This window comes from Centruroides vittatus, unplaced genomic scaffold (genome assembly GCF_030686945.1).
Source record: "Centruroides vittatus isolate TY-2023 unplaced genomic scaffold, ASM3068694v2 contig_347, whole genome shotgun sequence".
Classification (NCBI taxonomy): domain Eukaryota; kingdom Metazoa; phylum Arthropoda; class Arachnida; order Scorpiones; family Buthidae; genus Centruroides; species Centruroides vittatus.
In genome coordinates, this window is record NW_027122171.1 from 229,134 (window position 1) to 358,997 (window position 129,864).

At 33.5% G+C, this 129,864-nt stretch overlaps 5 protein-coding genes and 1 long non-coding RNA gene across 6 annotated transcripts in view; 3 read left to right on the forward strand and 3 right to left on the reverse strand.

The window, feature by feature from the left end:
• The window catches only part of LOC136974329 (uncharacterized), a 6,114-nt gene extending 4,671 nt beyond the window's left edge, over positions 1–1,443 (reverse strand). The window contains exons 1-2 of the mRNA XM_067269184.1: positions 1,171–1,443; positions 1,024–1,092 (exon numbers count right to left, since the gene is read on the reverse strand). Of these exons, the coding sequence (XP_067125285.1) occupies positions 1,024–1,092; positions 1,171–1,360 (259 nt within the window). The 5' untranslated portion in view covers positions 1,361–1,443. The remainder of the gene's footprint in view (positions 1–1,023; positions 1,093–1,170) is intronic.
• Positions 1,444–15,051: 13,608 nt separating this feature from the next.
• Positions 15,052–16,526, forward strand: LOC136974356 (uncharacterized). Its single transcript, XR_010880626.1, has 4 exons — positions 15,052–15,424; positions 15,519–15,581; positions 15,716–15,802; positions 16,394–16,526. It is a non-coding gene; the product is annotated as an uncharacterized lncRNA (long non-coding RNA).
• Positions 16,527–27,079: 10,553 nt separating this feature from the next.
• On the reverse strand, positions 27,080–36,021 carry robl (roadblock). Its single transcript, XM_067269210.1, has 4 exons — positions 35,958–36,021; positions 32,207–32,282; positions 28,781–28,948; positions 27,080–27,536 (listed from the first exon to the last, which is right to left on the reverse strand). Exons 1-4 carry the CDS (start codon positions 35,961–35,963, stop codon positions 27,493–27,495), a joined length of 294 nt encoding a protein of 97 aa, XP_067125311.1. The 5' UTR covers positions 35,964–36,021; the 3' UTR covers positions 27,080–27,492.
• A 310-nt stretch (positions 36,022–36,331) lies between these two features.
• On the forward strand, positions 36,332–73,422 carry LOC136974295 (ras-related protein Rab-4B-like). The gene is made up of 7 exons (XM_067269133.1): positions 36,332–36,469; positions 49,654–49,734; positions 51,256–51,370; positions 54,545–54,607; positions 59,174–59,328; positions 60,924–61,019; positions 68,614–73,422. Exons 1-7 carry the CDS (start codon positions 36,454–36,456, stop codon positions 68,715–68,717), a joined length of 630 nt encoding a protein of 209 aa, XP_067125234.1. The 5' UTR covers positions 36,332–36,453; the 3' UTR covers positions 68,718–73,422.
• Positions 73,423–76,240: 2,818 nt separating this feature from the next.
• On the forward strand, positions 76,241–82,271 carry LOC136974289 (thymidine phosphorylase-like). Its single transcript, XM_067269126.1, has 9 exons — positions 76,241–76,475; positions 79,539–79,741; positions 80,667–80,895; positions 80,965–81,083; positions 81,150–81,312; positions 81,385–81,606; positions 81,672–81,800; positions 81,863–82,011; positions 82,110–82,271. The coding sequence occupies exons 1-8, from the start codon at positions 76,316–76,318 to the stop codon at positions 82,003–82,005; spliced, it is 1,368 nt and encodes a 455-aa protein (XP_067125227.1). The 5' UTR covers positions 76,241–76,315; the 3' UTR covers positions 82,006–82,011; positions 82,110–82,271.
• Positions 82,272–82,778: 507 nt separating this feature from the next.
• LOC136974358 (uncharacterized) lies at positions 82,779–83,731 on the reverse strand. Its single transcript, XM_067269211.1, has 4 exons — positions 83,590–83,731; positions 83,354–83,524; positions 83,102–83,281; positions 82,779–82,918 (listed from the first exon to the last, which is right to left on the reverse strand). Exons 1-4 carry the CDS (start codon positions 83,648–83,650, stop codon positions 82,866–82,868), a joined length of 465 nt encoding a protein of 154 aa, XP_067125312.1. The 5' UTR covers positions 83,651–83,731; the 3' UTR covers positions 82,779–82,865.
• Positions 83,732–129,864: the final 46,133 nt, after the last annotated feature.

Consider the following 129,864-nt stretch of genomic DNA (forward strand, 5'->3'; position numbering starts at 1 on the left):
CAGCATTGTTTTCCTAATAACAACAGAGTCGTACCGGTTATCTATCTAATTTCATTAGGAGAGAGATTTTTGAATTGAAATAACGTGACTTCCGCTCTAGACCGGAAGTTCGTATATAATAGTTAATCGGAGACTCTTACCAATTAAGAAAGTGATATTTCTTCACTTTCTTAAGTACAAAATATTGAATGCGGATATATTAAACAGTAGACTGTTGCTAATCCGGCTGTTCCTGGCACAGATAGTGCCAGGAACAGCCTTTTACTGAGAGTGTAAACCTAAAGGCAAAGAATGACGCAATCCGTCGTCGTTCGATACTGATTCTTTTTGGAAGCTGATGAGGAAATAATACAAGAATGCGCTGACAAGCAATACAAGAAAACAGGGAGTGAATCCACTAAAGTAACGGATTCATGAAAACGATTCTTACAGGATTAATCCTATCATTTTAGATTACGTGGTGTTTCTCCACTATTACAACATTGGTGTTAATGGCAAGTTTCCATATTACCACTTCAGTTTTATCTTCCTCGATAGTCCTATCACAGTTTACTGATTTCTATTGACCCGCTTCATCATACATAGGGCCAACCAATGTTGGGTAGATAACAGCACGGAACATACTGGTACTTGGGTGTCACCAATTAAAATTCCTCAATAACTCGTTTGTATCGATTGAACGCATTTCAATTGTGATTTAAATTTAGCTGCTCTTGCGCCGAACTATTTTTGTTTAAACAGGTTATGTCACGCAATTAGTTTCAGTAAAGCTTTTCGCTTCCGCGTTAGACAAGTTTCAGGAATAGTAATTTATATTTTCCGCTCTAAGCAAGTTATGTTCTGTACACGGTTTGTTTTAGGATAGGATATTAATAAGTGTATTAAAAGTAAATTATATAATACAGTATATAACAACAGTTCTTTCTGTTTGCGGATGCAAATCTAACTCAGCTAATAAATAATGTAATTCATTATTAAATCAATAAAAAGTTAATTAATTTAACGACACTATTAAATAATTACCTTTGGTGAGGTTCGTGCCATCTGTGATGTTAATCTTTGCTAATCCGTGTTTATAAACCTTGTACCATGCTGTTCAATACATTTTGTAATGTGTAAAATGGGTATGTGAGGTTAGACAAAATTCTAAAAATTCGTTAATAAACTTACTTGTGTTATTTGGTTTCTTCTTGAATGACGAATACTTTTCACTGACGTAAATATCTTCATCGTAATCATCGTAATAATACATTTCTGATGGATAGTACGGATACTCACGCTGACCGCGTAAACTTTCAGCGTAATGAATTGCTAAGCATAACACAAAAAGATAGAAATGTGCACGCACAAAGAATGCCATCGGAACCACGTTTTACAACACTGAAACGAACAGACTAGCAGACGGACAGTGAACGAATGCTCACAATCTGAATGGTTGTCAGCTTTTATAATGGCTTGTACTGCCAATTTCAACGTTAAAGAGCTAAACGTAATTAAAATATATATAAGTTTGAATTATTTCTAATTAAAAATGAGTTAGATTTTTTCAGAAGTATTTACAATATCGCATGAAAAACTTTCGTGAGTTTCGTATCAAAAGTATAATTCAGTTGAAATAAAGATTAGATTTCGTGTAAATTATAATAAAATGTCGGAAGATTAATATTAAATTAAATTGAAATTTCCCGAAATGTTATTTTTGACCTCGTATACTAAGAGGCCCATAAGCTAAGTCTAGCGTGATGATGAAAGACGAAATCCCTGTTATCGGTGACACATTTAACGTCTAAAACATTTCCTAGGATATTGAACCACTTGGATTTAATTCCAAGTTCCCCAAAAGAGCAAGTTATCCCCATAATCCACTCGGCAATCAGACATTCTCATTATTCATACAAAAATATACGAATATTATGCAAAATTTATAATCAACTTTTCTGCTTCAAACATAGTCAAGGTTTAAGTAGGCCTACGGTTTTAGATTATAAATCAACTTTTCTTTTGTTGTTCCTGAATTAACTCATATTTTCATGTGAAATTCCAGAAAAATTTTCATTAATTTGTAGTGTTTATTAAATAGATAAAACAAAATATTTAGGCACGAATGGTCAAGAGGTTAAGAAGGCAGGCTGAGTCAATAGCCTCCAAGAATGTTTCTAGTATTGGTCGGCCCAGAAATGTTGGGTCCCATTCATCATCACCCTGCCGCCTCTTTGTTGTTCCGCTTATTTGATTACGGCAAAGGAACACGTGGGCAACAATTTTTAGGAAACTGGCACCTATTTAGGATTTACTAACGTAAAGGAAATCGGAAAACTCCACAAGGCCAACCCATTGGCCAGGCGAGAACCAACAACCATTGTTCTGTAGTTTTATCCATTTTTAGTAGGCCCGGACGAATTAATAAATGGATTTACTTAGTCTCCACATGGAGGAACGAGTTACAAAGCAAACAGAATTAAAGCAATCCTAAAACATACAGCGACCGGATGGCCGAGCAGTCAAAGTCGCAGGTTACACGAAGTGGGAAATTCCGGCTCGATCCGGACGGGTCGAAAAAATCCCCAGGAATTTTTTGGGGGTGGGCCGACCGGATATATCGGCCCACTGTCCTTCACCACTCGGTCGTCCTATTGTGGGCCTGGCCGAACCCATAATTGGCTTGCTACGAGATGCCCTCTTAGTACCCACAGGGCGGAAAGAGTTTAAAAAAAAACAAACGGAATTTAAAATTCATAAAAATATTACTTGATATTTTTATTTAGAATTTAATTTTAATAAAGTTAAAAGAAAATTTAATATCGTACACGAAACTAATTCACGTACTTTGTTTATTTGATATGCAATGAAGCATTGACAATCTTAAAAATTTCTTACAGGGGGGACACAATTCGCAAAAGGTTTCATTTTAATTTTCATAGAATTAACATGTGAGATTTATTAATTTTGCGGATACCGAAACCGATAAAATAAAAATTGTATTACTGAAAAGTACTAACGACGATTAAACGTTGGCTAGGAATATAATATTTAAAAAGTGTCTTTTATTTATTAAATTATTCAAAAATATCGGTTTACAGGGCCGTGGCTGAGGTTGTCGAGGCGTCACTGCCTTATTCGAGAATTCGCGATCCAGTTCGAGTGAGCAGTTTCAGAAATGATTCGAAGACGATGTGTCCTCTCCAATACGTTGGGCCCTATTCCTAATCACCCGGCCGCCCTCGTTTGGGCCTACCTAATTCACAGCGAACCTAGCACAAAGATTCTATTAGTGTACGAAAATACGAGAACTTACACTATAAGTAAAGTATGAATTCGCATACAACTTTTGGGCTAATGTACACCTAATAAATGTATCGTAATTGTTTAATAGGAAAAAATTTCAAAAAAGAAAAAGGGGTCTAGAAATTATTGAAAGCTTAAATTAATGTCCTTATATATTTAGTTCATGACTTGTTAAATAAACTTCAAAGTGATGAGGAGTATGCAATCAGATAAATGACCGAAACTATAAATACGTCGGATACTTACCAGTGGTCAAGCGGATATAACTACCGAATACTGGTAGTTGGTCGCGGGATCGCGCCTGACCAACGGACTAGCCGCGTGTAGTTTTCCGGGTTTTTATCCACGTGCCTAACATTTGAATACGAGCTAGATTCCCATCCGTACTCCCTTTCGCAAAACACCGATGCTCCTTAACCTGCCAAACCAAGAAAGGTCGCATTTTATCCTTCCGTTCTGGGAATCTACGATAGAAAAGCGCGAAAAATGCTAAACGGGCGGTCTGCTCCATGTAAGTCCATCCCAGCCCTGGTCGCTCCCATAATAGACCTAAACAAAGTCACGACAAGTATAATTAATGTATTATAATAATTGAAAATATTAAACAAATAATCTGCGTAAAAATAACAGCTGAATTTCCGAATGATTCGGACATTTGTGCAGTCCAATAACGCTAAAAAATTACATCTGTATAAAATTCTTAGAAGTTTTATACAAGAAATTCTTTGAACACGTATTAAGAAATATACCAGAAATGCGTGTGTAATATGCAAAATATGCGTATTACTCGGAATTATAAAAATCTAAAACTGTGTTTAAATCACAAGCAAAACTAAACACGACTAAAATGAAATTCTAAAACATTCCAAATGCATATTATAGAATAAATAATGCTTAGTTGCTGCGAATCATGCATATTTTCAACGCTGTTCTTTCCAATTGGAATTCAAAATATACTAAAACTTGCATATGAGATAGAAATACTATTCCACGAATCCAAACTGCAAATTTAATTACAATAAATTTGCTCATTCCTGAAATGATATTCTCTTCTAAATCTAAATTATCACCTGCCTTTATTCTAGAAATGCCATTATTAATTCAAACATATTCATTTGGAATAAAGAGATAAATTAAGTTTCGACTCGAATTATGCTTACAAGCAAAATATTTAGAATCGTACCAATTCGGTACTTGGTATTTGGCTAATTCGTACTTATATAAATGAGTAGGTTAAATCGTCTTCTCTAAACGTCTTTGTCCCCTCGTCTTTCTTAAACGAAGACGTAAACACTACACGAGTGTTTCTGGAGGACAAATGTAACTTTCGTCACTTATTCATCGTATTTTACCAAAATTGTCGCTGGTAATCGAGAAAACACGATGTCGACAATCGAGACTAGAGTTGTAAATCTAAACGAAGAGTTGTGTTTGCAATGCTTTCTGTCTTCATTCACATCAATATCGGTTGTATACGGATGGAACTTCTTCAAACGGTGCTCCTGCACCATAAACAGCGATACTTACTTACGCAAAATTTTTATGAAATTTTACGTTTCCTTCATCGAATGTTTATACTGGGGACATTTCTTCTTCACTTTTTCTATGCTAATCCCTTACGTATCTGATAAAATGCCTTGCATTTCCTGGTATTCGATTGCCGAAAACGACACCTTTGTAAAAGTATCGATACCTTTTTCTTCTCTGATGTTTAGCCTAATATTCAGTGTGGTCAAAAGATTCAAACTAAATCCAGCAATCAGCTTTTCTGAGAATTCACTCGCGTAGATAGATTACTTTACAGTACTGTGGTTTGTTAGATAAAGATACGATCATTATGTACTTCGGTGAATAATTAAACTGAACCCCCTCCTTTCCTAAAAGTTAGGATGGGATCGACGGTAAAAGGCGTGAGGGCAATCTTACAATGGGATCGTTCCAAAAGGACTTTCTTTTCGGGGTGCGAACTAGTGGCAAATCATAGTGTTCAAAGGTTTTTATTCACTAGTGACAACAACAAATAATACAAGTTGCATAATATTATTTATGAATATATAATTACAAGTTGCCGATGCAGACATTTATTATACGTGGTAACATTCTAGTTCTTTATACCTATTTTAGCTAAATTAATTGCATTAATAATTGCACAAAAATAAATATTCATTTCGTTCATTACTAATATGATTACAGAAATGGAGGGAAGTTAAAGCGCTATTGTACTTGTGACTGCTTCACCAGTCAATACATATGTAGTTCATATCCTGTATATAGTATATATAAAGAACAATGCAAATAGTTTTTTTCAGGTTTACTTCATAAATCTCTGTAGCAATTCAAGCTTTAATGAATAAATGTATTTACAACCAATGAGTAATAAATGTTTCGTTTTGTTATAGTTTTATTCTTGGCACGGTTAAGATAACTTAAAAATAATGTGGTGACATAAAACAGTTTTATTTATTCAATAAAGATGTGTAGTCGTAATTTCTTGGTATTTCTAACGATTGAAACTTGAATATTATTTAATTATATGCACATTTTTAATAAAATTCTGTTTTACAAACACTTGATACTAATCGTGATTCAGTTGCAGTGAGAAAACACACATTAATTGTACGAGAAGAAAGTAAATACTAAGCATAATTTTTACTCATTTCATCAGCAAAGTTGAATATTATTTGAAAAAAGTAATAACAACAATGAAATCAAGTTATTAGATTGATAGGATTTGACAACACAACACTGTGCCAATGGAGCCTGTTGGGAGAACTTTATATAAGAAACTATTCCTATTTAGTTAAAATTGTGAAATTCGGGTTTTATCTAGTTTTTTCCGAATTAGATATTAGAAGCGAACAACAGAATTCGTGGAAAATTTTATATTTTGTTACATCGTAAATTATACACTCAACATCCGAATTCGTCATTCTTTCGTCCTAACAACGATCTCGTGATTTAGTTCCCACGGCGAATCTATAAAAACCGCGTCTTTTTCCCCCTCGGGGAGTGTCATTCGGTCTGCCAGTCGTACGTGTTCGTGGACGAGCCGCGAATTAATTGTTCATCGGAATCGCGGAAATTTGACCTAGTGCCTATAATTTTGGATATTCCGTCGTCTACGGACTGTGCAAAGAGGTATGAAATGCTATTCGTAAACTCTCTGTCGAGCTCCCCCTACGTGTAATTGAAAGTTAGAATTGTAGCTTAGCGAACTTAGAATTGCAATTAAATTTTTCGTTGATTTTAATAAATATTGTTTTGTTGTTATAAAATGGTGTCATTATTCAACTGTTGGCCCCACCTTATCGTCGACCTCATCTCACCTCCCCTCCACTCGCGTAACGCGTAATAAAACGTAACAGCCATTCTTGACATGTGGGTAGCTGAACGACCTGTTGCCGGAAGGAGTCGGACTCTCTCCGATTGCTCCCCAGGCTCACAAAATTACCTGAATGTAATTCGCCCCACGTTTTTCTTTCCTATATCTAAACAACACTTACAATAAATATGGATAATATAAAATATGAGTCATCTGTTGAAAATATATAATATAAAACATATTTCATCTATACATAAGTAATGTAGATCCACACAGATTTATCCGAAGAGACACATAAAAAAGACATGGTTTTAACGTTATCAGTCAGAAAGGAAATGTTCAGCAAACTTATAATAAGTTTCCATTGTTTCTAAACGTACAAAATGGTATCACCTCTGCAATAAACTCAGAAGTATAGTAAAATCAAACAAATAATGTTACAAATCTATGTCATAAAGTTCACATTTTCGTTGTTTCAAAAGCAACTGTTGGCATTTTCTTATGAAGGCGTTAACTCCATTTCAATTGATTTGCATTTGTTTATATTTCAAATCCTATTCTTGTACGATTAAATCTGATTTTGTGTCAAATTTAAAAAATATCTCTTGCATCATCTGTACAGAATACAAAATGGAAAATGCTTCGTGCTTGTAAAGCACAAGACACGCTTGCTTTTGTAAGATGATACAAAAGCTACGCCTGCATTCACTAATACAAATTTTTTTTAGAAACAAGAAACAAAAATTATTATTAACATTAAATCTAAAACAATAAAAAATTGAAGAACAAATACAAATAGAAATTTGATGTCCCTCCGACACATCCCTCCCGACCACGGGAACACAATTGGCAGGAGCAGAGTCGACCATTCTTTGCAAGTTTTTACCTGCTTCCGAATATTTAAATTGAGTAAAGTCCCTGTGTTGAAGACATCACATTTTTATCTGTATTCATTGTTGAATTTTTTAAAATATATTTCATGCAGGATTTTTAAAAAATACAACCTTTACTCACAAAAGATCGTACGAGTCGATGCATTAATATGATAAACATAGAGATGAATGGTCCGAAATACAGAATTTTACGGTTTCATTAGAATTTTAGCCCTAGTTCTTGGTGAAATTCTCTTTAAAATTCAGTTATCGCATTTCTTTTCACATTAGTTTCTGAAATAATTTATGTTTGAACAACAATTTCAAATTTACACATTAGAGACGAAGATTTTTGAATATTGTAGGAAATGTTTATTTCTAATAGTTTTTTATGCGCATGAATCTCGAATAGGCATTAGTGTAAGATTTATGATGTAATGGAATTAGGTAACGTAACACATGGGAAATCCTACTTGGAATGGGAAAATGGCCCCTATTTAGGTGTGAAGGCCTACATTAAATTAATATATAACAGTTCATTCCTGGTAATCTGACACATGCTTGTGAAAAGAGTGGTCGGTGTACCGAAATTATCACTGTAATATCATCCACTAATTATATACCAATCATCTCTAGTTTTGAATTTTTAATCATGTTAAGTGCTAAAGAAATTCTGCAATGGCTTAATGTTTACGAAGCTTTTAAATTCATTCATTAATCATAACAGTTACACCGTATTAATTTACTAATTATATTCTGACCATGTATATTTTTGCCTACGCCAGCACTGTTCAAATAGAGTGGAACCTCGCATAACGTGTGATTCACATTACGAGCAAAGCAAATTGTGAAAAAATGATTCGCTTAAGGAACGACGTTTCGTATAACGAGTGACCAGAAGAGGGGAAGTCCTGGATTGTGCGCATGCTCCATCAGTCTGCGTTTAGCACTCGTTCTGCAAGCATCTTAGTGTCGCTCGAGATCACATTTTTTCAAACTTGTGTTCACACATATAAACATCAACAAGCATTGCCCGTTATGTAATAAACACGCCAAACGATATGCCAAATTCTTGGGCTAGGTAAAGGCAATAATTAAATATTAGAAATTAAATAATTTGACTAGAGGTAGGCAGTTATGCTGCCATCTCGTGTTAAATTGAATGACCAATTCCAAATTAAATTATAGAAATGTCTAAATTAAAAATTTAAAATTATTAAATTTAATACGAGATGGCAGCATAACTGCCTACCTTTAGTCTTATTAATTTCTAAAATTTAATTATAGTCTTTACATAGACCAAGAATCTGGTATATTGTTTGTCGTGTTCATCAGATATTATCTGTGATTTTTTTGTTATCTGCAAATCGAATTAGCATACCAAGTTAGTCATTCCGTGCTAGAAGAAAAGATGATGATTCACGCTCCTTAACAATATATATTGTATAATTTTCTTTGAATAAATGTTATACATAAAATATGTGAGTATTTTTTCGGCGTGGAACGCATTATCGTATTTTACATTAATTTACATGGGAAAAATTGTTTCGCTGAAAGTGTGTTTCGCATTATGAGTAAGATTCTGGAACGAATTATGCTCGTTAAACGAGGTTCCACTGTATCTTAATAAAGTTCAAATGATTACGAAGCCATCCATTTAAAATTATATTTTTAAAAAATATTAATATGTGACGTGTTGCCAGAGAACGTCGTATATTAACAGAAAATAAACCATTTATGCTAAATAGTGTACAAGTAAAGTCGAGTTTCTGAATATTGTAACATCATGAATAATTCTCTTCACAAAATTCTCCAGCAATCCTACGAATCTTCAGAATATTCATTTACGAACGAAACGATTATTTAATGGCGACAATAACAATATTTCAACTGTATTTCCTATCCGGGGCATTGATCTTGGTTATATTTCCAGAGAAAACATCCAAGAATCTTCTAAAACCTCATATACCTTCAAGTTTCTGTGCTGTTCCACAACTCTGGAATACTTTGAAAAGAAATTTCCGTTATCTTGTGTTTGTGGCCATAACGTATTCTGTCGTTAATTTCTCATTATTTCATTGGAAATTCTTTGTCATTAAGGAAGCCATAAATTTCATTGACAAAAAATAAAATAGAAAGAAAATTCTTTTTCAAAGTTACGGAGTTTTTAAGATCTTACCGTTTCTCCGCTTACTTCTTTTGCCGTCATTCTTTATTTTCAACTTTACGTGCATCTCTTTCAGATTTTTCGAATATAACAACTCGTTATGGCGGGAAATGTTCTGTATTTTTCACGTGTCCATAGCTGTGATTATCGTTATTAACGTCAGAACATATACGACGGGATTATTTGGTGTCTATCTTATGTCAGTGTTTTGTTGTTAAAAACATTTGACACACATCTAAAAGAGAAAATACAGGAAAGACATACAGAAGAATGTACATCCGTCTTTTCAGAAATTTCTGTAATCCGTTGCTGTATCAATAAGATGAATCTTATTCTACAAGAGTTGCATTTCTTTGCAGTATTGATACTAGTATCCGTGTCGAGTGTCATCTTTGTATAAACATTATTATCTAAAGACTACACAGAAGAATTAATAGAATTTGTTTCATTCGTATATTTTGCAATTTTATCTTTTGTCCCGACATACATAGGTTATTTGTTTCCAAACTACATTAAAATTTAATATACAAGGTGATCATCGTTGAAGTTTCCCCATTGAGAGCATTTTGTAGCAGTAACAAATAAGCGGATTGACAGAAAAATTTGTATACTGCAAGAGATGCGGAAAAAAATTGCAAAAGTAAAATTTAATTAAAGCTTCGATAGGAGCGCATTACAGGAAAATTTACAAAACGAAACACAGTAAATAACGGAAGCCAAACTTAAATTGTTGTTTTAATCTGTTATCTGAAACATTTTGAGTCACATGTTTATCGCTTTCAAATTTTACACTCGAGCAATGGGGAGCAACATACATCAGTAAACATCTTCTGCATAAGACTGTTTACTGATGTATGATATTTGTTGCCGTTGCTGTTAAGAATTAGGATTTATCTTAGAAACTTTACCAAAACAAAGGAAGTGATTGTTGATTTTGCTAGATATTCGATCGTCTCTCTTGTTTATCTGGCCCGAGGGAGACGAAAATACTAATTGGGGAAAAAAAACAGATTTTCTCCAGGTTATAATTAACGGTATAATTAACTCCAGGATCTCACAATACTGTTTGATGTTGTGATTCATTTTTGAACTGTTGATGCAATGTAGCGCAAAGATACATTTGAGCTACATGTAAAGCCAATAAATCGAATGTAGATAGAAATTAATTGATACACAGAAATTCATTCGCTATTTTGGGATGGGATATAAGACATTATCTAAGTTAGAAGTATGTGAACGTAACTGCCGAGTTTCGTACCATTTGGTAAAGCGGTCAAGGCGTGCATAGCGAACAAACATCTTCATTTATAGATATACAATAACAAGAGCGAAGATTAAAATTATTAGATTATTTCGTACCTTTTTATTATATTATATTATAGTATTCGGTTTATATTTACAAAGATTGTCTTATGTAAGAGATTATCACACCAAGTGCCCAATCTAACACATTTTAAGAATAATTGTTTAAATTCTTTAAATTGTGTACAGTAGAGAAATAAAGAATTTTTTAAAATGTGTGAGATTGGTCACTCAGATAAGATAACCATTGTAGTTATATAAATCAAATACTATAATATAAGAAGCATTAAAACGAAAACCATATAAAGAGTTTGGTTATTTTAACCTATAATTGTCATGTTTTCCGCGATACTCGGATCGTAGGAAAAGGCGAAATTTCATTGCTTAAGTAGACAGCATTTTTCTAATATTAGCTCTAACAAATTGTTCCATTCATAGCCAAATATCAAATGGTAATCTACCAACGAACTAAATTTCGCAGAAAACAAAATATTTAAACTCGTCACCCTCGAAAACCACTTAAAACATATTTTGCGCTGCCCGGTAACCTCGTATTCCCCGTAAATTCCCTATCTAAATGCCAACATACCGCTAGTGTGATAGAAATAAGAGACTGTTGAAAAAGGGTATTGAATAATTCGACCAAAATTAGTCGTTGACCATCCTCTCTTCCGGGAGTAGATTAATATCGGTCTACTATTAATATTTGAAAAGTGATCCGTGTTGAATAGGTTGTGATGCACGTGATCGAATTTGCTAATGTTAACGTCCAAACGACTTCGTATGACTTCTTTAAATAAAATAATCTTTTAAAAAGTGCGAGAATAATTGCTTTTATGTGATAATAAAGTGTTTATATTTTTGCAACAGATTGTATAAACTACGTGGGATTTATGTTATCGTAAAAATAACATTAATAAAAAGTTACTGTGCTGCAATTTGAAAAAATTTTAGACCTATAAATTCCGATTGTCGTCTGTCTTTATCAGTCTGCCGGTCTATTCTTCTTTGATCTGGAGAAAAGAGTTAGACAGATGAAAGTTGAGACAGTTGTGGAAAGCTTAGGACAGGAGGCCCAGATTAACTGTATACGAACTTCCGATACAATCAGAAGTCAAGTTACTACAATTTTAAATTTTCCCACAAAAGGAGTTAGATAACTGGCACGACTCTATTGCTAACAGGAAAAATATCATATAGAAGGGCTATGTGAAGTGCACTACTAACAAACAAGTGCTATGTGCGGCTGTTTCAGCAATGCTTCATAACACGGCAATTACGTTCAAACACTTCTAACGTAGATCATGTCGTACATTCCACCCCAAAATTATCGATTGGATTTCTATATATCAATTAATTTCTGTATAATTTGATTGCAGGTTTTCAACGTAGAATCTATAAAAAAAATTTAACAAAATAATTAACTGAAAATAATTCTTACAAAAAAAATAATAATTTAAAAAAATTACGTTTAAGCGTATGAACATCAAAATAAATAAATATATTATTAAATATTCTTTGCTTACACAGACACAATGTAGTGACAATTTTCAAACACTAGGCAAATTATTCATCTTTTTATTCAGTTGGGACGCTTACTACAAGACGCGTTTCGGGTTCCTGCCCCTCTTCAGCCAACTGAACAATAAAATCAAACGTGAGAAGAGGATACACATAAATACGCGAATTATAATCCGACAATACACAAGAGAACTATGGCCCACGTAGATATAAATATTCAAAAACGCCTTAAAATTTCCATATGCAACAAATACATATATACAGACAGCACTGCATTTTTAGGTTGACACATTCAAAATTTTTTTCTCTTTTGCTAACAGTAATCAGTATACTATTACTTAATGGAACGTACTTCGTTCCATAGGTTGGGCAAAGAACGAACAGACCGACAGGGCGAATTTCGACGAGATTTTTTTTAACATTCATCTATATAAATCAAATTTACAGAAAGGTATAGTAACTTCTATTATACCTGTAATTTGTATCTTAACACATCACTTAAATTTACATAATAACTATTGCTGCTGCTACAAAGAGATCTCACGCACGACCATCTCAACTCTACAACAAATAGGTCTCCATCTGACCATATCATACCTACGTAATCTCTTTCTCTTCTACAGGTGTTTGATATGGAGATTTTAGCTCAGAAAGGCCCTTTCTCCGATTAGACATGTGTATATGATCGCTACGCGACCGAAGAGCCAGCCGTATATCGAAGGGCCTAAACGCACGCGCGGGAAATAGTGGCTTCCGGGAGGACTTTTATGGGGAACTGGCCTCCTATTCAGTTGTTATTGGCTAGGAGAAAACCCGGAAAACTCCTAGCAGCCAGCTTGTCCGAGTCGCGACGTGAACCCACGACTGAACTTCCCAGTGTTCAGGGTCTAGTGACCACCGATGAACGGCAACGGAGACCACTCGGCCACTGGCGGGCCACCTACGTAATCTGGTTTTTTAATTTGCATATAAACCAATAAAACGAATTTAAAAGAATTTTTTGGTATTAAATAAAAAGTTTTATACAAACCATAACAACGATAAATAAAACCTATTAATATACAATAATATTAGTTAATAATTTTTTCCAATTTTAATAACTATTACGCAAATATACATAATATTTGAACTCAAAAGATTAATATCATAACGGGATTTAATATTCTCTAACACTTTTATAGCATTTTTATCCAATTTTCACTAATTTTAACACTTAAATTTTTATTTATGCAATTCTTACTTTTATTCTTAATAATTTCTATACTCTCTTTGAATTTTCTATGCGATGTCTTCTTTTCTTTATGTAGAATCTCTATATTGGATTTATTAATATTACAATTATTTAATATACGATGGTCATGGAATGCAGAATTTAATCAATGGTACTTTAAATCAGCCATATGTTCTTTAACCCTTATTTTAAGCTTACGTTTCAGGTATAAAATACTATAAAAGATATGTTGATGACGTTTTAATTATATACAATAATGCAGAAGTTAAAACTAAAAAAATAGAAAATATAATAAATAATATATACGTATATGTTACCGGCAAAACCCGATTTTACGCCAAACTAGTTTCGCCTAGGCAAAACTAGTTTGGCATAAATCGGGTTTTGCCGGTAACATATATATATAGAGAGATGGCGTGATTCATTTACCTGCTTTTAAGAAATATTAAGAATAATATCGATTTTGTCAATGCTAATCTACGGCAATAACTGTAATACACTACATGTACAGTGCAATATCTTAATTAATACGTGCTCTTTATTCATTCACATTCTTTGAAAGTTTTTAAATTTACCGTCCAAAATGATAAATATAACTTAATGAATTTTGAAATTACATTACCATAAAACGTTAATTTCCATTATGTCAATCAATATTCGCATATTGTTAATTTAGCTAATTAAAACATAAACAAAGTAAGGAATTCAGTATTAACCTTGAGTGCATAATAGGTACGTAGAATATCGAAGAAACGAAGAGAAATTTTAATTTTATTCTTTGAGGCTACAAGTTAGTATAAATCTATTAATTCTTCGTGGAATATTGTCTTTTGGATACAATTCGTCCTTATCTAAACGTTTTACGCGTCATTGTTGTATTTATACCCATGCGCCAAGATTATTTATGGGTTAAAGCGCTTCTATTTAATACATACTTTATAACGATAATTTCCATTTCATTCTTGTTTTCTGATCAATTATCAAAGATTTTTATAAATTTTCATATTGACGATTTCTGTGGCATTCTCGTTTTATGGGATATCTACGGTACGCATTCACGCTTGATATTATTCGGTGCACTTTTAATCTCTCCATTCTTTCTTTACTTGTATAATACAAATGCATTTCACATAATAAATGCGATCGAACTCCTGGACGAAAACGTAAAATGCGCAAAGAAAATTCACTCAAAATTACTGCATTATCAAGACTCGGTTGTTCTGTACTTCAGCTTCGTCCAAGTATTTGTGTGTTTGTTATTTGGCGTGTTATATGTGCGTCACAGGAACACTTACGAATACTCTAAATTACTGTGGCAAGAAAGTTTTTGTAACTTTCATTTTTTATTTGGCGTATTCACTAACGTCAACGTCATTTGTTATGGCACAGGTTTCCTTTGGATTCTTACTTACATCTGTATTCAATCGTTAGACATATTTATTATAGACATAAAGGAAAAAATACGAAGGAAAGAAGTTAATAGCAAGACATCGTTACAGGAACTGTCTTCGATTGTTTATTTTATTAAAAACATCGATAAAATATGCAAAACTATTCATGTTTTGATTATAACAGTTTTCATTCCCATAATCAGCATGGTAATTATATATATGGTACTTTACGTATCTATTACGCACGAACCTCTGTTGATACGCTTTGCAATATTTTGGCTGTGGGCTGTTATAGTAATATATTTTCTTTACTTGACAAGAATTCCTTCGAACGTAAGTTACTTTCATTTTACAGAAAATTTGTGAATTGTATGTCTCCTTACCATATAAATAGTTTAACGACGATTATATAATTGATACATTTCAGATGGGACGGTTTTTCACTTGCATAATGGACATTTATTTCCTTGACAATGACAATAACAAAATCGTAAATATTCTTTTTTAATTTATAAATTGAATATTTTACTTCGATTTCCATTAAAATATGTCTGATTTTTATTACATTTTAAATCAGAACTCGCGTAACGACAGTACAATGAAATGTGTTTTCTTTGTTCTCAGAGGGAAGTATTAATGTCCGTATCGAGAGCCGAAGTGGGATTCAGAAGCAACAATTTCTTTTTCTTCGACAAGCAAGCGGTTTTAAGTGTAAGTTTAATATCTCATATACCGTACTATATTATAATAAGGTACTACATATTGTTTCTACCTGTTATATAAAGAGACTAGCAGGTAGGCCCGGCGTTGCTCGGGCAAAAGTAACGAGAGCGAAGATTAAGATCATTACGTTATAGTCAACCTTACCCGTTTTCACAGAAGAATTGGGTCCCCCTGTTTCCAGACTAATTAGAGAATTTTTAGGTGGGTCTAAAAATATTTCGATTTCCGGCAAAACCGAAAAAAACTGCATCTGTGTCTTGCACGTCGCTTTCTCTTAACACTTCCATTGTTGATGGAAGTGTTAAGACTTAATCCTGTACCTCTCCCCGTGGGGAGGAATTTCGAAAAATCCCTTCTTAGTGTGCATTCTTGTGACGTACCCTAACTGTGTCCCAAATTTCAACTTTCAACTCCTAACCGTTTGGGCTCTGCACTGATAATCATTATTATTATTATTATCATTATTATTATTTTTATTATTATTATCATCATCATCAACTTGTCTCGATTATATATATAGATATATATATTGTAGTATTTATACAAGCAGTTTTCTGTGAAAAGTGTATTTTGTTTCAGTATACTGTCGAATTCATCACACAATTATTTGGATTTATTATAATAAGAAGTAAATCTATCATAAATTAGTACGTATACCACGAAATATTTCACTGATTTGTGACATAATTAATGAAAAATTCAGTTCGATGCTCCTTGCTAACTGCAGCAATACTGCAGATTTTGAAATTGGACGTGACGTTCATATTATGTTGAATCTACAATGACCTTATGTCATCATTTTTAATGCTCGTATCCCGAGAGAGTTGAGGCTGGAGTAGATTTTCAACGGTTTCGATTTACAGCAACGGTATTCAAACGTTAAGTTGATTGTAAGGAAGTTCTTCGTTGATTATTATGGATTCACCAAAATGGAAATTTGCCTTTTAATGTGAAAGAAGAAACGAAAATGTTTTTATTAGTTACGACAACGCAATTCTTTCGTACATTTAGAGTCCTTTTTAACTTCACACACGACAAACAATGCTCAGTTACGGAAAATAACTATTCGAGTCAGTTGAAAAACATGGGAAAAAATTATATCTTCTCATGACACAAAGAAGTTGGACGAAATTGACATTCCTCCCGTTTGCAACTGCGATGAAATATTGCGCAGAAGAGTTAAGAAAACTGTTTAATATAATTTAAAGTGAATCGTTTATAAGCATTAATTAAATAATATTAAACATAGGAGAATGGCATCTCTGACACATAACTAGAAGTCCCATTTGTAGCAATGTGGAGTACCAAACGAATGCGATCTTTTTCTTCTTAATTGTTCACCAGCGGGGGAAAAAAAATTGTATAATCTTTCTACCATTCGAAAAGAGTGCAACTAGTAGAAGCTTTTGCACCTTTCAGAGCAAAACCTCTGTTTGTCGCACACAGAATAGAGAAATATGTGAGAAGCCGGGGGGAAGCACGGGCTGTTCCCTAAATTCCACTTACACGGCAACAGATCGATGAGACCTACTCACGTTGTCTTTGGATGGTTGGTAATATAGTAAAGGCCAAAGACCAAGACCTTTGTCTTGTCAGGCTGATATCAGTCAGGATGAGATTAGGATAATTTAAATCGCATCCTAACTTGCGATTCTTAACAGAATTTTTGAGTAGGAGGGCTCGATAAACGATCGAGTGGGGAGTGCGGTGGGTAAGATCGTAAGATGACCGATTTTCGATTGACAGGTAGACAGGTTAACGAGCAACAAAAATCTTCTTCTTCTTCTTCTTCTTCCTCAGCTTTTCCCATTCTATGTAGGGTCGCTGTTTCTGATGAGTCGCCTCCACTGCTCCCTGTCTTGGGCTGCCTCCACATTCAGATGCTTCCCTCTCAAGTCCTCCGCCACAAGATCCATCCACCGTCTCCGCGGTCGTCCCCGCCTCCTCCTCCCCCTCACTGACATCTGCATAACCCTTCTTCCCACATACTCTTCTTTTCTTCGTACCACATGACCAAACCACTTCAACCTTGCCTCCTGTATCTTTGCTTCTATGTTCGTAACTTTCACAGTCCCCCTCACACATTCATTTCGAACGTGATCCCTTCTCGTAACCCCACACATCCAGCGGAGCATCCTCATCTCCGCCACCTCCATCCTTTTGACATGGGTTTTCCTCAAGCTCACAGTCTCAATAGCATACAGCATAGCTGGTCTCACCACCACCCAATAAACTTTCCCTTTCAACCTAAGCGGCACCCTCTTATCACATAACACACCTGACATATCCCTCCAATTCCTCCAGCCAGCCTGAATCCTGCCTGTCACCTCCTTATCCACACCTCCATCCTCCGCCACAGTCGACCCCAGGTACTTAAAGGTATTGACTCTGCGAAATACGTCTCCCCTCAACTCCAGATCCCTCTCCCGGGCACCATCCACCTCCCCACTACACATATACACTGTTTTACTCCTACTCACCCTCAAGCCCCTCCCTTCCAACGTGCCCAACCACCTTTCCAATTTAACCCTCAGCTCCTCTTTAGTCTCGGCGCACAGAACGATATCATCTGCATACAACATGGTCCAAGGCGCCTCTTCTCTGACCCCGTCCGTGATCACCTCCATCAGCATGTTAAACAAGAAGGGGCTCAGTGCTGACCCTTGATGTAAACCAACTCCCACCTTGAAGCACCGGGACACTCCAACACAGCTCCTAACCTTTGTGGCCACATCCCTATACAGTTCCTGTATCAATCTAACATACTTTTCAGGAACTAGCTTTTCCCTTAGACACCTCCAGAGTTCTTGTCTAGGCACCGTATCGTAAGCTTTCTCCAGGTCAATGAATGCCATATGCAGCTGGGTTTGCTTCTCCCAATATTTTTCCAACATTTGCCGAAGGGCAAAAATGGCATCGACTGTTGACCGTCCTGGCATGAATCCAAACTGCTCTCCTGCAATGGTCACCTCTGCTCTCAACCTTCCGTCCAAAACCCTTTCCAAAATCTTCATCGTGTGGGACATCAACTTTATTCCTCTATAGTTTTTACAATCTTGAACATCCCCTTTTCCTTTGTAGATAGGTACAAGTATACTTTCTCTCCATTCGTTAGGTATTTCCTCCTGCTCAAAGACTTTTTTGAATAGGTCCCATAGTAGGTCAATGCCCTTCCTCCCCAATGACTTCCACACCTCTACAGGAATTCCATCCGGGCCCTCCGCTTTACCGTTCTTCATCCTCTTTAGGGCCCTTTCCACTTCTTCTCTGGTTACCATCTGTACCATGCCCATGTTTTGGCTTCCTTCCTCTCTGTTCTTTGTTTCATTCTCTGTATTCAAAAGTCCCTCAAAGTATGCCCTCCATCCTTCTCTTATATCGTTCTCCCTTCGAAGGACCGTCCCCGTCGTGTCCTTGATCTGCCTTACATGCGAAATGTCCTTCGTTGCCCTATTCCTGATTTTGGCTAAACGATATATTTTCTTCTGTCCTTCCCTTGTATCCAACTCCTCGTATAAATTCGCATATGCTCCTGCCTTTGCCTGTGCCACTACTCTCTTAGCTTCACGCTTTGCCGTTTTATACGCAAATCTATCTTCCTCAGTACGTGACCTGTCCCACTTCCGTTTTGCCTCCTTCTTTACCTGAACAACTTGTTGCACATTTTCATTCCACCACCAACCTTCCTTTTGCACCCTAATCTTTCCAGATGTTACACCAAGCACCTCCTCCGCACAGTTCCTGATAGCCTGGGCATTATATGCCCACCAGTCCTGCACCCCCTCCCATTCTTGCGAGATTTGTAGCAGCACCCTCTCCACATACTCCGCCCTCGCCCTCTCCTCCCTCAAACGAAACCACTTGATTTTCTTCATCTGTGTATTTCCACTTTTCCTATACATTCTTAACTTCATGTCTATGCACATCAACCGATGTTGCGCCGATACCTGATCTGTTGGTATAACCTTACAGTTTATCACCGTCGCAAGGTACTCTCGTCTAGTAAGGATATAGTCAATCTGCGAACTATGAGGCCCACTGTTGAAAGTTATCATATGACTTTCCTGCTTGGTGAAAAACGAATTCACAATCCCCAGATCAAAAGCCACAGCAAAACCCAATATACTCTCCCCCTCCTTGTTGGGTTCCCCAACCCCATGGCCTCCATGGATCCTTTCATAGCCCATGTTCCGCCCCCCTATGTGCCCATTGAAGTCGCCTCCCACTATTACTCTCTCCCCTCCTTCCAGTGTCCTCATTTCTTCATCCAATTCACTCCAAAAACATTCTTTCTCCTCTGTTGCACATCCTACCTGGGGTGCGTACACACTAAACACCACAAGTAGATCATCTCCAAAACTCAGTTTCATTCGCATCATCCTATCACCTCTCCTGTACACCTCTAGTACCTCGCTCCTCCACTTGCCAGCCACCACTATTCCAACCCCATTTCTTCCATTCCTGTTTGCACTGCTATAAAACAATTTACATCCATCTCCAAGTTCCTTCGCCTTGTCTCCCCTCCACCTCGTTTCTTGCACGCACAGTACATCAATCCTCCTTCTCCGCATCATATCCACCACCTCCATTCCTCTTCCCGTCATACTTCCCACATTCAGTGTTCCCACTCTCAACACCTTTTCCTCATGTAGGGCTTGCTTCTTTAACTTCATCCGCCACTGGTGAGGTAGCCCTTGCCCACTTTTCGCAGCTTTAGGGCGATCTAGCTGCGCGTCGCCTACAGGGTACGCCCTAGTTCTCCTTCTATCACAGTTTCTGAGACTCATCATGTAGTTTTGGCAAGAGCAACAAAAATATAAGTTTAATATAGATCTAAAGCTAGGATACATAGGTTACAAAGGATATGGCTAAAATATAGCGATTATATACAGATTTTAGATCGTACAATTGCGGCGTGAATATTCTGTTCCCCGACTATTCGACTATCCCCTGTGCCGCGTGATGCGGGCCTAATTTCCAGAGAGAGAGAGAGAGTTTACAACTTTCTAACAAAATAATTCTATTCTTTATTGCTCGTCGATATGACGTTCGTTTCATCGTCAGGAGAAGAATTCATAGTGGATGAATGACGAATCTATGGCGAGTCCTCGAGTCATTGTCCTTTATGGGGATGTCCGTTCATAGATGTCCATTGAATCTGGCTCATAGAGAATTCTATCGTCTTGACTAGGATTCTTTGTCGAGGGAATGGCGAGTGTCTTCTCCAGAGACAGGGTCAAGTCCGTTTTATGGAGGTAGAGCAGGTCAGGTCTAGCTCTTCTGCTTCATTTAAAACCTCATTATGACAAAACGCCCAGAACTGTCGATGTCTCGTCTTTTTATGCGTTTAGCCCGGGAAAGTTTTCATGTGATCGGCAGTTCGAATGACGAATCTGAAGGTGCGAGATGAAGGGTTACCGAAATGATGCAACGCTGTCGCTTCCTTTCCTCACCTTTCGCAATCGGATGTTATCATTTGGCAACTGAGTGTTAGAATTCTCATCCATTTGTTGATAGAGAACGTCATTCGATCCGTATCCGGTGCGATGTTTTTCCTAACTATAGTGACGGATATTATATAAAAATTTGCTTAAAACTGGATTTTAATATCCTTAAAATCATGGATCTCACAAATTGTTTCTGCATCGGCTAAACATGTATGCAAATATGTTGATCTGTGATAGAAATTCCAACATTGTAACAAATTCAAAGCCGAACCCAATGCACACGGTTATCGCACTGTTCGGTGCTCGGAAGAAATTTTTATTAATATACAAGAGGTATAATAGATAAAGTTTAATATTACTATAATTACTTTAAAAATCACTTTCTGTAACGTGAAACAACAATTCTACTTGTTAATTGTTTATTAGTTTGTACGTTTTAACACGAATAACAAATAGGAGGAAATATATAGATAATAGTGATATACAAATATAACGAGCAAAGGCAAATAGTATTGGAACATCAGATATCAAAGATACTTTAATAGGTACGAGAATAGATAAGTGTTTTTTATCTATAGTTTCATCAGTAAAATGATGTATGTATAGGCGTTATTATTGTTAAAATATTAAGTGTTAATAAAACAATCAATATCTTGTCTGATTAAAAAACCGTATTTTAGTGTATTAGCTTCGAATACTTTACCCTGAAATAAATCACGTAGAGACGTCTGAGAATATTGTCTACATAAATCATAGAGAAAAATTTTATTTCTTTCCTACGGATGCATTGTTTACATAAGCAGTGTACATAGCGTAGTGCGGTTTAAAATAAGCGGTTTGTAAACGAGAATATAGGCTATATCTAACAAAAGTTTTCCAGATATATTGTAGCTAGTAATCCATTCAATGGTAAATCAACTTTGTTTTTTAAAAAATCTAGCAGCGAGTCGCTTGATACAAAGCCATACTAGCATGAAAGTGAAATTTTGTGTAGCGCCATTTGTTATGAGATTTTCTAAAAAATAATTGTTATATTATTAATTTTTATGAAATGACAAAAACCTTAATATTGAGTATAGAGATGAGTTTATAATAAATAAAAAAAGTTGTGAGTGCTATTAACAACTAAAATATTAATGTATCAGCCCATGCGAGATATCTCACATGACTCTCAGCCTTCTACCACCAAAATTTAATAGTGTCAATACTCTTTATATATAAGTTACCATACCATATTTCGTTTTGTCATTAGCTAATGTTTACGCCATCCTAAGGCATTAAACGAAAGGACACTAACAGAAAACACACACACATGTGAGACTCACCCTTATTTACTTAACTGCATCCTGAACTAATTTTCTACCAATACCGTTTTGTTGAATAACTGTCAACTTTCACACCTGGGAATTAATCATTTGGCCAGTTCTCAGCAACTAAATGACGCTTTCTCATAACCCCCCGACCTATCGTCGCAAGATTGTCAATTGAATAGAGACAGAGACCGAATGCCAAGGCAGTCGTCACCCGATCGCCTTGGATTAAGGGGGTGACGACTTTCCTGTGCCAAATTCATCGCCGTGTTGTGCCTTGGAATATTTTCGGATATTACCTTCGACCAATATCGCCGGCGAAGACGAACCTCCCCGAGAACCGTCATCTGAACTCCGATCCAAACCTTCCGAACGTCCAACGAACACTATCGTCATCTCTATCAATCCCAACTTTGTCAGGTATTTATCGCCTAGCGAAATCGATGTAAGCTCTCTCTCTCTCCGACCGCGAAAGTATCTTAGATATTTCCCTCTCTTTCGAGGACCACCTGTATTCTAACGTTATGTGTCCAATAAACGTTGTTTCGTTACTCTAATCTCTGCGTGAGTCACTTCCGGTAAGCTGTCTCTCACTCCAGACCGAATCCGATTGCCCGCGCGCGTGGCCGCTCGCGTGACCGAATTAATCGCCGTCTCGGCTCCCGTGTTCATCTCGACACGGTGGTGTTTATGCTGACAAGGAGGCATCGAGGAGGTGCCGACCCTCCGGTCACACACATATCCAAATGTTTTCCTGTTTTTTGACAATTTTGGGTTCTGGAGGTCTGTAAACGTGGAGATTTGCAAAAACCCGGGAAGGTCAATTTGACACAATTACAATACTTTCCCTTGTTATAATACAGACCTCCTTTAACGCTACCTCGATTTACGCTGATTCGATATAACGCAGTCTGCTCGAAACCTAAAAAAAGCTGAAAATTTACATTGATTTAAATTATCGTGGCATTTCATTGATTCGTATGTAATACGATTATTCCCAAACACGAGCCAATCAGCAAAAGGTGGAAATTCGTCTTAGCGCTGTACTTCCCTTAAACCTAGGCTTGTTTGGTTCAATTTTGGAAAAAAAAAAATATAACATCGTGGATGCCATAGGCAATATCGATTTCGCTTGGCAAGAATTAACTTATAAATGCATGAACGGAGTCTGGAAGAAGTTATAGCTGAAGGTATCCAAGAATTCTCAACGAGAAGAGCCTATCGCTGTATCATTAGGTCGACCAAATTGTTAATTTAATCAATACAGCAGGACTAAGAGATGTAGACGAGCAGGATATTGAGGAGATACTGTATGTTTCTGGTGAGAGCCTTACCAAACACGATCTTCAAGAACTGGCAGAACAAGGAATTCATGTAGAACTGGAAAATAGTGATTCTGAAAACGAAGAACCCAAAGAATTTCTCTACAGATTTGCTTAGTAAAAGTTTGGTACCGATAACTGAAATCGTTGATCAAACTGTAGCGAACGATCTAGATTTTGAAAGGAGTGCAAAAGCGAGAAGAGTCGATTTAGATGCGATTTTCTCTTACCGACATTTGCTTAAGGAAAGAAAAAGAAAGCGACTTCATCGCAAAAAATCAAGATTTTCAGAAGAGCCTGGAACTTTATCACAAACTGAACTTTATATTTCTGTGTGCATATGTTTATGTGTTGTTTAACATATATTATTATGCAAATTCATATAAAAATAACTTAAATAATCACAACACATCTTAAGTTGCCGAGATGATTTATTAAACACTAACATTTTCGGCCTATTCCATTGGCCATCCTCAGGTTAAACCAGAAGATTGAAACATCAGCGTTCCAAAAATGGAACACATTTAAAATACAAAAATTAATAAGGGTAAATAAGAAAATAATAGAATAATTATACATATACATGTAAATGTAAGTGAAAAACAAATTCGTATACAATTGTAAAAATAAAAACAGTAAAATATCTTAAACAAACATTAATATAAATGATTAAAGTATATTCATAAACTATGAAATTATAAACTAAGGTAAAAATTAAGAGTTCGTAGAATTCCTATTATTGAGCAAGAAGGAATCGTAATAAATAATCGAAAGATTGTAGCCAATAAAGTGAATAATCGATTTTCTCGATTATTCACTTTGTTCATTGTTGAAGTATATACTCTATCATTTAGTGACAGAGTATATACTTCAAGGCACACAAAGGCATACTGCCCTTGTGTTATTCCAGTATTAACGTGTGTTCTGGGTGTTTCTTGATACGAAATTATTCGGAAGACTTTTCCTTGAACGAGTTGACACCACGTGACACTTGTATGCGAATAGCGGTTGTGTGAAATGGTTACTGTTGTAAATTACAATGCTCGTATTTATGTCTAAATTGCAATAAACAATTATGTAGTTTGTAAATATAGTGCATCTTGTTGGTTTTTGTCTTAATAATACAGTATTTAAAAGCATCCAAACTGGCACCCAAACGAGCACCCAATCCATTCTAAAACTGCACCCAAAAATCCAGACCTTAGTCATCATACACAGTAGCCACAAATTATACTATCATTTATTAAGACCCATATTTTATCCTTCAGATGCATGACTAAAAAAAGTGTACAATGAACTTAAAACAGGAGGCACAAAAGTATAATTCTAAAAAATCCAGAAACTTTGCCTGTAATACAAACAACTTGCATTAAAAACCTGATTAAGGGCTTTCAAGTATTGCATCAGCAGAAGTTTTTTCCTTTGCTGATCCTTCTATTCCCAACACCACCAGTCATCTGAAATCAAGATAATTCCCTCCCCTTAATTGTCATCAGGCCAGAAGTTAAAACCATTCTCTTAATGTGGCACACACTACAAAGGCTTGCAGACTGATATTTCCAATGTATTAAACCATTAATAAACAAAGTTAGTTTCTCAAATCTAAATATATTTAATGTATTAAATATTTAAAATGAATTGTAATAAATTGCATAAACAACAAATTTTTCAGAAAGGTCAGTTGCTGAATCAATACAATCATTATTTTGCGTAACGACATGTTAGAACATTTAAATTCTTGTCAAAATCAGCATCAGAATACGAAAGGTGCATGATATATAATTTTAAAAGAATGCTATATTATTATTGTATGCCACCTACAAGTTTTGTGATAACTGGGGAAAAATGATGGATTAATCTTACATCAAAGAAAACCTTTGTTATCTCAGCAATCGTCAGATACAAACATCACTCCTGTCACAAACTACTGACTTGAATGGTTCCTAATCTGAGTGAGAACAGCATCTGTTCAACCAAAACAATAATAATATCATAATATTTAAAAAACAAAAAAATCCTCTAAGCCAGTGGTTCCCAACCGGTGTTCCGTAAACATCTCCCAAGTGTTCCGCAGATTTAATCGCAAATCGGAAAGTGTACAATCGTATTCGAGCCGCCAAATATCAAAAAATTAAAATCATAAAATTTTCATAAACTTAAATATATATGTACGACTCGTACTTATGAAGTGTACTACTGTTTCGAATAAGATAAAGGCAATGATAAAAACTGAATGAAATATGTAAAAAACATCAGGCACAAGTTTCCCATTAAAGTTATTTAGGTATATTTTTTCCTGTCTTAGAATTGGCGTTAATAATATGAGTAGAGATTTTGAATTATAACTGCTCAATTCTAATAAAATAACTGATGACAAGCTTATGTATTTCATATTAACTTAAGTAAGTGTTTCGCTAAAGAAAATTGCTCACAAAAGAGTTTCGCATCCTATAAAAGGTTGGGAACCACTGCTCTAAGCAAACACAAATCTGACAAAATTATGAATATTTGAAGAGAAATTACAAATACAATACTTGATTCTGGTACACACTACTGAACAACCAAGTATCAATAACTATTCATTAATACCTGTTACCTCCTAATGAATAACAAATACTAAGTATGAATATCTACACCATTTCTCAAAAAGTACTAGATTTGCACATCACTAACAGGTAGTAACTAAGTACTATAATAAGTACCAATACCTATCTATGAATAAGTAATGGTAATAACACATTTGCATCACTTCTGAGCTAATATCAAAACAGCAGTTGATCTAATTGGCAACAATTTGAAAAAATTGTAGACCTACAAATTCCCACTGTCATCCGTCTTTCCTTAATCTCCAGAACAGAGTTAGATAATAGACGAGACCAGATATGGAAACTTTAGGGGCAGGAGGCCCCAATTAACTATATACGAACTTCCCATGTTATTTCAATGGGGCAAACTGGAAGCCATGTTATTTCAATTCAAAAATTTTCTCCGAAAAGGTGTTAGATAGATGACCAGCACAACTCTATTGTTAAAGGATGAACAGGAGCAAGCCACTACTAATTTGAGGTGGAGAACATATTTTAAATTAAATAAATTAAAAAAATGATTAAAAATTGCAGCCTAGCATTGTGACTATGTCACAATAAATGCTTGCTCGTTTATTCTACATAGTGATTTACAGCAAAATTAATTTTTAATCGATTTATTATAATTTCTTAAATACAGTTTTTTAATCTAGATATCCAAAACATTTCTTGGATAAAAATTCAGTCAATGGTTATTGAAATATTATATAAATTATATATAATCATTAATAAAAATACAAATTATATTTCATAATACAAAACAAAACGACATAACCATACATGCATGTGTTTTTATCAGAACTGTATTGCAAGTTTCTTGTCAGCATCCATTCCAGCATTTAACTGATTATGATATCAAATTTTTAAGTGAGAAATTATTCTTATGACATTTAAATACATTACTCAAAATTTGTAGACTCGAATGCATTAATAATATATAATTTTGATACTTAGAAAAGATATTTTGTAATTAAATATTTTAATCACATAAACTTTACAGGCTTGCAATGTTAGCTATTCTGATGGATTCTGGATAACAATAAGGAGGTATTCTTTATCTGCAAAATAATGATTTCAATAAATAAGAATCAAAATAGTGTAATTGATTTTTGTTTTTGAAAAGAGTGAAATTTGATATAAACATACATTTTTCTCACTGATAAGATTAGGCTGTGAGGTGACTAGTAATGAAAATACAGGGTCATCCAAAATGCTACCATTTTAAATTACTGTAATTATCTTAATTAATATCCAAGAAGTACTGTATAGTACATGACATACACCAATTGATAGAGTAACCGTGAGAGATTTTCTCCTATTTGCTTTTCAATGTCTTCTTGTCTACTGCCTCTAGGAAACACCATAAATGAAAATGGTGACTCCAAAACTGAAAAGGTAATTTATGTTCCACAGTTAGTAAAGTCAGAATCATTCATCATCGTGCAGTATAGTCTGCAGAAGCCATAGAATTGTAGCTGCCGTGGGAGAAGTGACAATGAATATGCCATAAAAAGTAAAAGAAAAATTTCAGTATTGGTTGGATGTCTCTGTGTGGTGAAAAACATGAAAACTGAGAACATACAATGGGCAAATTTAAATCTTGAATGGTTTTCCAATGTTTTAATGACATTACAAAATTCTTGGATAATAATTAACATACAGTAGAGCGTCGATAAGGGAATATCGGTAAGTGGAATGGCCGGAAAGTGGAACAATTTTCAGTCGGACTGTGCCGTGCTGAATCGAATGTTTTTGATACTAAATTTACTTCTAAAGTATAATTTTCATGTTTTTTATATTCTTTAATATATTTATTTTGTTTGTACAAAATGCAGAAATAATTTTTAACGATACAATAGCCTCGATGATTATTATAAAAATTTTCGTTAGGCTTAAAATCGACAAAAATTCAACACGAAGCGATACGCAACGGAGAAAAATTTGAACATTGGACAGGTTAATGTATTTTTTTGTACAAAGTTGGAAACTGGAACAAATCATTAACTGGAAGGACCCCAGTCCCCAATTGGTTCCACTTATCGACACTCTACTGTAATTACAATGGTTTAAAATGGAAGTATTTTTTATGGAAAATCCTGTATATAAAATCTCATCAAACATAATTTCAATTCCAATTGTTTTCTTGAAAGAAAATATTTTTAGAAATTCTAGTTCCAACATACGGATTGAACAAGAGAAATATCTTATGATTATTGCACTATTGAAATAATGTGTAATTAATTATAAGAATAAAATTTCTGTATATAAATACATGTACAATTTACAAGTAATTAAAATATACCTGGTGCAATCATAATTTCATTCTTTTTTGAACGGATTCGAAGAAACGTAAGATCGTTTGTAGGATCGATGTCTCTTACTGTATTTCTTGCTCTCTCCACAAGTTGTGTCATAAGACCAGCATACTGAGTTGTAGTTGTATTATCCAAAGATGTTTTAATAGGAACACCTAAAAAAGATAAAGTTAGATTTCAACAATATATGCATCAATTGATCAAACTGTTTAAAAAAGAAATAAAAATTTATCATTTATGTAAAAAATGCAATTGAGTGTAATTTTATTCATTTGAAAACATCCTTGTTGCAGTGTAGTCTAGTGAATATAAAATAGTTTAATTTATAGCTTTTTAATAGTATGAAGAATCCTATGATATTTGAATATATGTTCTACTTTTATATTACTGTTATGCAAATACTATAAGTTTGTTGTTTAAATATATACAAACATAACCATTCTTATGCAGTAAACCAAGTATATACAGATATATCTCACCTTACGTCTATAATTTGTTCCATTAGGCGACTTAAGTTGAAAAATGACTTAAGTCGAATTTACTTGTCACTAGGCTAAACCACAAATAACCATTCCCAGTTCTGTATTTTATTTATAAATGCATTTTTAATAACATATGGCTAATAAGAATCTATTTTAAGCTTACAAACAAATAAATTTTAGTTTTTAATATAGAAGAGGGAAAAAAGTAATCTAAATTTACAAATACATGTACATACATACTTGTAAATGTACATGTTTACAGTACATCAAGGACTCTTTATTTGTGAATGTGGTCTCTCTAAGACATAAAATAAGATGATTTTTTAAGGTTAAATAACAAATACAGTTATTAAAATTATTTTGCGATAGTAGAAAATAAACTAATTTATGTTAAATTTACCAATATTGACAATGACGCCAAACAGTAGATATTTGAACTACATGGAAAATGCCAATATTGAGCTCTTAAAAGACTGTTAAATAAGATGCCAACACAGAGTCACAAATGTTTCATATTTTGTTCTCTAGGATTTATAATGATTATATTAACATATAATGTAAATGTACTTGAATTTTAATATGGTTTTATATACTGTACAATAAATAAGAATAAAAGTAACATGATTTTATGTGCTTTTAACACTTTTCTAGTGATATTATGAATTCAATATTTGTGGCAAACAGATGTAAAGTCAAGTAAGATTACTTAAACTTGATTTTTATTTTTCCATATATTTTTTTTGACAAATGACATATAATCAAGAATGACTTAACTCAAAATGACATAACCCAAGGTATACCTGAAGATATAAATACAGTAATTTAGACTAAAAGTAAGTGATTAAGTGATCAACTTGTATTAAATTTAATAATTAGAATTAGATTATTTAAAATATTCCGGAAGAAAAGTTGGATTCGAAGCAGGATGAGAGTTATCACTTGATTAACATTGTTATTCCCACATTAACTTCTCTTTAAGAAAAGTTACAAAGAAAATATAATGCTATAAGAAAAACCACAAAAGTATAACATATTTTGTATGCTCACCTTTATTCACTTCATAAATTTATACATATTAATCACATTAAATACAACTTAAAATTATTGTAAAAACTAATAATCAATTTGTTAAAAGTCTATTATTTTAAATGTATATAAATTAAATATTATAAATATATTTTATGTCAAACTATAACAATAATAATCTTATTCATACTATGTAATGATTCAGAGCAATTTTTTGTCATGAATCATTTTTTCAATTGTAACAAAAAATAACATAATAAATTACTATTATTTATCATATATAGTAAATATAAATTGTTGTTTTATAAATAATATGAAATGTTACACTAGAGATTGGAGCACTTACCAAACAACAATCTCTATTTAAATTTCATCCTCTTCAAAGAGAAATTCCTATTGGTAAATTAGAAACATCTTAATACAGTTAGCTGAAAAAAACTAGTCAAATGTGTTAAGGATGGACCAAATTTATACTAAAAAAATCCAGCAATGAGTTGCGTAGCTTACCGGCAACATTTGGTGGCACCATCTGTTATGATATTTTATTAAAAAAGAGCTTTATATAATCTTAATTATTATAAAATGGCAAAAAACTTAATTTTGAAAGTAGAAATGGGTTTTATAAAAAATTGTAAATGCTAATAATGAGTAAAATTCTCACTGAGTCACACCCTACTTGAGATATGACACCACCCCCTCAACTTTTAATCACCAAAATTTAATAGCATCAATCCCCCTACACAAACCTCCCTGAAAAATTCAGAAAATTTCAACAAATAGCACAGGAGTTATTAAGCTTCAAAGAGGATGAATAAAATCGTACCCCCATACACATATTCATACATACTGAAAAAAATCCCAAATCTTTTTGCATTTCTCAATGTTTCAAGATCCCAAGTCCAAAAATATAAAAATCTTAGAGGGTTCATTTTTTGACCAGTCACAATACTTTCCCTCTGTTATGTATAACAGCTAGGAATGTAAAAATTATAATTTGACATTTTTGTCAGCATTATAAAGTAAAAACTAACTGTTCAAATTATATTTTCTGTTTTCTTATACATTTTTCAAGAAAATGATAAGAATTTATTTAATTTTCTGTAAATTTTCTATAGAATGATACATTATTTAAGTAAGAAAGAAAGATTTTATTGTCTCATCTAATCTATTTAAATCAATTATGGTCCATTTGTCATTACTTATCCCAGTTCTAAGCTGTTGAAACAAAATCATAACTGTTAGCATGCAGATATTTGCTAACAGTTATGTTATGTAGACTTATGTTATCTCCATGATCTTCATGTTATCTCCATGATCTTCATTATCTCTCAACTGACTTTCAGCTTTACCTCAATATCATGTGATTGTGTGCTTGCGTAATTGTGGTTGTTATTCTGTGTGTCTGTGTAAATATAAACCATATTTAAAAGCTACATTATTTTAAGCTACTATTAAAATAAATATTAATTAACCAAATTACAGAATTTGCCCTAAGGACAGGCAGTTTAAACTATTATCTTTAAATTCTGTAATAATGAATGTAATTCTATAACTAGTGTGAAAGCAATCCTTTTTTTAGATATGTTTGGCTTACATTTATATGTAAAAATAATTTTTAAAACATTAAAAATACACCAAATGAATTACTGGATTATATCAGGCTAGAATATGCTACTATTAATAAATATAATATTCTTTGTAATTTTGCCTAGAGGTAGGCAGTTATGCCACCATCTCTTGATACATTGAAATAGTAGCTTTATCCTAACCAATATAATCCAGCAGTTCACTTGGTATTTGTCAAATAATCAGATTACTGGTTGTTTATATTTATATTAAAATACTTTAGAAAATTTTAGTTATTTTCTTTTTTATTTATTTAATAATGAAGCTAATCATATTCACCTTCACTATTGGTAACAATAACACCAACTACTCCTTTATGAGACTGAATTCTTTTTAATGTTTCTTCAACTTCAGACTATAAAATTAAAACAATAATATAATACATATTAACTTATGAAAGTCTGAAAGTAAAACATACTTAATTAGAATAATTTTTATGTATGTGTTACCGGCAAAATCCAATTTTATGCCAAACTAGTTTTGCCTAAGCCAAACTAGTTTAGAATTAGTATTCAAGTATATTAATGGTTAAAATAAAAGGCAATTAATTAGATGAACAATATTTATTCATCTAATTGATATTTTACTGTTGATACTGTTTTTTTATATACTAATATACTTTTATATACTCTTTGTTTGATTTTTATTCAAGAACTACCGTGAATCAATAACTAGTGACGTTAAACACTTGGGCAGTTCCTGCTGACAGCTCCCCTCCGGGAGGAGTCCGTCAGGAGCACGGAACAGTCAGAAGTGCTTGCCATTGGTGGTTACCTAGAGTATGCACTTTACGCCACCCATTAATATACTTGAATAATAATTCTAAATTAGTCTGGCCTGACACGCTTACACCAAACTAGTTTGGCGTTAAAATCGGGTTTTGCCGGTAACGGTATATAAATAAATAATGTACAAATATGTTTGTTAAAATCTAAAAAATTTTAACTTAAATCTTCTAAAAATTATTTTACCATTATAATTTGGCTTCATACTAACAACAGATGCAAATCAAACAATAAAAAAAATTAGATTCAACACTAAATAAATTAAATCAGTCATCTTAAAGACCAACTGTTTGATCTCTAATAAATTTTGTATCAAATTAGAGGTAATTTGCCTGTCAAATCATTTGTAAAAGTATCAAACAAGTAAATTGAATAACTGAAGGGATAAAGTAATCTGAATCCTCCAAATCCTGCTGCCCTGGAAGGCTTGTAAAAATCTGGTCAAATCATCAGAAATTCTCCTAGCTATGCCAACCTGAATATGTCAACACTACTCCAGGATTTGATTATATCAAGAAAAAGGGAGAGTTATACATTCAGAAGCTTTTGTATAGTTTAATATTTGTTGTTCTTCCATAACAGTAGTTTAACTATAGATAATATTAGGTTCACATATTTCACTGCAAGATAGAAAACTAACATTTTTCTTCATCATTTAATTATACTTATTTTAATTTAATGGTAATTATTCATTAAATTATCTTCAAACTGCAAATGTAATGGCACCAAAATATTCTGATTTCTATTTCTAACTAATAATTCACAGAGTGAGTACTTTAGCAATACAGTCATCCACATACAACATTGTACGGCAACAAAAAGAACTTTATTAAGCGAAAAACTAACATTTTTGGTCATCTTTAATAGTCTTCATCCTATTTAATGTTAAAAAACTGAATGCCTCTCTAAAATAAATGTCAAATGCAGTTATATTACAAAAAATTTTACAATTTACAAAATCACTGTGATTGGTTAAAATAACACAAATATATAACATTAGGAGAATTGATCTCAAAACAGGATCATCAAGCTTTGGATAGTGCTTTGGTCCTTGTAATTGACAAATTTCCACTTCAGGTTTCAAGGGCCTTGGTGTCTGAGGTTGTGCTCCTCATATGCTTGGTAATACAGCTGAACTTCTTTAATTCAAACTTGGTTAATTCAAATTCTACAAATTTCCCTTGGGTTTCCTAATAAATATAATGTAAAAATTAACTGTTTAATTCAAAGTTTTTTTTTATAAGTCTTGGATAATTTGAAGCTGCAGTAGCTTAGTTCACACTGAAGAAATAGTGAAAAGTAGAAAGTGATTTCAAAGTTTGAACAGCTAATCATTTACAAGCAAGAGATAAATGTTGTGGGTAAAAATAAAACACTTCCAACATTCTTTTTTTTAACTACTGTTGCATATCTGTTACAAAAAAAAATGAAAGATATGTTAAAAAAACATCCAGCAACAAGTTGCTTAATGTTCGCAGCAACATTTAAAATTGCTTGTGTAAAACCATCTGTTATATGATATTTTATAATTAAAAACTTTTTATATTTTGAATTATTATAAAATGGCAAAAAGCTTAATTTTGAGGGTAGGGATGAGTTTTATAAAAAATTATAAATGCTAATAATTAGTAAAATTGCCATTAAGTCCAATTCTACTGGAGATACACACGACCTCCTTTATCTCCCAACCCCCTCAGACTTTAATCATTAAAATTTAATTGCATCAATCTTCCTAGTAAACAAACCTTCCTGCCAAGTTTCAGAAATTTTCAACAAAAAGCACAAAAGTTATTAAGCTTCAAAGAGGATAAACAAAATTGTGCCAACACACACAAACGTCCATATATACAAAACCCTAAATTTTTTTTTGCATTTTTCAATGTTTCAAAATCTGAGTCCAAAAATGTAAAAGTCTGGGAGGTTATACAAATCTTAACACAAAAACCTTTAAAATGAGGCCTTTTTATTCACTTTTCCAAATGTTTCAAACATCCAAAAGTTCCAAAACAAATTCCATTATGGAAATCAGAATCATTTGATTTTTCTGTTCTTGAGGAAGGCCATTCAAACTGGCCAAAACTAGGCTGCACTTTTTAAAGGTTTTTGTATCAAGGTCTGGGAGGTTATTTTTTGCTGAATTGCCATACTTTCCCTCTGTTATATCTAACAGCCGGAATAAAAGGGTGTTGGGTGAGAGAAATGTGTAAAAGGTGTGAATTGCAAGAATATCACATTAATTTTAATGTCAACTCTATTGTGTGATTGATTTTGTAACCATCTTAAGAACCACCAGAAACACCTGACAACAAATGACACTGATAAGTGGCAAAGAAGTTTTACAGTTCTGAACTTCTGAGCATTTTGCAAAATGGTAAAATTCACCAAAAACAATGTCGTGTATGATGCTCTGTTTTTTCACTTTCACCAGCAATTTGCTCTCAGTGTGAATTAAACTTAACAAGAAAATGTGACAACTATTTTCTCTTTATTATATAATAATCATCAATAAAATTGTTTAAGTCAAATCTTACGAAAAATCCCCAAAAACATTTCAGGGATGGTCCATCTGGATACATCAGGCCCCATCTCTCACTACTCGGCCGCCCCATCGTGTGCATGGCCAAACCCATAATGGGCTTGCTAAGAGACCATCTTAGTGACCAAAGGGCGGAGAGAGTAAAAACAGACACTAACATAGTGATATAAGGAATAAGAAGCTAAGGCTATCAATGGGAGCAACTTCTTAATGGCATATTGGTGTTTTCATATGTGAAATGAAGGATTGTATGGTTGCCCATCTCCCCACCCTTCTGATCTTATAAATACCAAAATTTAATAGCATCAATGAAGCATTGATGCTATTAAATTGGCCAAGTGAAAAGCTTGAAACCCGACAAGATTATTTCTATATATGAAGCATATATAGAAATAATCTTGTCGGGTTTCCAGCTCTTCACTTCCATTGCGTCACAGGACTTTATCCAATACCAAGATGCAACGCAAAATGCATCACGAGACTTTATCCAATGGCAAGATGCAATACAAAATAAATGCCAGAAAGAGCCACATTTCTTCGAATGAATAAGAACAAGTCATTTGTCAATACATCAAAGCAATTTTTAACTACGAAATGGCTTTATATACAAAAAAAATAATTGTTAATTTCATTAATAATACGAAAAATTCATTTCATTTACAAAACATCCAATTATTTAAGTAAACAAATCGATATTAAATAGACCTACCGTCATCTTTATTTTGACTGATATAAATGTCGGATTACTGCGTATTTCCGAGGAAAAAATCGCCAAAAATTATTATTTTTAACTAAATTCATATCTTAATAAAAATTAATGTTTAAATTTTAATAAAAATAAATAACTTAATAATAATATTTTATTAAAAGTATTCTGAACAAAAATTTCATTTTTACAGTTTCTAACTACTACGAAATAAATACATCGGCAGCGATAATTCTCGTATCGAACGTTATCAATATTTATATTATAGTTTTAATAAAATTAATTAATTTTATAATAACTTAATAATAAAACTTTTTTAATTAAGAAAATATAACAAAAACATTTCATTTTCGCAAACTTCGTCCTCTAGGTGGATGTGGTAAAGTAAATACGTCACAAGTGATATCTGTCGCTTCGATCGTCTGTCGATATTTACGTTTTAAATGGAATAAACGGGATTAATATACTTGATGTATTATTATATAATCTCGATTAAACTATGACAGAATCGTACGGTAGGTGTAACTTTTGATTATGCTGTCGTTAATTAATTATTGAGACATTAAGTTACCATTATGAAAGTATACAGATGTATAAGAGCTGTAAAGTCATGCTTATGCATATTTATAAGTAATTCTTCATACATGTACACACATTCTATGCTACTATACTGTGTTAGTCTACTTTTCATGCTGCCGAAGACAATTTATTAATAAATAATCCACATCAATGGACTTTTAACCTGTTTGAGTCGATATGGATTGTTTACAGCATTTAAAAGTCAATGCACTTCTCATTACATGTAAATATCAAGAGAGTTTTATACGTTATTGCGTTAATTAATCCTTACATCACTCCACAAAGGATAATAAATGTTAAATATTTCATTGTTATAACTTGTATAACCAAGGTCAAGTGATTACGCTTCCACTGAGATTTATAAATGAAATGTATTGCATATTTAGTCAAGTCTGTCTGTTACGAAAGGATGTTGGTGTCTATCCATGTATACGTGGGGAGGCCAACAACAAGGAGCGAGAATAATTAAGTTCTGCTTCCCCTGCCTTTCATTAGATGCCGGTGTCATCATAAGAATGGTTTTTGTTTGTCGTGTTTTGAGTGAACGTACAAACTTAGGTGTATCGGTTGTATGCAGTGTACTTGCTTTGACTTTGTATTAGGAAGACGGTCAATTTGCTGGTACAAAAATATTGTGGTATATCCCTCTGTTCATTATGTATCTACACCCATGGATATGCTTGTATCTTTCTGATTCTGCATTCTGCTATCTTTTTTTTTTTTTTTTACATAATTCTGATAAATGTATGATAATCTAATTTAATAATGCACCAAATTGAGTTTCATTCGTATGCATAATATATTATTACAGAAAAAGTATGAGAAATTTTTGTAAATTGACACTATCATAATTAAAGGCCATATACAAGGTATGATATGAAAAAAAAAAACTAAATTGGTAGTTATTAAGTGTTTACAAGCTCACATGTAATATATTTAAAAAGATATTCATAAAATATTTAAATATAAATTTTAAAAGTTGATATTTTATTAACTCGTATATTTTTATCCAAATGTTGAAAATATCCCTCCAAATAATAATAATGGAAGTATTTCGGAATAAAAATTTCTTACGACATTCGTCAAACTTCATACATAGATACACCTGAATAATTTGATTGATATCTGTTTCGTCTGGGGCTAAAATTTACATATAGACTTAAAACATCTGATATTATTTTTGTTTGTTATATTTCATCTTTTGTGTTTAGGTATATAAATAACCTTTGATTTTTCTGCAAAAATAAATTTTTTTTTTTTTTCCTATCAGTTCAGTTTATTTACTTTGCAGTAATGTATAGTATATGAGCATATAATCATTGAATAATTATTTTAAGTAGGCTAAATATAAAAAGTTAATTTGATGTTGATAAATGCTCCATTTACATATGTACAGTGGTGTGTGTGTGTGTATGAAACATGAAATTAATATTTGATCAGTTTTCATTTTATTATTATAAAATTAAATTGATGAATTGCTATGCATAGAAGGGTCAGGAAACTACCTGTGCTAGTTAGATATTATAAGTATGCACCCTTCCATTCTTTGCACAAATTTGAATTGTTTCCATGCTTTAGACTCTTTCATATTGATGGTTGGAAATCATTAAAGCAGTTCATAATAATGGCTTTTAGATCTTTGACTATACAATATATTATAACAACTCGTAACTCAATTTAATTAATTAACTACAAATGATCTGTCGAATTATTGGATTATGTTAATATCTTAATATCATGAAGAAAACTTTACATTTGTTAACTCTGTATTTCGAGGTCACTTCACATCTAGTTTATCAAATATTTTAACTTGGAGCTGTGTACAGTGTGTACTGTGTACAATGATATACTTTTGGTAAATTCTCATTCCTTTAATTACATGCTCAATAGGTCATGGACCCCTTGATTTTGAAGAAATGACTTAAAAATGTTATGCAAATATTTCCCAACAGATAGTTTATTCACATAGCTATCAGGCCAGTCCATAAGTCCATGCCCATTTTTATGACCTTGAGATAAATCTTGTTTTGCTGTTAAAAATGTGTCTAATGTGATAATTTTTACACTGAAGTGTTAAATTGGATCTCATTCATATAATACTGTTCAGAATTGTGAACATTTCAGTACTGTTCAGAATTGTGAACATTTCAGTTGTTTATTTTCCTAATGGATGAATATAAAAGACATGTTTTATACTTTTTATTTTTAAGTGGTGAGAATGCTACAAATGCAGCCAAAAAAATAAATACTGTACATAATCAAATTGTAATTGGTGCAAGGACTGCACAGAAGTGATTTGAAAGATTTAGAAACAATGATTTTAGTGTGGAGGATAAGGCTCGTACTGGAAGACCCGTTGACTTTGATGATGATGCTCTCTCTACACTAGTTGAAGCAGAACCATCTTTAACAGTTGATGAAATTGTGGAACGTTTAAATTCATCCCATGGAACTGTTCATAGACACCTACAACAAATCGGAAAAGTTTCAAAGCTAGGAAAATGGATACCACATGAACTGTCAATAGCTAACCGACAACAACGTGTAAACATTTGCATGTCTCTTTTATCCCATATTGCTTTAGAACCTTTTTTTGGTAGGCTGGTTACTGGAGACGAAAAATGGATCCTCTATAATAATGTGATGAGAAAAAGACAATGGATGGATCGCGACAAGCAGCCAAAACCGACTGCAAAAGGTGGGTTGCATCCAAAAAAAATTCTTTTGTCTGTTTGGTGGGATATGTCAGGTGTAATTCACTTTGAGCTGTTAGAACCTAATCAAACAATTGCAGCTCAAATGTATTGTGAGCAATTAGAGCATTTAAATGAAAAATTGAAAAAATATCGACCGTCGTTAGTGAACAGAAAGCAGGTTCTCTTGCAGCATAAGAATGCCAGACCACACGCTGCAAAAATAACTGTACAGAAACTTGAAAGCTACAACTGGAAAATTTTACCTCATCCACCATATTCGCCAGATATTGCTCCCAGTGATTATCATCTTTTTTGCAGTTTGCAGAATTTTTTAAAAGGGAAAACTTTTGAGGATGAGAACAATGTAAAAAAGGCTATTTCTGAATACTTTGATTTGAAAACCGAACTCATTTTACGAAGACGGAATTAAAAAGCTATCATTAAGATGGCAAGAAATTGTACAAAATAATGGTGAATACATTATAGATTGAAATAAAATTTAATTAAAAGTTTTTGCTGCTTTTTTTGTAGATAAAAATACACATGAATTTATGGACTGACCTGATAGTAAGCAGGCTTACAAGAACAAATTTGTATGCTATACACGTTTACATAAACAATGTCTTTGTTTCTTCTTTTCTTTTGTGTACAGTGAAATACTTTTTGTGATTCCCCTTTTCCTTTAAACTGCACACAAAATTAATTGATGGCCCTATATGAAGGCTTTATTGTTTAATAAACTTTACATTTACTTCCATTGTTAAATTATGTCAATTAGATATGTTACAGTTTTATTTACATTTAATTATTCTGTTAATGTGATGAATGTCTTTCATATTTATTCTACTTACATTAAAATATTTTATTAACTATAATTTTTGGAGGATTTCTCATACAAGTTTTGTACTTCATAATTTTTCCTTCTGCTGCTATTTTAATAAACCTTAGAAATAATTTTACTGAAATTGAATATTAATATGAATTGAAAGGAGTGTTATCTCTTAGATAATGCAAGTAATAAATCTTAAGTTAATATCATTATATCTGTCTTAGATATGACAACGATCAAAAAGTATCAGTAATTTAATATCCTGTAAAAATATTATTAAGAAAATTTCTTAATGAATAACTAATAATGCAATTATCACTTTGATAAATGTCATGAAAATTATTTTTTTTTTTTTTCTTTTTTTTTACAATGTAAAGATATTTTTGTTGTTAATTTAGAAGCAAAATAATGTACTCTGCAAAACTAAAGCTTAGTTGGAATTATGAGATGAGCAAAGTAGATAGAAACTATTAATATTAATATATATTTTTATAATTGTGCCATCATCAAAGGAAAATTTTTTACCTTTCACATATCGATGCAGACAAGCCTACAACAATATATTGACTCCACCATAAGACTTTTATTCATAAGATGTGACATGGACAAAAAATGAAGAATTTTGTATTTCTTCAATTATTTCTGTAGCTTTTTTAATATCTATTTGTTTCCTTTTCTTTTTTTGTGTCCATTGTGGGTTTTATCTGGCCCACAATGAGACAGAGTAAAAGAATAAACATATTGTAGTCAAAACCATCTATGAAAATTTGAAGGTTCAAATCCAATTTTCTCGAAGCTGCAGGCTGAGCCTTCACTATCTTGGCCAAGAGAATAAATTTATTTATATATAATACAATAAATTTGTTAATTTCTTTGTTTAAATAAAATGTAATTTTTTAAGTTTTTAATTAACCTTTTACACATAATGAATATATTAATTTTGACTTTAAAAAAACAATTACAATAGTGTAATTGTTCTGAAAGAATTAAAGAAAAAAGTTAATTATATTGTAGAATTTGTGAGTTGCCTTTCAGAAAACTTAAAAACAATTGTCATGTAGAGTTAATTATTTTAGCAGTTTAATTTTCGATTGTTTTGTGGAAAAGTAATTCTTTGATCAGAAATACAGGGTCATCCAAAAAACAATGCTATTTTAAACTATTATAATTATGCTAATTATTATTTATTTTGGTTAAAAAGGAGTTTATAGACAAACAAATTTGTTATGTCCTTCTAATCTGACATTCACCAGAGGTCAACAACCAGTCAGAAGGCAATTTTAATTCACAGATTTTTTATTTCAGATCAGAGTTTGTACCAATCCTCTTCAGCGTAAATGTATTCTGCGACAGAGTTGATTTCTGTTAGTATTTTACATCAATTGCAGCAGCAGTCCTGATGGCACAGTTGTTACTTGACTTCTGATGAACATTGGATTAGAATGGCATAAGAAATTTGTTTTTCTATAAATATCACACAGATGCATCCTACTGATAACCAGGTGTTTCCTACATTTGCTATGAGGTATCTGAAGACCATGGTAACCATGGCAACCTCAATTCCACAGTGTCTGCAGATTACATACATTGCATGATAAGTGATTCTGACTTTGTGAGCTACAGAATGCAAAATACTTCTGTTGTGGAGTTGCCATTTTGTTCACAACACTTAGAGGTAGTAGACAAGATATTTGTAGATGTGAGATGAAACTTGGACAGTTACTCTATCGATTGGTGTATGTTACATATCTGTCAGATAATAATTAACATAATTATAGTAATTTTAAATGTTAGCATTTATTTTGTCTTTTAATAATGTTGATAGTAGTGTATTTACTGCTTAATAGAAACATATTCTTGAATAGCCACTCAATTTAAACACTAATTTTCTGTTTGCTCCAGTTAAAATAATCTCTTGCATCTATTATGAGTTTCTGTATAAAAGGTTTTAATTGAACCACATCATTGAGTAAAAGTTTATGCAAGATGAACTTTACAGATATTTATCAAAATGAAATTTTTATATATGAAATTTCATTTTCTAAATAGTCTAATGTAGTTTTAATGTACTTATAAATTAGATATCTTAAAATATGAAAACTGATTTGAATTGTAAGATGATTTCAAGTTTATGGTAGAGTTATTTTAATTATTTGAGCATTTGTCCATTCACCCTGAATAAACATACATAAGTGGAATGAACTTGACTTTGTGTTTACTAAAAATAGATAACTGTTGGAGTGAGTAAAAATACAAATATTTATTTAATATACATTTTATTTGCATTTAAAATGTAATTTAATATTTTTCAGCTTGATTAATATTTACAATATTTTTTTTAGCTTTTCTAATTATATTTTCATTATTTGGAGTTTAATTTTATTGCATTTAAATTATTTTTATTACTTTTTGCTGATTAAATGCAATTTTAAAGTAAAATCTCACAATTTAATTGGTAATTATTGATTTAATGTAAGAGAAATAATCATTTTGATATGTTAAAAATGATTAAAATACAAATTTTCCTCAGGATGTAGGAAAAATAGAAATAAAATGAAGAATAATGACTTTAAAGATCTTAACAGGAAATAATCAATTAATGGAATTAACTTCTTTGAAGTTGTTCCAAGAGATATAATAAACGAATTATTGCAATATTTTTTATATTTATTTTAATAAATACAATAACGAATGTAATAATGTACTTAAGAAAACAAAATTATAGACTACATTTTGCACGTACTTTAGTAAATTTTATTTGTTCTAATTCAAAAACTGTAAGTAATTGGCACGAGTAGTGCATGGCATCTTGTGAAGATAATGGGCTAAATGAGCACTAATAATTTTTAGTTAAAGATGTTTTTGATTAAAGATAATTGATTATAAATTTCTGGTAAATAATATAAAACTAAGATAAAATTTGATATTTTAGATTAAGATATTTGTTATTAGATTATAACTAAATTTTAAAAAATCCATAATTTTTTTCTATAAAAATATGCACATTTTCTGTAAATTAAAAAACTTAAATAGTTATTGAAAGTAAATTTTCAATGACATTAAATTTAACAAAGTATAGAGTACTTCAGGTGATAAGCAGATAAGTAAGCAAACAACACAGCTCATTATATATGAAATGAACTGTGACATTGGTTCACTTACTTAACTGCATGTCAGCTAGATGTACCCACAAAATAATACTAGTGGATTTTCATATTTCTGTATAGTGGACCCTGCTTTAGGACTGCCTTTTGACAACCCCTCGCTATTATAATTTGTGTAAATTTTTTACAGTTTCATTAAATGTTGCACTTTCTATTAGCTACCTTTATGTAGTAATACATACATAAGTAATGGTGTATTTATTGGAATATTATCTCAATTTATGGTATCAGACTTATGGGATGTAGGATTGATTGCTTAACAATGATTTTCTAGAAGCCAATTAGGTCATAAACGTAGGGTTGCACTATATGTTATATTTGTGTTTTGTGACCTAATGAGTTACGTAAAAAGTTTATTCAGATAATAAATATATTTCCATATGTTTTAAGACATTCAGAATCTAATATTATAGCTTTTCTATGCATAATATAAAATTATATATGGTTTTAGAAACAAGTTTATAAAAATGTCTGTTATAGGTCTTATTAAATATTAATGTTTTATTTATTTAATTTCGGACTGCTTCCTGTTTGGATGCAAGTGTTTTAAATCAAAATTGTTTTTTGTAACTGATAACAATCGATTATTGTTTTTTGACTGACATGTTGCTATTTAACAGTGAAATTGTCCTACTTAACATAATTTTAAATATGATTATCATCAAATTTAATGTTAAAAAGACAAACTTGTTTCAGTATTGAATATTAATTGCTTCCTTTGAAATGTATAAACAATAATTTAACCTAAATGCTTTGTCTTCTGTTTATCATTTTATTAAGTCCATCATTATTAATTACATTGTTGTAAATATTACAGATTTGCAACAATATAATTAGTGACAAATATATGAATCAAATTGCACATATTAATGTATTTTGATGGCAGGATGACTGAAGCAGTAGCGGTACCAGCCTACTGTTCGGAAGGACCCATGTGAGTCCAGGTTGGGAACCTTGAGAATTTTTGGCAGCAGACTGTCTCAGATTTGTCATGTCCCATTTCTCACTGCCCATCATTCTCTTTGTCAGCTTGGCCAAAACCACAATGGATCTGCGGGAAGAGCCATCTTAGTGCTTGTAGGACAGAATAATTTTTTAATGTGCAAAGTATGATCTGTTTATCTATTTTTCATTGAATGAGTTTAAATCTTGAGCTGCAAGCACCAAACAATGCTTTTATACTGTGTTCATTTCCATCAGATCAGTAGAATATATTATAGCAGGAATTTCTAATGTGGTTGTCAATGACCTCTATGAGATCAATCAGTTTATCAGGGGGGTCAATAAATTACTAGAAGTCATTTTGGAGCCACTGAACAAGTTAATTTTTGTCATATTCAAAATTATATATTAAAAATAATAATTGAAAATACCAATTAGTGTTATTTAAATAACAATTGGTAATCTCATTAAAATTGTATGGAGATATTTTAAAAAATGTACCTTCTCAATTTTCTTCATGCTTCAAGTCATCATCTCATGTAGTTAATAACAGTTCATTACAGGAAATAGGAAAAAAATTTTACAATAAAAAATAAAGTTAACAGATTCTTTATTACTGTCATTTGCCATGTATCATTGTGAACTTATACACTAGACTTACGCTAATTCGGCTTCTCAATTATCTGGCATACCCTCCAGTGTGATTGCCTGTTTGCTTCTGTTTCTTTGAAAATGCTAGTCATTCATATTTTGTTTTCTTGTTTACTAGGATTTTGTTTGTGTACTCAGTATTTTATTTAGGCATGCCTGTTCTTGCACCACACCTGGTTGTTACCTGTTGTTTATAGAATAATTTATTGGTAATGTTATTTGTGTATTGAAAAATAAATCATTTATGATATTTCTTAAACTGAACAAATAAACAGCCATGAAGTGATGTGTGTCCAGCCTGCCAGTTTTTGGTTTGGTGTTTTTTTGGAACAGAACAGCAAGATGGTTGTGTGTAACTTGTATTAAGGTTACTCTTGTGGCAGTTTGCTAAATTGTAATTTATTTATGTAGTATATCTAATGATGCCATATTATTTGCTTACTTCCTCCAAAAAGAATCAGTATCAAAGAGTGATGGGTCGTGTCATTTGTTGTCTTTAGTTCTGTACACTGTCAGTAATCTTGCTCCTCTCTGTGCAAGGAATGATCTGATTAGCAAGAATCAGTTGTATTTATGTTATTGAACACAAATCATGTGTTTATTAACAATCTTATTATTTAATTTTTTGAAGACAAAGTCCTTCCCAAAAAGAGGAACCACCATTTATTAACTTTGTGTTCCAGACATTACACTTTTGACCTTTCCTTTTAGGCTACTGGCCACTTTAAAAATGTTTATATTTTTAATTGGATATATCATATATCTTGGTGGATAAGACGATAGTTGAATCATAAAAAAAGGCCCCCAAAATCTGGGGTCATCTTATAGGACAGATACAAAAAATTAGATTGAAATTTATATAAATTAAAACCATTATAAAAAAACAGACAAACTGTAATTATTTACTAATAGAGAGTAGGTATGTGCACAAAATAGAATAGCCCATACAACGTTTTGGTGAATAGTCAAGGTCATTACCCGAATGCCGAATCAGTGTGAATGCTTGCAACAATCGCAAGGCAGTGCTGCCAGATGCAAGAAAATAAATTTGTTTATTTGAAAAATTACAAATAGGACATAATTCCGTATATGCTATACAGTATTATTATTCAGATGATGATCGCTGATCTAAACTAAATTCATAGGCTGTTGATAGTTTGGGGTTGTCTTATAGGACAGATATAAACTAAAACCATAAAACTTTGACAAAAATTTATACCTCGTTTTATCTAAAGGTCGTCTTATCTGCCGAGATATACGGTGTATTTGTTTTTAAAGGACTGTTTGGCTGCCAGTAGCCTAAAAGGAAAGGTCAATCACCAAAGGTGTAATGTCTGGAATACAAAGTTAATAAATGGTGGTTCCTCTTTTTGGGAAGGACGTTGTCTTCAAGAAATTAATCATAATTATTGCCATCGGATGAAGATTTACAACAATCTTATTATTAGTTTGATGATAGGAAAGCAGTATTTTCAACATTTTACTGTGTTTTAGTATAAACAATAATTGGGAGTCTATTTTTCATGAACTCCTGGTTATTGTTTTTCATGTGGGATGTCTGATTTTTAGGAACAGATTACTGACACCAAACAGTTGATGTCTATTCTTGTGAGATACAATACCCTAATTTTGCAATACCTATTAATTTAAGTAAACTAAATAAATAAATTTATAAATAGGAAGCATAATTCAGCTTGTCTAAGCCACAATAGTAATCCAAATAGCCAAGAGAATTAGGGTATCAGTCTATTGTTTCGGGGAAGCAGAACTAAATCCAAGCAGTAAAAATTCCAGAAATTGGGTATCAGTCAGTCTCCATCTTCACCACTTTATCACCCTGTTGCAGGCTGGGAAGATTTTCTCAGATCAAAGTTTATTTTTAGTTATACATATTTAAACAGGTTCAGGTACATGTTGTATTCATATTTAACTGTTCTGTAGGGACTAAATCATGCAGTGCATTTTATAAATGATTTTAATTATTCAGAATGAAAATTTTAAAATTATTTTCCAATCTTATGTAAAGTCTAAAGATTTTTAAGATTTTAAAGATCTTTAAGATTTCAAGAATATTTTGGTCAATTTTGAAATACCTGTAAAGGTTAAAAAGTGTATAAATTAATAAGATAGTGTTCTCTATAAACAGATATTAATCTGTTTTTCTCAGAAATTTACAAATTAATTTGACATAAATTTCAAAGTTTAATATAAAAATTAATTTATAAATATTATAGCTAGAAATTATCTGTTTATGTACTTTACTGATAAATTTTAAAATCTTCAAAAAATTCTAATCAAAATTACAAATTATTAAAAAAAATTTTGATTTATTGGACTGAATTTAGACATTTTAAACTAAATTGTTTTTGAATGTTGTTAGCTCATATTTAACTGTTTAAATTCACTTCAGTAAAGAGTATTTTCTTAAAATTACACTTCACTCTGACACCGGGGATGAAATACTAAATACTGAACCTATTTGGAAAGCTCGAAAACGTTTGTGGAAAGAAGATTTTTTCACGCAAATTACACCGGTAACAGGTTCAGTATTGAGTATTTTCTTTTAATTCTTTTACTAAATTTATTATTTAAAAAAACCAGTAAGTCATTGTCCCACATTTGCAGTAGATGGCATTAAGGTCCATTTACACAGAACAGTGACGTGCTGGCACAGTGCAGTGAATTTTTACCTGTGGGAAATCATTGATCTAGTTTTAAACCACCCTGTCCAGACTCGTCCGTTTCAGTGCTGTGTAGTGGCAGTGGCATGACTGTTTGCTAAAAAGGTCACCACAATGGACATCACCATCTTTTTTTCTAAAATTTCCATCATCAATATCAAGAACAATATTAGAGACTGTATAATGGAGGAATGGGAGGATAGGGCTACCTCAACCACTGGCAGAACCACTTACAAATTTCTACTGTCGATTAAAAAAAGACAGGCTCTCAACTACTTCACCACTTCCCATGCCATCATGCAGTGACTGACAGGTCACAGTAACTTCCCCTCTTATCTTACAAGATTCAAAAAGATCATGACAGGTGTAGCTGTGAGGGCGTCTCTGAAGGGGACGCCCTCCATTACATCTTCCACTGTACATTGTATGAAAGCTAGTGGGAAGAACTCATCTACCATTGTCTACGGAAGGGATTCTGTTGGCCTTCTGAACCCAATACCCTCTGTGAGAATCTAGAGATGTAGAGTTGTTTGCCAAATTCATAAACTCTTGTAATCTCTTCAAGTATAACTTCGGCCTACGTCAAACCTAACCAGTTCTCCAGGTTTCATCTGAAACAACATGCAAGGATCCTTCTGCTGTATGATTCTCTGTATCAATTGTAGTACATTGTAGGTGTTACCTATGGTGCTCTTTGTGGCATCTCTTGATCTGGTCTAAGGTTGCAACTGTGATCCTCTGTTTAATGCTCTAATCATCGATTTTGTCATCAATGTCTTCTGTTAACAAAACATTGTTCATTTATGTAATGTAGTACCTGCTTTTTGTCAGGATTACCAGTGGCGACTGGCCACTGCCATGTAAATATTGGTCTGTATATCACTATTGTACTCATCTAGCCAGAAAGGCAATCTATAAATGTATTTGTATCAACGACTGTTTTCTTTTGTAAGTGCAATGCAAATTAGGAATGTAATCCCAAACTTTACCTCCACTTTCCATCTCTTTTTCTCTCTCCTATCCCACTTCCTCCCTTTCCTCACTCTACCCCACACTCATCCCTCTATACCCTCTCCTTTCACACCCTTGTCTAAGTCCAACTAGGACAGCTATCTCGACTTTACTTTCAGTATCAGTGGCATGACCATACCATGAAAGTACATTTGACGGGAACAATATTTTCACTGACAGTAAATTTTGTTTTCCAATGGATGATGAACATTTAATTGAAATCGTACATCAACATCTTGTTTTATTTGATTTATCTCATTCGAAATTCATGGACATTGGGTACAAAATGAATATTTCTCTGTTTTAATAAAATATGAAATGCATGTTGGGACATTCGAAAATATTCAAAAAATATAGATTCGTCATCTCAATTTGTTATAAAGAGTATGAAACTCCCATTCTGTTGATATTTTTTGTCCATGCTTGATGTATGCTTTTTTAATTGCATTTCGTTTTCTTCTTAATCCAAAGATATAGCTATCGTAGCCAATTCATCCTCATAAAAGTCCATGACCACTCACCAACAGCACAGTCACATCACTGTTGTAATTAAATATTTCATCATTGAAAGGAATAGGAATGTTTTGTTACTAATGAAAATCAATGTATAGATATAGACATGTAAATAATCTTTCCTCCATATATATATATATTTATATAATAGCAGCAATAAAAAAAATTCTGTTAAGTGAATCATCATTAATTTTTATAAGATTTTAATATTGAGAAATATGAGAAATTTTCTTTAATTTTATTATAAGAAACTTGCTTTTTTTAAATATACAGAATACGTAACAATTTTATTTATTACATAAGAACGTAAGGCTATACTTCCGTCAACTGCGCATGCACAGAATGACGAAGACAGTGCGCGTGTTTAAGTAGAACTTTCGGAATTCGTTTTTTCTTTTTGAAAGATTCTTAACTTGTCGGTTCACCTGAAGAAGAACCAAAGGTTCGAAAACGTTAGTGAAAAAAGATAGAGAAGGATATTAGCACTGTCCGGTTTGGGATAGAAGTATATTTATTACATATTTTTAAAAATATATCTTAACATGTATTCTTAATATTGTTTATAATAAATGATTTATCTAAACATTTATAAAATATTTCAAGTAATAAATTACTGTTTTATTTCTTTTATAGATTTTCTTTTTAAGTTTTTGGTAATAGGAAGTGCAGGAACAGGAAAATCTTGTCTGCTGCATCAGTTTATTGAAAATAAATGTAAGTTTTTTTGTCATAAAAAATTCTTTTCCCAAATATTTCCAAGAAATATAGTATTTTTAAGAACAATTTGGCTCAGTTTCTTGATTTATCTGACATTTGTCTGATGAAATTTTGGTAATAAACAATGTTTCAAAGTGCAAAATCAGATAAAAATGTAACATTTTACTTTGATCAGTTGTAAAAAATGTGTGTATAATAAACAAGAATATTTTTTAAATAGCTAAAAAGTTTTAAATTTATTTAATATATTCATAAAAATAACAGTTCTTTTATGAATATATGGTTAGGTTTATATTGTAAATAAATTTATTACATATTGAGATGGACTGTAAAAGTTTCACCATATATTTTGACCAGAATTTTCTTTAAAGTTAAAAGATACCACAAAAAAAGCATAGTCAGAGAGCATAATGGAATAATAGAATACAAATGCAAGTTGCCCTTTGGCAGCAATGAAATATGTAATATGATAAATTATCTCATGGCTGGCAGAGATCATGTGGGTAAATGTTTCTACATATGGTAGATGTAGGAACCTACATCCCTCCATAGTTTATAGATAGTGTTAATTTGTCAGTAATGTAATTTTGATATTTTGTACAGTTTTCATTGTACACAACTTGTAGTTGGTGAGGTGTCACTTTCTCAGTTTGTAATGCATTTTATATTAAACTAGAAATTCTCCCGTCAAGCATGATGGAATATTTTAATGAGAAAGTGGGCATTGAAGAATTGAGAAGAGCTTCACGTCAAGCTTGTGATGCTTGTGACATTGTGATGCTGTTTCTGCAGCCCTTGACAAAGATATTTTTACTTGATGTTGCTTGAGTCGGATTTCATGACCATCAGGGGTTTCAATGTTCTTATTCTTTTAGGTCTAGAATTTATCTGACCAATTTTACTCTTATGCTTTCCTGTAGACTTTTTTTTTTTTTTTTTTTTGACAAAATAGTGAGTTGAAATTGATAAAATATTTATTCTACAGCTAATATTTCTGCAAAATAAATAGCCTATACTTTCCATCAAAACATAAAACAAATATAACGAAAATTTCATCTGAACTGGAAAAAATTGCAGGAGTTATAAGGAATTCACACACACACACACACACACACACACACACACACACACACGACAGCTTCTATATTAGTAATTGAGTGCATAGATATTTGGATGAATTTCAAAAATTGGTGTATTGAATTCTCTCCAAACCCCTCCAAACATTTAGATTTATTAATTAACTGTGTTTTTCTTTAAATAATTTAGTGTACTATTCTAAATTTTATTTAAACTATGTTAATTTAAATTTAAAATAAATGAAATTTGAAAATTTTATCAAAAATTAATTGTCTTCTGAAGACATTCCAATTGTCATATATGACAGAAATACTTCAGCAATTAAAACTTATTTAATTATACTTTGGTTTAAATTTACCTATATAAATATTGAAATTATTACTACTTTATAAAAAATTAATGAATCTAATTTTAAAATTGTTTTTAAAAAAAATATTTTAGTCAAAGCAGATTCAAGTCATACGATCGGCGTTGAATTTGGATCAAAGGTTGTAAATGTTGGCGGCCGTTCTGTGAAACTTCAAATTTGGGACACTGCAGGACAAGAACGTTTTAGGTAAGTTATACGTGCACATACACGATGTACACATAAATTATCATTAAAGTGATCAACTACGCCACTAAAATCAAAACATCTGTAAAACATTTTTTATTATAATTAAGTTCACTAATTTAATAATTTCATTATTAATTAAAAGAAATTAAAAATTAAATAAAAATGAAGAAATATACAAGAGGTCATTTTCAAATATCAAAAGGTTGTTAAGAAATATTAAAGGTCAAATTAAATAAATCTACACCTTTCAAGGGTCCAGCACATTTAATTCTATAAAAACGTTTTCGATTCCTTTAAGAGATCTTCAGTTATACTTTACAAAGAAACGAACGAGAAATTCGAATTTAAAAAGAACAAAATTCAAAACTCTGTTATACGTCTAATGGTAATACGTAAATCTGTTCTTAATAATGTTATAACAAACATAAAAATATAAGCAAAATACAACTAACAATAATAAAATTAAAAAGTGTATACAAATCACTTAAAAATGAAAATAAAATTAAGACAGTAATAAACCAAATCAGTGTCTATGGAGTTGTAAAAACTACGTTAGTTTTTTTCATAGAATGATTTCCAGGCCGTGGATAAACTGTTGGCATCTGTATGATTAATGCATTGTGTGGTGAGCTGCACTTTGTGTATTTCCATTTTTTCTAGGTATCTCACTGCCTGTGCTGAACTTGTAGGTTTAATAATCACCACTTGGTCCCAATAAACTGTGACATAAACTGCAGTGTAACAATAAACTGTTTCTGCTGTGTGTTGAGAGCCTTTTTATTCAGTAATATCGAGAATCTGTCAAAACGTTATAAGCATGTATTAGAATTAGCTCATTTGATTTGCCATACATTGTTCTTTAACTTTGAAGGGAAGACATACTTACAGGAGCGTGGCATTCCAATGGATAGTCCTACATCAGCTTTAATATGTGAGCTTGTGCTGCATAAATTGGAAAACGATATCCTGCCCGTCTTCCAGGAAGATATATTGGTTTACGCAAGATATGTAGATGACATCTTCATTTTGTGGAAGACTAAGCAGAATACAAGCTGCTTTATAAGCTTAGTCAACAATAACTCTTATGGTCTTATGTTGGAGCTAGAACAAGAAAGTGAAAGTCATATTAATTTCCTTGACTTAACGATAATGTGTAGGGAGGGTCAGATCAAAACGAGCATTTACCGTAAGCCAGTTTATCAACCTTACATCATTCCTAGAAATTTGTCGGATCCAGAATACATAAAAATAGCAGCTTTTAGATCATGGATAAAAAGGGCTTGCACTGCACCAGCAAATATGATACTTATAGGGAGTTAGATTATATACGAGGCATAGCGCTACAACAAGGATACAGAAGGTACACAGTAGATACCCTTATTAAGGCCTTCCAAGAACGTGGCTGAAAGGCAGAAGGATCTGAACATAAAGAGAGAATCATGCTTAATTACGTACCTTTTCTAAACAAAATGACTAGAAAGGTGGTCAGAAAAAGGAATTTCCAGATAATTTATAGATGTAATCCTACAGTATACAGACTATTGAGAAATGATAAGGGAAGATATAAATCTAATAACCTCACAGGAGTATACTCTATACCAGGGATGGGAAACCTGTGACCTTAAGGCCGCATGTGGCCTTTTGGGCCAACAAGTGTGGCCTTCTGCGGCCTGTGATGTAAATGTTTATATATATTTTTTAAGACCTTTATTTTTTTTAATAGTTATTTTACATAAATTTACAATATACACGCACATATATAGACTGTCTTTTTTTTATTACATAATTTTCAAATTACTTAGCGGCCTAAGCCTAGGGATAAAATGACAAAAAAAAAATTCAATGTGGCCTCTATAAGGGACAATGAATTGTAATGTGGCCTTCATGAACAAAAAGGTTCCCCACCCCTGCTATATACCTTTGAAAGATAATAGGTTTAACTCCAACCTGGTATACGTAGGTGCTACCACGAGGAGTTTGAAGAAAAGGATTGAAGAAAATAAATACACAGTAAATAAAAGCATTAATAGTATGGTCCTCTCTGCATTCGCCAAGGAGCAGGATGTCATAGTTTATTGGGACCAGGCAGCGATTATTAAACCTACAAGATCAGCACAGGCAGTGAGATACCTAGAAAAAATGGATTTACGTATTACTGTTAAGACGTATAACATTGTTTTGAATTTTGTTCTTTTTGAATTTGAATTTCTCGTTCGTTTCTTTGTAAAGTATAAGTGAAGAAGATCTCTTAAAGGGATCGAAAACGTTTTTATAGAATTAAACATGCTGGACCCTTGAAAGGTGTAGATGTATTTAATTTGATGTTATTCAGTTCCAGTAAGCATTTCTTTATGTATCAAAAGGACGTTTTCAAACTGTTCTATGGGTCCTAAGAATAAAAAAAATTCAATATAGAGATAGGTCCAAACTGCTTCCCTTCGAAATTATAACAATTTTAAATTTAGTTGTAATTAAAAATATTACAACTAAATTACATACAAATTAATAACAAGCTATGGTTTTGATTTATGTTTTGAAGTAATATTTTAAGTGATCTTTAATACAACAAATGGTTACTGTTACTCAAAAATAGCAGACATTCATTTTATGTATTGCCAAACTAATGGTAATTCATGTGAAGATGTTATATGGAATTTTTTCATTTTTATGACCTGTGGAACATACTGTTAAAGCTTGGTGAGACTTATCAGAAACACCCTCTGTAATTAATATTTTTGTAATTAATATTTTATTTATACTATAATCATTTTAATCACTTCATATAACTGACATGAAATACATTTGAAAGCAATGATTTTAATTTAAAAAAAGTTATTTTATAAAACATAAATAATATTTACTTTAGTTTATGCATTGTCCATTATCTATTTAGATAATTTTTATTATATATTTTTATTTAGTTTATCATATTTTTAAATTTATAAAAATTTTAATTTATTTGAAGCAATAAGTAAAACTTTTTAATTATATTTTAATGAAAAACTTTTGTTTGATAATTCTTGTTCTAATTAGTTTATAATTTAATTTAACAACTGAAGAATAAAGATATTTTAAATGTGAAGATTAATTTTTGCAATTCATATTTTACTAAATTAAGTTTTAATTAAATTTTGTTATTTGCTGGTGTATTGGATATTCTGTTTCTTTAAATAGATCAGTTACAAGAAGTTATTATCGTGGAGCTGCTGGAGCATTATTGGTATATGATATTACAAGGTAATTAAACATTAATGATTTTGTAATAATTGTTTAAATCTTCATGCTATGAGCACTAAGAGTGTTTTTGTTTTTTCAACATACTTTTGGGTTTGACCAGGCTCTCAATGAATACAGCAAGGAAGTGAATGATGGGAACTAATATATTTAGGACAGATTATTATGAAAAATTTGCAACTTCTACTCGAATTAAAATCTGGGTCCCCGTAGCAACAGGCTGGTACCCTGGTACTGTGAATATCTGTCTGACAAAGTGTGTTTGCTCATACATAGAATGGAATATGATCAAATACTATTTACAGAGGCCATTGCATCAGTTTTTCTAGGCAATAATCATCCTGTCTGCACTCACTATGTTAATAGTGCATAATATTATCAAAAGAGCAATAGTGGTAATGCTGTTTGTTATATGTGATAATACTAAGTTCATCCAGAAAGTAAATACTGTTTGGGTATTAAAAAAGATTTGCAATTTGTTTTCATTTGTATTTTATTTCAGAAAAATCTACATACCTTAAACTACTTTTTGACATATTCACAATGCGAATTAAGACATGTGTCATATCTTGGCACTAATTGCAACATATCTGCTTTGTAGAATTCGGCCGCCTGTGACCTGAACCAGTTCTGGACGTTTACCTCAATCTTATCATCACTTGCAAAGTGGTGATGAGATCTACAGCTTACTGTGAGACATTGAAGAAGTTACAGCACGCAATACAGAACAAAAGGCATGGACTACTGACTTCTGGCATTGTGTTCGTTCATGAGAAAGTGCAACCGCATATCGCACACGTAACGACAACGCTGCTTGATTCATTTCGCTGGGAACAATTCTGTCACCCTCCTTAGTCTGGACCTAGCTCCATCTGACTTCCATTTGTTTTCTCATCTCAAGAAATTTCTTTGCAAATGATGATGAGATCAAGGTAAACGTCCAGAACTGGTTCAGGTCACAGGCTGCCAAATTCTACGAAGCAGGTATGTTGCAATTAGTGCCAAGATATGACACATGCCTTAATTCGCATGGTGAATATGTCAAAACATAGTTTAAGGTATGTAGTTTTTTTCTGTAATAAAATACAAATGAAAACAAATTGAAATTCTTTTTTAATACCCAAATGGTACTTACTTTCTGGATGAGCTTAGTATATTATTTTAGATATTGGAAAGGATTTCTTGTTATATATACTTTTTAAAACCAAGCTAGTAACACAAATCTTATTGAATTTGGATAATAAAATTGAATTTCATTACTAAATTTCAATATGTAAACAATAACAATCTGATTAAACGTATTAAAATAAAAAAAGAATTAGAAGAAGAAAATATTTTGGAATTTATGGAATAAAATGATTTGAATAAAAGCTACTGTTTAACAATTACAGCTAAAAACATACATGAAATTTGTTTTGTTAATTTGGTTTTCCTGTAATTATTCAAATATACTATTCAAGGACACATATGGTATATTACACTCCAGTCCAAATATGCAGGCTCTTCCAAAATTAATATTACCATTTTAAATTAATGTAATTATGTTAATTATTATCTGGCAGATATGTGACATACACCAATCAATAGAATAACTGCAAGTTTCATCTCCCACCTGTGTTCAAATGTGTTTTTATCTACTGTCTCTAAGAAGTGCCACAAACAAACATGGCAGCTTTGCAACAGAGAAGGCATTTTGTATTCTGCAGTTTACAAACTTGGATTCACTCATCATTGTGCAAGATGTGTAATATGCAGGAGTTGCAGAATACAGCTGTGGAGCTGTTAGAGATGTAGAATTGTGGTTGCTGTAGGAGGAGTGACAACAGATATGTCATAGCAAGCTTAGGAAAAATCTGAGTATGGACAGATGCATACCATGCAACACGAGATGCATGCATTTAGAAATTGCAGTGGGCAACTGTGAAACTCAGATGGTTTTCCACTGTTTTAATGTACATTACAACATTCTTGGATGATAATTAATGAAATTACAATAATTTAAAATAGTAGCATTCTTTTTGGAAGATCCTGTATATAATAAAGTGCTAATTTTATTACAATATAAAGCTATTAGATGTAGGCAGCATATCAGTTTAAAAATAGTTGGAAACTAGTTTCAACAGACATAATATTGCAGGAACGGTGAAAAAAATTAATATTTGCTGGAGTATATTGCAGTTGACATAACCGTTTCTGATTCATGAAACTAAGAAATATGGATTTATTGTACTACATACAGAAGGAGAATAACTCAACAAAAAGGCATTAAGAAATATATTATTTCTCTGCAAACGCTTTCAACCCTGTTATGAACATTGTTTTCAGGCACAAATACAAATTAAATGTTTTTCTGAACAAATTTTAAATTACAAAGAGAAACAGCATTAACTGAATAGAATTTTAAAGTTTTTAGAACAAAAATATTTAAAGACTTATTTTAAAAATCACACAACATCTACATAGGAGGTGGAGAAATGCAGTTAAATAGAATTATTTAACAGCTTGTACAAGCTGACCCAAGTTCCAGGTAACTTGAGGGTGGGGAATTGCATGGGGACAAAAGTGTGGTGAAGAGGGACTCCCAAATGAGGACTGAATCCCTTTCACCACAACATCTAAGCAAAACAGTATGGTCCCAAAGTGGGGTGTGGTGATGCTGTAATACCATCCTGGATAACTCTGTGTCACACCTTCCCACCGCCACAGTGTGTCAGTGTTTGGATAATCGACGAGACAGCTTTCTAGTGGTAGCCCCTATGTAGAAAGTGTGTGCCCCAGTTGTTGTATTCTCTAATGAGACAGAATACACTCCTGAGCATTCCAAGATCGAAATTGTGTCCCTATCATTGCACAAGAGTCTCTGAAGACTTGGGTGTGGAGCGAAAGGTAAGAACAAGACGTTTTGACTAAAAGTACGGCACATGTGGACAGACAAGCGACCACAAAACAGTAAAGAAGGATGGACTACCATCCATTCCCTTGGGTTTTGCAAAGTGGAGGGGAAGAATGATCTCTTAACCCTGTTTAGGACATGTTTGTACTTGGAGATGCCAAGCCCACCAACCACACTGCTGATCAGATGGCATCAAGCTCAAACTTTGTAATGATTGGGTGGAGGGTATTAAAATGGCAGCTTTGCAACAGAGAAGGGGAGCTATGGCCACATTGACATACCGCTGGGGTTGGAATGCTGTGGCAGGGATTATAGGGGGACTACTGCCAAATTTGTGAAACACAGAAAACCATTCCTCTCTGGGATCTGGAAATGTCCCAATCTAAAGACGAGATTTTTTCCCAGGTAAAATTGATGGCAGAATATAAATTCGCAAGGGAATGCTCTAAGGCTAGAAATGCATCTTCTGTGTCCTGCCACGCTAAAAGGATGCCATCCACATACCTCAGATATATTAACGGTAAGAAATGGTGAGCAGGAAGTCAAAAACCCTGTGTTCAACATGCCTCATGACCAGCTCTACTATGACAGCAGACAACCAATTGGGACACCCTGCTTTTGGAGGTATATCTTCCCATTAAAACGAAAGTAATTATGCTCAGTAATGAAGAGTAAAGCCTCATGCACCTCCAGCATCTATTGTGCAGTGAAACCCTTCTTGATAAGCAACAAGTTAGCATGCATGACTGCATCAAAGTGAGGCATTGCAGGACATATGCAATGATATCCATTTTATAGAAGCTGCATGCACTTGGAGCAAAGCACCAAGTGCTGTGGACTAAGCTGCCTTAGTTGTTGCGATGGATGAGGGTGTTACACAAGCAGAAGGGGAAGAAGCCCACCAAGCAGCTTGGTGAGTCCTTTTTCTATGTAGTAGGTGGGAAAGGACCTCTTGTTGACTAGTGGCCTTAAGAGTCAGCTCATTTTGTGCATCTTAGCCTCAAAGAATAGCCTGGGGCATGCAATATTTATAGGTGGGGGGTCCAAGTGCCCCGAAAGAACTGCAGTTATACCCGGATGACACACTATTTTCTTTGTATTCTTTAAGACAGCTGGAGTTGGATCCTCTCTTAAGATCACAGCGTGTGACTGGTTCAGGAACTCTGAAGTTCTGCGAAGAAAATCCTCTTCCTTGCACAGCACAAACCTTTTATCCTTGTTTGATATTAAGAGCCTTATGTTGACAGCAGACAAAAATTGACTTACAGATCGATCACTCACTCGATTCTTGGCATTGCTGGAAAGTTGCCTCACAGAGGCAATTGTTGAGATAACTGAGAGCTCCATTTGTGGGAACTTTGTTCCTACTTGGCAGTTTCTGAGCACTGCCAGGTACACTGATAATATGTCTGAGACACCCATGACATGAGGAGTGGGAATATTCTTAGGCCCTTGCTGCAACATCTGGGAAACACTGGAAAATAGGCTGATCAATCTGTAAGTTGATACTTAATATCTGTAAGTCAAAATTAATATTGATAATAAAATCAATATTAATTTCTGTGATATTAAAGAAATAAACATTTACGATTAGTAAAATTTAAAAACAGAAAAGATTAAATATTTTCCTGTGTAAATTAATAAATGTGAACCTATTGAACTGATTTTATTTTTAGCCGAGAAACTTATAATGCATTATCAAATTGGCTGACTGATGCTCGTACTTTAGCGAGCCCAAATATTGTGATCCTCCTTGTTGGGAATAAGAAAGATTTAGAAGATGAAAGAGAAGTTACATTTTTAGAAGCAAGCAGATTTGCCCAAGAAAATGGTAAGTAACTTTTATAAAAAAAAAATTCACTTTATGTATAAATTATTAACATTTTTGAAGAAGAAAAAGAAACAAAATTAAATTTGAATTATGATTTTTTTGTAAATTTTGACCAGTAAAGCCCTGTTATAAACAATTCACACAAGTGTTTAATACTGCTGGAGTTTTGGTGTTGCGTTTATTTGAACTTTAGCCAGATGTAGAGCTATTCATTTGAATATACATGGCTTCACCAACTGAACTTAGTTAAAAAATTCTAAAACAAAAGTTCAAAAAATTAAAACTAAGCAAATATCTATCTTTACTATATTTTTAATATAACCCTTATTCACCGAATTTTCCCCGTAAAAATTTAAATTAATGATTAAGAATAATTAAAAATAATTAAAAAATAATAAAAACGAAAAAAAAACGAAAGAAATGTGTTAATTTTGAAGAAAAAGCTTCAAAGTACAATTTCCTTTTTCTCGCCTATCCGCGAAATCTGACACTGATGAGTCATTGTTTACACAGCTGGATGACCTTGAGAACAGCTGGTGTCGTCTTTCGCGGGACATTCTCATGAAACTCTCGGGAGGAGAAGGGTAAAAAGTAGGGTGAATACTAGATGGTGGTATATTTCTAAATATTTTTTTTTAATTACGATTTTAATTGATATTTCCGACCCCCCCGACTTAATTAAACGTAATTATAAAAAAATCTATTAATTAAAAAAATTAAAAAACTATTGGATGTTGTTTTTGACATCAGAAAATAGCTTTAAATAACTTTACCGAAGTAAAATCGACGCACTAGAAGTTTAGAAGGATGAATGAAGTTCCAGAAAAAAATCCCATAAAAAAACAATTAAGCGTTAATTACGGTCATTAAAGGTTAATTAAAATCGCAATAAAATTTTTTCGCGCGGGTAAAAATATTTCAAAAAATTTGGAGACTTAGAAAACATTCCAAAGATCAAAAAATTTTTTTCCGGGTCCCAAAGTACCGTTTTTTTGTAAAGCTATAAAATTTTGCCCGAGTTATCTCGGGTTTGGACGTCTATGCACGTCAATGGTCGTTAAGGGGTTAATATAACATTAATCAAATTAATGAAATGGTCTATAAATAAACAAGATAATTACTTTATTAATTTTATATATATAATTTTTAAAAGATTTTAGATAATTTATACTTTTATTAGTAGTTAAAACCCTTACACATATTTACTATAATATAAATATTTCTTTAAAAAGAAAAACATTTTTAAAATGTGCATGGAAAATCATTGGAAAATGATTGATTTATTGTTGGCATCCATATTGTTTTTATTTGTTAAAATATATCATTGTAGCACAATTAAAATACTTTAAATATAATTAAATAATATCATCATGCTGATGGATTAAAATGAAAACTATAAATTTTGTAATGTGTGTTTTTACTTTAAATTTGGAGTTTATGCATTAATATTTAACAAAAGGAACAAAGAAGGGAGTTAAATGATATGAAATTAAGTCTGTTGCATTCAATATGTAGTCATAATATTAATTTAAATATAGTAGAATAAAAATAGAATATTTTTACAGAAACTAAAATTTTTGTTATATTTTTATTAGAACTGATGTTCCTTGAAACTAGTGCACTTACTGGGGAAAATGTTGAAGAAGCTTTCTTGAAATGTGCAAAATCTATTTTAGCTAAAATTGAAACAGGTATGAATTTTAAAAAATTATCATTCTATTATTATAACTAGTTTTAAAACATAACTAAAATTAATATAAAATTTATCTAAATATATAAAATTACTTGTCCTGACTTACTTGACTGACTGAGTCACTGATTGATTCATCATCGCCCAGAGCAAACCGCTGAACCTAAAGAGGTGAAATTTGGTACACAGTTAGAGTACGTCATGAAAACACACTAAGAAGGGTTTTTTGAAATTCTCCTGTGGGAGGGAGAGCATTAAGGCTTAACCTGAAGAGCGGCTTCTATTTTACTATTTTAGATGCAATTTTTTGTTTCTTGAGATAATAACTTAATTTCCAATAGTACAATACAGTATTGTGCAAATTAATGTGAACACAAGTGAAAATTTGAAAAAAAAAAATTATTGGTTAAAGATGAATAGAATTGAAAGATGAATACAATTTAAATTGTTTTAATATGAAATATGTCCTCCCTTGGCTTTAATAACTTCTTGAACACATTTTGGCATGGAATCAATAAGTTTTTTACAGTTTTCTGTTATTTGCTGGTCTCAAAACCATATCCGGATTACAGCCTCAATCAGTTCTGTTTTTGTTGTACAATCTATTTTACGAAGTCTAGCTTTTACTATAGCCCAAAGATTTTCAATCGGATTAAGATCCGGTGAATTTCCTGGCCATTCAAGGCATGATATCTTTTTGTCTTTGAAATATTTAATCATGACCTTGGAAACGTGATAAGGAGCTGAGTCTTGTTGAAATACTGCTTGATCGTTGGCATCACCTTTTCTTAGTTCAACTTCCAATCTTTGTTCTAACAAGTCTCTGTATTTTTGCAAGTTCATCATGCCTTCGACTGGCACAAGGAATCCAGTACCTTTACAAGAAAAGCAGCCCCAGAACATCTTTAACAGATGTTTGACTGTTTGATCAATATGAGCTGCCGTAAGTTTTTCATTGTCACTTTTTCTAACGTAACAAGATCGCTGTCCTTGTACCAAAAAATGGCTCTCATCTGAAAACAACATTTTCCTCCAACCTTCAACAGTCCAGCTCACATATTTTTTTTGCCCAATCATATCGTTTTTTCATCATGGCAGCAGTCAATAAATGTTTCTTTTGAGGTCTAACCATTTTTCTTCCACATTCTATAAGTTGTTTTCGTATGATGGAGTCATGAACAATAACTCCAGCATGTGCTAAGTCTTGCTGAAGTTCTTGACTGATTTTCCTAGGGTTTAATTTACTTTCCCTTATTAAAAAAAGCTTCATCCCTTGCTGTTGTCTTTCTTTTCCTTCCACATTTTCCTTTTCTGTTCACCTTAATCATCCCAGTGTCCCTTTTTTGCTTCAAAATCTTGTTTACAGCTCCTAAACTCGCATCACACTCCTTGGCAATATCTCTTTGAGTGAACACACATCAATGACTCAAAGTAACAATTTTAGTGCGTTTTTTGGGAGTAATATCCATCTTCAAAAAAAATGCTAATAAAGCCACAGTTCAGCTTAACTTCACCAAAAACACAATAATTCGAAAAAAAATAACAAAATGCAACGTGTCTGTAGCTTGGTATGTCTTATTACTCACTGACTGTCAGATCAGTAAAACAAAATGGCTGCTACATTGACATAAATGACACATTGCCAACTGCGAAAAAAAAGCAAAATTGTGTTAATTATGATGTGTTCACGTTAATTTGCACAATACTGTATTTACGTATTACGATTTTTTAACCAAATGTTCAAACCGTTTTAAATTCGAATTTGTTACTACATGTTTATTCGCTTATAGAACAATTGCAAACATTCTAGAAAATTGATCAAATTGAAAACGTTCAATTGCATTAGAAGATTCTCGGTAATAAGGGGTATATGTAACGCAAGTAATTTTATATATTTAGATTGTTATAAATTACATAATAACTATGGTTGTTGAAATACTAAATATAAATGGTGTTATGATGCCCCACACCATCGTTTCAATTATAAGCAATGGAGCTTGCCTCTTTAGAGCAATATCCTTTGTTTTGTATGACACTCAAGTGATGGCCAAAGTACGTGCAGAAATAGTGTCTTCTGTGATGAATCACAGATGATTTTTCGATTATGTCACATGATAGTGATGGAAATAATTATAGCAGTTCTGTGACTTGAGTGAAGACTGTTTTTCTCATGTTCCAGAGTAAGCTCTGCGAGTAGTCTGGTCATCTTAGCCCTGAAAGGTTGTACCACAAATGTGGTTTACAAAGAGGTACTGGGGTAACTGAATTTTTCTGTAAGTATTTATAAATTTATTTTAAAATACTTTTAGTAATATCAAAGTTTTGGTATCCAATGGCAATGGGGCACTTATTTTGCATATTCAAACTGCCAATAAGCATCTAAGAAACTAATATATTTGCTTTAGAAACTAATAATTATTATAATTTCAAATGTGTTATGTGAGCCTCCTGGTATCCTTGGTTACCAAAACTTTGGTATTACAGAAAGTAGTTAAAAGTTGACTCCTTGGTCCATACCTCCATAATTTATCATGAATTGTAAAGTTCAGGATGTTGTTCCCCATCTCTTGCCCATGTTGATTAATTCCATGGAAATCAGACTGATCAGTAATAAACATTATTGTTGACTGTATAGTCTACAATATCCTGGTGTCTTGCATTAATCAGTCAAACAATAATTTATTGGTTTATTATTATTTATGGTTATTGCAGATGAAAAATTGCATACTACCTAAAAAATTATGTTTCATTCTTAAAATTACTTTCAAAACAAATTTATAAATAAAATAGTATATGGAAAAAATTAAATCAAATATTTTATTAGAGATAGTTAAAAATTACATGTATATTTAAATTTTAAAATATATTTTGAATAGTAAACATCTCTAAGCCCAATGAGTATATAATAAATTACCAACGTTCGCCTTAAATATTGGGCTATAATCTGGCTAATTAAATGATTGATATAAGGCAATTTGTTACTAGAGGTAGATGTTAGGCACCATCTCATAACTAAATTAATAATTATAATTTAAATAAATTATTAAATAAATTTAGAACCTTCTGGAATAAAAGAACTGACCCGGGGCGGGACTTGAACCTGCAACCACTGCTTGCCCTGCAGTGTGCTTGCCAATTATGCCACCCAGACCCCAAGTGAGTCTTCTTATATTAATTTAGATATAACCTTACTTGGTTAAATATGGCACTGGCTGGGGATGACTCCTATGTCCATGGCCTAAGAACATCTCCACAACAGCACTCAGCCAGCTAACACAATACCTGGCGAGGTATATATATATAAGGCATGATGCAATAAAGAAAGATATCAATGGCCAGTATGAAAACGAATCTTGATCAATAATGAGCATATCTACCATCATTTTAATGAATTTATTAAAATAAACTATAAAAATAGAATATAGAAAAGAATATCGGAAAAAAAATATATATATATTCACATAAGTAAATAACAGTTAGCTAATTTATGCTGGGAAACCTCTATAATCGAAATTATCTCGATAAAAACTAGCTCTTCCTAAGAGATGAATACAGCCTGTGAATGTTTCTGTTGTAGCAGTTAGGGTAGTACAAATTGGTAACAGGTCTTTAGTGTTCACATTCAATGCCGAGTTTAGGACATTCCATTTCACTTCCATCCTCTTTATAAGTTAATTCTCAGTGCTTTCCTTGGGATTGCTGAACTCTATATATAAAATAGGTCCAAAAGTTCAATGAAATACATAATATCTGCAATGGGACTTTCACCTCTCTACCGTACCACATAGGTGATTTTTACACTAATTCAAATTGCCTAGGATACTTTCTGCAAATGTACATAACTAAATCATTTGAACGATATAAATGCCAAATTGTTCACCTCTTCAACATCAATAGTATGAGACGGTGCTAATATATTTCATAGCAGACTTTAGACTATAGTGATATACTCTGCACTGCTCACTTAAGTAAATTAAATCATCAAAACCACCTGCACCACATAGGTGCCTTATCTAACATATTCCTATCAACTATTGGAAAAAGTTTCGGGATAATAATATAGCGGCTACGTCCGCATGAATGTATTTAAACCCTTGCAAAGCAAGATGCGAAGCAAGGTTATTCAATAAAGTTGGAGTACCAACCTCCTGACAAACTGTTAGGAAGGATGGACTGCTCCATTTAAGAAGAAGAAGATATAAGGCATGATCAAAAAGTTTCCGTTTGAAGGCTGTACAATTCAGATTTGGTATGTCAGCCATGCAAAAGCACGATAACCATTTAGGCAAACATCCCACTGCTTTACCAGGTTGAATATACCCCGTTGGTAAAACTTCTGCTTCTGCTGCTTGAAGAAGTCCGAAACTGTCTGCTGCGCTTCTACATCTGACCGGAACCATTGACCTTTTAAGGACTTCTTTAAGGGACTAAAGGCATAAAAATCGCAGAGATCAAGATTGTAAAGTGGGTACTTAAGTGTCTCCCACTTAGTGCACATAACTTCTGCATTATGACATTTGCGGTATGGGGATGTGCATTATCATGAAGCAGAATCACCCCATTTCGCGGTTTTCCTGGATGTTAAGCCTTAATCGCACATCGTACTCTCTCCAGCATTTCCCGGTACCATGCCCCAGCAATGGAGACACTTGGTTCCTTGAAATCTATAAGCAATGGGCCCTGGTGATCGAAGAACAGGGTAAGCATCACTTTTCCAGTAGATGACTGGCTCTTAAACTTCTTGGGACGAGGGAACCTGAGTCAAAAGCAGCGACCATGCAGTGGTGACACCACTGCATGGTCGCTGCTTTCGACTCAGGTTCCCAGTAGTGGCACCAGCTTTCATCATCAGCAACAGTGTGCTCAAGGAACGTGTTGCCTTCAACATTGAAATACATCAGGTGCTTCAGGGAAAGAGCCATCCAGTTTGATTGTTGTTCGGAATTTAATGCCCGGGGTATCCACTGGCTGCAGACCTTATGGTAGCCTAACTCCTGCCGAATTATGCGTTGCACGCTACCGAAGCTTATTTCAAGATCTTTTGAAAGTGCACGTATGGATATGTGATGATCTGCCCTAATCACAGCATCAGCTGCCCACTTGTTGTCTGTATTGGATGTGACTGGCCTCTCAGACTGACCTGCATCTTGGGTCGAATCTCGACCAGTTCTGAACTTTGTGCACCATTCCACTATAGTGGTTTTTGACAGACATACTTTTCCATACACATTCTTCATTCTCCGATAAATGTCTACCGGTGTATTTTCTTTGGCAGCAAAAAAAGAAGCACGTTGGTCCCGTTTGGACGCATGTGGTATTAATGTCGCCATTGTTCACATTTCAGCGTTTTCCACACAATAATCCCACGCCTCGCTGTTGGTGCTTATATAGTTCACATCAGTGATGTGCAAATTTGCAAATATGCTGCAGCCATGTCCTTAAATGGAAACTTTTTGATTGCCCCTTATATATATATATATATATATATATATCAGGTCAGTCCATAAGTTTGTGCGCATTTTTATGACCTTGAAAAAAATCTTGTTTTGCTGTTAAAAATGTCAGTCTAATGTGATAATTTTTACATCGAAGTGTTAAATTGGATCTCATACATATAATACTGTTTAGAATTGTGAACATTTCAGTTGTTTATTTTCGTTAAAATGGAAGTAACCGACAAATATAAAAGACACGTTTTATACTTTTTATTTTTAAGTGGTGAGAATGCTACAAATGCAGCCAAAAAAATAAATACTGTACATAATCAAATCATAATTAGTTCAAGGACTGCGCAGAAGTGGTTTGAAAGATTTAGAAACAATGATTTTAGTGTGGAGGATAAGGCTCGTACCGGAAGATCCGTCGTCGAAGTCGATGGATCTTCCGACAGACTCAAATAACACATCATTAAACTTACACTCACATCATATGGACACAACACAACATATAAAAAGCATAGACACCTTTAAGCAATCGTGGGCTCGAAAGGCACTCCATGGCAGGCATCCTTATGATCTGGCTCAGGATTTTGTTGACAAAACTGCGTCAAACAGCTGGTTAGCTCGGAGATTCCTCTTTGGGGAGACGGAAGGATTCATGATTGCCATACAGGATCAGGTCATAAATACTAAAAACTACAGAAAACACATACTCAAAGATGCAACACTCACAAATGACACATGCAGAAAATGTCACATCATGCCAGAAACTATACAACACATCACCTCTGGTTGCAAGCTCATGGCACAGACAGATTATCTACATAGACATAATCAAGTAGCAAATATAATACACCGAGAGCTTGCAAAGAAACACAAATTAGTAGACATCCACAAACCATACTACAAATATTGACACATCCACAGACAGTATTGGAAAACAACACGCACAAAATGTACTACGACAGAGCCATAATCACAGATAAAACAATTTACCACAACAGACCAGACATCACACTCATTGACAAACACAATAAAATCACATACATTATAGACATATCCATTCCAAACACTCACAATATACAAAATGCATGCACTGAAAAAATTAGCAAGTAGACAGAACTCGCCCAGGAAATAAGGCATCTGTGGAGGATGGATAGGGTGCTTATTGTACCTGTTGTTCTCTCCTCTACAGGTGTCATACCACACACACTGCACAAAAGCCTGGGTACATTACAATTGATTAGAAACACATACATCACACTACAGAAGGCCACTATATTGAGTACATGTCATATTGTGAGAAAATTCCTGAATACAGACACACACACTGATACACTTCTTTAATTTCTGTTTTGGTTACTATGCCTTGACTTTGGTCCGGCATAGTACATAGCCACCGGTGTTAACCGAGTATATCTCACTTAACCCAAAATAATAATAATCAGCGCAGAGTCCAAATGGTTAGGAGTTGAAAGTTGAAATTTGGTACACAGTTAGGGTACGTCACAAGAACGCACACTAAGAAGGGATTTTTCGAAAGTCCTCCCCATGGGGAGAGGGACAGGATTAAGTCTTAACACTTTCATCAACAATGGAAGTGTCAACAGTGGAATTGTTAAAAAAAAGCGACATGCAAGACGCAGATGCAGTTTTTTTGCTTTTGCAGGAAATCGAACATATTTTTAGACCCATCTAAAAATTCTCTAATTAGTCTGGAAACAGGGGGACCCAATTCTTGCATTCTGTGAAAACAGGTAAGGTTGACTATAACGTAATAAACTTAATCTTCGCTAACGTTACTTTTGCCCAAGCAACACCAGGCCTACCTGCTAGTATATATATAAATAATAAACATCTCTATGCCCAATGAGTATATAATGAAATACCAATGATTGCCTTAAAAGAACTGACCTGGTTGCAGGTTCAAGCCCTGCTTCGGGTCAGTTCTTTTATTCCAGAAGGTTCTAAATTTATTTAGTAATTTATTTAAATTATAATTATTAATTTAGTTATGAGATGACACCTAACATATACCTCTAGTAACAAATTGCTTTATATCAATCATTTAATTAGCCAGATTATAGCCCGATATTTAAGGCAATTAACTCAAAAATCATTATATTTTGAGCTAAAATTCTATAACTTATTTTATAGGTGAGTTGGATCCAGAATGCATCGGTTCTGGCATTCAGTATGGAGATTCTACGTTACGTCGACTGCACAGACAACAACAGAGGCACAGCGATTGTGCTTGCTGAATTACAAGACATAAAAGTGTGTTGATCTTTTAATTATTCATTGTTGTAGTTGACAACCTATTATCGAGTTTGCTTTCTTCTTCAATAATCAGTCGACTTATGTAGATAAGGTGAAGGATATATTTTAACTTTAAAAAAAAAAGGTTATTCCATATTATTAATGACTGTGTTGTGTTCTGATATATTTAATCAAATCAGCATTTAAATACAAATACATTTTTGATGATTTTAAATTATAGAAATGAAATATTAAAGCAACATATAACTTCATTAAAAATTAGCATAAATGATGATGTACTGTACATAGACTTTTAACTATTTTATTTTTTATTTAAAATTCTACATTTTTAATGGAATTGAACATTGTTTGAATTAACATAATTTGAAATTGTTTTTTAATTAAAATAATAAAGTTGTTTCTACAGTTCAAATGTTGAGAAACGTTGTGGATGATAATTTTGTTAACAGATTTAAAAATAATGACAATGATGTTGATTATAATATTAACTATTATTAATTAATTTCATGGTTCATCTGCAACTGTATCAAATTTTACACAAATGATGATATATTTTTACTGTAATTTCTTAATAATAATATCTTTTTCTGCAGATCTGGCACAAGGAATGGCATTCAAATGATATAAACTGAGATACATATTTTTTGATATTACAATTTAAATAAATAAATTTGTTATTAAACTATTCCTCATATTTATTAATAAATATGAAGAATAATTTCTTTTTCACTGATATAAATAATACACTTAATAAAATTTCCTGTTAACTTCAAAAGAAATTCAAAATTAAATTTTAAAACTTTGAATAGGATAAATATTGAAAACAAATCCAAATATTTTAAATTGTTGAATTCATCCTGAAATTATTAAAAATTAAAACATATGATGTGATAACTTTTATGAAACTAAATTGAAATATTTAAATTCATTAGTTAAATAATTATTTTATGATCATTTATTACACAAATAAAATTTTGATCATTTATTTTTACTTACTTTCCTATATTATCACTTTATAAAATGTTTCTTCTCAATAGTATTTTTATAATATAAATATATTTAAGTAATAATTTGTGAAAGAAAGTTTAATAACACCTTAAAAACATACACATTTTAGATTTATAGAACAAGCATTTAAATTGATTTTTTTTAATAAAATAAAACAAAATCTGTGCTTAATACACAGCTCCATAAATAAAGTGAAACAAGAAATAATGTTTTAATACAGAATAAACTTTACAAGATACTAGAAACATTAAATAATTGAGCACTTTCAAATCACTAGGAGCCACCATCAGGATTACTGAAGTTGAGCAAGCAGAAACTTTTTTTAATGCTTCTACTCACTTTTCTCTAACAATGATGCCCCATTTAATATTCCTGAAAATGAGTTTCAGTTTTTATTTGAGGTTTTTGTGAAACTTTTTCTTGGCCAGATGGCAAAGGTTATTAAGACGTCAACCTACTGTAATAAGGACCCAAAATTGAATCTGGGTGATTGAAAAACCCTAGGAATTTTTCGGGGATGGTCTGTTCTGGATACATAGTCCCATCTTTTGTGCTGAACTTGATTTGAGTTTAGCCACGCCACTGTGGACCTGACCAAATCACACTGGGCTTGGGAAAAAGGCCCACAAGATGGAGAGTCCAAAAATGAATGGAAAAGAGAAAAAAGTACTTTTTCTCCATTAAAGCATTATTTCAAATTGGATTGGTTTAAGTCATTTGTCTGTCACTCTTTTACCACATCTGAACCTTTTTATAGTATCATTACACAACCAAATATAAATTACTTTCAGAGTATACAAATTATAATTTTTCAATTACTACATATAACATTCAACTCAATATGGGACCCAATGTAAAAATCTTGATTTATTTTTCTGTAATTTGCAGTGATTTTTGAGATATCAATGTATAAATAGAGCAGAAAAATCTCAATAAGTAGATTGTATTACTTATCACATTTTAAATTTGTAGTATTTTAATTGTGATAATCAATATTATAAGTGTGACAATTGGAGAAAATTTTACATCACTTAATATTAAAAGAAAATATATTATCTGAAGTATATATATGCAAGATTTTGCAAAAATCAACACCTATAAACATGCAGCATGTAAACAGTTGTCCAAATAGAACATTAATTTGTAATTATAAGCCAAAATTTTGCACAGCTTCATTGTTCTGTATTTAATAGTTTAAAACTGGTTTTTTGGTGTATATATGCATATTGCACACTATATTTTAGATGCTGCACATGTATTACTTTAAATTAATCAAAGATTTTTTAAAATTGAACTTCAAATATCTGTATCTGCTTTTAAATAAGTTAAGTGATGCAAAGTTTATGATGTTAAGTACAAAGTTTAATTATATATATATATATATATTCTAGATTCAAAATGCCTTAAACTATTAGCAATAATAACTGAAGAAATTATAAAATTTTAATTTTTTTCTTGAATAGTAATACAATATATTCAAATCTGTAAATTATTCTTTGATGTACTTTATAACCTGGTATTAAAATTGAATTTTTCAATTCTTTTTACATTAAATGGCTTGGATATGAACTGCTGATTAATAAGGTTGGAAAGCCAAGGCAGTTGAGGCTTTCACCTGGGATCAAGTGCTGGGTAGTTAAAAAAAAAACTCCAGGAATGTTTTGGGGGTGGTCTGTCCCAGATATGTTGAGCCCCATTCTTCCCCATCATTGGGTGTGACAGATATGATTAAAAGATACTCCTAGTGCCCATAGAGTGAGAAGATTCAGAAAACAAATCAACAGTTAATATAAGACCACTCTCAGATAAGTTTCAGGATTTTATTTAATTGGAAGTAAAGTATTGATGAAACATGTCCAATAACTTAATGTACAGTAATGTACTGTACATTTATATTTAATTAAAGTCTTATACATTTTCTATCTTAACTGAAGACTTTAAATATTGTCTTCTTTCTACAGCAACATATCCTTTCATTTTAATTACAATTTAACTAAATTTGCAATTTATTTTTTGCTATTATTTCATATAATATTTGCATATCAAAGAAGAAAATACAAATTTATATTTTTCCTCTCCTTATAGAAATTATTTTTTAATATATTTTATCTATTTTATTAAATTATTATTATTTTTCAGCATTTGAAATTAATTTATCAGTTTTTAAAATTGTTTTGTGATTTATTTATATATTAAATTTAAATTATAATAACGTTTGGAGGCAAGATTTAAATATAAGCTAAACAAACTGCCGTTTAGGACCTCACATATTAAAATTTATTATTCAACAAAGGAGAAAGGTCTTGTATATTATAGCTTAGAGCTATAGTGAGTCTAAATCCGGCCTCGATAATAGAATAAGTGAGATTTAATATTTTACTTTGCATATTGTTAAAATAACATTTTTTTAATTCATATTTTCAGACTGAGTTTAATATTTACAATTCTCAAATCTATAAATGCCTGCACTTTAAGATAAGTTACTATTTTTTTTTTTTTAATTCTTTTATTCTTACAATTAAATTTTGTTGATTTATTTAAAAATTATTAACATTTGATACACAATAATTTTTGTTGCTTAAATCAGTGTTTCTCAAACTTTTTGGACCGTGACCCCCCTTCTGCACTTAAAAATTTCAAAGGACCCCCGAAGAATGCGTATGTGTCGAAAAACATCTCGGAGGGAGGGGGTTAGGCTTGTATTTAAATATTTATATTCTTTTTATTATTTATATGTGCAATTTATTTAAGTAGAAATTATTTTATATAGTTTTTATATCTATTATTTCTAAACATGAATCCATAGTAAATTTATAAAATATTTGAAAAAAAATTGATCTAGAATCAATTTTTCAGCGACCCCCCTCCTAATATTTTTCACGACCCCCACTTTGAGAATCACTGGCTTAAATATTACATTAATAATAAATTTCATATAGGAACAAAGAAAAATTGCACACACATTGTTTTAATTGTACCAATAATTTTATATATCTGTATATATATATATATATATTACATGAAATTATTTTCCACAATTATATTCTTGCTGTGCTTTGAGATTTCCATAAACTATAACCCGAATATTGTGAGAAATAGATTCAATAACAGGAAAAAATATATATACATGTATAAAATTGTAAAACTTTTGATAAAAAATTAAGAAAAAAAACTCGGTTTGAGCAAAAAGATTTACAATGTAGATTATGGAAAAATTGTATTTATGGCATATTAAAAATTGCACAGTGCTAGAATATGCAAGCGAGAATTTGGAAGTTGCGGATTACAAAATTTTTTTTAATTGTAGAAAAAACTGTACACTTGCTTTATGCCATCTTTACCTAAGTGATACAAACACAATTATCTTTAAGGAAATTAAACACCAATACATGTACATTTGACAGTGATTTACTTTCTTGGTTGGGCAAAAATTTACAAAATTATGCCCCACAAAGTAATGCAGTATCAAAATTACTTGCATTAATACTTTGGGCATTAAAACCCTTTAATAGAATTAAAGACAGTTGTTTTTGTATCTCTTTAATTTTATATGAAGCTATCATCTGATGTAATAAAATGTTAGCGAAATTTCAATTATTTGTAAATATTTATGGTTATATTCAGAATCCAGTTTATAAAACAAATGAGCTTCCATTTTGTTTGTTTTTAATCTGATAAGTTGTTTTTTTTTTTCCTTGATTGTTTACTTGACTATTAAATTCTTTAAAATTAAGGTACAGTTTTATATGTTTCTTTTTACATTATGTAAATCTACTTAAAAAAATTGTTAAATATATATGATTTTCTAATAATTTGATGAGATTATAAACATTCGTAATAGAAAATCTATTGATATAAATATTTTAGAGTATTTATAATTTGGTTGTATTCTTATTTATATGAATTTTTTATTTAAATAATAAAATGTAGTGAATTAAAGAAACACTTTTTCATTTCTTTTGTCAGATTCAAAAATGATCTAATAAACTATTCGTATGTAACTGTTGGATAAGATATTATGACCAATGTAAAAAGCATTGTTGGAAGATTGGAGATGAAATAAAATACTTGTGTTTAAATTTGTGTTTAGTTTTTATGGTTTGCTGTATTATAAACAGTGAAATCTTAATGAATACATCACTATTTATTATGGTAAACTTTTCATCAAAGAGTATGAAATAATAGTTTTGTGCTCTGTTTTATAAAAAATAAATTCCTAAAACTCATTTAAAGGAATTAAAGCTAACATCTGAGTATTCTTACTATAATTATATTCTCATTATATTTTAAATACAGTAGAGCGTCGTTAATTGGAACGTCGGTAATTGAAATGGTCGGAAATTGGAACGATTTTCAGTCGGACTGTGTCGTGCTGAATCGAACGTTTTTGATACTAGATTTACTTCTAAAGTATAATTTTCATGTTTTTATATTCTTCAATATATTTATTTTGTTTGTACAAAATAAAGAAATAATTTTTAACGATACAATAGCCTCGATTATTATTATAAAAATTTTCGTTAGGCTTAAAATCGACAAAAATTCAACACGAAGCGACACGCAACGGAGAAAAATTCAACAGGAAGCGATACGCAACGGAGAAAAATTTGAACATCGGACAGGTTAATATATTTTTTCGTACAAAGTCGGAAATTGGAACAAATGACTAATTGGAACAACCCCAGTCCCCAATTGACGCCAATTTTCGACGCTCTACTGTAGTTTAATAATGCTGCAGATGCCAAAATTTACAACCTAAAATCATTAAGTAGCATACTTTTTTAAATTTTGGCTGTTTCCACCCTGTTGGTCTTTGATCTTAATGTGGCCTGTAGTCACATTGAGGGCCTTTTATCCAGGCTAGAATGTGACTGCAGTGTAATGGTGAGGGAGGGATTCCGCGCATTCTTTTATTCAGCGCGCTTGCAGCGCTTTTAGCGCATGTGTTCAATTATTAAGCTTACTGCCAGCGCGCTTAAGCTGCGCTTTCAGCGCACTGGCAGCACCTCTCGACCACGCTAAAAATACTGCTTACAAGATGGACGCCTCCGTGAAGAAGTATCTTTTTCGATTACCAAACGATAAACAGTTTTTTTGCTACATTAAATGAGCAGATTTTTAACTCCTTTGCTTCAAGTATCTTTTTAATAAATGTGAAATGTATAATAACAAAACGAAATATAAGAATCTATTATTATTGTCTTTGTTTATGAAGTCAAACCTACCGTTAAAAGTTGGTTTATGAAATACTGTTTCTAATTTTTATTTACAGATTCTAGCAATTTACTGCAATATTTGAGAGAGAATAAAATTTTGCCTTCTGAAGTAGACTTATCATCATTAAATCATTTAAAAATACATAAAGTGTTAATAGAATCAGTCAACGCCAATGACACAAATAAATCATCATTTCTACGTTTTCTTATAAAAAACATCGAACTTAATGGCTTTTCTTCTAATAATACTGAACAAACGCGCGTAAATATAGCAGTAAGAGAATCATCGTTTACATCGGCCATTTTGAGATAGCTTTCTCTCCAGCAAAAGTGTTTTCGACCGTCAGCAGCAAAAACGTCACTTCCGGTAGCAACTGCTCAGCGCACTGCTGAATAAAAGAATGCGCGGATTGTTTCACTTAAATAGAAGTAGAACAATCCCTCCCTCCTTCCATACCTTTAACAATAGCAATGCCTAAAATAAACTTAACCAGAATTTATAAATATATTTGTGTATATCGCACTACTGAAACGTTTATGTATATGATTCATTGTAACATCATTACTATTTTTATATAATTTTAAACGCATTGAAACAAATGGGTCTGTGGGCAGTGTCAAATAATCTCCCTGGTCAATTCGACTTCTCTTCATTGGCTAGAATTTCTTTGCAGATCGACATAGCTCCAGTGTGAAATTGTAAGAGAGTGAAAAAATATCCCAAATATAAAAACGTACGGTCACGAATAAGATCCAAACATTTGTTGAAGTGATCCCAATGTTCTTTGGTGACCGTTGTCTGTGGAGTTTGTACCCAGCACGTGTAGTTCCTGGACAACGAGGAATTTTCCGGGTTTTCTTCACGTGCCTAACACTTGAATAAGGCCAATTTCTCATAGAAAGTCCTAGACTTTTTCTGACTTCAAATGGGGATGAGTACCCACATTTCTGGAGCAGACTGCATCAATGGGTGCTTACGTTGGTGTCCCAGATAGGTGGTCTAACGCCTTGAACGATGTAATAAATCTTTAATGGTAGAATTTGAAGTTAAGACTATTTACAAAAATATACATTATCGAGTCTATCCATTTATCCTTTAACACCATCAAGTAGAAGAATTTTTATTAAGGGTAACAGAATAATTCTGCAATAATTTAATTAAATAATAAATTGTTTCATTAAAAAAAAACACCAAAAATATAATGAAAAACTCGTTTTGAAACCGTAACCGAAAGCGAAACAATTATCTACTAATATGTTTTATAAGCAAGAGATAATATTGCAATGATTCATTCTAAAATCTTCAACTGTTAAGCGTTATCAGAGAATAGCAGGAAGGAGGAGTCGACATAATTATGGACACGTTCTGTACAAAACTAAGGTCTATCATCGAAAAAAAACGTGACGGAGGTAAACTAACAACAGAAGAATTGCATCATTTTATAGAAAAAGTAGTCGAAAAGGAACGTAAAGTACAAAATGGCGAAAGGGTGGAAGATCTCTCGGGACAAATCGGTAAGTTTTGTATTTATAACGTAATTTTACGTTAGGAATTTGAAATTTCTTTCTTTATTGACTTGTCTTGCGCAACTTCCTGGTTTCTCAGTATTACATGAAATGACCTTCGACTGATTAAGTGCATGAAAATGAAACTTTGCACTTAACTAAGTTGTATCTTATCGAAATAGTTTTAATAATTTGAATTAATTTAATTCGTTAATTGTTAATTTAACACCTAACACATGACTATCGTGTGCTGATTCGTCGATAAGTGTGTTTAAAGTAACACAAACAAATCTAGAATTAATTTACTAATTTTGCTTATCTTAGATACGTACGATGAAAATAAAATTTTACCATACATGTATATGGATTTGTAGTTTTAAAATTGCTGCAACTTAATCACTCTGCAATAGTTTAATTAAATAATAAATTGCTTCATTTAAAAAAACACCAAAAAAATATAATGAAAAACTCGTTTTAAAACCGTAACCGAAAGCAAAATAATTATCTGCTACTGTAATATGTTTTATAAGCAAGAGATGATAATGCAATGATTCATTCTAGAACCTTCAACTGTTAAGCGCAGGGTTACCACTCCTTGGTTTTAAAACCCAGATCTGGGTTTTTCGACCTTCTCTTGGTTTCTAGGTGGTTTTTTTTATTTCGTAAAATACGGTTTTTTTCTATAAGTATTAGATATTAATGGTGCGGTTTTTTTATATATTGTTTAAGTATCAATTTCCCTTGAAAAAATTTCCCTTTTTTTCAAAAAAAATTAATTGATTTAACTTCACAGTTAGTTTAACCGTAGTTATTTCGTCTGTACCGCATTTCATCAGAGACAAAGACTATTGGGTTTTATTCACATCATTCTTTATTTCACTATGCATTTCGGGTGCAATCTTTTCCGTTTATTTTGCGCCCCTCATCAGGTGTTACATTTCTACAATTGGTAGTATGACTTTACATATACAGTACAGTCTCGATTATCCGACCTAAACGGGCGGGCAAAACTTCGGATAAGCAAAAATGTCGGATAATAGGGAAGAATTAAGAAAAAGTTTATTAAACATCAAACTACTTACACTTTTAAAAATTAAGCACCTAAACATTATATTTTACAACAAATCAACAGGAAAAAAAAAAATCATTACACGATAATGTTATACAGTCATTTCTACTATGAACATTGGTTCTTTATACCATTTGGTGGTTCCATTTTTACATAGTAAATTACACAGAATCTGATGACAGATGATTGTGTTTGCCGGTAACTCTTTGGCATCTACTTCACTATCATGGACTGATTGCATTCTCAGATGATCTGATTCGTAGTCACTGTCAGGAAGAAAAATGTCGTCATTGGAGAAATTGTCATTTTTCTCCAAAGTTCTGAAGATAAATTCTCATAAGCAACAGGATAATGATATGTCATTTTATTTCAATAAATATAAAATGACTTAACTATTGAATCGTCAAAGAACAGGTTGCTTGCTAAACAAGAGATCAGTAGGAAAAATCTTAGCTGTTCGCTGTATGAACCCAAACCTGAACTAGAGATGCATACAAGGAGTTTGTCACCAAAAGGTATAAGAAGCAACAAAAAGAGCATAAAGATTGTACTGTTAATGGAAAAAGAAGAACAGGGTAGCTGTGAAATAACATTACCTACTGCCAGTGGCGTAGCTATGGTTATCCGGCCCGGTGCGGAACCAGATTTGTGGGCCCCCGAAAAAATTTTTCGGCAGGGATGTCCTTTTTCCGTAATGGTAATCGGAAACGTCCAAACGAAAACAAGTAATTTTTTCTATAAATTTCGGCTTTTGAATTTATTTATTCCGTTAAAAACATTGCATTTAGACGTTCAATTTCTTTCGTTTGATGAATGATGCATTAAGTATTTTTTTGTTTTGTTTACGTAAACGGACTAAAATATTTCTGTGCAGTGGTTTATATAGTGTATAACTAGATTACAGTTGAGTTGCTGATTTTCCTGTGTAATAGGGGCCCCAGCTCGAGCATACAAATGCCAAATTTTGCTTTGTTCTGATTGCCGTGAAAAATTTTTCGGGTCTTTTTTTCTTGTGATTTTGGGGCCCCCATGGGCCTATCGCTTTCCAGGGGCCCGGTGCGGACCGCACCTACCGCATCTCCTAGCTACGCCACTGCCTACTGTGTAAATTAGGTAATAAATGGTTTTTTTTTAATTTTTATTATAGTGTCTGTAATTATAACAGCAAAAATGTACTATGATAAAGTATTTATAATTACATTTTAATCATGAATTTTTCTGGGTTTTTTCCCATCCAGACCCAAGTTTTTTTCGTATGTCGCGAGTGGCAACCCTGGTTAAGCGTTATCAGAGAATAGGAGGAAGGAGGAGTTAACATAATTATGGACACGTTCTGTACAAAACTAAGGTTCATGATAAAAAAAAATGACGGAGGTAAACTAACAACAGAAGAATTACATTATTTTATAGAAAAAGTAGTCGAAAAGGAATGTAAAGTACAAAATACAGTAAAATACAGTTTGCTGTACAGTCAAACCTGTGAAAGACGGCCACTGACGGAACGAGTAAAATGGTTGTTGTTTGGAGGTTCGACCGTATTTCAAGAATAGTCATTTCTTTCTTAACTTTTACTGAATTTATGTCTAATCTTACAGTGAATAATATTAATTAAAAATACGCTGGTGACAATTTCTTAATTCGGTAATCATTATGTTATATATTTTGACAGACAAGGAAATAATAAATTGTATCGTTATTTATAAAAATTAATAGAGTTAAATACAATATTTTGATTAATTGTCATTGTGTACAATTTTATAAATCGATAGCGTAACTGATAGACATGTAGAACAGGTAAGCTGTTTATGAGTCAACACAGTATAATTGATATATATTTATATGTCAATATATACAGCGTAGAGTAGGAGAACTTTCTGCCCCTAGTTAGGTGTCAGACACACGAGGAAAAGCCAGAAAACTTCACGCGGCCGTTCCGTTATTAAGCACGAACTCACGATCAGTTTATAAGCATATTTGATTGGTAAATTTTTGGTATATTTTAGGTGCCATGCTCATGGCAATTTATTTCTCTGGATTGGACGACGGAGAAACGGCCACATTGACTAAACTCATGGTAAACTCCGGTAAGGTATTTAAATGGAAGGATGAATGGAGAGATATCACTGTAGATAAACATAGTACGGGTGGAGTTGGAGATAAAATTAGTCACGTGCTAGTACCCGTTTTGGCAGCGTGTGGATTAAAGGTAAACTTTTTTTTTATTTAGTTGAATAAAGTCTCTTCACAAAATTTGACAGCAAGATGCAAAAAGAATTCACTATATTCTTAATTCATCAGACGAGGATTTCTCTTCGAGTGTTTTGGTTTACGATTATTCGGTTTAAAAAATGATTAAGAACTACAGTCGTCCCGCGATATCCGTGGTCCACCAGTGGCCGAGTGACTGAACACTGGGCGCGTGGTCTCCATGATATAAGTAGCAACACCAACCTGTTAAGAATACCTATCATATTCGTGTTGCTGACGTAACTCGAGACTAAGTTTCCTGGTCACGTTTGTGCCAGACTAATGGGTTGGCCAAGTGCATTTTCCGAATTTTCTTTACCTGGTAATCTTACTAACTCGCGACTAACTACCAGTGTTCGGTGGTTTTATCCATTTGGCCACTGGTGGGCCACAGTAATAAGTTTTTGGCATTTTGATAAATCGAGCTTTAATACCTCACCGCTGACATCTGGGGTTTGTATAGGAATGATGAATATTTTTGTTGGGGAATCAGCCATGTATACCTCACTGAAGGATATACTTGTTCGGATTCGAACCGGAAGAACAGTTCCATGAATTGTTCAAGGAGGATCTGTCTGATAGATCGATCATCCCTGGTTCTGTCCAAGCGATGTTAAATATATATCTTGAGTTAAATATAAAATAAATAAGTAATTTAAATTAAAGTAATTAAATGATTTAAATTTTAGAAATAGTAATAAATACATTAATTTATTTTATATTTAACAAGAGATAGCAGCTCTGGAAGGTTGCCTAGTGCCAAATTGATTAGTAATTATTTACACTTATAGCCCAATAAGGAATCCGGCTGTTCGTTTACAATAATTATCAGGTTAGTTGTATTCATTACAGAAAATAAACTCGTAATATATTGTTTTCTAAAGCTACCAATGATAACTGGAAGATCGTTAGATTTCACTGGAGGAACATTAGACAAGTTGGAATCAATTCCAAACTTCAATGCTAGTCTCGCAGCAGAGGAAGTGGAAAGAGCTCTAGAAGACATTGGAGCTTGTATAATTGGCCAAACGTTAGAATCGGTTCCAGCAGATAAAGTCCTGTATCATTATCGTGATATCACCGGAACTGTCAACAACGTTTCTCTGATAACGGGTAATAAACAAATTACTATATAATTCACAGGATAACAATTTAATTTACTTTATTTATGTGTACTTAAAGGTTCTGTTGTTTCAAAGAAACTGTCTGAAGGATTATCTGCTTTAGTTTTTGATGTTAAAACTGGAAAATCGGCCTTCTGCGAAACTGAAGATGCAGCGGAAGAACTAGCTTCTTCTATGGTATTTCACTTTTTTATAGAAAGTAAACTGAATTTTTTCCATAGAAAATTATATTTTACGCTTCAGGTGAATGTCGCTTCGTCTAATGGTGTTAAAGTCACGGCTTTCTTGACCAGAATGGAAGCTCCCATTGGAAAAATGATAGGGAATTCATTAGAAATTATAGAAACTGTCCAATGTCTTAATGGAAATTCACTTTACGATATTCAAGAGCTTGTAGAAGTTTTTGGTATGTTAAATACGAAGTTTTTGTTGTGTATGTGTACGAACGATTGTTTCTAACAGATTTCTATTGCTTTAGGAAGCGAATTGCTGGTTCTGTCCAAGCGATGCAGAAACGAAGACGAAGCAAAAATTCTGATTAGAAGAGCTCTAACTGATGGAAGCGCCTTAGAAAAGTTCTATCAAATCTTAGTTCATCAAGGGGTAGATAAAGATGTAGCTAGAAAATGCGTGGAAAATCCATCTTCTGTGTTACCAAACACTAAGCACGTGACTGAATTTAAGTATAATGGAAGCGCGGGTGAGCAAATTTTAAGAATTATGGCGTAAAATATCTTAAAATATTTATTAAAACGTATCCTTTAGGCGTTGTAATTGGGATCGATGGGAAGAAATTGGCAAAACTTTGTAAGAAAGAAGAAAGACGAGATGGATATTTAAATTACGGAGTCGGGATAGAATTAACGCTTCATTTGGGTGATTCCATAAAAGAAGGTAAATTATTTTACAAAATATTCAAATTTTAACGCTTTAAGTAAGTGTCTGGTGCTGTTTAGGTGTGACGTGGATGAAAATGCACCACGAACACCCACTCTCTGATGAGGTTTATTCACAAGTACAGTCGAGTCTCGCTGTTGGTGAAAGCTTCCATAAATCGAGTATGATTCTTAAGAAGATTTCTTCGGTTGGCTCTCATTAAGTAACGGTAAATAATTTATTTATTATTGTTTCCATAAGTAAATCTCATACAAAATAATTACTGTAATATATTCGCTTTTAAATATAAATTGAAATATATTACAGAAGCATCTCGTGGACTGTAGTACTTGCTTACTAAAGAAATCGAAATTTAAAATTGTCTAGAAATGTTCGTGTTAATAACTATTTGTGATTATTGTAATGAAATTGTGTAGGAATTTTGTCATATTTTCAGACCAGCGATTAATAAAATGCATTGTAAAGGAATTATTAGTGATAGTTATCGTTGCAAGCTGAGTGGTCACGCCACTAAATATTAGTTGTGTGTTCGCGCCCGCCCAACAAACTAGCTGCATGGAGTTTTCTACATTTTCTCCAGGTGTCTAATACCTGTATAGAAGCCAATTATCTTTAAAGAGCACCGAATACTCGGAGTTCGCGCCTATCAATGGACTGGCCACATGCAATTTTCCGGAGTTTTCCATAGAGAGAACTCCGGAAGGGCACACACCCTTCGACGAATCGCCCAGGTGTCTCGTTGCCACATCCACTGTTTCGCCCTACAATTAGATTATTTTATAAAAACATAAAATTTATTTTATAATAATTTATAAAATTTATAAATATTTTATAATAATTTATTAAAATATAAATTTAATATAATTTTCGTTCAACAGAATATTTAGGAACATTATCTTTATATTATATTAAATGTACAGGTTGCGGATTATACATTATTCCTGTTTTAATATTATTTTCTTAAGCAAAATGGAACATTTTTTTATATTTTATTAATGGAAACAATACGAAATCATCGATTTATATTAAAATAATACAAAATTTTTACATGTATCAGAATATTTAACGGTGAAAATCAGCGCTCTTTAAAGAACAATTCATAGGATTTGATTTTCCTATAAAAAAAAATATATATATATATATGAAATTTGTATTTGTAGGCGTATATTGTATTGTATTTTTAATATAGTGCCCACGTAGGTTGTCTCTCGCAACCCCATTGTGGGTCTGGTCGAACCCATAATTATGGGCCCAATAATTATAATTAATTAAGAGCGAAATTCAAACATTAGACTTACGTTGGTCACACTGTTCTTCTGTTAAACACTTGCCTGTCAAAGCGCACTCATCAAGTAATGAATTTTCACACGAACAAAACAAGTAGGGAAGTATCAGTATAGAGACAATATCACCTTTACTTGTACACACCGACACATTAAAACCGAAAAACACGAATTGTTGATCCGGACCGCATATTTCTAGAAGGGACCATAAACATATCATTAATTTAATAAATTTTGTATAAAAAATAAGTAAAAGTATGATGTTACTCTTGGTACATTCTTCACTCGAAATACACTCGTGTGTTGAGTTATCTCTTACTGTTCCATTTCCACAGTAACAGTTGGAATCAATGTTAACAGAATTGCAGAAGAGTGACTGCCCTTCCGTGCAATAAACCTCGCAGCTGTTGTTACGATATTCCTCGGGCGTAACACATTCTAAAATATAGAAAATAAAACAGTAAATCAGTAACAAAGCGGTAGAAAGATCTAAATAGTTTTACCTTCTCCCGTAACGTCGGTAAAGAAAATGGCGGTTTTCAGAACAAACAAGAGGAAAAACATGTTTTGTTAATTGTGTATCCGATAGAAAACTCTATTTATAATTATTTTATAATATATATATACGTGGTTTTTCCGAATTCAATTGACAAACATTTTTAATCCGGATTCGATGAAGCAATCGAAATTGCGGGGGATCAGTAAACATTTTTGTTTGTAACGTCATGTTGACACGTATGACAAACTTTAAAATTGAAGGATTATATTTTAATACGGAATTTACAACTTTTATATAACAATTTATTAATTTTAATTTTTTACTTGTGACGATAATAGAATTAAATCTTATTCGTGAAAGTCGATTTGGCTTGGTAGGATATGGCAAAGCGACACGTGAACCATCAGCTAAAGGAACTGCCTCGGGAGCGAGTTTCTATTGGAAATTGGACCCTATTTAGGTATTAGACACGTGAAGAAAACCGGAAAGACTCCACGTGGCCAGTGGCTCGATAATTAATACACGAATAACACAAGGGTAGTCGGTTCGTATGTGTTTAATATATACTTTATCATCTAATATGGTGCGCACGATTAATCCATTATTCACTTTGTTGGCTACACTCTATCGATTATTTATTGCTCAACACCGGGATTTATCGACTAATCAAGAACTCTGAGTTTTACGGGTTATAATATATAAAATTTGCCTTCAAAATGAATTTTTGATAACAAAATACGAAACAAATAACATATCCTTTATGCATATTAATCAGCATTTCCACACATCGAGTAATTAAAAAACTCATCTATTGTGTTAAGGATGTGGCAATTTATGTCAATGTCGCATTCAATGTCCTATATGACGTGCATTTCCATTGTCTAGCAGCGTCATGCTAAACTATTATAATTTTTCTTTTAAACACTAAATATAGTTTTTAATTCGGGTTTGTTTGGAAAATAAACAAATTTCAACTCTCTACTTCTGTTTTGTTGTATATACCTACAAGGGAAGTATTGTAACTGTGTCATATTTGACCTTCCCGGTTTTTTGCAAATCTCCACGTTTTCAGATCTCCTGAACCCAAAATTGTCAAAAACAGGAAAAAAATTCTATGGATTTGCGTGTGTCTGTATGTGTTTGTGTTCTGTTAGCATCTGTTTCGTTTAATATCTTAGGCTGGTGTAAACATTAAGAAACGAAATATGGCATGGTAACTTATATATATAAGGAGTACTGTATTCATGCTAATAAATTTTAGTTGTTAAAGGTTGAGAGTTATGGGACTTTAAGATTTGTAAGTACTATTAATAGTACTTACAATTTTTATTTTTATAAAACTCATCTCTGTACTCAATAATAAGCTTTTTATATAAAACGAGTTCATACACAAATATTGTGATACTCTAGCGAGATCAAATCATACAAGAAGCCAAGTTACTCAGTGTTTAAGAAGTAATTTTTTATATCTTTTGGTTTGTCAAAGATGCATTTCGGTCCATGCCTCTCATCAGTCTGACCTGATTTGACATTAGAAATATGTACAGCAGAATAATTAATCATTAAAATTACAAAATAATATACTTTTATAAGATTATGTACGGAGAATGTAGACAAAGTATTGACTTATTCTGAAACCGTGTCTTCATCTAATTATTCTTTACTTCACAACTGGGTGCATAAGTAGACAGTGGGCATCTTTAACATCACTCGTTATTCAGGATTATCTTACACACCGATACACGTTTCAGCTACGTAATAAAATATGAACATGTATTTTCCATATTACAAAATATTATATGATGGTAAATTAAAACATACCTTCTTTTTTAAGACATTTTTTAAAACATTATTAAGAGGTGTTAACTAATATACAAATACCCGTCAATTTTTAGAATACACATCTATAAAATTTCTTTTTTTAAAATACATCTATTTACAGTTGAAATTTCTACACAGGTCATCGAACAGTACTTAACTTTCAGTGCTAATGTTGTATTCCCCGGGTTTTCTTTACTCTCGTTCACATATACTCCACCATACATAAAAGAAACTTATTTAGTATGGAATACAAAAGAATTATAAATAGAACAAGTACAGAGCAGAATAAAAATGAGTATATAAAAGAGTTAAGCATTGCCATGAAGAACTCGGCTTCTACTGTACTATTTTAGATGCGTTTTTGAGGAAAATCGAACATATTTATAGAACTAACTAAAAATTCTCTAATTAGCCTTGAAGAGAGGAGACCTAATTCTCGCATCCAGTGAAAACGGGTATGATCGGCTATGTAAGATAACCTTTGTAGTTATATAAACCAAATTCTATAATATAATACAATAGAAGGATTAGAAGTACAAAATTAGCTAATCTTGATATTATTTCTTGCCCGGGCAACGCCGGACTTACCTGCTAGTTTAAAAATAAAAGAGAAAATGTATTATGGAAAAACCGAAACTCGACATTTGTCCTTAGTTTAGATTAATAGAATCAATAAGTACAAAATCTGTTTTAAGGAGTTAAGCTTAGTTCACACTGAGCGAATAGCGAAAGCGAATGAGAAAAGCGAAAAGCGATTGCGAATTTTAAGCAGTAAATCATTTGCAAGCAAGCGAAAACGTCATCTCGAAAAACAAAATGGCCGCTTCCGATATTCTGTCGTTTTTTTTTTTTTTTTTTTTTTTTTTTTAACTCTTTCCGCCCTGTGGGCACTAAGAGGGCCTCTTTTAGTAGGCCCATTATGGGTTCGGCCAGGCCCACAATGGGGCGACCGGGTGGTGAGGGACGGGGCCCGACATATCCGAACGGACCACCCCCCGAAAAATTCCTGGGGATTATTCGACCCGTTCGGATTCGATCCCGGGTCCCCCAGAGCGGTAGGCTGCCACCTTTACCGCTCGGCCATCCGGCCGTCAAGATATTCTGTCGTTAACCACGTTTGTTTATTAAGAAAAAAAGATACGTCGAAAAGAAAACGATGCGGGTGAGAGAAATATTAAAAATCCGTAATTACAATATTTACTCTATTGCGTGAGAAAGTTTCTGTAGCCATCTTGAAAAGAACAAGAACCACGTGACAACTAGCGGGAATACGATTGGTGGCGAAATTTTTTCGCTAGCGAAACAGTTCGGCAGTTCCGAACTTAGAAGCGATTCGCGAAATGGTAAAATTTGTCGGAAACGACGTCATGTATGACGTATTAGTCGCTCTGTTTTTCGCTTTCGCCAGCGAATCGCGCTCAGTGTGAACTAAGCTTTAGCCTATTTCTATTTGTAAAACGAGAGGAGTATTCGAACTGCGCGACTCGCAACATACCAGGAAAAAAGTTGTCTTCTCTTCTAGATGTTGCGTTAATTTTCTTCTTTTCCTCTCTTTCTGCTTTCTCTTCCTCTCTCCTTTTCCTTCACTTTCTCACTCTCACTTTCTCTCCCTTTCTTCTTCTACCTTTTTGTCTTCTTTCTCCTTCACTCAGTCCCTCACTAAGTCTTTCACTCTCTCTGATTTTCATCATTCCCTATTATTTTATTCTTTGTTTTGATCAGTCATGATTTTGTTTCAGAGGAAGTTGAGGTAATTTGCAATAAGCATGATTGGTCATCCAGTAGTCCATATGACATGAATGGAGTAACATCTGTCATGTAACGACGGTCATTCTCTTCTTCTTTTCCTTCTTACGTTGTCAGATTTATAACAATAAATTGATAATTTTTTTTAAAATTCTAATTTGTTTCTTTGAATTATTTTTATCTAATTCTAATTACTAAAAATTTAGAAAGGAGGGTCCCTAAAATGGGAAAAATAAGCGAAATTCCTTTACAACGTTGGTTGATAAACATAAACAATGCTGGTGTCGCATTTACACACACATCTCCGAGATGTGGGAGCAAACGGTGTCCTGTCTGGTAGTTAACAAATGTTCTTTGCACAACCAGACAAAACAAAAAAGGGATATAAAAAATATCTATATATTAAAATACAATGAAATTTCCAACGTATTATATATCTATATATATATATATATATATATAAAACCATTAAAATAAATCGATTAAAATTATACAGATAATGTTCATAATAATTCAAGAATATATCTATATATATATATATAAAACCACTTGTCCTGACTGACTGCTTGATTGATTCATCATCGCCTAGAGCAAACCGCTGAACCTAAAGTGATGAAATTTGGAATACAGTTAGGGTACGTCATGGAAACGCACACTAAGGCCGCGACTCCACTAGCGCAAAAACTGCCGTAAAATCCCTCGCCGTAAAAGCTTTTAATCACGTGACCAGGGCCGGATTTACATAAGGACATTTGGGGCCGGTGCCCAGGGCCCCCACAAAATAGAGGCCCCTACAAAACTATGTTTAAACATAATTTCTTTTTTCTATTACCGCGACAGACTAGTGTGGCCTAATCATGAGGGCCGCAGGCAAAGAAACCAAACCCGGGAAAAAACCTACGAAACATCGGAAAATTTCGGAAAAAATTTTACATAGGTATTTTTCAATTAAATTAAAATAATTAGTTTTACACAATAAAATATAGTATGTTTACAATAACCTTATTTTTAAATGAAATTTACAACTTCCTAGTTGAAAGTACAGTATTTTGTGTAAATTTGATGTCCCACCTCGGTGCCCACTCCCACCGTATTTGTGCCCACGGCCCTCTGATTGTTAAATCCGGCCCTGCACGTGACTAAGATATTTTACGCCTGAGCAGGTCGTAAAACCAACGTAAAAGCGAGTTGAGCAGTGTTCAACTTTCGACGCGAATACGGCCGTAAAACGGTACCATCCACCAATCAGAATTCAGTGAAATCTAGGTCATTGTGACACGTGCGAAAATGGCGGAAAACGAGCTTTTGTGTGTGTTCTTTCGTGGCTATTCTAGAATAGATCTGGAAAGATTTGTCGAAAACATCCGAAAGTATTCATACATCTATGACAAGAGGTATTCCGATTATAATAATGGATGCCTAAAACACGAGATATGGACGGCCAAAGGAAAATCCTTCATTTAGAGGAGTATATTAAAAAAAATTAAGCTTATAAGTGCTGTATATTATCTTAATAATACGATAATAAAAGTTAAAATATGGAAGTAAAGATATCATTTTTACTACATTTGTAATTATAGTACGGAAAAAACTCGTAGAATATAATCATTGTCTTTATATCGATATATCACGTATACAACCGTAATAGCGCCGTCTCCGTAAAAAGCTTCGCTAGCCGGGCCTCCACCGCAATCCGAGCGCAAACGCAAATAGGTCACGTGATTAAAAGTTTTTACGGCTGTTTTTACGCTAGTGGAGTCGCGGCCTAAGAAGGGATTTTTCGAAATTCTCCGCGGGGGGAGAGCATTAAGGCTTAACCGGAAGAATGGCTTCTACTCTACTATTTTAGATGCGGTTTTTTGTTTTTAACTGCGATTTAGTAGGGTACGCCTTGAGAATGCACGCTAAGAAGCAATTTTTCGAAATTCCCCCGCGGGGAGAATGGGAGAGCATTAAGGTTTAACCGGAAGAACGGCTTCTACTGTACTATTTCAGATGCGATTTTTTGTTTCTGATGGTAATAACTTAATTTCCAAACGTACGTACAATATTTACGTATTACGATTTTTAACCAAATGTTCGAACCGTTTAAATTCGACTTTGTTATTACATATTTGTTAGATTATCGTGTGGCCGTCTAACTTTTTTGCCCTTAGGTAGGATTATCCTTTCCGCGATAATAAGTAGAACAAAAGACGGTGTAGGGCCCTGGAACCAAACGGACAGAGAAAGAGTCACTTTTGGTGAAAACCTCGAAGTACGGAGGGAAAAAGAGTGCTCCAGACCTCAAGAAAGACGATCCGAGACTGAGAGGTGCCGAAGAAGTTAGAAAGAAAAAATAGAATACGGACAGAAAACCTTGAGGACAAACGACGAAGTCAGGAATAGACGAAAGGTCTACAACAAGAGGAGGGTCACGAATAAAGGAGAGTTTCGAAGTGGTGTCCTATCCAAGAGCACATCGCTACGAAAAAACTCCGGGTATTTCTATTCCTTTCCTATCTCTTTTGCTTTTTTTCCATTTTCCTTAATTGTAAGAAAGTTATAAGTTACTATAAGCTGATACGACCCGCGTTTGTTTGTCGCGCGTGTGAGAATTTTATATATTTAGATTGTTATAAATTAAATAATTACTATGGTGTCTGAAATAACGTCGGCCACGATTTTACTTTGTTAATTTTTTAAAAAATATTATTGTGATAGTGGCGAAAACACCAGAGAACGTCTTACCATTTTTGCATGTTTGTCGCGGAGGCAGTTGCCTAAAAGGAAAGGTCGTCTCCGTAATTTTTGTAATTTCCGATGGACTACTGATTGTATGCAACGACAAAGGTTTTATTTTTGTGAATGCTCCGTATTTTTATATTTATTATTTATTTAAATTTAGGGAGTTTCAGATAACGTCATTTATGTTTCGAAAAAAAAAAAATTAAACTCAGATTTATCGTATCTCAAAATTCCACAATATTTGAAACTTGAATTTAGGTGCATTAGCAGTCCATAGTTTGAAACAAACAAAAATCAGTAATTTTACGAATTTAGTAACGACTAATGATTGAGAATCTTAGTGAAGTACCGAATGAGGGCTATTTCTATCAAATTGCAAAATCCGAGCCGGCGAAGCCGCGGGTAACAGCTAGTATATATATATAGGTATGTGATAACAACCAAAATTTCGGAGGGGGAAATGGTGGGCCTCACACTATTTTAAAATATAATCAACTAGTTAAAAAATTAGAATACCCAACAATAATAGAAAAATTTAACTGAAAAAATAATTTATTTATTAATTATTCTAATTGTAATATTTCACCCAATGTAAAAAATTTACTCATTAAAGGACTTGATTACTGTGGCCCAAAAAAATGAAATATGAAGATTTATTATTTAAAAATAGATTTAATTTATATGAAAAAAATTTATAATGTTAAAAAGAAACACAAAACGTTAAACCTTTCTTAAAAGACAATAATTTAATTATTTTACAAGCGGATAAAACTAAACAATTAGTGATATCGAATTTAATAAATAATTTTACTAATCCTGATAATTATATTGAAATACCTTATGATCCATACTCCGAAGAACTACTTATTAATATTTAAAATATTACTGTTAAAGAAAGGTATAGAATATCCCTTTTAATTACAAAGTAGTTCATTATTAATACATTACTTAATCTGAATTGTGATTATTGAATTTTGAACTTAATTATTTCTTAGTAACAACAATTTTTATCATCAAATACATAGTATATTTATAGGCTCCAGTATTGGTCCCAAACTTTGTATGATTGAGCCAAATAATGTTTTAAGTACTATAAGAGGTGTAATTTTTTTATAACAGATATGTCGATGATTGTTTACTTGTATATGACTCCTATTTAACCGATTCTAATGCGATACTCGCCTGTCCTAACTCATCCACTCTGATTTAAAATTTTATATTGAGAGAGAATCCCACGACAGTACAGTGGGTGATCGGTTAACGAACATAATCCGTTCCAAGATTTTGTTCGCTATCCGAATTATTCGTTAACCGATTATCGATTTACCATATGTTTTTATGGAAATTTGTATTAATTCGTTCTGGAGACCCCAAAAAATAAAAAATATGTACTTTCTTACTACGGTTATTTATATGCAATAATAAAAATACATATATACAAGTCTTGCATTTTTATTAGTCATGTTTTTTTCTCTGTGGGAGTTAAAGAATCTGTCTAATGTCGATTGCTTTTCTCTCTTCAGGATTTTTCAGAAGCAATTAATAGCATTGTAATTGTAGAGATTCTTAAGCCTATTAACCTCATTGGATGCCATTCTAAGACAATCGTTCTGAAATTCTCCCACTTCTTCAAAAAAATGTTTAATAGCGGATATGGACATTAATTCTCTTTTTCAGAAGAAAACATATCTCGCCTAGTTTCTTGGTGTTCTTCATTCAAGAGTTCTCGGCATTCTTCTGTCATCAGATCATTCCAGGTTCTCTTAGGTGGGACTCCTACTTATGTGACACAGATGCCATTCTCTTGTATTTAATATTATTTAATTAATGCTTATAAACGAATCGCTTTAAAATATATTAAATAGTTTTTTTTAACTCTTCGTCCCAATATTTCATCGCAGTTGCAGACGGGAGGGCTGTCAATTTCTTCCAATTGCTTCCTGTCATGAGACGAGATAATTTTATCCAAGGTTTTCCAGTTGTCTCGAGTAGTAGTCATTTTCTATAACTGCGCATTGTTCGTCGTCTGTGAAGTTAAATGTACGAAACAAGTGCGTTATCGTAACTCATAAAAACACTCCCGCTTCTTCTTTCACAGTAAAACGCATCTTTGCATTTTGATGAATCCATAATAACTAAGGAATAACTTTCTTATAATCAATTTAACATTTCAATTCCGTTGCTGTGAATCGAAGCCGTTGAAAATCTATTCCAGCCTCAACTCTCTCAAAATATGGGCATTGAAAATGATGACGTAAAATCACTGTAGATTCAAATATGAACGTCACATCTAATTTCAAAATATCCAGTATTGCTGGAGATTGGCAAGGAGCATCGAACAGAATTCTTAATTTATTAAGTCACAAATCAGTGAAATATCTGGTGGGTACGAATTAATTTATAATAGATTTACTTCTTATTATCAAAAATGCAATTAATTGTGTGATGAATTCGACAGTATACTGAAACAAAATACATTTTTACAGAAAACTACTTATATAATACTAAATATAGTATATATATATTTTAGTATATATATATTAAACTAACTATATATACTGATATATATATATATATATTAGTATCTATCTACTATCTATATATATATAATATATATATGTATGTATGTAATAGGTAGAAACAATATGTACTGTACCTTATTATTAATATAGTATATGAGAATATTAAACTTACACTTAAAACCGTCTTGCTTGTCGAAGAAAAAGAAATTGTTGCTTCTGAATCCCACTTCGGCTCTCGATACGGACATTAATACTTCCGTCTGAGAACAAAGAAAACACATTTCATTGTACTGTCGTTACGCGAGTTCTGATTTAAAATGTAATAAAAATCAGACATATTTTAATTGAAATTGAAGTAAAATATTCAATTTATAAATTAAAAAATAATATTTACGATTTTGTTATTGTCATTGTCAAGGAAATAAATGTCCATTATGCAAGTGAAAAACCGTCCCATCTGAAATGTATCAATTATATAATCGTCGTTAAACTATTTATATGATAAGGAGACATACAATTCACAAATTTTCTGTAAAGTAAAAGAAACTTACGTTCGAAGGAATTTTTGTCAAGTAAAGAAAATATATTACTATAACAGCCCACAGCCAACAGATTGCGAAGCATATCAACAGATATTCGTATGTAAACGTTACGTAACAGTACCGCGTATATACTTACAATGCCTGATTATGGAATTTAAAACTATCATCATCAAAGCTTGAATGGTTGTTGAATATTTTATCGATGCTTTTAATAAAATATACAATCGATGACAGTTCCTGTAACGATGTCTTGCTATTAACTTCTTTCCTTCGTATTTTTTCCTTTATGTCTATAATAAATATGTCTAACGATTGAATACAGATGTAAGTAAGAATCCAAAGGAAACCTGTGCCATAACAAATGACGTTGACGTTAGTGAATACGCCAAATAAAAAATGAAAGGTACAAAAACTTTCTTGCCACAGTAATTTAGAGTATTCGTAAGTGTTCCTGTGATACACATATAACAGCGCCAAGTAACAAACACACAAATACTTGGACGAAGCTGAAATACAGAACAACCAAGTCTTGATAATGCAGTAATTTTGAGTGAATTTTCTTTGCGCATTTTACGTTTTCGTCCAGGAGTTTGATCGCTTTTATTATGTGAAATGCATTTGTATTATACAAGTAAAGAAAGAATGGAGAGATTAAAAGTGCACCGAATAATATCAAGCGTGAATGCGTACCGTAGATATCCCATAAAACGAGAATGCCACAGAAATCGTCAATATGAAAATTTATAAAAATCTTTGATAATTGATCAGAAAACAAGAATAAAATGGAAATTATCGTTATAAAGTATGTATTAAATAGAAGCGCTTTAACCCATAAATAATCTTGGCGCATGGGTATAAATACAACAATGACGCGTAAAACGTTTAGATAAGGACGAATTGTATCCAAAAGACAATATTCCACGAAGAATTAATAGATTTATACTAACTTGTAGCCTCAAAGAATAAAATTAAAATTTCTCTTCGTTTCTTCGATATTCTACGTACCTATTATCGACTCAAGGTTAATACTGAATTCCTTACTTTGTTTATATTTTAATTAGCTAAATTAAAAATATGCAAATATTGATTGACATAATGGAAATTAACGTTTTATGGTAATGTTATTTCAAAATCCATTGTATATGTGAAGCTTCGGAAGTGGGCCTACTATTTGTGCAAATAAGAAAATTTTTTTTTGTTTTGTAATTTTTGTATAGAAGCAAATAATAATAATTGTTGTTATTATAAATTAACGTTGTAAAAAGAAACCGTCAGACAAGAAAAAAAATAGTTAAACGAAAAGTGAATATTACATGTCCATAAAAGGACATGTCTGTAGAAATTTCTGAGAAAGTTATTCTTCTCAGGTTGAAACAATAGATGAATTTGAGTACTTAGATCGAACATCTTCGGTAGGAATCGAATTGTCAGTCGATGTTGACTCATCCGACGACCGGGGTTCCGATCTCGTTACAATGCGTAACGAGGGGGGGGACCAATTAGAGAGCGGAGGCAAATCGACATCGACCTATCGGAATGTTCGATCTGGGACTCAAAAGAAAGTTATAAAAACCCTGAGAAAAAGGGATGTGACGTTCTCGGTTATTAGTTCTCTCGGTTCTTGGCTCTTAGAGCTTTGTCTCGCGATTGTACGACGGGGTTTTTTTCCCGTGATCTTCGGCAGTTGGATTACATCTCTTTTGGAAGGTCACCCACTCCCTTGGATTTGTCACCTGTAATTTGAATCGTCCCTGCTTCCGGAACTCTCCCTCGAGAAACTGAACAGTGCGCCCCGAGGCCATCATACTCCTGCGAAACATCGGAGGACTTTTCTTGTGGACTTTCGATTCCGAGAGAAGGCCCAGAAGACTCGAACGCCGCCGCTGATAAAAGTATATCGTAGTTGTAAGCACCTTTTGTTATATAAACGGGTTACGAATGAAAACCTGTCTCTTGAGAGTTTCTTTCACTCCCACACGTGGATCGTGACCGCGCGACATTCTGACTAACGCAGTCGTTCGGCAAACCTCACACTGGTGTCAGAAAGCGGGATCATTTTGATTATTTTTGCAACAATTGCAAACAATTTCAGTCCCACAATAATTGTTGAGGCAGCCGAGAGAAAAGTGGGAAAGAACCATGGAAACAGAGACAGGTTTTCCAGCGCCGACTCGCGACCTAGGAGGCGGCTCAATTAGCGCCCTTTCAGCCTTTAGTGGGATGATACCTACCTACTCGGGAGACGCGGGGCGCGTAACAGATTTTTTCGATACGTTAGGGGAAGTCGCAGGATTAGCAGGTTGGACCCCTAGACAATGTTTAAGCATTGCTAAGTGTAAACTAACAGGGATAGCGAGAGATTTTGCGTGGCGCGACCTCCAAATGAAGGAAGTAACGGAGTACGCAAGCTTTAAACGCTTAATGATAAGTAGATTTGACCGAGAACCATATTCTATTAGGGTACAGAAATTCCACGCGTGTACGCAACGCAAAGATGAAAGAGTTCAAGAATTCGCCGTTAGGTTACAAACGTTAGTTAGCGCGATAATTGTAGATCGAACCGGGTCAAACGAGCAAGAAAATGCCATTATCAAACGGTGTCAGCAGCAAGAATTGGACGAGAAGCTCCGCATTCAATTCTTGCACGGCTTAAATGAAAAAATGAAACGTAACGTAATGACCCATGACCCAGCTACATTTTCGGAAGCGTTAAAAATAGCGATAAGAGAGGAAACAATAGAGCAATTGACTAACAAACAGCGGAATTATATAGGAAACGTAGAGGAGTCTGCAGAGAATTCCCCAACGAAAGCCGACGAGACAAAACCCCATAAGGAAGATGCATTAGAAGCGAAAATAAGTCAAATCGCTAAACAGATAGAAACGTTAGGAAAGAGATTAGACAATCGGTCCTCGACAACGCAAACAACTAGTACGCGAGCAGGAGAATCCAAACAAAATAGACGAATGCCATCACCCGCGTTACGAGGGAGACAGGAAGTAGGTAACCCCAATACCCATTCGAGCTCTCAACGCCGATTCGCGCAGCCGCAGCGCTTACAACAACCGCGTTTTCCTACAAATAACCGATCGTCATTAAATTATTCTGCCCAGATTCCTTCTAGACGATACTCCGGATATAATTCATTTCCTTGTAGGCCGAATTTCGAATGGAGACCAACAAATTATCGGCGATCTACTTCAAATTGGTTAGACAGTAGAATTTATGCGTCGCCCCCACTACCCGATTGGTATGGAGAAGATACCTTCCCTCCGCCCAATCGAGGGGAGTGGAGAGGAAACCCTAACACTCCAGAATGGCAGGTTCCTGTTATAAATAATCCGTTTTCGCCGCGATATCGGGAACAAATGCCAGTCTATCGAGAACAGTATAGACAGATAGGACCTAGGGATGATCAGAACTCTGAATATTTGCCTTTTAACCCGACGCGTTACGCGCAAGGCTGGTTCGTAAACGACCCTAATGCCGAGCGGGCCTTAGATAACGCGACCTTTCCTAAATACTTAGCGCTGCCCAGTCCGGAGGAAAGCCTTCGGCAAACAAATAATGTATCACAGGAGTTAAATAAAGATAGTGTAAGGTTTAATCGAGACGGAAGTAGAATAACTTCGGTGAAAGCAAAAGAACAGCGTCGAGATTTAGAGCAAATAGTAGATTATCCGCGCGAAGCTACTCGTTTATCGGGTGTCGGAGAATCTAAATTTATAAATGAAGATTTACCCCCTTGCACTTTAGTTTGTGAAATCGAAAATAAAAGAGCGAAATTAACAATAGACACAGGCGCGGCAGTTTCTTTGATATCAAAAGATTTCTTTTCGAACTTACGCGAGTTAAAGAAAGCTGAAACCAGAGAGGTAGAGTTACTTAGTGTCACAGGACACACAATAGAGACGCTCGGAAAATTCGATTTAGCATTTAGAATCGGGCAATTGAATTTTAGACACGATTGTTATGTAGTGGACCCCAAAATAACAGAACCTAATGACGGGATCCTAGGTAGAGACGTGATTGAGAAATACGACCTTACGATTTCGATAAAAAACGCGAAGCTTATTTTCCCTAGCGGTAACGAAGTTACATTCTGGGGATTAGCGAACCTTCATAATAATGTTAATAACCCACGTAACATGAGTAAGAATGACAGCGAGTTTGCAATGGTAGAAAGACAAAAGAACGGGAAGGATAGTCTATGTCAAGGAGATTTGAGGGATTTAACCCGAACAAACGATTTTAGAGAGGGTAGCAAAGTGAGTAAAAGAAAAAAACGAAAAGAAAACAAAAAAAATTTAGAGCGAAGAGTTGTAGAAAAGAGCAGTCAAAAGGAAAATGACCAGAGAGTGGTGGTAGCAAAGAACGACTCCACCATTCCCCCTCGGTCAGAAGTCGTTATAGAAGGGAGAGTATGTGGCAAGCACGTTAATAGACAGATAGGTGTAGTTGAACCATGTCCACTTGAAAGGGAGGATCTGATAGTCGCTAACGTGTTAGTGAAGGTCCCCAAAAACGGAACTGTTCCCATAAGGATAATGAATGTAAGCACGCAGCCCCTAAAGCTAAAACGAGGAAGTAAAGTAGGCGCGTACTTTCAAGCGGAAGAAGAATCAAAGGAGGAGGCGAAACAAGATAGGATATCTCGGGTGGAAGAGAATCCCATGACCAGAGCCCAATTTGCTAGTTTATTTGATTTGAAGGAAGTAGGTAAGGACAAATTAACCCCTTTAATCGATTTATTATACAAATATCAGCAAGTATTTGCAAAGCACGACTTTGACTTAGGGTATTGCGATTTAATTCAACATACAATAGAAACAGGAAACAGTGCACCAATATATCGTGCTCCTTATCGCATTCCGTATGCTCAGCGGGAATTAATGGATAATCTAGTAAGCGAAATGGTGAACAGCGGGGTAGTCGAACCGTCCAGCTCCCCGTGGTCGGCACCAGCTCTTTTGGTAAAGAAACGTGATGGAAATTGGAGATTTGTGGTGGACTTTAGGCAATTAAATAAAGTAACAAAAATAGATCCTTACCCTTTGCCCCTCATCCAGGAGTCATTAAGCTTACTTGGGAAGGCAAAGTATTTTTCCACAATGGACACTTTAAGTGGGTATTGGCAGCTACCCCTGAATCCCGACACGAAGGAAAAGACCGGATTCAGTACCACATCAGGACATTACCAATTTAACCGGATGGCTATGGGACTTTGTAATGCAGCTGCAACCTTTCAACGGCTTGCAGATCTGATATTAACGGGTCTAAAACACAAAATTTGCTTAGTCTATATGGACGATATCATGGTGTTTAGTTCTGACGTTGACTCGCATCTAGAACGCTTAGAACTCGTCTTTCAACGCCTAGCAAGTGCTGGAATAAAACTAAAGCCAAAAAAGTGCAGTTTTATGAAGCGACAGATAAAATTTTTAGGGCACGAAATCTCGGAAGAAGGGATTCGACCCGACCCCTCGAAGATCGAATGCGTGAAAAACTTCCCTCGACCAAGCAATGAGCGTGAGGTGAGGGCCTTTTTAGGATTAACGGGATACTATAGGAGGCACATTTTTCAGTATGCAAGAATATCTAAGCCTTTGTCAGACCTGCTAAAGGCAGATAACAAATTTCACTGGACCAAAGAACACGAAGAGGTGTTTGAAAGGCTTAAGGAAATTTTGGTGTCTGCTCCCCTTTTGCGATCACCAGATTTTGGTAGTCCTTTTATTTTGGCAACCGACGCATCGAACACTGCAATTGGAGCCGTATTATCGCAGGAAGACGAGCGGGGTGAACTCCCTGTAGCCTATGCTAGTCGGTTACTCAAGGAAGCCGAAAGAAACTATAGTACAACAGAAAAAGAGTGTCTAGCAGTTATATGGGCAATAAAATATTTTAGACCTTATCTCTATGGTAGAAAATTTAAAATCATAACTGACCACAGACCGCTTAGATGGCTAATCAACGTCAAAGACGAAAGTTCAAGGCTGAGTCGTTGGAATTTAGCATTACAAGAGTACCAGTTTGAGATCATACACCGTCCAGGAAAAGCACACGCTAATGCGGACGCATTAAGTCGAGTACCTATAGCTCCAATAATTGAGATGCACCCAATATATAGTAAGGCTCAGATTCGGGAACAACAATCGGAGGACCCTTTTTGTAAGGAAATCAGACGACGCCTAACAGAAAACCTATCCCCGCAGGAACAGGGTCTGAACACAGATGGTAACGAGTTTTATTTAGACGCAGATCAAACCTTATATCATAGAAAGACAAACCCGGAAAGAAACGAAACTTGGGACAGATTAGTCATCCCTAAAACTTTGGTCGAATACGTTTTGAAGTTGTTCCACGATATTCCAAGTTCGGGACACTTAGGCGCGAAGAAGCTGAGAAAAAAATTACAGACGCAGTTTTATTGGCCCGAAATGAACAAAGACATCATACATTATTGCCAGACGTGTCAGGAATGTAGTTTGCGACGACGTCCTCTACACGGACATCAAGCTCCCTTACAAACATTCCCTAAAATCACAAAGGTATTTGAGAGAACAGCTTTAGACATACAAGGTCCTTTTCCTACCTCTAATAATGGCAACAAGTATCTCTTAGTTTTTGTAGATCACTTTTCTAGATGGGCAGAAGCAGTGCCATTACCAGACGTTACTGCTAAAACCGTCGCCAAAGCGTTCGTTACACAAGTGATCTTACGACATTCAGTCCCCAAACAATTATTGACTGATAGAGGTGCAAATTTTACTTCGAAAATGATGCGAGAAGTTTGTGATCTCTTGCACATAGAAAGACTTCTCACCACTGCATACCACCCACAATGCAACGGCATGGTGGAACGCTTAAACAAAACCTTAATAGATATACTAACGCATTATGTAGATAAAGACCAGCGCAATTGGGATGAAATGGTTCCTTACGCCCTATTCGCGTACAACACCACCGTTCATTCCAGTACCAACGAGACGCCATATTATTTAGTGTACGGAAGAGACCCAATTTATCCATTTGATGTCGTAACTGAACCCAACCGACCGAGTTACGATATTAGCGAAAATTATGCAAGCGAACTGAGGGCGAGACTAGCGATAGCACACAAGCTGGCCCAAGAACATGCAGAAAAAGCCGCACTGGATAGAAATGCGTATCAACAGCGAAGGAATAAGCCCTACAAATTTTCTATAGGCGACAGAGTTTTCGTAACGGAAGTAACGGTTCCATCGGGATTAAAGCGAAAACTAGCTCCAAGATGGCAAGGACCCTATAGGATAGTAGCGGAGACAAGTCCGGTCGACTTTATCGTCCAGCATGTGCATAACGGGAAAAGGATGCACACTCACGCTAACCGGATGAAGCCCGCTTTGGCGCGTATGGAATTCGGATCTTTTGCGACGGACGAAACTAAGTCCGAAGCAAAGGCTACCGAGTCATCCGCCTCAGAACATCAGTCGCCTATATCTAGAGACCCTTGGGATGAATTTATTTTAGAATCAATTCAGCCGGACCAACTAGACACAACAGAAACGCTAGTACGCAACCAACAGACATCCACTGCACAACCTTCACATAATTATGCCCTTAGAAGTCGGGGATCTGTGCAAGAATATCCATGGGTTCTTCCGACCTCGTCAAAAATCACACTACCGATTGACGCGATGGGAACAGACGCGGAAAAAAGTAGGACTTTACCACAAAGCCAGGGTCATGAGCGCTTGCCGCCACCTACACCTATCGGACTCTTCAAAGATTGTAAATGGTAGTCTCTATCACCCAGCAAAAGAGACTATCATAAGAAAAAGAGGAGGAGTCATTGACGATTAAAATATAAATGAAAGTTTTGATTAGAGGCAAAAAAACGGGATTTTTATTTTTATGTCGCGAACCCAGAACTATTAGTTATGTCAACTTTGTAAACCTTGAACGTGAAATTTTCTGTGTACACCAGCGTTTTACGAGTTTAAAATTGTCGCGAGAGAAACACGAGCGCAAATATCTGTCATAGATTGAGTAATTTATATAATCGGAATATGAGGAAAATTTTTCCCTCCCATTTTTAAACGCGTGCAAAACAACTGTCTGTCACAACCAAAGCAACCGTCAAAAGAACCGATTCGGAAGAAAATGACGATATTCGAAAAGAGAAAGTTGAAATCATCATCAGAAAAGGTCCAAGAAACGTCGAACTTTCAACAGAATGAGTCAAAATTGAAGAAATTGTCATCTTCGAACTACATGACCTCGATTAGTGGTAATCTGCATCAACTCTGATGACAGATAACTGTCTCTTGTTCAGAAGACTGACATCTAGAAAACTGGTATGTCTGAGGAGAAAATGGGGAACACACAAACTTTCACTGTCTGTGCAGACACCCCATCATACTCATACGATTCAGAACGGAAATGGAGTAGTCCACTCCAAATGTCCAAAAAAGGAAGAAAAACCTTTTTGTTGGAAAACTTCGAGAGAAAGGAAGAAAAGCACACCTACAGATGACACGTGATCTTCGGACTCTACATGTCCACGTGCGTCGGAAGTAGCTTCTACATTTTGCATGTGACAGACCGATTGAACTAAATATCGAATCCCTGTTTGTGTTCCCAAGAACCTGAAAAGAAACGTGGACATATTCAATTTTAAAACCCCTTTTTCGGCTTTTTCAGAAATGGAAATGGAATATGGTGATTGTTATGAATTGCTCAGTCTACAAACATAAAATGTTTGCGTACCGACAAATGTAATTTAAATGTTCAAATCGAATTAAATACAACACCAAATGTTCGTAAACGTTGCACAAAAAAAAGGAAAGAAATGTAGCATAGAACTTAAATGTAAAAGTTAAAATTGTCGGAAAAATTTATAATTTGTTAAAAATTTGTTATTCGATGTAACCGTGATTGTTATTTGATCATTTGTAGAAACCTTCGGATATAGTCATGTGATGTCACGCGAAACCAAACGGGCGCGAGAAAAGCAAGCGGAGAATGAACTGACAGCGTACAACGCTCTCAGGTAAAATGTCGCTACTCTACAGCAACATTTTAAAAATGGCGGAGAGCCCTGTGAAGCTTCGGAAGTGGGCCTACTATTTGTGCAAATAAGAAAATTTTTTTTTGTTTTGTAATTTTTGTATAGAAGCAAATTATAATAATTGTTGTTATTATAAATTAACGTTGTAAAAAGAAACCGTCAGACAAGAAAAAAAATAGTTAAACGAAAAGTGAATATTACATGTCCATAAAAGGACATGTCTGTAGAAATTTCTGAGAAAGTTATTCTTCTCAGGTTGAAACAATAGATGAATTTGAGTACTTAGATCGAACATCTTCGGTAGGAATCGAATTGTCAGTCGATGTTGACTCATCCGACGACCGGGGTTCCGATCTCGTTACAATGCGTAACGAGGGGGGGACCAATTAGAGAGCGGAGGCAAATCGACATCGACCTATCGGAATGTTCGATCTGGGACTCAAAAGAAAGTTATAAAAACCCTGAGAAAAAGGGATGTGACGTTCTCTCGGTTATTAGTTCTCTCGGTTCTTGGCTCTTAGAGCTTTGTCTCGCGATTTTACGACGGGGTTTTTTTCCCGTGATCTTCGGCAGTTGGATTACATCTCTTTTGGAAGGTCACCCACTCCCTTGGATTTGTCACCTGTAATTTGAATCGTCCCTGCTTCCGGAACTCTCCCTCGAGAAACTGAACAGTGCGCCCCGAGGCCATCATACTCCTGCGAAACATCGGAAGACTTTTCTTCTGGACTTTCGATTCCGAGAGAAGGCCAAGAAGACTCGAACGCCGCCGCTGATAAAAGTGTATCGTAGTTGTAAGCACCTTTTGTTATATAAACGGGTTACGAATGAAAACCTGTCTCTTGAGAGTTTCTTTCACTCCCACACGTGGATCGTGACCGCGCGACATTCTGACTAACGCAGTCGTTCGGCAAACCTCACATATATTTATGATTTTAGATGGTAAATTTTAAAACTTTCAAAGAACGTGAATGAATAAAGAGCACGTATTAATTAAGATATTGCACTTTACATGTAATGTATTACAGTTATTGCGGTAAATTAGCATTGACAAAATCGATATTATTCTTAATGTTGGTAATTGGATTACGACATCTCTCCAGATTGAAAAATGCTTGATTTTTTTACAATCATAATTTTATTATTTATTCTCCTAAGAATCATTGAGAAAGAATATTTTATTAATAAATTCGTTTTATTTGGATGTTTATACGCTTAAGTGTAAATACATAGAATGAATAGAAATAATTTTATTCGTTATATGTGTTTACATTGTCAATTTACACGAGGATAAGTAGCAGAAACGATATTTAAAAACTGTATATTTCTTCTGTCGTTAATACTCCTCGTTTCTTTCTACAAACAAAGATCATGTGATTTCACTTCACCATCTCAGGGTAAACACTACTTCTCCCGCACTGCAGCCGTACTATTACTGAAAAAGTAGGATAAGAAATAAGTCCCACATAAGCTGATATAATTTCCCAGCTGTTACGTATATGTAACTAGGGAATGTATTGGAATCGTGTGGAATTTACTGTCTGAGATTTTGCAAATCTCCATGTTTTGAGACCTCCCGAACTCACTATGATGGAAAGACGGGGGAAAAACCCCGTGGATGTGTATGTGTTGGAGTCGGTTTCATTTAATATCTCATTATGGGATAAAGATTCAGAAACGAAATTTGAAATGGTAACTTGTATATAAAAAGTATTGTTGCTAATGAATTTTGGTTGCGGCAATACGACACGTGAGCGATCTACCGGGGGATGCATCCCAGGAAAACTTTTATGAAACCCTGGACCCTATTTAGGTGAAGAAAATTCGGAAAACTCCACGTCTGTTCTCGACTTTCATGTTTTCTAACTTCTTTCTCGAGATTAACGAAGGACAGAGAGGCAGCAGACAAGGGACGACAGTGCGAATTTATAGGACTACAATTTTTTCAAATTGCATTCCAATAATTTTTCTATAAACGCCATATTTACGAAAACATACTCCCTACTTAGTTTGTACAATCTATTGCCGGAATTTAAACACTTTATTATCACATAAAAGGAATTATTTTAGCAATTTTACAAGACTCAGTGGTATAGCCTGGGTGTCAGCCGCCCGGGACGGAAGAAAATTTCGCCGCCTCCTTATTTAGGTACAGTATCTTAATTTAAAAGACTAAAATATACAGTAATTCTAAAGAACTTTTCAGCAAGAACAATCATCATTATTGTGTATTGTACAGGTTCAAATTTTTACAAGATATTATTATTATTTATTATGAAATTTTGCCGCCTCTTAAAAGTGCCGTCCGGGGCGGGCCGCCCCTGCCGTTCCCACTACACTAGCCACTGACAAGACTTTTTCATTTAAACAACTCTTATATCAAGTCTTTCGGACGTAAAGGTAAGCAACTTCGATCACATGCGCCACAACTACGGTTGCCAACTCAGTAGGTCAGAAATCCGGGAGTTCTCTCAAATGCAGCACCCTACCTGGCGGGAAATTCAAAAGCACGAAAACCATGTATATCGAACCCAAGCTATTTAAACCTCATAACTGATAATCTAAGCTTTTAAACCCATAACCTGGGGATAGTTAATAATGTAGTTGTAGTTAATTAATTTATTGTTTATGTAAAATAAATTGCAAAAAATCTTTTCGGAATCCATAAAACGTTTTTTATATAATAAATAAACTGACTGTGGGGTTTAAAACACTTAGGTAATGGAGTTATGAGGTTTAAAATAGCTTGGGTTTAATATATATATAGTTTTCGTACTTTTGAATTTTCCGCCGGGTAGGGTGCTGCATTCGAGAGCACTGTCCGGGAGGTGAGATATAAAAAACAATGAAAGTCTAATGTTTTTTATACTGCAAGCAGCTTGCAATGCCTTTTGATTGGAGACGATAAAATCATAAAATTCTTTACAGATGTATTTGAAATTTGTACGCACTTGTACTTCAGATTTTACACGTGTTCCATTCAGTCGATTACGACTTTTTGACGAAAGTTTGTTTACTATGCTAAAAATACGTTCAGCAGCGGCGTTTGCGATAGATCCGCCGCAAACTAGCGCTTTGCGAGAGCAAAATGCTAGCAAACGTGCCCTAGCACAACCGATGACGTCAAAGGCTCCGCCCCTCTCTTCTTGTTCACGTGGTTTTTCCTTTGCTAGAGCAGCGATACGAGAGTACTCTCGCTGTTCACAGAATTCAACAACGAGAGCATTACGCTAGCAAGAGAGAGCAGGGGAAAATGGATGATTACATAAACATGCCACATGTCGAAAAAGAAATAATAGAATTTCATCGATGTACTGTACGTAAATTACATGATTAATACAATCAGTATTGAAAAGAAAATGATATAAACGTTGTATATTAAAATAGTAAATAGTTATTTATAAATAGGCTTAAGCCTAGTTAGGCTGAACTAGTAGGCATATTTTTCCCATGCTGTTTCAAAGTTCAGAACGAAAACTGACTGATTACAAGTATTGGTTATAATAAAATCTTTGTTCCATAGCCAATCCACATCTGTGGAATCCACGTCATGTGAACTACGTTTGTTAACACAACTACACAACGTTTGTTACGCGAACAAACGTTGTGTAGTTTGCGGCTGTTTCGTGCCAGCGTAGCTTACATGACAAAAATGGCCCATAGCATCATGGGAAAAAAGGCGGGGCTTGGGAGCGCGACCTAGCGTACGCTAGCTCTCGCTTCCTGTAGTTTGCGGCGGCTCATGGGGATCGATAGAGAGAATGCAACAAGTTTTTTTTTATTATTATTTCTTTGCCAAGATTCACCCACACATTTAAAAAAAAAAAAAAAAAAAAAAAAATTGACTCAACGCAAGCCTACTCTCTTTGTTTTGCTTGCCACAACTTCACGAATTTCACTTAGTAAACAGTAATCGTCATACAATTTATTCTCATTTATAGGCACATTCAGAAAAGAACTCAGATCTTCTAGTTCATGCCAATTTCTTCATCCATTGTCAAAATGATCATTTTCTTGTAAATACTCGTAGAGTCGTCAAATTCTAGCTACTATGCCATTCTGTATGTTTTGAGGGTTGAGTAGGCAGAGCAGATTCGAATTTTTTTCAGTGCGGGCGGCGCGAAAGAATCTGGGAGAATTTAACAACGTTCCTGGAGTCGGGAGATTTTAAAAACTAAGTGTCTTTTTCCGGGAGAGTTGGCAACCCTAGCCCCATCCCACGCAATACGAATCACTTTTCAAATATTCATAGTAGACCGATATCAATTAGTAGTCGTCGACCACCTTTCTTCCGGGAGGAGGTCTACGACTACTTTTGATCTAATTAACTTCAACCGCCATCTGCAAAAGTCCCTTCTTCCTATTGGACCCAGCGGTATGGTGGCATTCGAATAGGAAAATCACATAATACAAGGTTATCGGTTATCACAACATGACTTAAGTGATTTTAAGTGATTTATGTGCCAAGATTGAATATTTGGTTGGTTTTTTGAAAAATTTCATTCGTTGCCAGATTATCGTTTGATATTCGACTGTGAATGGTACAGTTTCTTAGAGTTAACACTGGGAAACAATATGACATCTTAAAAAATTTAAGATACCGTATTTTCAATTGGCGTCTACTTGACCAATGAAATTGTTCCCCTTTTTTACTATTCGAGTATCGCGATAAACGTGACAACGGTAGTCTAAAATAACCAAACTTTTTATATGGTTTTTCGCTTCAGTGTTTGTTATATTATAGTGTTTGATTTATATAACTACAAAGGTTTTCTTAAATAAGGGTTGAGTGACCAATCTAACACATTTAAAAATTTTTTATTCCTCCACTGTAAATAAGTTAAAGAATTTTTAAAATGTGTTAGATTGGGCACTCGGTGTGATAAACTCTTACACCGAGTGCCACTCACAATCCAGGTGAAATTTAAATTTTAAGTCTAAAATTTAGACGTACGATTAAATTGTTTGTAAGTTGAACTTTAGTAAGTATGAGCTACTGTATATTAATTTATTATTTTTTATATAATTAATGTACAACTGGCAACATGATCGACAAGACCGGCTAGCTCTTACGAGCACGAGAACATGTTTATTACCTGATAAGAACGTTCTGTTTGCAAGCTTAGAATGGCGACGCTGACACCGGAAAATATTAATAATACGTTTAGCTCATAACAAATATAAAGTTCCCCTTTTTATTAAGGATATTTCTCATGTCCAAAATATAAACACAACAATTAATTTGACGAATAACTGGAGAAGTTCTGATCAAAATAGTACACTGCACAGTAATTGTTGATGCTAGTCATAACGTTTATGTTGTTTATCAGCTTTGTCGAGAGAAACGTCTCTACTTGAAACAAGATCATCGTGATTCTCCTACAGTGTTTTTGAAGGCACACTGGATGCAATTCGTCTGCCCAGAGCATCTCACACATGTTCTGTGAGATTTAGGTGCGAAAGTGTTGTTGGCAAGTGCGTACGAATAATGTCTTCGCTGTGAATAGAGTCATTGATAAACTGAGACTCTATCTGGCAATTACATCATCGTCCACGAAAAGTTTCATATGTGGTTCCAAAAATTCGTCTCTACATTCTTGCAGTAATTTGTGGTCTCGTTTGTACATCTCGTTTCTGTTTGTGGTCCTGGTGTTTTCGTTTACCAGCGCGATTATTTGTTTCTTCTCCATGATTAGCGCTCTTTTTATCCCTTTACAGCATTTTCCACTTTTATTTGTATTCTCAATCAGTTGTTCATTTTATTTCTTAATATTTTCTGTTATCTGTTTTCTTATTGACTTTCATAGTTCTTTATTCTATTCTCTGTGTATTGGTTTTTGCTTTAATTTCCCGTCTTTGTTTTAACAGATCTTTAGTTTTGTCGGACAGTTTCTTGTGTTCGTTTTTTTGTTGCAGTCCTCCTATCTTAGCACAGTCGACGATGATTTCCATTAACTGAGAGCTATCGACTTGGTAATATAGTCTTTCGTCGAGTACTCTTTGGTAATAATCTGAGTTTTCCATTAGGTTGTTGACGTTGATTACAGATGATTTTGGTTTTCTGACTAACTTCAGTCTTTCTAGTTTCAAATCTAAGACAATTCTCGACCTGACTAGTCGATGGTCTTTATCTGTTTGCGGTTTATTAAGAACGCCGATATTCTTAATTGTGTGGGTCTTGTTGGTAAGAATGTAGTCGATTTTATTGTTAGTCGTTGCATTTGGTGCTTTCCATGTCCATTTTCTGTTGGGGTTCTTTTTGAAGATTGTATTCTTTGTGGACATGTTCTGGTAACTTGCAAATTGTACCAATCTTTCTCCTCTTTCGTTCCTCACACCAAATCCATAGGTCTCCCACGACTTGTTCCTGGTTATTTATTTTTCCACTTTGGCGTTAAAATCTCCGATTAGATATTGAAATGGTTTCTATTATTATTATTTAGTGTCTCGCTACATCGTTATAGAATTTCTCTATTTCTTTGTCTGGGTGTGAAATTGTTGGAGCATATACTTGGACTATCTGTAAGGTTAAGCTGGCTACTCGTTACGTCGACTATTCTATTTTTCCATTTCTTGTTAATTAAGAATCCTACGCCGTTTGTTCTGCCTGTCAGTATCCCTCGGTAATAAAGGGAATTGTCTGTTGTTAGATTTAATAGCTCTTCACCTTTCCGCCTAATTTCATTGATTCCGATGACGTCCCATTTTATCTTTTTCCACTCTACGAGTTCAGCTTGATTCCATAGCGTATGGCAGTTGTATGTCGCTATATAGAGCATTGTAGTTTTGGGTCGTACTTATGGTTTAGACTCGCATTCTTAGCACTCTCTGCCCTCCTCACTGGTTCCTGCGGTCTATCTTTTCTAGGGTCATTCGGGCCTACGAAGAATGAGGGCCATGTGTTTTCTTGTGTCATGTCTTGCAGGGGATAGCGAGGCACACTTTACCATATATATATATAATTCGTGTCTACTCTCAAAATTAAGATTTTTTTTCCATTTTATACTCGTATTATTATTATTATTATGTTGGGTTAAGTTAGATATACTCGGTTAACACCGGTGGCTAAGTACTATGCCGGACCAAAGTCAAGGCATAGTTATTATTATTATTATTATTATTATTATTATTTATTGAGACATGATCGTTGGCCTTTTACAAGTATCTTTTAACAAACAGAAACAAAAAAGAAAATAATAAGAACAAGGAAATTATTATTACATCAAGGACAACCATAACATAAAATGTTTAGCTGCATTTTCCTCTTTTTTTCACCTCTCCTGTTTTTCTTTTTATCGTTAGTCCTTTGGGTTTAGTCGTTACAAATCCTATAATTCGTTGTTTTATCATTATACAATATCACTAGCACCTTAATACTTCATTCATTCGTTAATTTTTCTTCATTCTCACTCACCTCTATCTTTCTATCCTTCGAACTTTAACTCCCAAAATTTAATAGCATCAGTGCCCTTTATGTACAAGTTACCGCGCCAAATTTCTTTTCTTGACCTTTTCCCCATCCTGAGATATTAAATCGAAATAAACGCCAGTACACCTTTGGGCTGCAATTTGAAAAAATTGTAGACCTATGTCGTCCGTCCGGATGGCTGTCCATCCTTAATACCGAGCACTAAGATAAATGAAGGCAGGACCAGATAACGGAATTATTAGGGGCAGGAGGCACCGATTAATTTAAAAATAAAGTTGTTTCCTAAATTTTGCATTAATTACATTACAAGGCTTACAAATTTTATCAAGAAATTTAATGTTAGAGCCAAACCTTCACGAACATTCTTCTGCTTGTTTACTAATTCTCATGAGACCAAAAGCAATCAATTGCGTAGCGAAGCTTGAAAAATACTGAAAATGAAGAAATGTATTTTAGTAGTAAAATTTAATATAAATATATACTGTATATAGCCTAGATATAAAAGAACCATACGTTCATAACCGATTGTTTGTTGATGAAGAAGAAATTCATACTTCTAAATCCCAATTCGCTGTTAGTTATACGTAACAGTGTTTGTGACTACGAAGAAATAAAATGTGTAATATTGATTTAATTTTAACTAGCAATTTGCAAATTGAAATAAAAAATAACTTACAGATTGGTAGTGTTCGTCACTTCGCAAATACACATCCAAGATACAACTGAATAATGTTTGTACCTGCATCAAAAAACAGTATTACATTTATTCGGCATTTCGGGAAGAAATTAAATTAATTCGATTTTTACTTTCATATATTTCATAAAGACGTGACACAAATGCAGTTGACAATTGCTAGGGTATGACAGAAATTTCATTTACAGAGTACGTTACTTTTCCTCTGTTATATAAAGTATGTAACAGAGGGAAAGTATGACGATAGGTCAAAAATGAATCCACCCCAAGATTTTTACATTTTTGGAGTTAGGGGACGTTCAAACGCTGAGAAATGCAAAACAATTCGAGAGTTTTTTTTATGCATGGATGTTAATGTGTGGGGGGGGCAACACCCCTGCACATAACACCGATGTGCAGGGGTCTGGTTACTCCTGCAGATAACATCCAATTTTCATTAAAGATGTTCTACAATCGATCACGGTGCATAAAATTCGTGTTTGTTGGAATAATGCCGTAACTAATTATATGCCCTGTGCAAGATATTATTTTTGGTTTCCACCTTTTGGAAAAAATATGACCGAAAAAAAAGTAGAATTGAAATGGTTGGTTATTTTTTTACTTTAACCGAAAACAGTACGACATCGATCTTCATGGCAGCAGTATTTCAAATGTGAATATATATATATAGACCGATAGTACTTTTCATACCCCATTTTTCATATTTTTTGTCCTAGACCAGGGGTGGCGAATCTTTTTGAGCCCGCGTGCGATATAGTAAGCATACTTAGTTATGTCAAGAAATTTCTCCTTTCCCTAGCCAACGTCAAGCATTGTAATGTAAATAAAATATAAAATACAAAAGCTTACGGTGGAAGGAATTTTTGCCATGTACAGAAAATATTGTAACAACAGCAGTGTAAGAAATAGGTACATAAAGACAAACAAAATTAAATAATAAGTGAAGATTTCAGAAACCATTAAGTATATGAATACCAGGCTCAATATGGGAATGATGAACATCACCGTAGCAACATGCAAACTTTGACTGATTTTATCGATCGTTCTTATGAAATTATATATTATGCTGAGCTCTGTTAAAATTATTTTACTATTCATTCTTTGGTTATTTTTTATTTTTCCATTTATTTCGTACATAAATTTCTCTGTTAGGTGATTGCCAAGATACGTAAGTATCGATAATAACCCGCTGCCATACGCTATGACGAAACTGCAGATGCTCCACCCGACGGCGATGTGAAATGAACAAAACATTTCTTGCACAAATGACCGAAAGTAACCCAAATAAACTCTAGAGACGGCGTAAGCAATGACGAAACACAAACTCATCACCAAATTAACAAAACTGAAATAAAAAAATATAAAATCGACGTAAGTGAGGAAATCTGTCATCATATTCTTCGTGCATTTGATCTTATCGTCGATTCTTTTGATGCTGTTAATAAGGGCCGGGCCATATTTTATGCACGTGAGTGAAAATAGAAACGGAATGGCAAACACCACACAACACAGGCAACGCACTTTACTGTTTGTGAAATTCCACAATTTTGGCACGCCACGGAATTCCGGATTTAAATGGAATTTGGTAAAGGATTTCGTTGCTTCGATGGGAATAAACAATAAAATTATTGTCGTAAAGAGAAAATATCCGTAAAATAATAACATTTTTCCCCATAACCATAAGGTGTTACTTGGTCGGTTGATGTAAATTCCCATAATTGTCAATACTCTAAAGTAGGGATGAAGAGCTTCTAGTAGAGACATATTCGTGACGAATGTTTTCAATGAAATTTTGAAGCTAAATCCGGTAAGTATGAAGTCTCCTGATATTTTAGTAACGAAGGTCAGGTAAATACAGATGTTAAAAGCGTATAAATGAGATTTATGTCACGTGCACGACCTACTTTATTTATAAGTGAAATACGGCGTGCATTAGTGGAAGACCATTTGGCAGAGATGGCGGATGGTGTGCCACTGATGCATCTAAGTGGATATTGTTTGCTGCTTTAATGACGTATTATTCCATATTACATTAAGTGACTTAATTCAAATATAAAATGTTTCTATAGTAACAAATATGACATTAATTGTATTTAAATCTATAAGTTGTTTACGTTACTTTTCTTTAGGCTAAATGGCGCAAACCGATAGAAGCACAAAAGCGTAAAATGTTAAAAAAAAACAGTCTGAAGAACTGTTGTAAAAGTGCAATTCTTAGTTAGATCCTATTTAAATACTAGATAGGTAACATCGAGAAACTCATGACTATGTTTATCGCTGTAATTAGCCTGGGGAAGCAGTTTCAGCAGGAATATATCACAAATGAAAGATTATAAGTGATTTATTGTTGATAAGAAAAACTTTGATGAAAAGTACAGATAAAAAAGAAAAGTGTAATAAAGAAATTAGTCTCTTTAGTTTAGTTTAATTTAAAGTAAAGTAAATAAATAAACTAAAGTAAAAAGTAAAAAATAAAATAATAATAAAATAAATTCAGTTGTCATTTAAGCAGGAAAAGTCTTGAATAAATTTGGAGTCGCTCGTTAAAACCATTTGCGTAGATTTTGTCCAGTTTCTACTGAGGGAACTGCGTCTGAAACATAACGTCGGTGAGTCGCTTGACACGACTAAACAACATATATTTTAAATAGTTACAAGAAAAGTTTACAATTTCGGATGGGATGAGAGGAAGGAGGAAGGAGCTGAGCCGGGTCAGTAGATCGCATTCGGGTTCTCCTCAGACTAATATAAGTTTATTTTTACGTAAATTTAATATTGATTTTAAAATATAATAATTATTGTAAAACAGTAAACACCAACAAATAAACCATATGTTTGTACAAATGTTTTTGTCTTGATAAGAAATGAAAAGTTTAAAATCTATTTTCTTTAGTTGTGCTTAACATGTAGAAAACCCGGAGGACTCCAGATGGTCAGCGCAAAACCCACGACCAACTACCAGGGTTCTGTGGTTTTCTCCACTAGGCCACTTGTGGGCCTCCAGATACAAGAGAGATTGAAAAAAAAAAATTTCGATACAGTGTAATTATGAATTTTCATCACATTGGACGAAGCAATATGCCAAAGAGGTGTATCCAAGGATGTAATCGTAAATTAAAAACCGCCAGGACGTTAACCGACGTTCCGAGTTTAATTCGCCACTGTATATGGAGGCGTCACCGTCTATGGAATTTTGTATAAGCAAAACGCGACTTTATGGCACAACTAGCAAATGAGCCCGGTGTTCCTTGGACAAACGATTTGGATAATTTGGTAAATATTATACGTTTGCTTACACAGACAGACTGTGTAAGCAAAGGAATAAAAAACACGGTTTCGTTGGAATAAAAAGAAAATATTATACGTTTGGAAATTAAGTTATTATTATCAAAAACAATAAACCGCATCTAAAATAATATAGTAGAAGCCGTTCTTTAGATTAAGCCTTAATCCTCTCGCTTTCCCCCCGCGGGGGAATTTCCAAAAATCCCTTCTTAGTGTGCATTTTCATGAAGTACCCTAATTGTTTACCAAATTTCACCTCTTTAGGTTCAGCGGTTTTCTCTGGGTCTTGATGAATTAATCAATTACTCAGTCAGTCAGGACATCTAATTTTATACATTTAGATATCAGCCAAACAGCATAAATGTTTCAAAATTATCTATGTACTGGTAATAAAACTGCACAAAGAGTAATTTTCTCACTTTTTTACACGAGATACGTAGTCTGAAATCCAAACGAAATGTTCCCAAACTATTGGAACTTTGCCCTGCCTAAAAAAAGTACCTGGACACTACCTAGAACGCCCTGGAACTACTACAGCGCTGGTACATTCTTATTTAGATGGTAGATACGTAAAAAAATTAAAAAGATATACGCGGCTAGTTCGTTGGAGAGCTAAAACTTGCGACGAACTTCATTTTTATTCAATCATTCTTATAAGAACATAAACTATTATAACATTAGAAATTTACTATTAATTAATTTCAAAGATCATTTTACGTACTGTATATGACACTATTCCGTTTTGGGCTTTTTTAGATCCGCCACTGACTCTGCTCTATTTATTAAATAAAGGTACCGCCATTTTCCGGTCACGTTTAGGTTAAAGTGGATACAAGCAGTGGTGATATTCAGCGGGTTCACACAGGTTCGGCCGAACCCCGGCCGAACTTGTTGTTAAAATTTACAGTTTTCCGAACCTTGTTAAACACACACAACACAAACTCAGTGGTTTTGTTTCTTTTAAAAAATATATTAAAATATACGTATTATACTCTGTAATACTACTAAACTACAGCCTTATACCCCGTTTGCACCGAGCATTTCAATTTAGATTGTGAGCAAGGTCGGGGACTATGTCTTGGTGCGATCTCTCTGGACCGTTTCAATCTCGACCGAAACGAGGTTTAATCGCGATCGATTCAAGAGAGTTCTTGAAACTAGATCCAGTCATAAGAGAGATCCCACAATCCCACCCGCGCAAGATAATACAAGATGGTTGTGGAACACGTGTCGGGCTATAAACAGCGAAATAAAAAGGATATTGTATTTCGAGAGATGATGACATCTTTCTATTATCAGCAGTGCCATTCGGGGTGAAAAATTTCTCTTCCTAAAGAAAAAAGGTGGACAGCACTAATATACTATTGTTACCTGGTCTTCGCCCAGGGCCCCTTACGTTCCAAATACGCCACTGATTATTAGATATATCGCAAGAAAAGGTATTGTATTTATTTCTAGCCAAAACTTCCATTTCGTTTGTCGGTGATTGTCACGGAAAAATTTTCTGCTAGCGAACCCTTTGTTAACTATTTCGAATATCACTACTGGATACAAGCAAACGATAATGACACAAATTTCAAATTGATTTGCATTTATAAACCACACTCGTACCCAGCAGAATTCAATATACAAAAAACTTAAACAAACACCTTAATGTTCGCTGAGAAATTTATTAATTTAACTAACGTTTTCGGCTTATTCAATAAGCCATCTTCAGGTTTTAACTTTCGAACAAAAAACAATATCGTTCTATTAAAAGAATACCATAGTTTGAAAAAATTCAAATCATTAGTAACGGACAAAAAATAAAACAAAGAGGATGAACATGGTAATAAAAATAAATAAATATACATAAATAAATAAAAATGGTAATATAAATAAATAAATATACAAAAATATATAAAAACAAAAAAAGAAAAAAAGAAAAAAAGGAAGAACGTGGTAATATAAATAAATATACAATAAAATCGTAAAAGATACAACAAATGTAAGGTAAAAACGTTTTACTCGTGCCCATATATACTACTATCTATCCTAACCAGAAATACTTCCCCATAGAACTCACGTGTCTCTTATAAATTTTTAACTGCATATTTCCAAGCTGAAGGAAGACCTTCTGCGTCCCTTGCGTTAATACATTTATCTCTTAGTTTGCTTCTGTAAATTTCTATCTTTTCAGCCGCTCTTGCCAAAGTTGGGGAGTGTACCTGCTTTATGATTTTCGCCTCATTCCAATGTACTAAGGATCCCTCCGCCTGCCCCATCTGGGCTAATACCGTCGTGTTGGAACCTTTTCTAATATCATATTTATGTTCCTTGATCCTTATTCCTAGGTTTCTAGTAGTAACCCCTACATAATCTTTATTAATACCTAATAGCTGGTTCTCGTAGGGAATCTTATACACACCCGCCTTATCTTCTTTTTTAACTAACCCTTTATCGTTTCTAAGTATTTTATACAAATTCGGAGCTCTTTTCAAGATCACCCTTGTATCCTTAGTTCTTGCTATTTCTTTCATAATCCCTCCCAGATACTTATTGTATGTAAATTTCGTGTATCTGTAAGGCCCGTGCCTGGTGTTCTTATCATTACTGGCCTCAAATTTTCTAATAATTCCCTCAATGACTTTCCTCCTATAACCTAATGTTCCTGCTATCTGTATAATTCTTTCTATCTCTGTATCCCGGTCTATCACATTTTCACAGTATATAAAGGCCCTTCTAACCAATGCTCTAAATGCTGCTAACTTATATTTATAAGGGTCATTAGAGCTTGCAGGGATATATAGTGGGCTATGTGTAGGTTTAATGAAAACGCCGGTGGATATATGCCCTTTGTTAAATATAACATTAATGTCTAAGAAATGTACTATCCTGGAGCTTTTCTGCTCTAGCTTCAGGTTAAGGCCCTCTTCGTTCTCGTTAATTCTATCTACAAAGTTAGCAATTACTCGATTGTTCCTCCATATTATAAAAACGTCGTCTACATATCTCTTGTAGAATACTATATCCCTTTCGAAGCCCCGCAATACCTTTTCTTCTACTTTACTAACCACAAGCTCGCAGAGGAGCCCCGAAATTGGGCTTCCCATCGGTACTCCCCTTTTTTGCTTATATACTTGTTCTTCGTACCCGAAGAAGGATTCGCAACATACTAGGTTAGCCATTTCTATAACCTCATCTCTGTGTTGTGTTAACGTTGGGTTATCTCTGAACAAGAACTCCATAAGTGCTTCTACACAGGACTCAATCTTAATAGACGGGTACAAACTTTCGTAATCTAACACAGTTCCCACTTCTTCATCCTTCAAAGCGATGCTTTGTAGCTCTTTAACTACCATAACAGGATCCTTTACCACTAATTTATTATTTTCCATCCGTGAGGAGAGGTACTCTTGTAATCTTTTTTCCAGGAAAAATGTAGGTGCTCTTCGTTTTTCCACAATAGGCCTTATTTCTTTTCCCTCTTTATTTTCTTTTCCCTCTTTTCCCTCTTTATACAAGGGACGCAGAAGGTCTTCCTTCAGCTTGGAAATATGCAGTTAAAAATTTATAAGAGACACGTGAGTTCTATGGGGAAGTATTTCTGGTTAGGATAGATAGTAGTATATATGGGCACGAGTAAAACGTTTTTACCTTACATTTGTTGTATCTTTTACGATTTTATTGTATATTTATTTATATTACCACGTTCTTCCTTTTTTTTTCTTTTTTTTCTTTTTTGTTTTTTTGTTTTTATATATTTTTGTATATTTATTTATTTATATTTTATTTATTTATGTATATTTATTTATTTTTATTACCATGTTCATCCTCTTTGTTTTATTTTTTGTCCGTTACTAATGATTTGAATTTTTTCAAACTATGGTATTCTTTTAATAGAACGATATTGTTTTTTGTTCGAAAGTTAAAACCTGAAGATGGCTTATTGAATAAGCCGAAAACGTTAGTTAAATTAATAAATTTCTCAGCGAACATTAAGGTGTTTGTTTAAGTTTTTTGATTTGCATTTAACTTTACCGTTACCATTAACTTTACCTTATGCAACGTTTGTTTGTATAGTTTTTAAACTGAGGGAAAGCCTACAACCTCTTAATGCATATTTTATACTGAATTTCAAATATTTTAATAGTTAAACAGTGAAATTACAAGAAAAATTTATTAGTGTTATCCTTTATTATATTACTAGTGTATTAAGTTATGAAATAGGTTATTGTAATAAATAACTAGACAGTAAATACTGTACACACGTTATGGCCACAGAATTAATGCATGAATCGATCGGAAATTCTCATAATGGAATTAGTAAATGAATTATAATAAGATGTCTTTGTTTTCCATTACAATCTCAAAACCTAATGAGTTTCGTCGAAGTAAAAAAAAAAATATTTGTTAGATGTCATACAAATTATTCTGCTAATAATAAAGGATAAAATCCGAATTATAAATAGACTAGCAGGTAGGCCCGGCGTTGCTCGGGCAAAAGTAACGATAGCGAATATTAAGATTATTACGTTATAATCAACCTTACCCGTTTTCACAGAATGCAAGAATTGGGTCCCCTTGTTTCCGGACTAATTAGAGAATTTTTAGATGGGTCTAAAAATATGTTCGACTTCCCGCAAAAACGAAAAAAACTGCATCTGCGTCTTGCACGTCGCTTTCTCTTAACACTTCCATTGTTACGTAACACTTCCATCAACGATGGAAGTGTTAAGACTTAATCCTGTCCCTCTCCCCCGCGGTGAGGAATTTCGAAAAATCCCTTCTCAACGTGCGTTCTCGTGACGTACCCTAATTGTGTACCAAATTTCAACTTTCAACTCCTAACCGTTTGGGCTCTGCGCTGATTATTATTATTATTATCATCAACTCGTCTCGATTATATATATAGATAGGATAATTTTAATTGGCCGAAGCAAGCGCCATTTGGCCAACGTTCGAGATGCGACTAGGTTACAATACAATGAATAAATTATGTAAATTGATAAACACTATACAAAAAGGCTGGTTATAAATAAACTTTAAAACAATTGAAAAGTATGAATTACAGACACCTGTACATACGACTAACGGTAATTATTAGCATCAAGCAAAATCACACCAAAGATACACAATGGCAATGTATTATACATATGTGTGTGTTGTGTTGTGTTCAGCTGCACGTAGTTTAAGTTAAAATCACCATATATTAGTTTTTGAGACGAAAAATTTTAACAAAGACATCTTATTATAATTCATTTACTAATTCCATTATGAGAATTTCCAATCGGCAATTCAGGCATTAATTCTGTGTCCATAACGTATGTACAGTACTTACTATAAAGATTACCCTGAATTTTATGTGTTACGTTGCGATCTCCTTTGGGAAAGTGGATACTCAAACGACCTTTATTAGGCTACAGATAATCACTGCCTGGTTCAATTTTTGAATAGAAATGTTATTGTTTAATTAAACATGTTAGTATTTGTTGTTTTTCTATATAGCTAAGCAGCTCTTGCTTGTATTCATGTAGAATATTTTAATAGTAAATTTTAACTGTAGAACATTTGTTTAAAATGCTCTTTTTTCCTCTGATAAATAAAAGTGCGTATTCTAGTTTTACCTTCTTAACCACAGTACAGTAAAAAGATATGACTCCTATCAGTGGCATCATAACTACTCTTAAGCAACTTTTAAGGGCCTGCGACTTAAGAGAAGCCCAAGGTCAAGGTCCTGGGCGCAGTTGCTACGGAACTGTACAAAAATATTAATACTGCTTTCTGTTGGTTCTGACTACAAACGATTCATTTTAAATGAATGTATAGTATTATTTTACAGCTTTTTCACTTCATACATAGAACTTTGGTGGCTAATCACTTTAACTCCCACGACCATGTACCAGAGTTCTGGGAATAAAACCGTTTACACTTATTGTTTTTACAACAGTTCAAAAGGAATCTGTAATGCTTTCATTATAGGTTACAACTTCTTTCACTGTTGCTTTAAAGTACTGTATGTTTAATGTGACAATAATTCCTTAAAACTGTTTATACGAAATAAACTTTAAAATAATTAGTAATTAAATAAATCCGTAATGCTTCCCCAAATGTGCGTTTGAAAGCCGAAATATTGTTTCATTAAAAATAACATTGGTACCGATACCAAAACTGTATCTTACGAAAATTCTTGACATTACTATTACGGCTTTTAACCCTCTCCCTCTCCCCGCGGAGGGAAATTTCGGAAAATCCCTTCTTAGTGTACATTCTCATGACGTACCCTACTAAAACGCAGTTAAAAAAGCAAAAAACTACACCTAAAATAGTACAGTAGAAGTCGTGTTCTTCAGGGTAATCCTTAATCGTCTCCCTCTCCCCGCGGGGAGGAATTTCGGAAAATCCCTTCTTAGTGTACATTCTCCAGACGTACCCTCTGTGTACATTCTCCAGACGTACCCTAACTGTGTACCAAATTTCAACTTTCACCCCTAACTGTTTTGGTGGCAAAAGTTTAATTTTTCCAACAACACCTTTAAATGGTATCTGTGGAAAGTGCTCTAATTTAGAAGAATTAAATATTTTCAAGAAAGAGAACGCATTTTTCTATGACCACTTCGAATTATATCGGGTTTGACGCCAAATGCTATGAACACAGCAAAAGCAATTCCATATATATCTCATTCGATTTATTTGGTTGTTTCCGTACTCTCCGAAAGTACACAGATGTCCGAGTTAACGTACACGCAATGGTGATATTCGAAATATTTAACAAGGGGTTCGCTAGCAGAAAATTTTTCCCTGACAATCACCGACAAACGAAATGGAAGTTTTGAATAGAAATAAATACAATATCTTTTCTTGCAACCGTATATCTAACAATCAGTGGCGTACTTGGAACGTAACGAGCCATGGGTGAACGGCTGGTAACGATAATATTTTAGGGCTGTCGACCTTTTCTTTTTTTTTTTTTTTTTTATTTTTAGGCAGGGGTAATCTCTTTACCGCGAAATGGCGCTTCTCGAAATACACACGTATCATCATCTCTCGAGATACATTATACATTTTCTTTCGCTGTCCATAGCGCGACACGTGTTCAACAGCCATCTTGTATTATCTCGCGCGCGTGGCATTCTGGGATCTCTCTTATGACTGGATCTACTTTCAAGAACTCTCTTGAATCGATCGCGATTAAACCTCGATTGAAACGGTCGAGAGAGATCGCACCAAGACATACTCCCTGACCTTGCTCACAATCTAGATTGAAATGCTCGGTACGAACGGGGTATAAGGCTCTAGTTTAGTAGTATTACATAGTATAATACGCATATTTTAATATATTTTTTAAAAAAAAACAAACCCACTGAGAAATGTTCCGTGTGTTTAACAAGGTTCGGGAAACTGAAAATTTTAACAACGGGTTCGGGCGAACCCGTTCGGAAAACTTTAACAACGGGTTCGAGCGAACCCGTTCGGAAAACTGAAAATTTTAACAACGGGTTCGGCCGAACCTGTGCGAACCCGCCGAATATCACCACTGAGTACACGTATTCACGTAAAACACTTGGCCGTGTCCCCGAAACAATTTTTCAGTTTAATAAAGCATTTTATTTTATTTTTTTTTTTAGAAGAACATGACAGATGAACAGCGCCGGATTAAGCCTCTAGCGGGCCCTAGACAAAATTTAAATTGGGGCCCCATTTAAATAAGTTGCTTCTAAACAAATCTTATATAATGTGACATTAGCGTAGCTAGCATGGGTGACACCCGGTGCGGATATCGTGGTGTCACCCCAAGTCACACCGTAGTGTCACCCTTTTTAACTCTTTTATAAAACACTATTGAATTGTAATATCTTCGCACTCGAGCAACTTGAACGCTACATCGAATATGCGATGTCGCGACGTATAAGTTTAGATTTAGAAAATAAATCATAACCATACATCAGTACTACCACGAGAGGCAGCCCTACGAATATTTCTAGATGGTGCGAGAGATCCCGTGGCGTACAGTACAGTACATTACTTCTGACGCACGAGTGGCTGTTGACCTTTTTTTTTTTTTTTTTTTTTTTTTTTTCAAGATAATGGCTAGTCGGGCGGAGCTTAGTAGGAATTGTTAAATACAGCCTTTTCTGTCCTATCTAATTTCTTGAGTAATTCTTAACTCGTTTTGAAACAGAGAAATCTTCTGCACTGAAGCCGGGTCCCTCCGAAGTACGGGCCCTAGACATTTGTCTACTTTGCCTATTCGATAATCCGGCCCTGCAGATGAATGAATCTTATAACCTCGATAAGTTTTAAATCTCTAGCATTAGTATTTTTAAATAAAAAATTAATTGTTTACTTATTAGAAAAACTTCTAGATCGAGATTCCAAACGTTATTTTAAAGCAAACGTAAGAAATCAGTCAGTAGTTAATGAAATAGTTATTCGGCTTGTCAAAACTAGTACTGTATTTACTAATTGGACAGGATTTAAGGTTGGAATGTACAGTAGAATACAGTATTAATAATAAAACCCTCAAAAGTCTTTTTGTATTTCTATTTAATGTCCCGTCTTTATACTGTAAAAACTATCCATTTTTTTCTTTACATAAAATAAAGTTACAATAGCTTGTTCTTACCCTCACTGGAGTAAAGATGTTTCTTTTATATGTTATTTTTAGTGATGTAACGAATATTCGGTTACTACCCGGTATTCGGCCTATTCGGCCTATTTTTCACTATTCGGCCGAATACCGAATATTTAAATCACTATTCGGCCGAATACCGAATATTTAATCGCTATTCGGCCGAATACCGAATACCTAAAAACAGGAGTAAAAAATAACAAAAGCACAGTAAATTAATCATTTTTGTAACTTTTATTAATGCTGAACATTAAACTATAATTATTAAAGTTAATAAGAAATAGCATCTAACTCTAGTATTAAATTATTTCGTAGTTAAATATATTATAACCTTTATCTAGCCCGATATCTTATGGCATTGATGGCGTGTTGGTTAGAATGTATCGGGCATTAATGTTATTGTTTAGTTAATTATGTTATATTCATATTCGCGTATATTTTAGTATTTATATGATATATTTGAACTGTTCCACAACTGGGGAGAAACTAGACCATATTGTGTCACCACAAAAGTATATCCTAGGGTACTATTCAGTCTACAAATACGCAGTAAAAACAAAATTTTGTGTTTAATTAAAGAGTTAAAATGATCGATTGCAAATAAAATAACTTATAAGTTATAACTTATATCTAAATACCAACAATTGCCAAATCATAGCGGACTATTTACGGCTATTACATAAATTATAAACCAATTTGGCACTAGAGGTAGACGTTAGGCTCCATCTCACATTAACTTTAATAATTATAATTTAATTAATAATTTTAAATAATTTAGACCTAATGGAAGAAAAAATCGTAGTGACAGCGGGCCAATAGAGAGCACGGTGAGCGATCTTTGCCATAATGCGGTTTGCGCGCCAATTTTCGTACGTGCGTTAATCAAGCCGAATAGTTTGGCCGAATATTCGGCCATTCGGCAACGCTCCTAGCCGAATATTCTGTATTCGGCCACGCTCCTAGCCGAATATTCGGTATTCGGCTGAGGCTGAATATACTATTCGTTACATCACTAGTTATTTTATTTTACTACGTAAAACTTTTAACATAAAGGCTATCGTATTGAAGTACTTTAATATAATAATCAACCAAATAAAAATGATCATATTTGTATCTACATTGCATTATTGTATGATATAAAGTAATTTAATAAAATTTTTTACAAGTTTAAAGCTTTTTATATCTGCGTAATAATTACATAAGTCCATAGTAATAAAGTGTATCAAGATCAAAAGACTGCAGATAAAATATAAAAACTTAATAAATGAACAATATGGAACTGTTACAAATAAAAATGTATTTTATTACATCAATAATCAAACTGGTGTTGGTGAATATGGGGAATAGAATATGGCTAATTTTGTAGCTTACTCATGGATTTACTTGCATGTGGATTCGTTAAATTTTTAATTTTTCTTTTGCTTTTTATTTTTAACGTGAAAGATATAAATCTTGTCATAATTTTTTTCTCTTAATTTATGGCAATTTGGAATATGGTCATTTTTAACATATTTGTTAAATTTTTCCAAATAAAATTTTCTTATATCAATGATTTGATTTTCCACTACATTATAATATTTGTGGAAAATATCTTCTATATCTAAAAACATATTAAAAGTTTCATTATTACAAAAAAACATGAATTTTTTTTAAAACTTTTAATTTCAACTAATTTTGAGTATTCTAATAGATGACTTTCTTTGGATCCTACTGATGTAATACATTTGTTACAGGTTTTTGAGATTTGTTCTATACTTGTTATTAAATAACCAGATATATTATATAATGAATTTATTTCTGTGCGGCTGGATGGCCGAGCGGTCAAGATTAACAGCCTGCCGCCCTGGGGGGCCTGGTATCGAATCCGGACGGGTCGAAAAATCCCAGGAATTTTTCGGGGGTGGTCCGTCCGGATATGTCGGTCCCCGTCCCTCACCACCCAGCCACCCCATTGTGGGCCTGGCCGAACCCATAATGGGTTTTCTATAAGAGGCTCTCTTAGTGCCCGTAGGGAGGAAAGAGTTACAAGAAAAAAAAAAAAGAATTCATTTCTGCATTGCTTACAGGCATATTTTCAGCTTCAAAAATTTCCGGTATAACAATTTCATCATATTCTTCTGTGGGTCCTTTGATTACATCAAGAAATTCTGATAAAAAAAAAACTCTCATCATCATAACTCCCTTTTGACACATTTTTTAAATATTGAGATACCGAAATTAATTTTAATTTGTTCTTATACTGGAGTGCAGTTGGAGTCACTTCTTTTGCACACACTAAACTAAATAAATATTCTAAGCAGTCTGGGTGAATATTGATGTTAGTAAAAAAAACGATATTGTTGTTAATTAAAAATTCATGTTGCAAATCTAAAATTGATTGAGTCGTAACCAGCAATCCAGTTTGGCAAGGTTTCCAAATAGATTTTATCTCCTACCTTCATAGTTTTAAACACTTCAATAAAATTGTTTTTTAATGTTATTGATTCTTCATACTTCTGTACTGTATTCGTACTTAGAGCAAAAGGTGGATGCCTTGATGTTGCTAATTTAAACCATTTTTCAACAGCATCAATAAACCAAGCAGTTGTTAAATATTCTGGTTTATTCACTTCTGAAAAAAATTCTTAATCCGCTGCTTATATCATGACTAATGACATGTGCAAAAGTTTTCACTTTCATTTTTTGAAAATGTGATGGCAATAAGGCTTCTTCACTTAACTTAGGAGCTAGTTTGAAATTTAAATTTTGTTGTTGTTCTAGCAATTCATTTATATGTTGTGATGATATTATATCAGTTGGAAGATTGGATTTTTCTTTTGTTTCTTCTGATATTTCTATAATTTCATTCGTTATTAGCATACTTTTTATATTTTTAAATAAATGTGGTACATCTGCAAGTAGATAAATCGTTTTATCTGAATTTAAAGGATGTTTTATGGAATTTACTATTTCGCTGTGACGTCCTGCTGTGACATTCCATTTTTTCCATAATGCTTTGTTGGATGATCCCATGTCTGATGTAATGTTAACAACATTTAAACCTAATTGTCCAACACAAGTAATTATTTCAAATAATATATTTTCATATAAACTTCCATCTACAGAGTTACCTGTGAAATAGTAAGCTACGACTTGTTTCCATCGTAAAGAAATCCCACCTAGCATAATCACAAATACGTGATTGCAGTTCCAGAATGTCTAGGTAAAGTGACATCACCAATATATGTGTTACTATCAAACATTTTTGAAGAAATTATTGCCATTTCATCTAACAGAATGACACAATCTTTATCCTGCTCGTTTTTGAATAATTTCACTTTAATCTTTAAAAATTCAATGACTTCTGTTAGGATCCCACTTTCAAATTTTAAATTTTGTAATCGTCTTTGTAAAGTTCCGATTGAAGGTAAGGGAATGTTTTGTTTTAATAACTCCTCATATCCACTTGTTCTACAAGAAAATCTTAATTTCATAGCTTTTTGAATAGTTTTCTTTGACCATTTCATAAATTTGGTTTTTCTTTTCATGGCAGATATTTGGTCATTATTAAGAATTAATGATAAGAGTTGATATGATTCATTATCTTCTTTAGCCTTTTCTACTTCCTTTTCCAAAATCCCTAATCTATGCTTCAATGTTCTGATAGTGTTTACGTGTTTAACATTTTTTCACACGATCTTCTATATAGTTGTTTATATTTTTTTAAAATTCTGTTGTAATATAAATATATCTTTTGTATGTTCTTTAGATAATGTATCGTGATTTATAAAAATGTCTTCAGCTGATGTGGTTTCTTCTATGAATGTTGAAAATGTCTCAAAATTTGTTAATGGTGTAACAGTAGTATGTACTGGAGAAGTAACTTTTGCAGTTTTTACGTGTTTTATAACAGTCGAGGATCTTACTTTTGGTGGTTTTCTGTGAATAATTTGTTTTGTGAATAAAAGCAAAGTTGGAATGGCATTATGCTTTAATATCTTCTTCCCATCGACTCTCACTTTTTCCCACATTTGTGGTTCAAAATGAACTTCACACAAACAAGAATTATTTGCAGGTTTCCAGTTTTCTTGGCGCACTTTTTCAGCACAAATTTTTCTCCGAACACTCTCTCGGAAAACATTTCACGATATATCATTTTACAAAAGAATTAGAACAACCGAAAGCTGAACATTCAGGTATTATTTCAGTGATAAGTGACAGGTCTGAAGTACTAGTGTGTCTTTGTGTAGGCCGGATGACCGAGCGGTCAAGATGGCAGCCTACCGCTCTGGGGGACCCGGGATCGAGTCCGAACGGGTAGAATAATCCCCAGGAATTTTTCGGGGGGTGGTCCGTTCGGATATGTCGGGCCCCGTCCCTCACCACCCGGTCGCCCCATTGTGGGCCTGGCCGAACCCATAATGGGCCGTCTATAAGAGGCCCTCTTAGTGCCCACAGGGCGGAAAGAGTTTAAAAAAAAGTGTGTCTTTGTATTATTATTAGCGAGGTTGAGGCCGAAGCATTAAACGCGCAAACGTGTACGTCGGACGTTCAGCTCCGCTTTCCTGTAAGCCTAAAAATTTGACAATGGTGTTCGGAAAGTCAATGGAATCATGCTCGACATTCCAAACGCCATTACCAAACTTCTAGGCTTACAGGAAAGCGGCGTTGAACGCCTGACGTACACGTTTTCGCGTTGAAAACTTCGGCCTCAACCTCGCTATTGTACAAGATGTATTAAACGAACGTACCCTAGGTATTCTGGGTTTTACAGAGAGCCCCTCATATTGGGTTAATTATTGAATGTACGTATTACGAACGGCAGTATAATCTATACCAGCGCTGTCCAACTTATCATAGCCCGCGGGCCATATTTTCTTCACCAAACATTTCGGGGGCCAAGAAGGTTGATAAATGAAAAGTCAGTTTATGTTAATTAAAAAAATATTTTATTTATACTAAAAAGAAAACTTTAAAATATTCGTAATATATTAATGAGAACATTGTGGCCGTAATTGTTTAGCAACAATATCTTTTATGTCCACATCAATATTTGTTGTGGCAAGTCTAATTATATCTTCAAGAGTGGAATCTTTCAAACTGTTTCTATATTTTGACTTTATATATTTCATATCGGAGTATGCACGCTCGCAGATATATGTACTTCCGAACATTGATACAATTTGAAGTCCAAAATCTCTCAATTTTGGATATTTCTCTTTATCTAAAAATTTGAATATTTCTATTCCAGTTACTCCACGAGATGTAAAAAATGGGTCAGCCTGCAGGTCGCATAATTCTATTTGATATTTAAGATCAACGAGTTGATATCAATATTAATTGGATCACAAAATAAATCAATAGACGGTTTAAGATCATCAAATTGAGAAAATCTTTCATTGAAATCTGTAATTAGCATATCCAATTTTGGTAGAAATATTTTAAAATTCGCTTCTATATTACATTCTTTCATTTCTTCATAGATCTCTTTGCAAGATTCAAAATGAAATAAATTATTTTGCTCCAAATTAAACCTTAACAATTTTAATTTGTTTCTAAATCCAGTAACATATTTATAAAGGCAACACACATTTTGATCTTGTCCTTGCAAGGATTTATTCAAAATATTTAAATAATTTGTAATGTCCGTTAGGAAAGCAAGCGAATAAATAAAATTTTTATCAACTAAATTTGCTGTCAAATTTTCATCGACGGCAATTTCTGTGAGAAAAAGATGAACTTCTTTTCGAAGTGTAAAGAATCTCCTCAAGCACTTTCCAACACTTAACCAACGAACGTTACTATGTAAAAGCAGATCTCCATACTCAGTTTCCAATTCATCCAAAAATGTTTTAAATTTTCGGTGTGTAAGAGAACGATTTCCGCCGCGAATTAAATTAGTAATTTTGCAAACCTTGTCCATTACGTCTTTTAGTTGTAGGGATAAACCACATAATGCCTCCTGATGGATAATACAGTGTAACATACGACATGTTATTCCTTCTTTTTGCAAAAGTCCCGCGAGCCCAATATTTTTGCCTCGTCATAGCTCTAGCACCGTCGGTTACAATAGCAGTGCACTTGTCAAATCCGCCATACTGCTCTACTGCACATTTTAATTGTTTGTAAATATCTTCACCTTTTGTTGTTCCGTGTAATGATTGTAATTTTAAAAGTTCTTCTGAATAATTATAGTTTTCATTTACAGTTCTTATAAAGATAAGCATTTGACTTGTATCGGAAATGTCTGTGCTTTCATCCAATGCTACCGAAAAATAGCAGCAACTATTGATTAGGTTTTCTAATTTATTAGTGACATGCATGCTAATCTCGTTTACACGTCGGCTTACAGTCTGGTGAGAAAGTGATACTGTTTGAAATTTTCTTACCATTTCGTTGTCATTAAATGCTTGAGCCATTTTTATGGCACATTTTTTAATTAATTCTCCATCCAAAAATGGCTTCTTTGCCTTTACTATTTCTAAACAAACTTCAAACGATGCAGCTACAGATGCTTCTTGAAATTTTGGTTCTTGATTAAAATAATTCGTTTGATGATCCAGCTGCTTTTTCATTTTTTTTCACTAGTAGTATTTTCATGTCTCGCGTGTACGAATGATACTTTTTTCATGCATGGAAAGATAATGGCGCTTTAAGTTATATTCTTTACACACAGCTATGATTTGTAAACATTCCAAACACTGTGGTTTACCATTCTTGTTCAGAATAAATAAATAATCTATCTCCCAGCGATCTTGAAATTCTCGATTTTTGAGGTCTATTTTTCTTTTATTAGTAGCACTCATATTCAATAATTATTTTAATTAATAAATAAATATGAAATTAAGTTAATAATATTATAACACAGTCACCTCTCAACAAATTCTAGACAAGACTGCACTTGCACGATTGCATGAATCAACCAAATAGCGCAGGGTAGTGTGCGCATCACGTGCGCCAACCATAGATAAACAACAACCAATCACAAATATAATATGTGGCGCCAACGTTGAGCCAACCATCATACAACATTGCTGCTGTATTCAGCCAGGTTAAGTGAAGTTACGCAAACTAAATAGTACCTACTTTAAATTCAAACTAGATTTAAATTTTCACATAGTAAAATAATTTTAATATTAATAATAATAATTTAGTAACATAAATTTATTCATAGTAAAATGTACTCTCGGGCCGTAAAAATAATTTGGCGGGTCGTATATGGCCCGCGGGCCGCTAGTTGGACAGCCCTGATCTATACTAATATATAAAGAGGTAACTAAGTTTGGTTGTAACAGGTAATCTCCGAAACTACCCATCCGATTTCAAAAATTCTTTCACCAATATTTAGAATGGACCTTCAGGGTGGACATAGGCTATATATTATTCCGTTAAACGTTCATATAAATTAAAAGATAACATCTAGGATTAGGCTTTTATGTCCAACAGATGGCGCTAACTCCGACGACCTAAGTTTGCTTTTCTGTGAAGCATTATGCTTTTCTGTGAGGATGAACTAAAGCAGATCATCTTCTATCTATCTATATGAATAGAAATGTAATGTTCATCTGTTCCTACCGATTCCTTTGAAATTTTGACACAACATTGCATTTGAATAAACACAAGTTTTTACATAATATACATGTCGAAATTCCCCACCCACCGGGGGAGATAGACGGGATTAAGGCTTACCATGAAGAACTCTGCTTCTATTATACTATTTTAGATGCGGTTTTTTGGCGTTTTAATAGGGTACGTCAACAGAATATACATTAAAGAGGTATTTTTCGATATTCCCCCGCGGGGAGTGGGACAGGAATAAGACTTACCATGAAGAACTCGGCTTCTATTTATACTATTTTAGATGTGTTTT

Coding starts and splice junctions, on each gene's coding strand:
- LOC136974295 (XM_067269133.1), top strand. Junction 49,735..51,255: donor TCAGTTTATTGAAAATAAAT/GTAAGTTTTTTT, acceptor AAAATATTTTAG/TCAAAGCAGATTCAAGTCAT. Junction 51,371..54,544: donor GCAGGACAAGAACGTTTTAG/GTAAGTTATACG, acceptor TTCTTTAAATAG/ATCAGTTACAAGAAGTTATT.
- LOC136974289 (XM_067269126.1), top strand. CDS start 76,316: ATGGACACGTTCTGTACAAAACTAAGGTCTATCATCGAAAAAAAACGT. Junction 81,084..81,149: donor AAGAACTAGCTTCTTCTATG/GTATTTCACTTT, acceptor TTTACGCTTCAG/GTGAATGTCGCTTCGTCTAA. Junction 81,801..81,862: donor GGGTGATTCCATAAAAGAAG/GTAAATTATTTT, acceptor GGTGCTGTTTAG/GTGTGACGTGGATGAAAATG.
- robl (XM_067269210.1), bottom strand. Junction 28,949..32,206: donor TATTGTTACCAATAGTGAAG/GTGAATATGATT, acceptor TATCTTTTTTAG/GTGTTCCTATTAAAACATCT. Junction 27,537..28,780: donor TGAAATTATGATTGCACCAG/GTATATTTTAAT, acceptor ATTATTTTGCAG/ATAAAGAATACCTCCTTATT.
- LOC136974358 (XM_067269211.1), bottom strand. CDS start 83,650: ATGTTTTTCCTCTTGTTTGTTCTGAAAACCGCCATTTTCTTTACCGAC. Junction 83,525..83,589: donor TACCGACGTTACGGGAGAAG/GTAAAACTATTT, acceptor TCTATATTTTAG/AATGTGTTACGCCCGAGGAA. Junction 82,919..83,101: donor AGAAGAACAGTGTGACCAAC/GTAAGTCTAATG, acceptor TTTTTTTTATAG/GAAAATCAAATCCTATGAAT.